This window comes from Pezoporus wallicus, unplaced genomic scaffold (genome assembly GCF_028554395.1).
Source record: "Pezoporus wallicus isolate ANWC-B61680 ecotype Strahan unplaced genomic scaffold, APGP_CSIRO_Pwel_v1 contig_2, whole genome shotgun sequence".
Classification (NCBI taxonomy): Eukaryota; Metazoa; Chordata; class Aves; order Psittaciformes; family Psittacidae; genus Pezoporus; species Pezoporus wallicus.
Window position 1 is genome coordinate 67,652 of NW_026639478.1, and position 138,633 is coordinate 206,284.

A 138,633-nucleotide genomic window follows, 5' to 3' on the forward strand; every position below is an offset into this window, starting at 1 on the left:
GCCCATGGGATTTCCCCTAGCAATTGCTTGAAAAGGCCAAAATTTGCCCTGCTAAAGTCCAGGGTTGCAATTCTACTTGGTATTCTACTAGTCCTGCCACACAAGATCCTGAACTCCACCATCTCGTGGTCGCTGCAACCAAGGCAGCCCTCAACCCTTACTGCTTCGACCAGATCCTCCTTGTTAGTGAGGATGAGATCCAGCAGCGCTCCTCTCCTGGTCGGCTCATCCACCATTTGCAGGAGGAAGTTATCATCCATACACTGTATCACTATGATCGTGCCTGTCCCGGGCTTGTGGGTATTGTCATCCTCCTAATGACTGCCAACATGAAAAGGTGTTAGTGGTAACCTTGTGGAGTCAAACCCAGTAGAGGCTTCTGAGTCTGCTTCTTCATGGAGTTGGTAGGATGAACTTCAGAAACCATATGAAGTGGTAGGAAGGACCTCTGATCCCTACCTGTTCCTCAGTTTGGCTAAACAAAATTTCCCTAAAACTAAGAAGGTTCATTAATGTGACATCTCTGGAAAGGACTGGTTCATCAAAGAGCCCTGGAAATACTTCTAGTGTATGATAGGAGTTAGACTTGCAATACAATTTTATAACTGTTGTTCACTTAACTAAGTGAAAAGAAAAATATGATAGAAGAATTATCTTTGCCTTGCTAGAATGAATCTGTTGCTTTTCTGTTTAACCTAGTTTAATGTTAAGAGAGCTCTCGGAATCCGTAGCAGGAACGGATAGAGTAGATGCAAATAAAACCTTTTTGTGATGTGCCACCTGGGCAAGTCTATAGCAATCCCTGTGTTGTCCTGTCAGAAAGCTGCAAGGTGCAGCTTGAGAGCCAGCTGTCCCAGCAAACGGAGGTGTGGGATCTCAAAGAGTTAATATTGCCAGAGATATCTCTGCTCTGGTTTACTCAAAACTAGTCAGTATTTATCCTCTGGGATGGAGCAGAATGATTTTTTCCCTCCTCCAAATGATGTCGTTTGCAGTTGCTAGACAGCCCTGTCTGCACTCACCTGTGGGCCCTACTCATCATGCAGGTTAAGAGGCTCATAAGTGGTATTTACAACCAGACATTTACAACCTTGCTGGCCAACAGAAGTGTTTTCAGGACTTGGAAAGTAGCTCCAGACTATTTGCCCACACAAACGCCGAATCTGGTGGCTGATATGCCTAGATGCATGGAAAGTTTATAAATTTTCACCATCCAAAAAAACACCACTTCTAGTAAAAATTGATTGAAATTAAGTTATTTAGAATGTTTAGCATGAATTCCGGTTTGTATTCAATTTTAACAAAGTTTATACTTTTCCTTCTCTGTAACAGTCTAAAATGCATTATCACACTTCTCACAATTTCATTGAGTTAAAAGAACTTGACAATTGTGTGGAGGAATTCTCCCTCCTCCTATCTTGTTCTGTCATTGTTGTGACAGACTGTAATGGCTTGTAGAATGGTGGAAGGCAACCCAGAGGAGCAGTGAACTCAGGAATATTGTGCTTATCCCGTGTGAGCTTTCAGACAATGTCCCAGCAGACTGATGGAAGACTGCTTCTTTAGACCAAAGGTTTTCAGAGCTCAGGGGATGCGTAAGTCTCTATAGTGATTTTGTGCAAAAGCAGGTTTTGGATGGGGAGTAGGGAGAGCTACAGGCTGTTTTACACATTGCCATTTGAGAGGAATCCACTGGTCAAGAGATGGGAGCTGTGCCAGAGAATAGCTGGTGCAGTCTTGGCCTTTGTGGGATAGCTCTGGTGGATTATCAACGGAGGTCTAACGGGATGGCTGGTCCGCACCTATGTCATTTTCCAGGGGTTACTGCCTCTGCTGCAAAGGTAACAAAGCAGGATTCACATCAGTTCCTTGACTGCCCCAGGGCACTGTCCAGTATTCCAGGTTAACACCCACCTTTGAAGCCATTTATACAACTGTGTTAGGTAGTGGACTGACAGGGAGACCCTCGTCCTCTACCACTGCCTGCACTATCAAGGTAGTAGGCTCTCAAAGGGAAGCACAGAAAAGAGGTGTGCAACAAGCAACAGTGATGGGTTCAACTCTGCTAAATGAATATTCTGGAGTTTGTCTGCCACTCATCTTGCAGGAGGTAGAATCAAGTGAGAGCCTGGTAGTGAGGGCTGGCCATTTAGACTATGATTTTCCTAAAATAGATACAGGGTGTTCTTAAGTGTATCCCTGTTCCACTGCTCTGCATAATCTGAGAAATTTGTGCCTGAATTTGACTGACATTATGAAGTAATTTTTTAGCTTTTGCTGTGCATTCTGTTGTGCCATAAATACTTTTTTTCCCATGTACATCCATGTTTGTATGTGAGACTGTCACGTCTCTTCAGGTCAAGGGCACTAGCTGGCTCCTAAGTTCCAATGATTAGGGATTTAAATAGAAAACGTTTGATTCAAGGATTGTCTGAATCTTAGAACAAGCAATTCTGGCTGTTGTGTCTGAACAGAAAGTATGGGTTAAAGAAAATTATGAGAAAGAGAAAAGAAAGTCATATATAAATGGGAATCACAGAAAGTCCTCAAGAAGAGGCAAGACTGAAAACAGATAAGCTGCTGTAATGGGGAGATTGGGTTAGAAATAGTATGGTGCTTTGGGAGTACCCCATGTTTCAGGAGAGGTGTGTGATCTTATCAGAAATCACCTGTGTAGGTCCAAAAGATCTGAACTACGCTCAAAGGAAGGCTCTGATAGTATGACGAAAAGGAGTGTCGTGGTTTAAAGGCCTTATTTTTTTATAGATTAATGTATTTATCATGGCATGAAGAAAGGAGTGGTGGAATCTTAATGAACATTGTCCACAAGTCTGACTTTTGTTTTTAGTTTATGTAGCTCTACCAAGTACTTACAAAGAGATAAATGATACACCGTAGAACTTGCACTTCAGTGATAAGTTCTGAGAGACAATGTATTTCAACCCTAAGGGACCAGGCTTAAATCCTGTGGGGACAACAACTGTTTCCATCTTTTGGATGCCAAAGAGAGGATCTAGAAGCTGAAAACTAGAGGTATCACGTGAGTGAGTGCACTGATCCTTCCCAGACCCTGGAGTTTTCCGGCGGGAGGGAGATCTCTGGTTCGAGGCTGGATCTTTGTCACTTTCTTATTTGGCTGTGCACATCTCTGTAGCAATAAAGTCTTGCTCTGTTTAGTGTCTTCCTTTGCAAATGTCAGGTAGGCCCATTTCCACCAGCTTGTAATTATTGTATGTCACTTAGCACTGTTTTTTTTAGCATGCTACAGCATCTGTTAAAATATCTGTTTGATGTTAGACACTGCATGTTTATTCCTTATGGCTTTCTTTTCCACCTCTTAATTATCGTGACAAGGGCCCAGGGCTGTTCCCAGCATGTCTGTCTCATCAGTATCTCAGTAAGTCTGCATTAACAACAGACCTGTGGTCCAGAAGAAAAGTCATAGCAAGAGAAATGAGATATGGGGGGAAAGGGGGGCTTGAAAAGCTACTGATAAAATGTCAAAGCATGGCCAGATATTGCATGAACATGTTCCTTACAAGGCATAACTCCATGGTCCTTCTGTGCAAATTGAAAGTAGAAATGGCATCACACTGTCTATTTATTTATTCGAATACCCCCTGGCTTGGAGGATAAACTGGGAACATCAGTGCTACATCCGGTAAGATCTGCTCTGTGAGCACATGCATGTGTGTGTAAAGTACTGGGAAAACCTGGGACAGAAGGAGTCCTCTGCTAGCCATACAGAGAAGGTAAGGATGGCTTGAACCATGGTTTCACTGTTGCAGAGCATCTGAAAGAACCTGAGGCAGCAAGTGCTTCTCCTGTAAATGATCATCCCTCTCTGACAACACTCGGTGACTTTAAGGACTGCTCCTGTTGGTGTCTGTAGATACGTCCACTTATCCCTAATATATGAACCATAGTTTCCCAGGAGTTTTCTAGCCTTTGGGTAGCTTTTTGGGACTCCAGTATGGCTGCATTTCCCAGAAACATTAGAGATTCTTCTCTGAGTGAATTGATTTGTATGGTCAACATGCTCAGGGAAGCATAAAACTGCAACGAAATAGCAGGTTTGATACAAAAGGAGCTGTCTGAAGAGCAAAGAGTAGCTTGCTTGGGGCTGCAGGCCTGCCTTCAGTGGTGTAAGGAATAACCTTAATTGTTGCTTGGCTGCAGTTAAATGGATGACCACTTGGGCAATAACATGTTTAATCACAAAGCCACTAGAAAAAACCTGAGGTGTTTCGTCAGAATTTGTTCTAAAGGGGTAAGGGAAGCAGTGAAGATCGACAGGCTGCTAGTACAGAATAAACCTTCCCACCTCTCTCCTTCCTAAACAGGTTTGTTCTGAACCAGAGGAACAGAAATGCTGCCTTCTGAAAAGTCCAACCTGCCTTGTCAGCCCCACAGTAGAGCCACAATGGAGGCCATCACAAGTACTTTGTTGCAGAACCCCACTTCATGTCTGAGGTCCTGGTGAGTTTTTCAAATACATCTGAGTTCCTGCGTGGTGGCTGGAGTACCAAGTTAGCTGAAAAAGCCAGTGATTATCTCTGCTAAAGAACAGAAATGGATTGTTCTTTCTGTGGGGTTTTGAAAGTATCCTCACTTTCAGTATTGCTTACATTGACTGTATCACATTTCAGCCAACTGAGTTGCCAATTTAAGTCTAAGAGAAATGGAATTGCCTTGGGGCAGGTGGAATAGCTGTTCTGTTTGTCTTTTAGCAGCCTATATACTCTTCAGGAAATGGACAGGTTAGCTGTACAAATCTGATAGAAGTGCTATCATTTTACCTGAGCAGGCTGCTGGGAAGGGAAGGGAAGGGAAGGGAAGGGAAGGGAAGGGAAGGGAAGGGAAGGGAAGGGAAGGGAAGGGAAGGGAAGGGAAGAGAAAGGAAGGGAAGGGAAGGGAAGGGAAGGGGGAAGGGAAGGGAAGGGAAGGGAAGGGAAGGGAAGGGAAAAGGAAAGGGAAGGGAAAGGGAAGGTGAGGGAAGGAAAGGAAAGGAAAGGAAAGGAAAGGAAAGGAAAGGAAAGGAAAGGAAAGGAAAGGAAAGGAAAGGAAAGGAAAGGAAAGGAAAGGAAAGGAAAGGAAAGGAAAGGAAAGGAAAGGAAAGGAAAGGAAAGGAAAGGAAAGGGGGGGAAGGTGAGGGAAGGGAAGGTGAGGAAAGGAAAGGAAAGGAAAGGAAGAGGTAAAGGAAAGGAGAAGGGAAAGGAAAGGAGAGGAGAGGAAAGGAAAGGAATGGAAAGGAAAAAGGAAAAGAAAGGAAAAAAGGAAAGAAAGTCTTCATAAATCTCTGAAAGAAAACTATCCTTTTCCTTCTATTATTTTCCTCTTAGAAGAACTGCACTTGAGTGACTAAGTTAAATAACACAAGCAAAAGATGATGATTCATGCTGCTTTTCCTGATAGTTTCTAATGTTCAAAAGCCAGTATCACAGCTGCAGCTTTGAATAAATGCGTGGGGACAGGAATAAAATTATAGTAGGTATGTTAGCGTAATGTTCCCAATGTGCAGCCTGTGTATGTGATTACCTAATATTCCTTACCAGCTGTTTCTTAACATTAGTCATAGTGATCTAAAACAACCACCCTCTCTTCATTTATCTCAGTAAATATTGTTCTTTTTTGAAGAGGTAAGCTGTTTAGGAACTAAAGTTGTTCCCTCCTCCCTTTCAGCTCTTTCGTATGCATGTCGTAATCATCTTGAATTGGAAACAGCTTTAGCAGACTGTGTAAGTAATAAACAGTGAGGAAATATTTAAATATGGTAATAGCTATATTTGAGTATCATTATGAATGTGTTTTCTAGTAGCGTCTGGAAAATGCAAGGCTCTGTTCTCCCGCCAGTAAAAAACAAGGATAAAAGGAGGAAATGTTTGAAGTTTCTCGCTTAACGCTACACTTCTGTCTTTTCAAATAGAATAAAGATAACCTCTGCAATTCAGTGTTTTGTCTTTTCATTTCTTGGCAGTCCTGAGGTAATGGTTGGACTTGATGATCATAAAGATCTTTTCCAATCTACTTGATTCTATGATTCTATAATTCAAAACTGCTTATACTGTGCAACTACTTTGGTTTTATTTCAAATATGTATTTTCATCATTCATTACCTGTTCATGCTAGCATCTTCATAAGTGCCTGTCCCACTTACTGATGGTGAGCTGTGCTCTATTCCTGCCTAGCTTCCATGAAACTCAGTGGGATGTGTGTTCTAAAATTCACTGGGACACATTCAGTGGAGCAAAATGCTGCTCAGGGTGAATAGAATCTGCTCAAGATATGCCTGAAGAGGAAATAGCATGAGTGCTTGTGAGATGGAGGAGAGACAACAAGTGGATCTCCTTGCCCTGTGGCTTCAAATACCTTCTCTAGGCAGGGTGGTGATCTTCCTTGGCAGCACAAGCTACAACTGAAACCTTCCTGTAGCTGAAACCGCAAGACTCATTCCTTTCCTTAGAAAAAAGCCAGAGTCAAGACATGAAATGATATTTTAGGTCATAAGCTGATCATAAGCAACCTGGTCTGGAACATGTGATCTCTAAGAGGGCTTCTTTGTTTTTGTATTACGTCTGTGTAACCAAGAGTGTAATTTTGCCCAGCATTTAAAAGTGATCATTTCTCACTGCCTTGTCCAAGGAAAGATGAGGTTAGTCCGTGTCTGATACTGAAGTGGAAGCTGAAATTTCCTACCTGGTCTTAAGCACAGAACAGATTGATAGGAATGCTTTCTTGTCAGCTGTCAGCAACAAGAAAGATTTATGCTCCTCTGCAAAAATAAAGCATTCATGTAACACAAATCAGTTGATAAGTATTTGGATAAGTTTATGAATAAGTATTTAGAAAATGCTATTTAAAACCCTGAACAACAAGAAACTCAAAGAACTAGCCAATGTGGAGAAATAATCAAACTGGGCATAAATGGAGTGAAAAATACTTGACTTGCAAGTTTGAAGCCTAGTAAATGGTAGTAAAACACAGATCTCTAGCAAAAATGTAGAGAAAAGCTCAGCTGGGCTTTGATTAAGGATCAGTGGGGAGGTCTCATAAATATGTAAAGTGCAGTGTATGTACCTTTTTGTCAACATATAGCTGGTGCAAAATCAAGGTTGATTTCTGCATACCCCCTGTTTCCTTTTGTCTTTCTACTAGTCTACTCAAACTGTGTCATCTTTTTCTGTTGGCATCATGTTCCTCATCAAACTGATGGGCAGCATAAAACAGAGGACTTCTGATATCACTGTGGCTGTTTGCTTTTTTTTTTTCCTGAGAAATTCAAGTGATCTCCTCAGTACCTGCATCTATGTAGATGAATAGAATCAGAATCACAGAACAGTTAGGGTTGGAAAGGACTATAAGGTCATCTAGTTCCAACCCCCCTGCCATAGGCAGGCACATCTCACACTAGACCATGTCACCGAAGGCTCTTTTCAGCCAAAGCTTTTGATAGAAAACAATCTTGAAATTGCAGTCCCAGAAAGTGAAGAGTGCCATTTATAGACAGTAAATAAGTCTTCAAAATTGGAGCACATTGGCCAGTACCAGCATGAAGTGTGTACAGTCAGTGTTTCTTCTTAGCACTTCCATTTAGATGTTTGCTGCAGCACAAGAGATGTGTCAACTAAAGCATATGTTAGGATACCTGACACACTAAAAATCAAGGCACGGTATCCAAATACTGAATTCAAGTCTATTGTATAGGTAACCAGCTGTTATTTAACAAAAAGATACTGCATACTTATTCATAGTGGAAATATTTATAGTGAGTAATGAAAGCTTACTTTTTATTTCATAAGCAATGAAAGCATGCATTTCAAAATAGGTTAAAAACAACTGTGTAAAAGCAATTTATTTCTGAGAAATTTTAATCCAGGGCACTGCTAGCTCACACTCCTGCTGTTGCCTATACATTATGTTCATGAAAAGCAACAGCTTTAACAGCTGTTACCATCACAGCATATTTCCAGCACAGCATTAGCACACATTTATACCATGTATGGAGGCTTTCTCTTCTCCTCACCTCTTCTTCTGAGATAACTACCTCTCCTTCCCTATGACCATGCTGTACTTACATAAACTGAGCCTTCAGAAGGTGAAGGGCACTCACAGCATATCCAGATGTATTGCCAAATCCTTCTTAACTGGGAACATACAGAAGACTTTGGTTGGGAAATCCTCAGTAGGTAGAGCACCCAGGGCTCTTGAAAACAAGTGCTTTCTTCTCTATAGTTTATCTGATTCAACAAGGATGTTCCCTGTAGACAAAATGTTAATATTTCTGGGATTTCAGCAAAGACTAACCTGTCTTCTGGATTTCTACAAAATATTTTTCCTTCTTAGACCAGGTGAATCAAGCAAGGGATTTAAAAGCTTGAATCTCACTCAATTCTTCATTTTTACTTGTTTGTTCTTGTACTCATTGGGAAGGAACTGTAATCAGCCAGGTTAATAGGTAGACTGATAGACTCAAATTTCATGGTTCTCTACACAAACTACTGTGGAATTTACTTCTTATTTTAGTAGGCCTTGTCTAGTAGAAAGATGATGAAATAGCACTGTGTATCATCAAGCTATTGCAGATAAGCAGAACTGACTCTGATGACATATCTTTGGTCTCTTTTTTCACATTTTGTCATTTAGCTCGTGGGTGTTTGGTTACCACTTAAAGCCTGACTGAGTCTGATTCACCAAGCATTTGAGGTCTAGCTTACTAGTGCTATGTAACTTCAACCTCTATGTAACACATAGGGTTACACCTGCATATCTAGCTAGCTGGGTCCCGTGTTATTCTATGCATCCTCCTTCCCTGGTCAAACATAGTATTCATGATCAACACTATCATGACACAGAGGTTCAAGACCATTCCAAAACAAAAGCCCCAACATTCAGTGATCTGTGACTAATTGCTGATGCCTCAGCTGACTGCTTCCCTCCAAACAGTGTATTTACATAAATTCTGGTTACCTCCTACAGTCTAGCACTTGACGGTCATTGACAACCTTGACAGTCACTGATAGTCATCTAAGATTGCTGTCTGTATTGACCCTATCTGGATGAAGCAGACAACTGAGAAACCCGTGTGTTTCTCCCTTATATGATCTGAAAAGGGTATAATGAGTATATCTGTACTGTATACAAACATTACTGTGTGTCTGAAATGACTTTCATGTTCAACACAGCTTTTGGTTCACCACTGCTATCTGTGATCTGTCTTGTTGCAATTAGACAAGATCTCATTTTCATGAAATGATGGTAATACTCAGAAAATGAGTATTCATGAAAAATAAGTATTCATCTCATGAAAATAAGTATTGGTTTTACACTAATCTACACTATTATTATTTGCAAATTCCCTTGGACTCTGATGGCAATTTTCTGAATGAGGGAACAACAGCTATTGATCATATACTTCAAACCATATATCATTGCAAGCTGCTTACTCCTTTGTTATTACTCAGTGGTTTACTATTAAACAATGTTGTGTCAGGTATGGTGCATCTGGAGAAAGATGTAAGACGAAATCCTTCTAGTAATCATATTCCAGGGAAATCATAGAATAGGAGCATGGAGTTCACAGCCACTCTCTTATTCACTCTGGAAATACGCTGTTCTCACCATCCTGTGCTTTACCTTTTCAGTATGGTCTCATCTGCGGCAGCAGATCCTGAAAGTCACAATTAGATTTTATCTAATCCTTGTATCTGGTAAATAAAGGCATGAAGCTTTGTATACTTATCTATCAAGGTGAAAGTTTTTGCTTGTATACATTGCAATGTAGATTTCCTGAATGTATGCTGCTGTAAAAGCAAAAGTCCTTCCCTGAAGAATTCAGTAAATGCTGAAGTTTTCCTAGTTTTCAGGACGCATGAGGACTAAGGGGAGAGAAGCCAGTCATGGCTTCAAACAACATTTCAGCCTGGCAAATGACCAGCAAACACTAGGACCAGTTGCTCTGAGTGATTTTAGCAACGGACAGAATTGTATAGTCCTGGACACAGAAATTCCATGTAACAGAAGTAATATACCTGTCAGGAAAGGCAATACAGCTGAATCAGGACCTTTGATAAGATGCTCTCCCACTCAGATAAGTAAGATGCAAGAGACTTCCTGGAAACTATGAATTAGGTGGGGAAACACTTATGCTTCCTGTGCCACAGCTGGAGTGAAACCAGCATACTACTGAGCAAAGACAGTCAAAATGAAACAGGGTAAAGCTGTTCACTGCCTGGGAGGTGTGATATGTAGGGTCAGGCCAGAGCATATGTGCAATTTCTTCTCTGTCATGCCTCTCAGTGCGCATGTGGACATCTCAGCTAAGCTTCTGCAATGCATGGCGAACAAGTTCTAACTCAACTTGTGCCCATCTGTCTGCATTTAAGTTACAATTTAATAGCATGAACTATCATTTCATATTCTAAAGGTTTTTTTAATGCTTTATTGAATGACTGCCATATGAAATACAGACAGTAGAATATTGACAGTGTTCATACAGTAGCTGGGAGCAATTCTCCTTTAACTCAAAAAGTTGCAAGGTGAAATTTTACGTCCTGTCCAGTGTTAGAAAAAGAGATCAGAGCTTATGGGCCCTTTTGGCCTGAAAAACCTATGAATTACTTTAATAAAGGTAACACCTTGCACACAATAAACACAAATCTCAATATCAGACATTGAAAGTTTTTATATTTGTTTAACAGCATACAGGAATAAAGAAATGAGAACAGGGATGACAAAAGGAATGACACTTTGAAAGTAGAACGTATAAGTAAAAGAGACAATAAAAAGTTATAAGAACATATTAATCACACACAGTCTCACCATCTGTTGACTCCATATATATACCCATCCTACTGCTCCATATGGTACTTGAAGATAAATACATATAATGATGGATAACAAGTGAAAAATAGCACACAAAAGGTCTAACGTACATGTAGTAAATAAGCATATGGCATAATGACCCCATTTTGGTGTATCTGGTATGACCTCCCAGAATACACAAGCAAGGAATGGAACTGATCAGCAATTGAGCAAATGTGACATTAAAGAGGACTAGTGACTTCAGTCACTGAAAACTGAAAACCCTCAGCTGGGGAAGGAGCCTTAGCTGAACAAACAGCCTAGCAACATTAAACACTGAAAATAATGGGACATCATACAGCCACAGAGCTATTCCCAATTGCTGTCACTCCTCTTACATCACTCTTTCTCTTCCATGCACATCCAACTACCAGTGACTTTATTCTGTCACAAATTGAATTCTTCTTTGTCTGTGGGTGTCTTCAGTGATGGAGTTTCACATTCAAGGAACTAGGAATCATTGAAGATACTTTTATGTGGATTGTGGAGTAGAAGACAGACATGGAGAGTCTGTGCTTTCTCTGCAAATTGTTCCCTGTGCAAGGTAAAGCGCTGCTTAGCTAAGAAGCAGGTCTTCTTGCATTGGAGAACATGGCTGGCCTGTAGGGCAAGTGGAAATAATATTGCTCAGAACGTGGATGGTGCTCCAGAGGAGCTTGTAACCCTCCTAATTTTTTACTCCCGTCCTTTTGCTTCTCCAGCCTGCCAAGTTCTGGGTATTAAAGAAGTTGAACTCTGTGCAATATGAAGGTTAGCCATGCATCTGAGTGCTGCATTTCCTTTGCAGTCCCTGCTAGAAGAGTCGGTTTTTTTCCAACTGTGAACTCTGGGCACCAAACAGAGGCACCTTCAGCTCCTCATTGCGGTTAGAGAAGCTGCTTTGGTAAACATCCTATGGTCATTTTCAGATGTTCTTTTTGTGTCCTTTAGTCCCATCACGGCTCCTTTGGCCAGATGTATAGTTTTATGGTCTTTCACAATTTATTGTATGGTGTAATTAACAGATGGGTAGGCTGTTTAGCATCGTCTACATTTCCCTTTTGAGAATGTAGAACTAAGGATGGAATGTGTCTTCTTATCAGTAGTTGGAGTTCCTTTATGAAATTTCAGATGAGAATCACCTGGGACATCAAGGAACCTGTGCAAAACAGGAACACCCTACCTCTGACAGCAGCTATCAGCTCTCAGTTCAAATCTTTCTGATTTGTAAGTGAAGCAGGCAGCCTGGTGCTCAAATCCCACTGGTTTAGAGGGACATCCTTCCATTTGCACCCTTTTTTCTTACCCTGTGAGGGTGGACTTCCACATCATGCAGAAGAGATGAGCCTCTGGCCATTGGTTTCTGTGGTTTCCATGGCAGCTACAAAGATTATTTTGGAAAACAGTTGACTCCTGCTGAAATCTGTGATCTTTATTGCTTTATGAGTTGTTCTCCATGTGCAAGTGTTTCTATTACAACTCAAAGTAGGTTGTTTTTTTTGTTTTGGGAATGTTCCAGGGGCTCTGAACATGTAGGTCATACCGGGTCTTTTTTGAGCACAATAGACTACATTTTTACTGGTTTGATTTTAATTCTAACCCAAATGTGTGTCTGGAAAATGAGGTTGTTCTTGGATGAGTGCTTGGCTGACCCTGGCAGCCTGCCATTCCCAGACAACAAAATTCCCTGCCTTTGCCTCAGGCTGGTTCTGGCTAGATAGGTACATTTCTGTTTGGTATGCTAGGTATACAGTCTGAGGGGCTCTGACACTGGCAGGGCCAAGCAGAAGGAGATCAACTGGGACAAAGGAAGGGCACCCTCAAGAAACCATTTGCCATTGTGTGCTATAGCTATTCCAAGAGGTGCCTATCTAGAATAATACTCACACACCCGTAAGAAAATAAGATACACTTTTCCCCGTGATATTTTTATTTTACTTTGCAATGTTTTTTCTCTTCATGATTAAAGCTGCTTGACAACTTACATGCCTTTGAGACTTTGGGATATTAGGAGAGACCAGCTAGAGATGACATACTTTTCATCTTTAAGATCAGTAATACAGAAAGAGTGTATACCTGCGTGTCTACCCTGCCCATACTGTGCCATCAGAGGGCATAGGCTATGAACCATTCTCTTAAACAGGTGTTCTCAGGCCTAGGCTGTGCAAAACTAGTTAATATAAACGCATATTCTTGTCACCTCTCCTTAAACTCTACAGCCCATTGTTTCCACAAACAATAACCTGCCTGAATGTCTGGTTATATCTAAATTTTATAGAAAAGAATAGATTTACGACAGTGTGACGCGTGGTGGGTAGCACGATGGCCTGTTCAACTTTTAGTTGAACCTGTTCAATCTTTAGTTTTCAAATTAGTAATATTAATAAAAGCAATAAGCAAACATCCCATGACTACAAGTGAAAAGTTTTCAAGCGGATGTGAAGTGACACTTATTAGCCAAAACCTTTGAATGACAGAAGAAGCTGGCATCACTTCCCAATTCCTTTTCAGTTAGGAAATGTCTGTGGTCAGAGCATTTTCATCTATCATGAACCCACGACTCTAGATTAAGAGAAGTGGCTAAAATGAATTTTTATAACTTTGGTACAAATGCCACTGTTTTGAGGAAGTGAATTTCTGCTACAATATGCACTCTTCTGAACTTGCTGCTTGCTATCCAGGTTTCATGATCTAAATGATTTATTGTTTATTTGTTGCATACTGAGAGGTTTTCATTCTTATGATGAAAAGTCCTGGGGAGATGCACTTGTTTGTAGAGTGCTTCAGTTCAGATGAACTATATGAATGTGTGCATAATCATACCAATGGCAGAGTTCCTAGGCTGTTTTTTTTCCAATGTATATTTGTTTGTTATTTATTTAAGTTTTTATTTTTGGGGCATGGTGTCTGGGGATTGTAATCTTGATTGGGACTTCCAGTTCATAAAGAGAGCCGTAATTCTTTCCTTTGTTTGACTGGGGTTTATCAGAATAGTGCTTATTTAACCTTGTGGGCGTTGCTGTGTGATACCACTTTTGGGCCTGACAGGCTTGGGAGATTTCCTCCTCTACCACCTATGACGTAGCTGTGCAAATGAAAAAGGGAACTTACTTCAGGGAACAACTTGCTTCTACTCTGATAAGATTTGGTGTCTTTCACCTCTAATTTTACCCAGAAAACCCAGAGATTAAACAGTGAGGATAAACTGAGTTAAGAGTAGCTGAGCCAAATGACAGTTTGAATCCTGCTGGTTTAAAAGTAATACTGAACACTTTAGGGTTTGTTTGCTTGTTTTGCCATCAGTAATCGGGGAAAATTTTGATACAAAGTGGAAATGTTTCAGGCCTGGAAGCAGTGCATGGATGAGCGATTGTAGGTGTCCTTTGAACAGTTTAAATGAGGGAGCGTGGTAAGCTTTCATGAGGCCAACAGCAACCTTGTGCTGGCATGGGATGTTCTCAGATTAGTGTGCTGCTGTAGGAGGAAGCAGAACAGCTGCTGAGATGGCATTGGTAAGTTGGCCTGAGATAAACTTCCTTACTCAGACCAGCCTCAGCCTGTAACAGAATATAACAGGCCTTGAAGGATCAGTTTTCACCTCTGAGTAATCAAACAGTTCCCTTTCCCATGGCTTTTCACTGTATATAGTAAATGTCTAGGTCACCCAAAGGTTTGCTGTGAATCTCGGGAGGCTGGGAAGATTAACCATCATCCCATAGCCAGAGGTTCATAGGTGGGAGCCATGCCCTGCCTAGGTGTTAGTTGCACAACACTGCAACTTGTGGTGATGCTGCTTATATAAAGCTCTGTGTGTGCTCTGTGCTCAGTGTAGGCATATTCACACTCTCTGTATGAATCTCTGCAGGGCTTCTGCTTTACCAGTGCTTTAGTTTGGTTTCATATGAAAATTCAGGTTATGCTGTTGTACAGTGTGCTTGTCCTCTTTATCCGTCGCTTTTCGTCCTTTGGTAGCTTCTTAGACAACCAAAAAGTTGAGGTCTTAAAGAGATGTGATTCCTGCAGAAGCCATGAAGCTACATGAAACAGAACAAGCTTACCTGTGCCCATACTGAGGGACTGTGTGCTGGTCTCTCGGACACCAGAAGGACAAAAAGAGGAACCTTATAAAAGGTTTTCTCAGCCATGAGAAAAGCTTCATCCGAATCTCATGCCTAATTGAATGTCAAAACCAGGCAAGCATAAGTCTGCAGAAAATGTGAGTCCTTAGTTGTGGGTTGCTGAAATGGCATCACAGTCTAATGCTTTCTCAAGGCCCAGTCTCAGCTGGAGACCTTCTGTCTGCTATCTTCGGGCCTGCCTTCTCTCAGTCCAAATGCACAGTGAGGAATTCTGTTCCCAGCCTTCCAGATCAAACAGTAGAAACAGATAAAGAACAAGTCCACAAGAGAACTGAAGAGAAGCCTGCTTCCTCATCTTCACCTTGGCTCCTGTCTAGTACTGTGTTCTGGATGAATAACTTAGGTTTCTGTAGGAAGCCTTGTGCTAGCATCGGTGCTGCTGCTGTTCTGTGTATTTCAGCTGTGGAGCATTTACTTCTGTGAGAGGTGGAAGACCTCTGGGATAGGGATGCCTTGGACTGCACAGTATCTCTGTGTCACCTATTGTTCTGTGAAAGATCTGGCATGGTTTTTGGAGTTATGTGAAAATGCACTTAGAGGTATTTAATAAACATTATGCAACTCTGTGTGGAGAAGAGCATTAAGTCTCAGCTAAGAGACAGTGATGAAATTAATTTTGAGACTATATGTTACAGTCAGAAAGTTCCCTCTCCAGGCAAATCAGGAACACATTAACTATGCTCCATCCCTGGTGGTGTTCAAGGTGGGGTTGGACAGAGCCTCGGGTGACATGGTTTAGTATGAAGTGTCCCTGCCCATGGCAGGGGGGTTGGAACTTGATGATCTTAAGGTCCTTTCCAACCCTAACTATTCTATGATTCTATGATAATATGCTAGACCTATATACAGGTATATATAGAAAGACATCGTTGTCATTACTTCAAAAGAGCTGTAAATTAAGCCCAGATTTCTGTTAACAGAATTGTTACATAGTGTAATTTGTAACCTTGGAGAGTTCTCTGAAATGTCTGCTATGAACCCAGGCTATCCCTTATTTCAGCAAAGTTTCAGTGTGGGAACCTGACAAGAGTCCCAGTCTGGTTGTTACTGGCACTCTGCTGAAAAAACAAGTCACCAAAAAATTAATGGTTCACTTCTTCAGTTCTTGGTCTTTGGGATCATGTCTATCATTTGCAGTTTGTGTTAGTGGGTTTCCAGAAAGGGGTATTATACACAAAATGATGTCTGCATGTTCGTAAGCAATTTAAAAACCTAGAGCTTTCTGAGTGTTTCACACTTACACACAAAAATGGCAAAACTTGCTGACAGTCAGTTTAGATTGGAAACGATGGCACATAACACTCTCTTCTGTGCTAGGACAGAATTTCAGTTTTCTCTGGCTTGTGATATAAACAAATAGCAAGTGGCATTGGACTGTGCATCTTGCAGAGATCAACCTGGGAGTAGAAATGGTTGCTCTTTCAGTCACATTTTCTCAGCTTTTGCAAGTTTCCTACAGGCAAGGAGGCAGGGCTTCTGCTGAGGCAAGCACTGCTAACTCTGCTAATGAATGGAAAGTGATGTCTGACCATGTGACACGAGAACAGCACTTTCCATGTTTGCCTGATTATCGAAGAACTGGAATCAGCATTGACGAAGATAATGTGATGTCACTCTTTAATCTGGCAAGCCTGCAAAACCACTTCCTCCTTGTGTAGGCCGGAGGTCTCATGATTGCCATTTCACTCTAAAGCATTCATTGAAAATGATGTAAGACAGTAGAGCTTTGACTCTGTCCCTTTCCTAAATGAATGAATGCTATTGTGAAACTCCTTGCAGCTATATTAGGAAATACACTGGTTATTCAACAGAATATACTGATTATCAAACAAAAAGGAAAAAATGAAAAGCTTAACTTCATCACAAAATATAAGGTTTTTTTGCACTTTAGCTTTGATTTAATTTAGCATAGATTAATGTTAATAATTAACATAGATTAATAGGCTAGCTATCAAGTTAAAATTCATGATCTGAATCACCTAGAGCTTGAGCATGCCCAGGATTGAAAGAAGCTAGTCATCTTAAAGACATGGGGGAGGGTACTTTATACTGTGAGGATCCTGTCTGTAACTTTATTGTAATTTGGCTTTAAGAGGTTCTCTGGAATACATTCATTAAGATTCGTAAATGACTAGCAAAATCTTGCAAGAGGCTACTCCTGTCAGGGTTTGTACTGCTGTGACTTGGGTAGTGGGGTACATCCCCACTACAGAAGCAGTCTGTAAACTGTTGATAGTCAGGGGTCAGGTAGGGATGAGTGAGGTCTTGAAGTCCTTTTGCATCGCACAGTGCAACAGCTGTTGTTGAAGTAATGCATGCTGCTACGGCAAGCAGGGGGTTGTCCAGTAAAAATACATTATAAATGTTTTCATCTGCATTTCAACCTTAGTGGAATATGCTCATAATAGGAGCTAGCAGAACGTCTTCGAACTACCCTCTCATGCTGTTTTCATTCTCCAGTTCCACTGTCTCCTACATGTGAGAGCTGTGGACTTTAGCTAGGAATGGCAGGCTCTTCAGGAGCTTTACTATAACATGCAGTGATTTTTTTTTGGCATTTGAAACCACTGTTTTCTTCTTAAAACAGCTCAGTTTGCTGATTAAGGCTGAATATGTAGAGAAAAACAAGGTAAATCCTGACGTTTTGTTTTTAAAATAGGAATAAGAGGATGGAAAAAAGTCCAAGCTATTTTTTCTCAGTGTGTGTTTGAACTAGATTATTAGAAGCTGGTAAAAGAGCAGAGCAAACATTGTAAGTTCTTAGAACCAAAAGATGAGGTGAAAGGTGCCATAGTACTAGATCACCTAATTAATTAATTTTTCTCTTCATGGATTTTGAGGAATGCTGCTTTGACATTGTGATTTGTACTCCTCGGGATCTTACGGCACACCATGTAGAAAAACATGGAATGTAGTGGTTTTTTAAAGGATGGCTGAGAAATATCAACTCTGTAGAGGTCTATTCTTTTAGGGCAAGTGTGATACCTACTTTTTATTGTTGAAGGAAGCAGGGGAATTAAAGAAGAAAAAATTTATATCCTGGCTCATAGGAGTACAAATTCTTCTTTCTTTTTGTCTGCTTTTCCTTAGATTGCTGAACTAAAAATAAAATCAATTATTGGCATAGTCCTGTTCAATACAGACTTCTGTGAAAGTAAGCAGCAAGAGCTTCTATTACCTGCATGTATATGACAACTGTCACAGAATAGGACAAGCCTTCTTAAAAATATTCTTTATTATATGTGACATGAAACATAAGCATGCCTGTACACAGACTAGGACAAAATGTGACACTGAGTCTGATGGCAAGGTATGCTGCATACAAACACCAGACCTGGAGGGCACAGCTGAGCCTTGTGCTGCTCTTATTCTGCTGGGCCTTGACACTGGCTGAAGCGTGACTTGAAAGGACAGGCTGGTTAGAAGGATGGGGATGAGGTATTCTCCTCATAGCTCAAAGAGAAAAAGAAAGCATGGACGCACCTAAAAAGTAAGGATTTGTAGCAGCTGTTGATTCAGAGCTTCACCCTATGTCCTGTGTTCAGAGATACTGCCTATCAAAGTCTCCAAAGTCACTGTCACTGTTTGGCTTCTGTAACATCAACGTGAACCTGAGGCTTGATTTTTTAGGGAAAACTGAGAACTCCCAGAAATTTGTAAATTCTGTTACTCAAATTCCTGGCCAACACCTACCAGGTACCTAAATCTGAATGATTTCCTGTCTTTAGTGTCACCAGGGGCATAGCTGAAAATGCCAACAAAACCAACTTTTGAACCTCAGCCCAAGCCATTACTTTGCAATTCATCTTGATGAGTTAAGCAGGATTTGCAATGCTGAACACCTGCAGCACATTCTGGGGATACTTCTAATGATGCTACTGAGAAATGCTTATTCTTTTACTAAGTTGGTGCTAAACCCATAGCAGTAGAATGTATATTCAGGACATTTCTGGATGGAGATATCAGGATCCAGGAGGAGCAGTGTGCTGCAGCATGCCTGGGTGGTGCAAAGATATGGTAGTGGGCTGAACAGCATTTTAATAAATATAGCATGTAGAGGCATTCTTGGCTTCATATATAGTATTGGGATTGTAAGAAAGAAGAATTTCAGAGGTAGGACAGCTATAATATGATGCCTTTAAAGATGTAAAAGCTTTAGAGTATTAACTGAATGTAATTTAGTAAATAAGCACCTTTTTTCAAGTTTCTCTGATGACACAGCTTTCTTCTGCCATACACACCTTGTGCAGTCTGTAGCAAAGTATCTTTTTTAAAGGTATCCATGTACCATGCAGACTCCTAAAATTAGGGGTTAATGTACAAGTATACTTATTTTTCTTCCTAAATAGTTGAACAATCTCTTCTTTTTATGTCCTTCATGGATTCTTACTGAGTGGTTGCTTAGTTCAGGAAACTTCTAGCTCTGAACACACAAAGCAGGCAAACCTTTCATTCCACAAAATGTGAGGTGCCCGTATATGACTGAGTGAATGTGTTTGGAAAGATCAGAGAAACCAGTCTTCATGAGCACAAAGGGAAGTCTGTCTTCCTGACTTCTTGAAAGAGCTGAAGAATCAATGCAGATCATGCAGAAACACGTGAGGGAGGTGCAGGTGCAATTGCCTGGCCCTTATTTTCTTTTCTCTCCCCTCTCCCCACTGACTGTGCCACTGAAAGCAAACCTGCAAGATGCACTGCTTGAGGTGGTCTGCCAGCTGGCTGTAGCTGCAAATTGGGCAGTTTCTGCAGGAGAATCTTTCCCCACCCTGCCTGTGGAAGTCTTGAAATTGCTCATCTTGCTCTATTGTAACTCTGCAGGGCAGTTTTCCTCAACATGCTGAAAACAGAAAGAGCTTTGCAATTACCTAGTGATCAGAGTTGTTTTATAAATCTGTTTCTGCCTCTTCTTATCCCTATTGAACCTTGCATGTACTGTCCTCTACTACCACGAGATGCATCACAGTATGTTCTGGGTATATTTAAAATTACCATTTTGTATCTCTTTTTGTATATTAAAACCAGTATTTAAAAGTTTTCTATCACTCTGGAGCTTTAGAGGAAGGAGGCTAAGAATGGGGATGATTTGAGATCTGGTCTTCTAGCACATGTCTGGGTGACTCATTAAGGCTAATTTTAAATGCTGGTGGCATGCCCTGTCAGGTTGGCTTAGTTTGCCATTATTCTTTATCCCTCCACCCAAGGCCAGTTGCAAGGTCTATGCCCCACTCTGGTCTCACTGTAGGTGTTAAAAGCTCACATCACTGTGCTCTGCAGCAGTTGGTTAGCTGCAAAACACTCTAAGAATGGTCTTCAGAATCCAAGCTAACACCAAAGCTCAGAGCAGAGGTCAGATAACCAGCTTGTTTATGCCAATATTGTAGTTGACAGATCTATATTGATTTTTACAAGGGAACAGAATATCCAGTAGTGCTGGAAGAGCAGATGTTTAAATTCTTGACCTTTCCATTGAGTCCATTTATTGTTCTCATTTCAGAGAAACCAGAAAGGTACCTCCTGCCCAACAGATCCCAGTTTTGACTTGTTAAGAAAACCATTACAAAAATGCTGCTTCCTTCTGTATTTATTTTATCTCTTGTCTTGGTTTCTTTTACGGCTGTTATATGGTGGTTGTCTTACAAATTTTAATGGAATAACCTTGACAATTTCCTGTGAGAAGGCTTCAACAGATATTTAGATATCTGCCACAGAAATCTGATTATTTAATTATTTGAAGTTATTCTGAATTCTTTCATTGACTGGGAGAGCAGAAGTTTTTAAAATGTTTAGTATATAGCCCAAAGCAGAGATTTCTGCATTGCAACAGAAACCAGAATGGAGATGGACACAGTCACTTGCTCATTGTGACACAGGAAGCCAGCAGAAACACATCATTTGAAGCCAGATCTATGTTCTGCCCTAAGACCTTTTTCCTGGCTTTTTAATACCCTGTGTCTGAAGGCCAGATGTCAGGATTTTAGAAAATGGAAAGCTGTCAAAGTTTGTTTCTATGGAATATATTTGATGAGCTGCCTAACCAGTGTTTCCTTCAGTCCAGAAATGGTCATCAACTTCCACTGTCATCTGTCAGATGTCATTTGTAGTAGGTTAACTTGCAAGACAGAAGAAGTGAGTTACAAGGCTTTCCTAAGGAGAAATGAGCTAAGAAGCTGCATAGCATTACTCTTCCAGACACTGCCTGTTTTTAAATGGCAATGGGGAGTGAAGTCTGTCCTGTCTAGCATCTGTCACTGACTGGGGTGTGGGTCTGTGTTCTGAAGCAGGGATGTTGAGTGTAAGAGCTGTGTCTCCCTAGGAAGTATTGGGGGACACTGCCATCTACTGTCTCCCTTACCTGAAATAATAGTATGGTTATCGACTTCGTAGAAGAGATGATTTTTTTCTCCTGCTCCTACCACTTTTCTTTTACTAACTATTTTCAGTTTCCTGAGTTTCCTACTTATGCATCTCTCTTAAATGTAGAGTGTTCCTGGCTGAGATGCAGTAAAGAGAACATGATGCTGGCATTCAGACAGAGTAGTTTCTGTTTCTACCTCCATCGCCTGGCTTATTGAAGAACCTTGGGCAATTTCCTCTGCCCCTCTTTGCGCCCTGCTAAATGCATTAGTGTTTTAGCAATGCCACGGTTTCAGCTGGGGTAGAGTTAATTTTGATTCTAGTAGCTGATACAGTGCTACGCTTTGGCTTTAGTCTGAGAATAATGTTGATAACACACCAGTATTTTACTTGTTGCTGAGCAGGGCTTATCCTAAATCAAGTATATTTCAGTCTCTCATGACCTGCCAGTGAGGAGGGGCACAAGAAGCTGGAAGGAAGCAGAGACAGGACAGCTGACCTAAACTAGCCAAAGGGATATTCCATACCACAGCACGTCATGCCCAGTATATAAACTGGCGGGGTGTCACCTGGAAGGTCCCTCTGGTCGGGCTGGGTATCGGTAGGTGGGTGGTGAACAATTGCATTGTGTGTCACTTATCTTTCTTGGGTTTTATTCCTCTTTTTGTTGCCTCATTTTATGCTATTATTATTATTAATAAAATTCTTAAACTGTTCTCATCTCAACACATGAGTTTTTACCTTCTTTTTTGATTCTTCTTCCCGTCCTACTGAGTGGGCGGAGGATTGAGCAAGCAGCTGTGTGATACTTAGTTGCTGGCCGGGGTTAAACCAGGAAAAGCAAGTCACTGTCATTATTATACTGCTGAATAGCTACAGATTTGGAATAGTCAGAAGCAGAAGCAACTCCAGTCTGGGAAATCCATGCACAGGTGAGGGAAATTTTTGCCACAATATTTTCCTTTTTGAGAAAATTAGCCAGTGTTGTGTTCTCTCTTTCTTTCGTTGGTGATGAGGGCCATGTGATGGCATGATATCATAGAATCAAAGAATCAGTTTGGGTTGGAAAGAACCTGAAGATCATCTAGCTCCACATCCCCTGCCATGGACAAGATGTCTCACTCTAGACCATGTTGCCCAAGGCTCTGTCCAACCTGGCCTTGAACACTGCCAGGGATGGACACTTCGTAGAACTTCATAAGGTTGGCATCAGCCCACCTCACAAGCGTGTCAAGGTCCCTCTGGATGGCATTCCTTCCCTCCAGCATATCAACCGAACCACACAGCTTGGTGTCATCGGCAAACTTGCTGAGGGCTCACTCAATCCCACTGTCCATGTCACCACCAACAATGTTAAACAAGACCGGTCTCAGCACCAACCCCTGAGGGACACCACTCGTTACTGGTCTCCAGCCGGACATTGAGCCATGGACCACAACTCTTTGCGTGCAGCCATCCAGCCAGTTCTTTATCCACTGAGTGGTCCATCCATCAAATTGATGTCTCTCCAATTTAGAGACAAGGATGTCGTGTAGGACAGTGTCGAACGCTTTGCACAAGTCCAGGTAAATGACGTCAACTGCTCTACCCTTGTCCATCAGTTCTGTAGCCCCATCATAGAAGGCCACCAAATTGGTCAGGCAGGATTTCCCCTTAGTGAAGCCATGCTGGCTGTCACCAAGCACCTTGATTTTCATGTGCCTTAGCATGCCATCCAGGAGAATCTGCTCCAAGATTTTGCCAGGCACAGAGGTGAGACTGCCTGGTCTGTAATTCTTCGCATCATCCATTTTTCCCTTCTTGAAAATGGGGGTTATATTTCCCTTTTTCCAGCTGTCAGGAACTTCACCTGACTGCCATGATTTTTCAAATATGTTGGCCAGTGGCTTAGCAACTTCATTTGCCAGCTCCTTCAGGACCCGTGGATGGATTTCTTCAGGTCCCATGGACTTGTGCACATTCACTTCTTTCTTCTTTCCTCATCCCTGTACTGGCTTGTATACTGAGGAGGGCTCTTGCCCTTGGACAGGGCATAGACAGAATCACCATCATGTCTAGTGGTAGCAGTTTGTGTATAGCAGCTGAGGGGAGCATGTGGTTCCACATTTGTGATGTCAAAATGTGTTTGTAAGACAGCACAGGCATCCCAATGGCCTTAGATTAGTCATACTGATCATTACTAATCCAATACAAAGAATGCTGGGTTGAGTTCTAATTATCCATTCATAATTAATTCATCCTTAAGAATAACAAACAACACTGCTGTCCTACTCATTTAATGTGTTCAATATTGAAGGTTCTTAATCAAATTTTTTGTGTGTTTCTCTCAAAATACACTTGTGTGAGACAGCTATAACTCCGCAACATACTCATCTTGTGGAATTGATTGTTTTGGGTAGTGAAGCTAGACATTCATGACAGGGAATAGATAAAATTATAACTTGTAAAAATTTATTAATTTTTGTGGGTCTAACTTCTGGGCAATAGTTATCACTGGGCAGTAAGTCATTTAGATCAAGCCCCAAGCACCACTGAGAACAAGCATTGCAAGATGGCATTGCAAGATGTACCCTTCTATTCCTCTCTCAACAGGCACATCCAGCTGGTGAGAGCTGGATGTGTTGCTCCTCCCAGCTGATCATGCTAGGTTTGCATACCTTCATGCTTCTAGGCAGTCAGTGCTGCAAGTATGCTTTGGACGAATGCTGTTGTCCTACAAAGTGTTCACATGGCTGGGATTTAAGTTTTATATCTCATCTGTAGCAAATAGTATGTACAGCAAGTCTCTATCTTTTTCTGTGCTGTGAAACCCAGAACAATAGATGTGGCTTCACCAGTGCTGAGCAGAAAGGCAGGATTACCTTCCCCCACATGCTGTTCCTAATGTTGTTCCTAATGCAGAGGATTCTGCCATAGAGTCCTGAGAGAGATCCCTCCAACTGACAGTGACAAATAACTGTGCTTGAGTGCCATGATGCTGGAAGAACATGTTTGAACTTTTCGCATTTGAAAAAGGCAACGATGCAATTTCTTACTTTGGCCATTCTGGTGCAACTCTTCTCTCTGGCAATCAATGTTGTATGGAACTCACAATTCATAGAACAATATTTCTTAGATGTTCAAGATAAATGTCTCTTTTTTTTTCTTATTTCTCACTTTTTTCCATCTCTCTAACCCATTTGGGTGCCTGAAGGTTACATTTGTGTCTTCAGTGTGTTGTGGAGGAAGCAGACAAGCAATGAAAATTGCAAAAGGTTCTAAATCAATTATTTTTCAGTGTAGCAAGCATAAAAGATTAATAGAAGTGGAAAAAATAATACTGCATATATTTCTCTGCTTCCTCATCAGTTTATAACATTTTGATGAGCCCTTCAGAGCAACCAGAATCCTCTTTTTGCACCTTAGGGCTTCTTCTCAAACTACAGCATCTCTCTCTCTCTCCCCCTCGCTTCTTTGCTTCCCTCTTCTTCCTCTCCGTTGTCTTCTGTAGGCGGTTTCTTCTTTAGATCACGTCTAGCCTGCAGATCGGTCCCATATGCTCCTTATATTTCTCTTGCTTGCTCTTTCCTTAATTTCTAATGCCATAATTCTTTCTGTGGTATTTCTCTGGTTCTAAGAATTAAAAAGCCCAAGGGAGTAAAGAAAGTAATTCCGTGAGAGTTAAGACACCCTGTCTTTATGGCTATGCTAGTGAATAGCTGTCTCCTCAAAAGGAAGACTTGTTGGTCTCCTGTCCTCTCTCCTTCATGCAGATCATGAGAATCAAGGTAAAAGCCCATCATCAGACTTGAAAGGACAGAGAGTCTACAGAAACCAAATATAATTCTGCAATTTGTACAGCAGCACTTTCTGCAACACCAAGATTTACTGTCTGTCTTCACAAAACTATTAGCATGACCTTTGGTTTGTCTCTAGAGTGATATGATGCATCAGAAAAGAGTATTCATAGAATCATAGAATAGTTAGGGTTGGAAAGGACCTTAAGATCATCTAGTTCCAACCCCCTGCCATGGGCAGGGACACCTCACACTAAACCATCTCACCCAAGGCTCTGTCCAACCTGGCCTTGAACACTGGCAGGGGTGGAGCATTCACAACCTCCCTGGGCAGCCCATTCCAGTGCCTCACCACCCTAACAGGAAAGAACTTCTTCCTTAGATCCAATCTAAACTTCTCCTGTTTAAGTTTTAACCTGTTACCCCTTGTCCTATCACTACAGTCCCTAATGAACAGTCCATCCCCAGCATCCCTATAGGTCCCCTTCAGATACTGGAAGGCTGCTATGAGGTCTCCACGCATCCTTCTTTTCTCTTCTCTTCTCTTCTCCAGGCTGAACAGCCCCAACTTTCTCAGCCTATCTTCATACGGGAGGTGCTCCAGTCCCCTGATCATCCTCGTGACCCTCCTCTGGACTTGTTCCAACAGTTCCATGTCCTTTTTATGTTGAGGACACCAGAACTGCACACAATACTCCAAGTGAGGTCTCACGAGAGCAGAGTAAAGGGGAAGGATCACTTCCTTTGACCTGCTGGTCACGCTCCTTTTGATGCAGCCCAGGATACGGTTGGCTTTCTGGGCTGCGAGCTCACACTGCAGCTGGCTCGTGTTCATTTTCTCATCAACCAGCACCCCAAGTCCTTCTCTGTAGGGCTGCTCTGAATCTCTTCTCTGCCTAGCCTGTAGCTGTGCCTGCGATTGCTCTGACCCAGGTGTAGAACCTTGCACTTGGCATGGTTATTCAGAAGCTAATAAGTGATGATCAGATACTGAAGCACATTGTAGTCTTTGAAGTCAGTGAAACTATTATGGTTGGCCTTCATCTGTTCAGAGTGGAACTAGGGAAAAAAGTGACATATATTTATCTGTGGTTGTTCAACACGGGGCCATGGATATCAGCAAAGTAACTTTCAACTTCTGTCAGTGAATACTGCTTTTCTGTTCACTGTGTCTTAAAGAGAGTGGCAAATGAAGCTAAAGCACAGAACAGAAGTACTTATCTGAGACAAAACCTTTTATTTTCTGTTAAGCCTGCAGAATTTATAATAAATGAAATGGGAAGGTGCATTATTGCTGGGTAGTACAACATCTGGGATGAGAAGTGGATGAGTGATGTGGTTCAGAATTTAGTTACTGAACTGGACAGCTGTAATAGCTGCTTGAAGGTCTTCCTGTGTTTTGTGAAGTTATCTTCAGCCAGAGAAGAAGTGCTCTGCATCTCTTAAACCAGATCTGACTCCCTGGAAGCTTCCCTATTTTGCTGATATAGAGGTAGAGCTCCAAGCATTGACCAGATACTGATAGCTACTGTGAGTATCTTATACGATCCAGACCATTTTAAGTTGGCTGTTTTTCAGTCAGATTGTCTGTTACTCCTCTTTACAAAAGAACTACTAAGTATTACAAAACTCAACTGTGCTTATCAACTGTGTAGCCAACTGAAAAACACTTGATACCATTCATATCAAATCCTGTGATATTTCCATCCCTGTGTAAAATTATTCAAATAAATACTCCTCTGTAGTTTGAGCCATGTACTGATGTGAGGTAGGAAGTCATTTAACCAAAGAGCTGATTATATCCTCAGGCATTTAAGTCTGAATGAACAGAGGGCAAAATAATCTGTGTTGAGTTGAGACAATCCACCCAAGCTAAAGGCCTAGGCTATGGAGCATGACATATTCTGATCTTGAGGTCTTGGGGATGGCAAAGTCAAGGGATGATATATTTTGATTCAGAGAGTATAGTACCACTCAGAACCAAGTAAGAGTGAAGTATCATTCACTAAGTACCAAGAAAAGATAGTGCATAATGCAACTTCGACAGCTATCTGCAAGGTAGGAGAAGAAGAGACCATAAAGAATAAGCCAGTCAGCCTGCAAAAAAATTGTAAGTAAAGCCTGAGGCATGATGGAGATGCAATGTAGAGGACAATACATCTTCTCACAGCAGCTATCACAGATAAGCTTAGCAAGTCAGTATCTATGAAGAAAGGCCTAATTGTCTTCATTAAAAAAAATAATCTTCATTTTAAATAATCAAAGAAGTACTTGAAGCAGCCTCAGCATTGCTCAACAGCCTGTGTAACTCTTACGTGAAACACATGGCCAAAATATCACCAGTTTCTCCATAGACTTGCTCACGGCTGCTCATGCAAACGTTCTCAAATTTTCTTTTAATGAAGAGTGTTCCATTGTTCAGTGCAGCATTGCTCAGCTCAATATAGATAAATTTCCTCCCTTTCCATCTTACTAGAAATTTGATTTGAAAAGTACAGCTACTGAAGACAGAAGTTTGTTTTCACTGTAGAGTTTGCAAGATGCATGGATCATGCTTGCTATTAAGAGTTGCTGCTATTTGTCACTGTCGTGGTTTAAACCCAGGTAACTCGTTCACTCACTCCCCCCCCTTCCTTCCCTCCCCCTACTCCTGGAGGAACGGAGAGGAGAATCGAAAAGAACGTAACTCCCACGGGTTGAGATAAGAACAGTCCAGTAACTAAGGTATAACACAAATCACTACTGCTGCCACCAATAATAACAATGATAAAGGAAATAACAAGGGAAGAGAATACAACACCTCACCACCAGCCAACCGATAACTCGCCGCCCCCTAACCCAACCAAGCACCGACCCATACCTCCTCCAACCCTGCAGACTCCCAGCCCTTTCGGCTAACTCCCAGTCACATCCTGGGCATGACGTGCTGTGGTATGGAATACCTCTTTGGTCAGTTTGGGTCAGGTGTCCTGTCTCTGCTTCCTCCCAGCTTCCCCTCCTCCCTGGCAGAGCATGAGGCTCACAAAGTCCTTGGCCAAACCAAAACATCATTGTTATCAGCTCTGTTCCCAAGCTGAAAATCAAAACACAGCACTGCACCAGCTACCAAGAAGGAGAAAAATGACTGCTACTGCTGAACCCAGGACAGTCCCCCTTGTGTGAATCCTTTTTCCAAATTGACTGTCACTGATGATTCAAAGAATCATATAATCACATGGTTTGGGTTGGAAAGGATCTTAAAGAACATATAGTTCCAAGCCCCCTGCCATTGGCAGGGACATATTCCACTAGACCAAGTTGCTCAAAGCATCCAACCTGGCTTTGAGCACTGCCAGGGATGGGGCATCCACAGCTTCTCTGCGCAACCTGTGCCAGCGCCTCACCACCCTCACAGTGAAGAACTTCTTCCTAATGTCTAAGCTACCCTCTTCCAGCTTAAAACCATTTCCCTTTGTCCTGTCAAGGACATGTCCTTGTAAAAAGCTCCTCTCCAGATTTCTTGTAGGCCCTCTTTAGGTACTGGAAGCCTGCCATAAGGTCACCCCAGAGCTCAACTCTCTCACAGCCTGTCTCCATAGGAGAGGTGCTCCAGCCCTCTGACCATCTTCATGTTCCTCCTCTGGACTTGCTCAAGTAGGTCCATGTCCCTCTTATGCTGAGGGTGCCAGAGCTGAATGCACTCCAAGTAAGGTCTCACAAGAGCAGAGAATAGGAGACAAATCATCTCCCACAACCTGCTGGATAGGCTCCTGTTAATGCAGCCCAGCACATGGTTGGCTTTCTGGGCTGCAAGTGCATGACAAGGAAGATGAACTATTAAAGCTTTTCTAGCATATATAAAACCTGAGTAGCTGCAATGTAATTACAATCACCTGGGTGTCAACAGAGCTACTTGTTTTCATTCTTTGTTAGAACGGTTAACTTATAACTGGATTGAGTAACCCTTTATGAGTGTGATTTACTCAGCAAATGAATATCCAGTAGGCTGATATTTTTATTAGGTAAGAAGTAGTCATCCAGAAATACTGACTGCTTACTACTTAGCCAGAGGCTCCGTAACGGCTTTTGCTAGGGATTATGTCATCGTTTTAATACAAGGCAACAGAGGACTCTCAGGGTTAGTCTTGGGATAACCATAACAACAACTGTGTATTTTAAGCACAGTCTCTGAGTTGTTTGTTGCCTGCTTTCCCATAAAACACAAAGTACCATAGCTAAGAAAGCAATGTGTCCTAGAATTTAAAAAGCATTCTGTAGACACCGGCTTTGCTGTTTCCTACCATAACTGGTCTCTTCTGGTTGAAAGTAAAGCTTAGTGTCTGTGCCTTCAGCTCAGCTGTGAATAGCAGTAAACTATCATTGCATTTTCCTTTTGCTTTGCCTTCAGATACAAGCAGCACACTCCCCACGTTGACACAGATCATAGAGTCTCTGTCAGAACTGATAAACTCAGCATCCAAACTCCTCCTGAGCCATAGAGAATGACATACAGCCTGTTGGTCCTGTTGGCTGATCTCTAAGAATAGCTGCACCAGCGTCCCTCTTCTGTAGCCAGGCTCTTACTACAGACATGCTCAATCAGAGGAAAGGCTATTCTTTCTGGAGGATGGTTGATAGTGTTTCCCTTGACAGGTCTTATTCCTAAGCATATTTTTGATGTTACGGCTGTTCTCTACAAAAATCTGAAACATGGTATTCTGAGTTTATCTGGTACTCTAAGCTGGCCTTCAGAGAGGGGTGAATAGGGATGTGCCTGTATTCTGCTTTGCCCTGGGGGGAAAAGAAGGAAAAGAGTGTGTAGGCTACTTTGTCCTCCTTGCAGCTTTTCTTCATTTAGTTACAATCCTCCTGACAAGACCTGACTGGACACAATATGGACTGGGTTTATATTTGGGGGAATACCAAGGAAATACCAGCTTGAGCCTCTGTCCCCATCCCACCAACCAAAACAATCCCTGAGAAAATTACACTTTCTTTTGTTCAGTGAGCTACTTTTCCCTTGATATGCATGATTCAATGGATGTAGCAAACAATTTACTAAAGAATAAAGGAAATAATAATCAGGAAGGTAGATTGACAGAGTAATGTGCAGTGTCAAGCTACTTTATTCCTGAAGTCCAGTTGTTCACAATGTCCCACTGCTTTTTTACTGGGACTGCTGATAGGTCACCTTGTGGCTTCCCACTCCTTCTGCTAGGACTTAATTTTCACTTTGGGATGGAGAGGTGCCTGAACATGGCATGTTGCAGACAATGCAGCAGCTACAGAGCCACCTCCAGAAAAAAGTGCCTATGTGTTTGCATTTCTTAATCTTCGTACATAGACTGTGTGTGTGGGTATCTGTCACATCTCTCTACATTAACTGAATATCAGAATTCTTTCTGTGTTCAGGCTTATAAAATTCCCTGTAAAGCAGCCTGTAAATTAGTCCCTTCCAAGAAACTAGTCTGAAAATATCTCTGCAGCCTTATGATAACAGGCACACAAGAGCACACACAGAGGCCAGATTTGCAAAGTAATTCTTCAAAACTCCTGCAGAGTGTTGAAAGACTGAAGTAATTTGCTTAGATCTGCAGTAGGAGAGGTAAACTAGCACAGCTCAAACAGAAAGCCCACCTGAACACTGTTTATGATTCAGCCCTTTTTAAAGTGTGCTGGTTTTGTCTGGGATAGAGTTAATCTTCCTCCTCGTAGCTGGTGCAGTGCTGTGGTTTGGATTTATGATGAGAATAATGCTGGTAACAAACTGATGTTTTTAGTTGTTGCTAAGTAGTGTTTACACTAAGTCAAGGGCTTTTCATCTTGTCATGCCCTGCCAGCAAGATGGCTGAAGTGTCACAAGAAGTTGAGAGGGAACACAGACAGGACAGCTGACCCAAACTGGACAAAGGAATATTTCATACCACAGCACATTATGCCCAGTCTATGAACCCAGGGGTGGGAAAAGGCTGGGAGGTGCTGATTGCTGCTTAGGGATGGGATGGGCATTTGGCAGTGGCTGGTGAGTGATTGTGTTGTGCAGCATTATTTTCCTTTAGTTTTAGTGCTCTTTTCATCATCATTGTAATCATAATTGTATTATTATTATAGCTTGTATTATAATTATGATGGCTGTTATCATTATACTTTATTTAAATTATGAAGCTGTTTTCATCGCAACCCACAGATTTTTACCTCCCCCCCCCCCCCGATTGTCCTCCCCATCCCACTGTATGGAGGGGAGGACTGAGCAAGCAGCTGTATGGTACTTAGCTGCTGGCTTGGGGTTAAACCACACCATAAAGACTTAAAAATGTTGTATTTCTTTACTGACCATTGGGAATAGCTAGGTAACTAAGAGTTCACTGTTACTCAAGCATTGGAATTGAGCATACCTTGTTAACACTGCAACATTGTCTCCTGCTGCCCACTAGCAGAAACATAGTCAATTTATGGGCATGTCAGTTACCACCAGATCCCACCACATTAGCCTCCGTTTCAAGAACATGCTTGTAGGTATTACCTGGAATTCACAATGAAAATGAAATATTCCCCAAGCAATACCTTCTCTACCTTCATATCTACATGGTGCTTTAATGATGTAGCAGCGAAAAGGAGGTAAATGTTTTTGTTGTTGCAGTTTTGGGGGATTGGCTGTTCATCTAAACTATATCTCCCTTTGCTTTGATCTTGAAATAAAGGACAGAAAAGAAGTAAGATTTATTTTTGGTCCACTTCTTCAAATATAATAATTGATGGCTGGGGCAAACTCCCAGGGGACCCTTGAGTTTCTGCATCTGCTCCCCACTATCTTCTCTCAGAGTCAGCCAGAGAGCCTCCTTGGTTACTGCTGCCCACCAGAAGACACTTATGCATCTACAGACTTGTGTGGTCTGGAACTAAGATCTCTGCTTTATTCTTTCAAAGGAAAGCTATCAATTTCAAAACAGCCCAAACTATTTTGCTTTAATACTCTGTTAAAACTGCAGGAGAGTTGGAATATCTGTGTACTACAACTTGTATTCTGTACACTTAAGTGATAAATGTGTTGTCTTTACCTACGTAACTTGAAATTACTCTTACATCATCATATTAAGGTAAATACAAATCAAAATTTTTATTTTAAACTTCTAGAATAGATCCTGTAATTACAAATATTAGTGGCTCTTGCTTGAGGCCTCAGAAGTCATAAAATAACAACCTTGGGATGATAAAAGGCATAGGGAATTTCATCCGTATTGTTTTTTTCTGGGCATACTTGAACAGTGATTAGAATAAAATCTGCAATACTTCCATGGATTTCTTCATATCTTAGGCAAAACCGAAATCTTAAAATAAGAGACTATGGCTTTCTCAAGTGGTTTGGGGTTTGGGTTTTCTTTTTTGTCATTGCATTTGTTCTCTGTTTCTTTAATTTATCGGGACTGGGATTGTTCAGAGCTGGGAGATCCATGCCTGGGTCTCAGAGTGATGGGTCATATCTCATCTTTGAATGGATGATGAAATTGCCTAATTGCTTTAGAGAGAACATAAATGTAGAGGTAGAATAAAAAGACCCAGGGGGCCAAATTCTGCACAAACTAACACCTGTTTGCCTTAGGGATTTAAATTAAGACACAATTTCTTTTTTAAGCTAAATTCATCTCTCTTATGTGCAAGAAACTTTCACTAAGGCAATTTTGAGTTATGCAGATCTAGCAAAACAAAATATGGCTTTTTGAGAAGAAGTGCCAAGTTTATTTAATTTGAAACCCCACTGACTTCATTTGTGCTACACATAAGTAAAGGAAGGCATTTTTAAACCCAGCAACTTATTGGTGCATGCATTATGATTTGGAATACGTACACACTGTCACTAGTTCTTCCAAAGGAAGATTTTCTCAACCACTTCACCAGAAAGTAATTCAATGGGTTATGGCTATAAATGGCTCAGCTTTAAAATATTTCCTACTGTTACAAAGAATAAAAGAAAATGAGGAAACTGTATCTAAACCATAAGGGATGGTGGACTGACTTTTACTTGGAAGAAATGGAAAGGATGAACTTACTTTCCTAGATCAGAGAGCTCTCTGAGCTAAAATATTTGAATGGCACCTTGTGTGTCACCTCTTAGGCTTTCAAACCAAACTGGATTAAGAGAGTAATTGCAAGCAAAGATTGCAAGAAAATGCCAAAATTCCCAGATTTTTATAAAACTCATTGGCATTCAGTATCTGTGAAGTCTAGTCTCTAATCATTAAACATTAGCCCTACACACTCCGGGCTTTTGCAGGACAATTGGATTTCTCCATTAGTTCAGTAAAAGCTCCTGTCAACTTAAAAGCTATCAAAAAAGTTGTACTCAGGTACTGAAAGTAACTAGTGTTTGCTTCTTTCTAAAAGCTGACTGAACTGCCAGGTACTTTAAGTGCTGGTAACAAACATGCACATCTGCTGCTAGATGTACTCTTGTGGAATTTAATGGGCTCAATTAAAGAGTTTTTAACCATATTTGGACAGCTATTGAAAGTCCAGAAAGGGAAAATGACTTTATAAATAGTTTAAACGAAGCAAGGTGTAAGGCTGTGAAGATGTGCCCATTGCCTGGAAACAGACAATAAGGTAAAATGGGTTTGAGAGAAACAGACCTTTTTTTGTCTATTAAATCTTACTCCCTAACCTCCTTCTGTTATAGAAGCTATGAGCAGATGTTGAATTCAGTACATATTTTTGGCAGCCCGTGAATGGTGTCCTGTAGTGCTTTGGATAAACACAGTAGCTCCAGTAAGCCCTGCCTAGCTGCTTGTGCCTGGGGCTCTTTCTGAAGCAGAAGTACCATGAAGCAGCATCCTAAGGCAGAAATATGGTCAGTCCAGTCTCTCAGTGGAACAACCTTTCTGATCCTGGGCTCTGAACTGCTGCATGTATCACATCAGACTGTAGTTCTTCCATGAACATGACTGACTGTCTTCTTGCCCAAATCAGCACTAACAAATAACGAGGGAGTGGATGTGACCTTTACAGTTCTCACTGCAACATGCTTTCTAAAGAGGAAACGTATATACAACGTTAAACTATCCTTCCACTTTTCCAAATCCTAAAGTTTGCCAAAAGACTTAGTTATTGCTTGAGAGGCAGCCAGGATGATAGGCAGCATGTGAATCTCAGGTAAACTGGCAAACTTTCCAACTAAAAAAGCAACATTCACAATGCTCATGGTAACATGACCATATTGAATCATCCGGTTCATTGCTTGAGATACTTAAATTAGTTTGTAGAATTTGTACTGAGAAAGAATTAAGCCCTGAGAGCTCAATGGAAGAGAAGTTGCTTTGCAACAGTTTTCCTTTTGCAGATCAGTTCTAAGAAAAAAAAAACCAAGACTCCTAGTGGAACAACATTGCTAAAATTATTTTCTATTTTGAGCATGAGTTTAAGCTAATCCTTTTGTTCCATTCAGAGCTCATCCGGTGATGCAGTGCTCCCTTTTTTTAGTTCTCAGAACTGTTGCCCACAGCTAATCTACGCTCATAGTTAAGCCTCTAGAGCTTATACCCCTTTAATGTGGACACCTCTGATTTCAAGTGACTGAACTGGACTCTGTGAAAATCTAAGTGAATGGAAAGAACAACGTACTAATGGCAAGGCGTCTTGTAGGATATGCAGCTAGCAGGAAAGCATGAAGCATTTACAAAGAGTACACAAAGTCATCTCTGTTCTAATTTTTGCTATGGTCCCCCAGTGGTTTGGGCTACTGCATGAGGACAAACTCTCTCAGATCCTTTTAAGTCTTCCTTATACCCCTTAAAACAACATACTTCTCGCTTCACAGTGGGTAACTAGCATCATCTACAAATTGCTCTAATCTGATCTTGATTGTTATGCCTAAAACATGAGAAGTCCTTTAAAACAAAAAATGTACATATTTTTTGACTGGGGGCTAGATTCTTTTCTTATATGACTACACCACCCACTCTCTTTCCATCTATTGCATAAGATCATTGCTTTAAATTACCTCTCCAAGGGATACTTTAATTTCTCAATTCCTCCGTATGACCCCACTGTTTCAGTGTGTGGCCATAGCTCCTGGCTACATCCTGCAGCGTTTCACCATTTATGACACTTACTACACTGTCATTTAAAAATAAAAGCTGGAACAACCCCTGGCTTATGATTCCTTTACTGTTCTCTCCAGGTGTTGACTTGCTTCCTGTTCAGCCCATGTGGCAGCTCACAGCAGCACAATCTCAGCTTTTAGGAATAGCATGATAACACTATATTTCCAAGAAGCAATATGTCTGTGTTTTGGGATCACTCATTGGGAAAAGTGATGGGAACACTGTTAGCAATCCCATTTTGTCAGCTAAGGGCATACTGACATTCTATTAAGTGAGGTCTTCTCATATTCCCTAAAATTCTCTAAAGCAGTTGAAGTCCTTCCCGATGGGCTTCCAAAGAGGTTTTATGGGAAAGTGGAAAGCTTACCTCATTATTATATCTCTTACCAGTTGAGACCCAGCACAGTAATATCTCTCACTGGTTCCACCGAATGTCTACATACAGATATCAGATGCACCTACAGCAGGAAAAGAAGAGCCAGCAATATGCACAAAGGATTACCTTCTTGTCATCTATGGATGTCTAATATAGACACTGCCATCAAGACTGTGCTTGTTTAAGATCAGATCAGGGATGAAGACCATCTGATTGTATCCTAGCCTAAGGAAGACCAGAATGATGTTTAAAATACAGCCTTCAGAACATCATTTGTGTCATCTGTGTTAGGAAAAATGACTGATGTGGACAGTAACAATAGTCTTAGAAAATTCAAACTAGCTTGGGGTGATGATGATGATGGCTTGGCTTCGCAAATGAAGATTTGGGAAAGGCTTTACCTAACGCTTACTACAGGCATGATGACTAAGGGCAATGTGGAATAGGCAAATCCGGTTGGAAAAAAGGCTGCTTGGTCATTCAGGATGTTTCCAAACAAGACTGTCATCTCCTGAGTCAATCTCGAGCGATCAATGTCCTGAACCACCTGCCTGCAAGGTTGGATCTGCAGCTTCCAGTGCACCTTATCACCTGCTGTTTCGTCCCTCTCCTGTCACTACAGGGCTTTGCAAGTGTAAGCCCTTTGGAAATGAACCTGTTTCTTATGGTGAGCATGAAAGTAAAAAGAAGGCAACAACCCAGACTTCCCTGTGTAAAGGTTTTGGTATTAATACTACCAAGGTAATATCCTACTCATTTTGAGAATAGCTATAGCTTATGCTAGATACAGCACTTCACGTGCTCGTTATAATACATCCTTTTCTGTTACTAAAAATTGTTAAAAATAAGCAAACAAACAAATTAACACTACACATCTGTAATGTCATGAAAAAAACAGGAAATGCAGTACTGAAGATTCAGCTGAAGCTGAATAATTGATATCTATTTAGAATAATGCAGAAAAGATCTTTTCTTTAATGCAGAGTGACTAACTATATTCAGATAATAAGTGCATGATTAAAAGGCTCAAAACTGGATATATTCAAAATCCCATGCTTCATGAATATATAAACTCGGGAACTTTTAAAAACTCCCTAAGAAGTTTTAGTAGTAATAATGTTCAGTAGGAGCACTTGGAGAAATAAAAATTACAGTTAAGTGCCTGAAAAGGGTCTTCACATCATATCCTGAAATAAGTCCAATACCTTAAAACTGGTATCTATTTGTCTGCACATAATTAGATGTCTATGCATGGAATTGAGTACATATGGATATGTATTATTATAAGAAGTGACTTATTACTTTCCTTCATATAGGTTTTAGGCTGCAGTTGCATTTAATTTATTGTAAATTACTTCAAGTTATTATTTAACATTCATCCATTATATCTGCTTTGGCTAGCACTATCAGATGCCACTGCTTTTACGGCTGCTATAGATACTATAAAGATCCTTCACTCTTCAGAAAATAGCTCTGTTTTGGATCTCTAAGAGGTAGAAAAAGGCTTTTAAAAGTTACTGACATCTGTTTCAGCATGTACATATCTAGCTCCACAGACTTTCCTCCTTTAGTAGTGAAGACACTATTTAAAAATATAGATACATTTGATGAGAACACAGCAACTTAAATTTTCCTGCCACAGAGTAGAAGTTCTGTTTTGCATGTTTTCCTCTTTTTATAAGGCTATGAAAAGTAAAGATGAGAATAATTAATATTATTTCCTTCCAGTTTTGAACAAAGGCAAATCAGAGTATTTTAAAAATCATAATGTTCAGTGCACATATTGACAAAACCAGAGATTCATGTAATGCAAAAGCAGTGCTTGGAGAACTCAGAGAGATTCTAACACAGGACCATAAAATATTAGAATTTGAAAAGACATGAAATAATCTCTCCCCATGTGTATTTTGTTGTTGTTGTTTTGTTTTGTTTTTTCCTTCTGTAAAAGGCAACATCTCCACTTGCATACCCTTTTTTTTGCCTGACAGAATCTGGAACAGAAAAAACACGCTCCTCATCAGGATGTTTATTTGCACGTCTTCTTCTGTCTTCCTCCTCAACATGATGCAGGAGTTTTTGATAATTTACCATTGTACTGCCTATTACTGACAATTTTATCATAATAATGAGTGGGTGTGATTTGCTCCTCTCAGGTGTGTCTGTTTCAGTCACCTGCCCTTAGAATACCTCTTCACTGGCCATTTATTTTGAGATACATTAATATCTTTTGTAGGGTCAAACATATAATCTTTTTTTTCCATTCTGGAAGAAGTTGTCCATGAACAATGGATTTTTTCCCTCTAAATATTTCTGCCAGAATCTAACATAGGTCCTGAAGCAATTGTTCTGAGCATTTAATGAAGCAAGTAAGTACCTGAATGCTACAGAATGCCTGGCAAGAGAAGAGGGACAAAATTTGAAATTCAGAAAATAGAAAAAGAAATAATAATCACTGCCTGGTTTTGGTGAGACTGTAGGTACCAACTGCCCTCCACTCCCCTCAAATCCAAACCCCAGAGGCCAGCTCTCTTGTTATGCAATCAATGAGAAGACTCCAATTGACTTCCGTGCAATGAAACACCACTCCTGCAAATTTCTTAGATTTAAATAATCTATATATCTCTCTTCCTTCAGCTGCATCACTGCTGAGCCCATCCCTGGATGCACCACACTGCCTTACATGCCCAGGGGTAGCTGGTTTCTACCTGTACTCAGGTTTTACATGAGGCACTTCAGAAGTATGTTACTGGAGGACACATGGAAAAATCTTCCAACAGCTGAACACTGGGGGCAAGAGAAAATTGTGGTTTCACAGAAACCTAGTGTCGAGGAAACAGCTGTGTGTGATTCCTCTTGTCAAGGTATGATGCTCTGTCCCTGACACCAAAGCATCTTCTGTCATTTACTTCAGGGGGTGCAGGACGAAACAGGTGAGTTATGAGTTGGAGTTCAGCCCTTGGCAGGATCCACTGGTTTGTAAGAGTTATATGATGACTGATAGAGAGTTTCTCTGGTGGAAGGGCAGTGCAGCATTGCTCATTTGCGATCTCACAGCTCTATCTCTCATGAGCTGTGGCACTGTCTCCCTGTAGTGGGTGACCACACTCTCTTCCAAGGCCAACCTTGTGCTCTGCATTTGGTGAACCTGTCCACACCTCTACAGGTGTAGTGAGAACATGCAGAGCTCAGTGGGAAAATGCAACACCAGGCAGGCCAGGAAGGCTGAACTCCATCCGCCAGTGATGGTGCTGTGGATTGGGTGATGCATGACATAGCAGAGCATGCTGCACTAATGGCCTCTCCAGGGTCTTCTGTTTTGTGGTTGTGTGCCACAGCTTCACTATTTCTTGTGTGCATGTATTTTCTCTTCTTTTTCATTTGTGACTCTTCTGAGCAAAAAGGCTATAGAAAGGCCTACTGATGATATCTTTTAACGGAATAGATCAGCACATCTCCCAGATGTGAAAGTGGGCATATTTCATCAATGCATTTTAATTTCAGGTTCATCCGTTAGATAAGAAAAAGAAGTTATTTATAACCTTTGCATAAAATCCATATTTGTTTTTATCTCTGTCCAAAAAAAGTATTTTGTTCTTATTGGGAATTACTGAAGGTTTTGATAATATCCAGCACAATTTGAGCTCTTATTTATAAGAATAAGGCAATATAAACATACAGACAAAAAGGGAAATAGATGTGGTTTACCCTGTCCTGCAGAAAACATTACAGGTAAATGATCATGGTGGCAAAAGGGGAATGACTGGATCCAGTGAGTTCAGTGAGCTCTGCTTAGAAAGAAATTTCAAATACTTTTTCCTCTTAGTTTGTTTCTTTCTTTTTTCTTCTCAGATGACGAAAATCTCAACCACACGCTCAGCTTTCTCTTGGTGCTGGCGATTTCACTGCTTATTTCAGGCTCTAGCATGATAACGTCACTTCTGCATGGTTCCAGGAGAGCTGAAGTAAACACTCCCATGCAGTGCTCTGAGAGCCCACATACAGTGGCTCATGCTTGTTCTGCCAACAGAGCTGTTTCATCCCAGACACTATATTGTCTGCATAAATAAACTGTAACAGGAATTCATACACCAGCCATTCGTCAGAGATTTTATTTCTATTTTTGCAGCGTGCAGTAATTATTTCCTCATAGGGAAGCTGATTCCGCTTATATGGACTTTTCTCGAAATGGAGCATCTTTTCTGTACTTTTCTTATACTTGTTATAAAGCAAGATTATTCATCTCTAAATTTATAGCATCTAGACGTGTTCCCACTTGCAGCACCCAGACAGTTATCCTTCACTTTGCTCTTCACAAATCCCATTTAAAAAACCCCCAAACTTATATTTCCTTTTTGAAAATGACCAGAGTCTTTCTTTTTCATCATACATAACAGCCTTTTCATCTCATGACATTACAAATTGATGTTTTCCTTGCCAAAATCCAGGTGCCTGTTTGTTCCTTTTTGTTTATGCTCCTATGTCTACGTTTGTGGCCAAAGTCTGATAAACTCCTATGAAATAAAACATGCATTTAATTAGTCAAATAACATGAACGTATATAAATGCTTGCATCTTTAATTAATAGAACCTTGTAAAACTCACATGATAAACCTTGTTTCTGGGCTTTGTTTTCAAACTTCATAAGGTTAATCAGTGCTGATAATTTCTTGAAGCTATGTTGTCCCACACTGACAAGCTGATGCTGCAGAGCTTTCAGGCTTTTTCCATGTGGGGTAGAGGAAATCTTTGAGTTGAAGAGAGAATATGCTGAGATCTCATTTTCTGTGCACTATGTCCTTATAGCTCACTGTTCTGGTGGAAGGCATAGAAGATTGCTGGTAGATTTAGGTTAGATATTAGGAAAAAAATCTTCACTATGAGGGTGCTGAGGCACTGGCACAGGTTGCCCAGAGAAGCTGTGGCTGCCCCATCCCTGGCAGTGTTCAAGGCCAGGTTGGATGGGGCTTTGAGCAACCTGGCCTAGTGGAAATTGTCCCTGCCCATGGCAGTGGGGTTGGAACTGGATGAGCTTTAAGGTTGCTTTCAACTGCAACTATTCTATGATTCTATAAATATGGGGGTGAAAAGACTCACAACAGGAGGAGGAAGTAAGTGAAGAAAGGTTCTCATTCCATCAGGTCTGACCAGGACTAAATCTATCCTCTGATTTTTCTGCATGTTCAACATGTAGTACTCACACTCATGTTTGTGCCTATCATCAGAGAAGGAGTGATGGTCCTCAGCTTTGCTCATGGCTCCCATACAGCCTCCTTTAGACACATGGCCAGCCCAGGATTTATTTCAAATTGATCCATGTTATGGCACGAGCCTTTCTGTCACTCAACTGACCTGGAATTGTGCAGTTTAAAGATAGGAACAATAACGTCACTGAGAAGGGACATTCTAAAGCAGGGCAGCTTGGTTCTATCAATAGTCAAGTAATCACTGGACAAAAGTAGGGCACCGGGTCAGGTCTATGCCAGTCCAGGACCAGTCAACAGGTCAGGGTCAGGGAGGGCAGATAAGCAGACCCACCCAGAGACATAGCTCGAGGCTGCAGCAAAGGGCTTCATGTACCTGGAGCTCCCCAACCATAATGGGAGGACCAATGGAGACCAGTGAAGGCCAGTAAGTCCTGCTAGTGTGCCCAGGGCCCCAGCATCTGTGTGCAGTGCTCAGCTGAGGCCATGAGTTTCAGCCCTTGACTGCAGATGAGTAGCCTATGAGACTGAACAGTTTGTGATCTCAGAAACTGTTGACCAAGTTCAGTTATTAAATCATTTGACCTTGAGTCCTTGATATTAAGCCAGTGGGTGATTGAGGGGGAAACAAAGCTTTGTGAAATCAAATACAATCAGCCTCCGCCTTCTTTCTGGTCAGCAAAATCTTTTCTGCAAAGAGACAGAGGAAACCTTCAAAGGCTGGTGAAGGTTTTCACATGGCTTTGTCATACTCCTGGCTACCAGAACCATCTTGTTATCTAAGTCTTGACTTTCATATTGTCCCTGCAATTGCCAATCTATTGAAATGCTTTTGGAAATTTAGGTGAAGGGATAGAAAAATTAAAAAAAAAAAAGAAAAAGATAGTACCAGAAAGATAAAAATGGGGAGGGAAGAAAATGATCAGGGAAACTAGGATCTCATTTGCCTTCTGCTAGACACCAACAAAAAGCTTCTGAATTGTTAGACCACATATTTTCAGACGTGCCTGGGATCACTGTCTTCTGATTCTGCTGATCACCTGCTTTTTAGCTGTGACATTGACTCTTAGACTGAATGCCTGCTCTAGCAAATCTGGTCGTCAAGGCAAAATACTTCACCTGCTGTAGTTAAATCTCATGATTTCTTAAGCCTGTCTCCTGATTTTTGGAGCCTGACTCATGGTTTCTGTGGAAAGCTTTGGCTTGGCAAATGCTGAAAGCAGTGGGAGTATTTGCAGCTTGAAGACACTGTTCAGCAAGAGGAAGGGTGGAGGAATCTGCCCCTCAGCAATTAGTAGACTCGCTTTCTACGAAAGGACGTGTCATTTGGTGGGTTATTTTAGCATGCTGTACAGATGCAGATTATTTTTTAGAATTTTTAATTGGTGATACCATAGCAACTTTATACAATGAAAAATAGTCCAGGCCAGATTGTGCCTGACAACCACCCGCCTGTTTGGGGGTGGCATAAAGCTGTACCGACCGAGGAGGACTTTGAGAGGCTCTTGACGCTCCGAGTCTTGGTGTGGAAGGCTGTTAGATAGATGAAATGTGGTCTTAACGCCACAGCTAGAGGGTCCAGGTCCATTGTCCTGTCTCCCTACAGGCTTTCCTTTGTCTTTTGGGATTAGTTGAGATGTTGCAGCTAAAACCCCAAGATGCCAGAAAATAATTTAGTTTTCAGGGTGCTGATAGTTTTCTACCCTGAGATTCTGAAACGGGCAAGTGCAGGGCAGAAATAAGAGATTGCTTTGTTTCTAGGCCTACTAATGCTACTGCAGTCTATAGTCAATTTTCACTGATCAGTGATCAGGATTTGTGCATTCATCTTAAATATCCTTATCCCTTAAATATCCTTTAAGGGATAAATATCCCTTTAAGGGATAAAAATCTGGATGAAATGATAAAAATCAGTGCTGGCCCCACTTACCCTGGTATCAGAATAACAGTGAGGGGGCAGAGAAGCATGTCACATTACTATTGTGACGTAGGTTCTTTGGTGTTCTCTCCATAGCCAGAGACTTCATACCTGGAGCCAGAGTTGTTCATACCTGAACATCACATCAGGTGAAAAGAGATTAAGTAGAACTCAAGTGAGATAAAGAGGCCACTGCACTCCATGTAGTATTGTGCTCTCATGCATGAAGTCTTCACCTCTCTATCATGTGTAAGACATATATATGTGTGTGTATGACTGTGAGATGTTTTGAAGTCATCGATAGAGATGAAAATGAACTGTGCTTGACTAGGTGAGTAGGCTAAGGAGCAGCATGAAGAGGCTAAATGTATGACATGGGAGGAATAGATGGAAGTTTAAGGCAGTATATGAAAGTGGAGCACCTTGGCTGAAAGATGGAGAATAGATGAATTATGAAAGCATTGTGGTTTCCAGCCCACCTAGGAAAGACGGAGAGCAGATAATGGCTTTCACCAGGAAACAGTAATAGGGAAAAAGAGACTTGGGGAGGCAGGGGACTTTCTGAGGAAAGAGATGTGACCTTTACACTGTGATAGGTAGTTAGGATAAGAGAGGATCAAAGCAGTGCTGCGTATGTATGTATTGTGGGCACATATTAGTGCAAAGGCTGTCTCTGAGTGAATTTAAAGTCTTTAACTAGAGACGAAATTCAACACGTGAATGAGCTGCACCAAATGTGTGCAAAATAGTGACTCTGGAGGTGGAATATAGTAACAAGAGAGAGATGGATTTTACAAGCTGTGCAGAAGCTTTAATGGAGAGAACTGAGACTGATCCAGGTAATGGAGACATGAGGAAAGTATCTGACACACACACATTTTCCCCTTTCTGTATGAAGAAAAAGGAGAGGCATGGAAAGAAGGTCACTTACTTGACTTGATAATATCAAACCTCCTGCAAGGCCTCCAGCAGCCCTCTTGTACACAAACAGGTGTATGGGAATGAGGTTTGAAGAAAGAGCAAGTCCAACATTTGGGAGCTGTCTGCCTCATCCCATGTAGATTCACAGAAAACCTCACACAGAACATCACTGTGCTAAATACTTATGCTCAAGTGTTTTCCCACCCTTGTGGGTAGCCCTATGTGCCTGGTCATTCCCTAGAGATAAGCACAAATTGACTTCAAAAACACAGCAGAAGAGGAATGTTGTTACTATCCCTTTATTCAAACCACTTCCCATGGGATTTTCAATGGAAGAAAGCAGCTGACTGTGGGAAATTAAACATTGTGAAGCTATGAGCAGAATTTATTATGAGCTAATGCTATCACAGTAGAACAACACCTGAAAATGTCCCCAGGAGTCTTTTAATAATAATTTTTAAATGGATTTTTCTTTTGAAGGTGGACTAATGTACAGTGTCTGTGTATATGTATGTTATTATTAATCTATAGGAATTTAGCAGTAATTATCAACTTAAAAAAAAATCTATCAAAGACTAATTGGGTGTATTTTTGTTGGTTTCTACTGCCTATGAAAATGAAGTTCTGCATTTAAAATAGTGGTCTATGAATCATGGAAGCGTTTCTTTTTTAATTAAGGAGATATTAAATACTGATCCCCATTTTGCCAATGTGGTCAATTACTATATCACTGCTGGAATATTGTGGTGGTGCTCACCTATTTTTCAGAACACATTCATAATAATGAGCTGAATTTTTCTCTCAACATTAAATTGCTTTTAATGTGAAGCTAAATAGGAAATAAATACCATGAAGCCAAAGCTTATGTATTTACTTCTGCATAATGCTGTGCTCTCCAAACCTCTTCTCTTATTAAACCATAGATGATCTTAGTTTGGCTGAAATCTTTATATCAGTTTATGATATGAGATTACCAGAATGTTACCATTTTTTGAAGATATGGTATCTCCTCATTTTTCATAAATACTAATTAAACAACTCAGGCTTACGTCAGTGCCAAGATTCATGTCAGCAGTTAGTGCAACTTGTTATTGTAAGATTAGTTCTGACACATTCCTTCCAGCACAGCAAGCAGTGGGATCCTGTGCAACACTGGGAAAAATTCATCTCTCAAGAGACTGCCAGTAGTTATCCAATAGGAAGGAAGACTGCTTTCTTTAACAAGATTAAAAACTCTCTGCTGACATCCTCCCTAACTGAATCATCTCAAACTGTCTCACCACGCAGAAGGAATGAACGTATCACTCATCACCTAGTCTTCTCCCTTTACGACACTCTTAGGGCATTTGTATTATAACATCTATACACTGTGCCTGATACATGGTTGTGGGGCTGGTTTAAGGAGCATTCTCTGGTCTGGTCAGGGATCATTCATAACTGTAATAATTGGCAATGATTTCCTGACTACAAGAACACTGAAAGAAGCTTGCTCCTTTGAGCAATTTACTTGTTGTGAAAGAGATGCGAGGGAGAGAAATGACCTTATTCTGTTCAGCTGGCATGTACGCTGCTGATTCAAAGGCATTCACTGGGCTCTGCTTAAAGGGGTGCTGGTAGTGGTGTCTAAATGCTACTGTTTGAGTTAGATGAGATATCATTATTTCAGTGCCCAATAGAAAACTAAGTAGAGAAGATGAATGGAAAAGCTTAAAATACACTTTAAACTAAGCACACAGTTTCAGAAAATACAAGGAATTTGCGAAGTAATGCCATCTCATGCAGCTTGCAGAATTCATAGCATAAACGTCCACACAGAAATGTTATGGCAGCATGCAAACACTGGTATTTTAAGAGCTGCATAAAATGTTGTGTCTCCTTAGTAGAACTTATCCTCAAAAGAATTGCTTGAATTGTTCAGATTCACAGGGGTTCTGTTACAATGCCTTTTGGGTACCATTTCATTTTAGTCTGAATGCTTGTGAAGTTGTGGAGTATGGTGACAGGGAGATACGGATAGACAATGCTTCAACGCAATACAGAGACCGCTTGCCCAGCAGTGCACTGTGAACCAGTATTCTGTCTTGTTTCACAACATGTTAAGAACCAGATTTTTCAGGACAGTGAAAGCATTTGTACTTCCAGTTGGCATATGCAGCTGCTATGAGTGTGTGCACAACTGTAATAAAATGTAAACTTAAGGGATGGAATACATGTGTAATTTGGGCCTGTGTGCCTAGAGTGAATAGTGTACTCACTCAAAATTGGACTTTAATATTGCAGTTCTGAAAACCAGTCTAGCCTGAAAACTTGGATCCTCACAAGAACTGAGGCATACATTAGCATTACTGCCTATGCTATTCACTTTTCTCTCAAATTTTTTTCCTTAATGAGGTACCATTTATTTTGAAAAGGCACTGAGCATCCACAATCAGAAAGTTATTAAACAGGTAAGCTTTCTTTATCCTCCTGTTTGCTGCACTGACGTGAAGTGAGTATGTGAAGCTTTGCTCTCAGTTTGGGTAGCTAATGATGAGTTTGGAACTCAGTATTATTCTGAAGAAGAAAATTATTATGATAGAAAGTGGTCTGACTGATCCAGGAGTCGCATCAGATTATACTACGTTAGAAAGTGCGTTTAAACCCTGTAATCTGTAATCAAGTGCTACTTGGAATCAAGTGTATCATTCAGATACTGTCTTGGGCCATGGGTCTAAATGCATATTGGAAAATAAGCAGTTAAGATCAAATGCGAGATATGTGTCTTCCAGGTGGTGTGTGTGTGATGCTGTTCTGAACATGCTAGTGCAATGAAAAGAGGTATCATAAGAGATGATAGAACAAATTTTAATTTCTGTCTTCATGATATACTGCACATCAAGTGGGAGAACAAGGCGTCTGTATAGAAAGCAAAGTTGTGAAGTGTGATAGCACTTTTGCTTTGTCACGCATGGTGCATAAATGATGGATTACTCCAAGCAGTGTCTTCTCTGAAGAACCTAAGCCTGCACAACTGCTAGTAGGCTGGGCAGGTATTGGGCTCAGATAGATGCATGAAAGCCTTGAGTTTTCTAAACATCCTGTACTGGAGGGTACTTCTTAGCAACAGCTCACGAAGGGAGCAGAGATACAGTGGTTCTGGCTGGGTGCATCAATCATCATCTTTGTTATTATCCATCCAAAATGGAGGGGTGTTGTGATAATCTCTGCTGGTTTTAAATCTGCAAGCGTGGAAGAAAGCTATATCACAGACAAGTCCTGTTTGTTTTGGGGATTTTTTTTTCTGAAAAATGCTGAAATCCTACACTAACTACAACTATTTTTAGGAAAGGTTTCAAATGTTATCATAAAGGGCACCTGCACCGTTTTGGGTTTTGTTTTCTTTTAAGGTAGAGAAAAATGATTTCAGTCTATTCTCAGCTAATACTAACACTCAAATCAAGAAATACTGCATTAGCAGATGTGGCGCTGCAACTGGAGACAAACTAACTGGGGACACATTTTTAAACTCTAAGAATTATCCAGAGATTTTAATTTGTTTGTTTCTTTGATTTATTTACTCTGAGATCTGCATATTGTAGCTTAGACAGCACATCTTTATGTGCAGAATAATATCCCAAGGGTATGGGAAGGAGAGTGCTCAGAAAGACTCTTATATCAAAGGAAAAGGGCATAAAAAGAGAAATTAGTCTCATTAATGTATAGCAAAGAGGTGGTAAAATTAATGATGACTCAGAAATTGCTGAGGTGAAGTCTGAAGTTTCTCTCTTCAAGCATTTTAGAGTTGTGAATGTACAAACATTTTGTGTAGGACATATGGAAGAAATGAAGCTTTTATTTCTACTTGCATAACTCAAAAACTGATATGTTTATAGCAAAATAAAAAAGAAAGGAAAAAGGAAATAGGAAAAAGGAAAGGAACAAAGCAAGTATGGCTGGGACCAAGCATGAAATGTTTACATTTACAAGAAATAATTTGTTTTATTTTGTTCGAAAGTTTTAGAAGGAGTTGCAAGTAACTGGGAAGGGGAATCTGAATGAGAAGCAGATTGTCACCTTCACAGATAACTAACTACACATGGGCACAGATATAAGGTATTTGGTGCACGCAAGTTCCTCAATTTAAGCTTAAGAAGTATGACTTATTCTGTCCTTATGCTTAAATTAACTGCAGTTTCAAATACATAATGTACGTATGCTGTACGTATGCTGTAATACTAGGATGGTTCTTTTTAAAGTGTATACTACTGTTTATTCTGTTCACTGTTGACAGGTATGCAGACTGCTGACTGTTACTGAAAGCTGACAAAATAACTGGACTTCTACCGGAAAGAAATAATTAATTCTTTCCCCAAAGCAGAGATTGTTGTTAACTATTCCAGAACGGTAACTGTTAAAGCATCCACTCTCAGAGATACTCTAATGAAGACAGAAGGTTTATATAGGCTTGGCTAGTCCCCATGGTAACAGCCTTTCTACTGGGTTACCATAGGAATCGTCAAAGCCTTTGTAAGCCTCCCTTAATAGAGCATATACGCTTTCCAGGCAGACTGGAATATCTGTTAGAGGATACACCTCCTGTTGTTAAATATAAATATAAACAGATTTTGTTTTGGAGTGGTACTCATCTCTGTTTAACTAGCTACGCTACTCTTTACGTTAGAGTTATATTAAACATTGGAGTCACCTGTGATACAGGAAAACATGCGAGAACTGAATGGTTTTATGAACAAGACAACCCATATACGTTTGTACCTAGACTGCAGGGAACTGCAGGCAAAAATACTGTTCTATACAGTAGCCCAAACCTCATAGTACATTGCCCTTTCACCTTCCTGTGGACATTGCAGAGCTTTAGTCAGTCTGAAGCCTTGCTGGACTGAAGTTATACAACAGGAAACAAACAAGCAAGAAATGGAGCCAAAGGAAACAAACAGAAACCTCAGCTGAATGAAACAAGCAGAAAGCAAGCCAGTGAGTAACTTCAGCACTGTAAGTCTTTTAAGACAGCTATTGTTTTGAACTTCTAAATAATGTTTCTTGAAACTGTTACCTGGGCACAGTAGTAGTAGTTTCTTTTTCAACTAGTCAGGAATTGCAGTTTCACATCCTTGATCCTGGGCTTTGTAAGAACAGGGAAGTACAGTGGAGAATTGCAGGTTGTGAGGCAACCATGCACCTACTTGCTGGGCTTGTCACCACGGGCTTCATTTTATTCAGAAGACCTTTACAAATGAAAAATTTTCATGTAATTTTTGGTTCTGTTTAAGCTCCTAGGATTAGCACTGTGTTCTCCACACAGAGGAATGTCATTAATAAGATGACTTATTAAGGAAATCTAGCCAACATCTTTAGGGCTTGTTATTTTTCCAAACAAATGCTAGCTACAAGGCTTTCTACTGTAAAGCTGACAGCATGATAATGCTTTTATATTCTGCTTTCCAGTTGGCTAAATTTCATTATACAGTTTGGTCTTATAAATCAGTGAAGCTGAATTGAAGGACATGGTCTTACAGGATGACACTAGCAGACAATTTGGCCCTTGAGTTCCAGTTACCAAGATACCAGCTCCTACATATGTAAAGATCTCTACAAAAAGCCATGGGGACTACTTATATGCTTTGGTTTGGCATGTGCTTCCTTGTCCTTCCAGAGCAAGAATTCTGACTGGAGAAAACAAAGGTTTGGGAATTACCTGAAAATGTGTTTATTTTAAAATGGATAATTGGAATTGCAGACTTGAAAATTGCCATATATTGTGGTAAGCTTACACAGATGGTACGACAAGGCATACATCATGCATTATTCTTTTCCAGAGCTGGTAGAAAGGCAATTTATTTTTCCAAGGAAGATATTTGAATGAAGCCAGAAATGTCACTGATTTCACAAGTAACAGAGGTGCCATTATTAAGGTTGTTTTGGACACCCTAGGCCAAAGATGATCTCTCTAGTTACCCAAAAGCAGGCAGTAAAATATTGAGGATAGCAGTCATCCAGAAGCAATTTGTGAGATAGAGGTCTATTTACAGAGGATGAGAAAAAAGAGATTTGTAGAAGAGTTAATAAGGGTTTCTTCTGTGCATTGATAATTCAACAGCTGTTTTAACTGTCCTCTGCCAGTTATGAGTTGCTGTTGCATTAAAGTTGATCCCATATTTTTGGTTCCATTTTATGAGCTGACAGAAGTCACAAAGATGGTGTTTGGAGCAGCAAGAGAGGCAGGATCATGTAGGGTAGGGTGTAATAGTATGAGTGCTCTCCAATGTGCTCTCCCACTCAAAATGTGGAATGCTTACTATTTTTGGAGGTCTGACTTCCCTAGCTGTGCATTGTCTTGCCAGAGCGAATAGTTGCAGGACTACCTGAAATAAAGGTCTAAAAATAAAGGTATGACTAATTAATTGTATGATTCAATTAGTTATGTGTCCACCAAATGGAACAATGCAGCTTTAATTTCAGGCTTTTTATTCTTTGACCACAAGAACAAAAAATAAGATGTGGCACAGATAACATTCCTTAACTTACTATAGTTAATACAGCCTCTAAAAGGCCCTGTAAAAAAGGCTTTCCGTGCGAGCGCACTCAGGAGGTAAACTGCTCCTATTTGCCCCACTCTTTGCCACTGGGAAGTCCCTACAGGCTTAATGCTGCAACAACTATCACTGCAGCTTTTTGGAGGTGGGAAATCCACCAGTTTTGTGACTCACGTTTTGGGATTGCGTGTCTGCAGTTTTTCACACGTGCGTCAGGTTGTGAAGAAGCCATGGCACTCACTGTGGCCTACCAGTGAAGTGGCCAATATGTTTTGTACGTTTTTGTGTTTGTGTAAGAAATCACTCACAATCAAATTGTATTCTTGCACAAATCATGGCACTTGAACAATTTGCCTGGCCTGTGGGGCATACACCACACCTGATCCATTACGGAGGTACTGAAATGGGTAGAGTTGGGGTGAACATATTTGGCAATTTTACGGCAAGGGGACCTCATTCTAAACTTCATGTGTAGACTATCTGCTGACAGATGCACTGCCTTTCTCAGGGCAAGAAACTGGGCATAGCATTTCTGTTCTGGAGGAACAGCTCTTTTCCAAAGGGTAATGTGGCATACCTGGGTTGGAAAGAGGCAATGAGCAGGTGCCAGCACAGGGACAGTACTGTTCTGCTGCCCGTGTTGTGTGCTGTTGTCAGTAGATGATTCCTTCCATTTTCGCCACGTGGTTCCTCACATGCCATGTGAGCTGTATGGACTGGTAGGATTTCATGTTTCTTCCCTGCTCCCCACCACCTCTCTTTTGCTTTGACGCTACTGTGAACTTACGGCCCTGTGCCGGCACCTCCTGTCCTCACTGACCTGACAGCATTGTGCAGCTGGCCCCAGCATCTACTGGACTGCAGAGGCACTGCGAAGCCACGTGTTACAGCACTAGAGGAACTTACTCCCTTTGCTTCTGTGCCTGCACACATCTCTTCAGACTGGTATGGCAGTGCCTTTTGCCATCTTAAAGCCTTTGTATTCTGCTGATGTTGGCTGGATAAGTCAGGCCTGAGCTGGTTTAATGTTCATGGGTACTTTTTAACTTGAGGGAGAATATGACTTAAACAAAAAAAAACCAAAAACCAAAAACCAGCTGAACATGATTATCTCCCTGTTTGGAAAAGCCTGGGTAACCATCCCTAGGGTAACAAGGAAAAGAGGTCACTGAAGAAATACTGCAACCTACAGCATGAATAGGAGGAGGACTGAGGTATCTGAAGCGTACGTAGGAGCTGTTGATGAGGAAAACTGAAGGCTTTTTCAAGGAAAGAGAAATTGTGTCAATGAATTCTGCCTGCTGCATCATACCTTTCTGAAAAAGCTAAAGCACTGCTGCAGGAAAAGGAGGAGGATACCAGCAGTTGCAACTTGCATGTGTAGGGGAAGTGATTAGCATTAGATGCAATTAAAGAAACTACATAGTGTTTTTCTTCTTGGAAGTGAAACATTAATGACAGGAATGAAGTGGAAAAGCAGGGAAGTAGCTTGTTTATAGGTTATAAAGCCTCAACAGATTTAACATGGGGAGAGCAAAGACTAACTGTCAAGAAAGAAGCACAGAACTGAGGGTTGAAGTGAAGGGAGGTCTAAGGTCTTTTTAGTTCATTCAGCTTTGTTTGTCTAAGATATTTCAGCAGCTGAACAGCCTTGAGTGCAAATGTGCATAAGTTTCTGATTTTTGTGGAAGTATCCATGTGAATACCCTCACTCATACACTTGATTGGGATGCATGCTTGAAATCAGTTAATACCTATTAACTCAGTTCCTTCACTCCGTTAATGCCTATTTATTAAAGTATTAAGAAATTACATGTATAAAATATGACGAAAATAAAATGGATGTATGTGGTACGAGAGAAAGGGCAGCTAAGCTGTAGGCCAAGCTCTAGTGTAAAGAGGCAGAGTACTGCAGTGCCAAAGGAGCTGTTGAATGGAACTGTGCCAGGAAAGACAGTGGAGAATTCACCCTGTACTTACAAAGATGATCTTTCTTTCTGCCCACAGTTAGTCTGTTAACAGCTTTCAATATCACAGTAGGCATGAGGAAGAAATAATTTCAAACGACCCCAGAAATGCTGAGTTGAAAGCAAGGAAGTGAATGTTTATGAGAAACATTTATGAAAATGCTAACTTCTGGCAATGTAGGCATCGCTTTGAAGCTGAATGGGAGGGGTAGGGTTTAAAATCATAAGAAACCCCTTAAAAATTCATGCCAAGATACAGCTTAATGGGAGCAACACAGCACTGAAAAATATTCCTGAGAGTATTGGTTGCATCCTTGTTTCACATGTATAGGGTAAAATTAAAAAGCTGCTTAGTAGGAATGATAAAGAAGATATCATCTGAAAAATCTGCCTGCTCAAATCTGTCAGCACTTATTTATTTTATTATTAGTTGGTCAAATAATGAAGCCCTAGTGAAATATTTATTTTATTTTTTTCTTTTTTTCCCCCCCTATGCTGGACTCATTGACTGAGCAAGGGAAAATAAAATCAGAAATAACACCTTAAGGAAAAGAGTCTGCAGTCCAGGGACTAAATATGTGCGGACTGTATATATTTGTTGTCTATGGTGTGTATGATTTCTTTTCCAGAGGAGGAAAATTTTACTAAGAGCTAGAGAAGTTTCTGACATTGTCATTTCAACCTCTTTATTTTAACTCCCCCTCCCAAGTTTATAAACGTTGTTTTTTCTTCATTTTTCTATCCTAATACTGACACGTAGTGTTGGCATTGCAGAATGGGGGTTTAGGAGACAATGTTAGACAAAACAAGAACACTTTAGGTTATCCATTGTGAAGGCAATACAAAGAAGTTAAGACTGTTTAGCTCTCATATTTGGAAAAAGAGAAAAAAAAAGGCCTTACTCTTTTGAAAGACTTTGTAACTTTTCATGTACATAAGCACATAATTTTCCAGATGCATGCTTTTTTTGCCCTCAGCAGAACTGCTACATATCTGACTCTATGAGTCTGAGGATAGGCAGCAAAACCCCACCAAAGGTTACGTCTTGTAGCAATCGCTTTATGTTATAACTTGTTACATGTTGTAAAAGATTTTCTGTGAATACTTATTTTTCTAACAGATTTAAGTTAAGCTTTTAACTTAAACTTTTTAGAGTTCTTGTGCATTCCAATATATCTTATTTTCTTGATACTTCATAACCTGTAACATCATTTGTGTACATGCCCCCCATACTCCTACTGCAAAGAGTTCTATTGAGATTCCCACCAGCAAGGAAGCTTTTAAAACTGATTTTTAGTTTTAATAGCTGGCTGTCGTGGTTTAAACCCAGCCAGGTAACTCATTCACTCACTCCCCCCCTTCTTTCCCTCCCCCTACTCCCGGAGGGACGGAGAGGAGAATCGAAAAGAGTGCAACTCCCACAGGTTGAGATAAGAACAGTTTAGTAACTAAGGTATAACACAGATCACTACTGCTACCACCAACAATAATAACAATGATAAAGGAAATAACAAGGGAAGAGAATACAACACCTCACCACCAGCTGACCGATAACTTGCCCCCCCAGCCCCGACCAAGCACCGACCCATACCTCCTCCAACCCTGCAGTCTCACAGCCCTTCCGGCTAACTCCCAGTTACGTCCTGGGTATGACGTGCTGTGGTATGGAATACCTCTTTGGTCAGTTTGGGTCAGGTGTCCTGTCTCTGTTTCCTCCCGTCTTCCCCTCCTCCCTGGCAGAGCATGAGGCTCACAAAGTCCTTGGCCAAACCAAAACATCATTGTTATCAGCTCTGTTCCCAGGCCGAAAGTCAAAACACTGCACTGCACCAGCTACCAAGAAGGAGAAACATGACTGCTACTGCTGAACCCAGGACACTGGTGTTACTATATGTTGCAGTCCTGCACATTCTGAATGACTAACCCAAAAACTGAGTTAGAAGAATGGGAAATCAGAGATCATTTTAGTGCCTAAAATCAATTTTTTCCAACTTTTGTGAGTGTAAATTATGCATGTGGGCCTTGAGATTGAAGTTATTGTCTTCCTCCTCCTGGACAAAGATCAATAAAATCTATTTTAATTGGGGATTTTGCTAGAAGAATGTGAGCAAATGGAGGAAAAAGGATCTAGAACTGAATTTCCTAAACTAAACTGATATAACTGTTGCTAAATATAAAAATTCACCTCTTCAGTTTTCAGTTTGCCAACATTAGAGCAGCACATTAGAAAGTCATGTACACTTCAGCATCTGGTAGCCTGTGTTTTTATGTTTCAGAACAATATCCTGACATACAATCATAATAACGCTGTATCTCATATAAATGGTAGACATTTTTGGTCTCGCATATGCAATATTTCACCCAGTCTTATTATTTAGCACTAAAATATTATGGGCTGAGTCTCCTTTATATTTTTGTTCCTTTCTGAAATTCTGTTTTTGTAAAAGAGCCTTGAAAGTGGCTGCAGATTTGGCTGGGGCTTTCATAGATGTGGCAGTCTTGATGACTTCATAATGACTTTTAATGCCCAATATGTGAATGATGCGAAACAGAAGACTGGTTCATTGACTGTTATTTCCTATGTCTGCCTCTGCTCATGCAATATGGCTGTGAAACATTTTCATATTGACAGTATTGTGTTTTGCTTGCATTTTGCAATCATCTTCCACACGTGTAAATAGAGCAACAGGTGCAAGATTCCTGTGTTTTCAAACTTCAGTCCTTCCTAGAGATGAAATTGCAAAATACAATAGGATCATAAAGAAAATAGGAAAACGTGAAGGTAAGGGAATGCATATAGAAAAAAAAAAGTGAGGGCTTATGTTTTTGATGATATCACACATTACACACACACACATGCTTTGTCATCAAACTCAGCCCTTTTGAGGTGAAGAGGACTTGAGTTATAGATACTTGTAGAAGTACAAATGACTAGAACATGCGTTGAAATGCAGGGTTGGCAGAGCACCACATAATAAATTCATGAATGCTGTTCATAATACGTGTTGCAATTAGAGATTGAATTTAACTGTGATGAGTGACATGACCAGATGACATCAGGGGAAAATAAAAACTGTTCTGTCAATAATCTTGTTTTCTGTCCTTCTACTTGCTATTATAAAGTCAATATTAAGTCAGAAGTTTCCATCTAATAGGAGACAAGATTGCATGCCTATTACCTATGCACTCTCTGAAACCTGTATCTCAGATAAAACTGTGTGTTTGCTGTTTTCAGAATATTTATGCATAGTGGTCACCACTGTATATTCAGTTCTTCCTGTTGTATCTGTTGAGCTATTTTATCTGTAGAGGCTCTTCTGAAAGCCTGAATAAAATGGTGTACATGATGCAAAATTGTATGTAACTGAGCGGAAACAACACATGCTTTGCTTTCGTTTCATGTTTGGGTTCAGTTGTGACTAAAGTCTTCTACTTATGCCACTTACAGTTTGCTATGTGCAAGCAATATATATCGTATAATGTGTCTCCAGTCTTACAGCTCCTATGGGACTCCCCTTTCTGATACGGTCATACAATAATCTAAAATGTACTGTAAGAAAGCATTTAAGACCTAGACAAGTGTGAAGTGGATCCGCTAAAGAGATTTCCTGTAAACATTCACCATTCAGTTTTCAATAGTGTGCTGAAGGAACCCTTGTGTCTAGAGGAAGGGGAGAGATCTTTACAGCGAGTCATCCTACAAAAGGAGGTGGGAGAAAAAAAAGGCCTTATAAATTATCTGATGACCTGGGTGGATAGGAATGTGTTGCAATATTTCCTTGTCTATTTTTTAAACATTATTAAACTAAAATGATTAAAATACAAACACTGTAATAAGTTTCAAAAGTAGATCACCTTTCAAATACTGATGTAAATATAAAAATTAATAGCAGCAACTTGTGTAAATCATGGTAAAGCATACGTGATGCTTTAACATGGTTAACTGATGCCTAGTGTGCATTAGCAACCTTTCACATTTATATCACTCTGGTAGCATGCTTTGAGACTGTTTTTGAACATTTATAAAGATAACGGTTTAAAAGCACCCCATGAGGTACATTATGCTTTTTCTCCCCAGGTTAGTTTTATTAGGTGATGAATATCCAAATCTTCCATTGTCGTGGTTTAAACCCAGTCAGGTAACTCGTTCACTCACTCCCCCCCTTCTTTCCCTCCCCCTACTCCCAGAGGGACGGAGAGGAGAATCAAAAAGAATGCAACACCCACGGGTTGAGATAAGAACAGTTTAGTAACTAAGGTATAACACAAATCACTACTGCTACCACCAATAGTAACAGTAATAAAGGAAATAACAAGGGAAGAGAATACATCACCTCACCACCAACCAACCGATAACTCCTCCCCCCCAGCCCGACCAAGCTCTGACCGATACCTCCTCCAGCCCTGCAGACTCCCAGCCCTTCCGGCTAACTCCCAGTTACATCCTGGGCATGACGTGCTGTGGTATGGAATACCTCTTTGGCTAGCTTGGGTCAGGTGTCCTGTCTCTGCTTCCTTCCAGCTTCCCCTCCTCCCTGTCAGAGCATGAGGCTCACAAAGTCCTTGGCCAAACCAAAACATCATTGTTATCAGCTCTGATCCCAGGCCGAAAGTCGAAACACTGCACTGCACCAGCTACCAAGAAGGAGAAAAATGACTGCTACTGCTGAACCCAGGACATTATCCACCCCTTATTCCATACCATTCACGTCATGCTTAGATCTCACATTTTCAATATACCATCACTCTTATCTTAGTGCATGGACCAGTCCCTATAAAGCTGCTAAATCCATCTGGTCCATGATGTCAGGCTCCATCTCTTGTAACAGTCTTCCAGAGCAGGAGAGACTGTGTGCAGTATTCACACTCGTGAATAACCTGGGCAATAGTGTCCATTGCTAAGTCCACCCCTCGATCTTGAGTCCATCTCTATGTTGCATCTCTGCTCTGATGGCCTGAAGTGCCATGGGCCCATCAGGCTCAACATAATTCACTGTCCCCTTTAGCAGTTTCTGCAGTTTGCTGCTGGGGACTCCATACAGCTGCCTTCCATCTCCGATGCTTCCAAAGCACTGGAGGGGCCCAGTGGACTAGATACTTGTCCATACTGTCACACACACCCTGCCACTCATGACTGTCCAGACTTGGGGAAAATCTGGTCCTCCTATATCGTCGTCTAACCCCAGACAAGACCCAAACCTGACTCTGCTTAACTTTTGAGATCAGACAAAATGGTTGTGGGTAAAACACAGCCTGTATGTGTGCCAACATGCTGATCCCCATCACAATCAGCAGGCAGGTCCCAAGGATACCCAATGGCCATTCAGAGCCTTCAGAACTCTCAGTTGATGCTGCTGTACTTGTCTCTGGGGCTGGTGTAGCTGCTGTGCTTGCCGGCTCTCCCACCGCCAGCTTCTCTTTTCCTGAGTCCAGCTCTTCCTCCTCTACCTTGCTGGGAAATGCTGCGTGGTCTCCTACGTCCTCCTGGGGCTCTGCGGGCGGCTTCCGGGGGATGCTCTCGGCCGTCGCGGGGCTGGGCTCGGCCGCGGGGCTCGGCTCCTCCGCGGGGCTCGGCTCCTCCGCCGCCTTCTCCCGCTGCTCGGCAGCCGCCTCCTTCCGCTCCTCGACCGCCCCGACCTCCTCCACCGGCAGCCGTCCCCTCGCTGTCTCCGGCCCCGCTCCCGCCGCCGCTTGGTCCCCGGGGCCGCTCTCCCGGGCCGCTTCAGCAGCCGCCGGCTCCCGGGGCCGCTCCCCCTCGGCTCCCCGCAGCCTCACGAGGATGGAGAGTAGGGTGAGGGCCAGGACGGTGAAGAGCAGCCGGACGGCCAGGTACAAGTCCACGGCCACGTCCGTCCCGCCCTGCTGCTGGAGCCCGCCCGTATTACAAGCCATTGCCATAAAGCACAGTGAGACAAGAACCTTAGCCCAGGCCCCACACTTGATAAACACTAACACAGCAAATACCGGCTCTAAGTAATGTACTGCATTCTGAAACTGTGAGGTCAAGAGGAACAACTCTGAGAGCCAATAAATCACTATTGTGATGAGTGACTATTAATCCAGTCAGATCTGTTTGTTATCTCAACCCCTCGAGCCCCACGTTTGACGCCAAAAAGAACTGTTGTGGTTTAAACCCAGTCAGGTAACTCATTCACTCACTCCCCCCGCTTCTTTCCCTCCCCCTACTCCCGAAGGGACAGAGAGGAGAATCGAAAAGAATGCAACTCCCACGGGTTGAGATAAGAACAGTTTAGTAACTAAGGTATAACACAAATCACTACTGCTACCACCAATGATAATAATGATAAAGGAAATAACAAGGGAAGAGAATACAACACCTCACCACCAGCCGACCGATAACTCGCCCCCCCCAGCCCGACCAAGCACCGACCGATACCTCCTCCAACCCCGCAGTCCCCCAGCCCTTCCGGCTCACTCCCAGTTACATCCTGGGCATGACGTGCTGTGGTATGGAATACCTCTTTGGTCAGTTTGGGTCAGGTGTCCTGTCTCTGCTTCCTCCTGGCTTCCCCTCCTCCCTGGCAGAGCATGAGGCTCACAAAGTCCTTGGCCAAACCAAAACATCATTGTTATCAGCTCTGTTCCCAAGCCGAAAATCAAAACACTGCACTGCACCAGCTACCAAGAAGGAGAAACATGACTGCTACTGCTGAACCCAGGACATCCATGTAACTATGCAATAATATTCAATGACCTATAATGGGACTCGATGCTACTTCTAGGTATGGTCTGGAGGAAAAAGAATGGATAAAAATGTTGTCTCAGGGGAAGCACAGTTAGAAACTATTCATCTGAGACATCCCCCTGTTCGCCCCCAGTTTCTCTGCTTTTCCTTCTATTCTACATTTGTGATAGGGGTATAGTGATATGATTCCACTTTAAAAAGGTCAGCATTTTTGATAGATATCATGTCAGCTCAACCGGATGCATGTATGTATGGTGGGTTGCCTGGGACAGAGCAATGATTCTATGCACTTGTCAGTGGAGGGGCTCAGAAATTTTGAGCAGAAGGTTTCTCAGAAAATGCCAATTAATTCAGTTGTAAATGTTCTGTGGGAATGTGTCAGGATTGACTACACTTTGTTTGTTTTGCTTTCAATCAAAACAGATTTTTGATAACCTTTTTATAATCTTGTCATGACAGAATATATGAATATTTCATTTTGGAACAACATTTCATTTGGAATTGTGTTTAATATTATAAATTAGGCAAAAAAGAAGTCAGAATCAAAACTTTTCATGTAAGTTCATATTAGGTGAATTAAAAAAATTATAAGGTCCTAGGGGAAGCATTCAGTTTGCTTCAATTTAGAAGGGAGGAACTCTTACGATGTCAGAATTCTCCAGGAAACAAAAATTTTACTTTCATGAAAAGTATCTGACAGAAGTCCATCAATTGTTGTTTAAAAATGAAAGCTTTACAGTTTTCAAAAGAAATTAAACATATATCTAAATGAGTGAAAATTGTTTAAAAAAAAAAATTGCAGTCATCTTAATTTTGACAGATTAGAAAGGTTGGATAATTTATTAAGTTACTTCAAACGATTTTCAAAATATCCAAATCAATATTTGAATGTTGGAGTCTTGTCACTGAGAACTACTGAGAACAGTTGGGTACTTCTTCTTTCCCTTCCATCAAGTATCTACACGCATTGATGACATTCCCCCCTAAACCTTCTCTGCTCCAGGCGGAAGAGTCACAGCTCTCCTCATATGAGATGCTCCAGTCCCTTTATCATCTCCACAACACTTCACTGGACTTGTTCCACAAAGTTAATCTCTCTCTTGTAGTGGGGAGGCCAGAACTGGACGCAGTATTTCAGATGTGGCCTCATCAGTGTGGAGTAGAAAGAAGGGGTTACTTCCTTCGACCTGCTGACAATGCTCTCTTGATTCAGCCCTAAATGCTGTTGACTGCCTTTGCTGCTATAGTGTATTGGTGGCTTGCGTTCAACTTGCCATCCCCCAGGACCCCAAGGTCTTTCTCTCCAGAGCTGTTTTCCAGAAAGTCAGCCCCCAGTGTGACCGGTGCATGGGTTTATTCCTCTCCATGGACAGGACTTTACATTACCCTTTGTTGAACTTCATCAAGTTCCATTCTGCCCAGTTGTCCCAATTTTGTATCATCTCTGAATTTGCTGAGGGTTTATTCTACTCTAATGTCTAGGTCCTTAATGAAGAGATTAAGCAATATAGGCCCCAGTATTGACCTCTGGGGTACACCACTAGTGATTTGCCTCCAACTGGACTTTGTGCCATTGACCAGAACCCTCTGGGTTTGGCTGTTCAGCTGCTTTCAATCAACCTCACTGTCCACTTACTTAACCCATGCTATATCAACTTGTCTGTAAGGTTGTTATAGAATACTATGTCACAGGCCTTAATAAAGTTGAGATAAACAACATTCGTTACTCTTCCCATTATATGGCAAGGTAGTAATTTCTTTATAGGAGGCTATCTGGTTGGTTAAGTGTGACTTTCACTAGGCAAATCCATGCTAACTACTTCCAATCACCTTCTTGTCCTTCATGTGTTTGGAAATTGTTTCCAGATTTAGTTGCTCCATCACCTTCACAGGGACTGATGTGAGGCTGAACAGCCTGCAGTTGCCCAGATCTTCCTTCTTGTCTTTGAAATGACACTGGGTTTCTTCAGAGGAAGGAGTGATTGTTGCTTTCTTTCATATCTCCTTTGCTTTCATATATTCCCTTTTGAGATGAACGGACACTTTCTATTCCCATATTTATTAATTCCATTACCTGATGCACAAGCAATGCTCTGGAGTTCCTTGGCATGAACACAGCTATTGCTGTGGGCTCCTGCTCAAAGCAGTAGAAAGATTAAGAATACTCACAAAGGACCCTGGAATTGTCTTTATTCATCCTACTTTTTGAGGTACATCTAGAGCTTATTTCTATTACAAACAAGAGAAAGAGAGCCAGAGATGCAGGGCTTCTTTCTTTCCTCTTTAAAATGCAAAGAGTTCCCTTGCTCTGGTGGCAGAGGTAAATTACAATTCTGGAAGCATTTTCTTGCCACTTCTGATCATGGCTGTTTCTCTGGCTGGGACTGTTAGGAGACTGAACATCTTAGAAACAGTCTGATGAGTTGTGAGTGAGTTTGGATATGTGAGCTACTGAAATAAACTGCCTCAAACTTCCTGCTGTTACCCAGATCAGGAAGTGTGTTGGACCTGTAGGTCTTCATGACCCAGCCTGCATTTGACCTGGTTTGCCTCCTTGGTTGGGCATTAAGAACTACAATAGTAAAACTGACTTTAGCAAGATCCTATTGTGTAACTGTTCTGTCAGGAGTTAAGTGACTTGTGTAGCCCCAGAACAACAAGGGCATTTTATTTCTGATAGAGACAAGTAATGAAGAGTTTGTTGCTTCCTTTAGTACTTTCACCTGCATGTTTGCTCTGAACAGATGTCAGCAATCTGGCTGAGGCTCATGTCTTTGTCAGTGATAGGAAACACTGTGAACTGCCTTGAAGTTGTAGAAAATTCATCCTCATGTGAAAACTTGTAAACATGCAGGACCTGAAGAGCAAAGAAATATCTGGATAAAACTGTAGAGATAAAAGGTTATCAAAAGCCATAAATGTGTCCAGTAACAGTGAGACATAATTTGATGGTAATTTTTATTTAAGTACTTGTGGGAAGATTAAGGAAGAAGAAAATAAGCTGAAAATAGAATTATCTTCTCTAGAGACCACCAAGCAAGATCAGAATAATGAAATATCCTGGACAACTCAGCTGGTACTCAAACCCATGGAGTTCTTTTACCCATGGGGGACTTTTAAATATGGGGACATATGCTGGGTAGCAAACATTCAAACTTTATTCGTTAAAGTGCAGTACTAATCTTTAATGCGGGTATGTGAGAAGGACATCCAGGACCTCCATTTTGTGGTCTCTCAAGGATCCCTCCTTGACAAAAAGATTGTTTTGTCTTATCAGTTAAAAGATGCTTCTTTACATCAGTGCACAAACTTAACCTTATTCTCTCGAGGCAGTCTGAGTTTTCAGCTTATTAAGCATTATCATGATACTTTTCTCCCCATGATACCTTTGCAGCCTGAACTGTAGACAATTCTAAGTGGTAGAAAACATATCTGTTGGTGAGGCAGGAGGAGAAATGGAAACAATTTCTCACTGGATCTTGCTTTTTTTCATCGTCTGGGCCTCATTTTTCTATACCCTTAGCAACTCTGATCAACCTGAGCAATGGAGGGGACATAACTGAAGCATCCTCTTCAAATGTTGCCTTGGAGAGAAGCTGATTTCTTGTCTCCTCCTTCTAAAAAATCACAGCTTGAGCCTAATAGTATGAAAAGCTGCCATGAGCAATGGTTTTGTGGAGACTGGTTATACAGTTTGAGGAAGCGAGATGGTGAATAATGAAGAACTCTGAATTCTAAGATACAGACCTCAATTGTATCTTAAGAAGGTGCTCAGGAGTGTACCATGAAGGAACCACAATGTTGTCCTATGATGAGGGAAATGAATTAAAATCAAGGAGCTTACTCCTGATTCTACTGTGTGTTCTGCTTTTTAATACAGTCAGCTAGTTGGGCTTTCTGTCTGTCAAAGATAGTATAAGGCTGAGAAATGCAGGTGGGAAATCATAAGAGGAGATTCGGCATGGAGAAGCTCACAACAAAATTGGGGCATATCTGTTAACTTGGAGGGAACAGGGAGGAAGGGAGAAAGAACACATCTAAAATAGAGTACCCTGGTTTAGTGTTGAGTAAAGTCACTTTCTAGAAGTACATATCACTCTAGGAAGCATGCAGCTGCTACTAGTGTAAGTAAAATAAAGAAGTTAAAATGTGCTTGAATCTATCCTCGAACTTGGATTTGCAAGAATTAGCTGTAGTGTCTGGGTAATTAATTGTCCTCTATATTTGCTAGACTGGCATACTCAGCCCCAACAGCATGCCTGTATCTGACTTCTTGCCCTCTTAAAAGTGTGGTTTCTGCAGCCATGTTCCCACAGGGAACAGTATTCTTTGCTGGAGTTAGCGTTATGGGTGGCTTCAGAAAGCCTTTGTTCTCAGAGCCCTGTTACATAGCTACCGTGGATGCATAGTTCTCTATACGTTATGAATACATACCCTGCATTTATCATCTTTAGAAAAAAGTCAGTAAATCTGATTATAAAGATTTTATAAATGTGTGTATTTTTGGCCCACAATATGTGCGCCAAATTATTGCTCCCACCAGCCAAAATATGTATATGACATACATTAAAAAAGAAAAAAGTTTGTGAAATCCTCTCTTGCCATCCCAGATCACATTTTTTGATATATGAAGTTGTATGATTTTTGTACAACCCAAGAATGGCTCCTAAATGTTTTATAATATCATATATGTATATATACCATAGACTACATTGGAGTATCAAAGAGAAACCTTTCTAATAAGATATATTCTAGCAGTCTCTTTCCTTCCAGAAGGCAACAGCAACTCCTATGGTCTACTCAAAAGGTTAGAAAGACATACATTTTCTCTTTAGGAATTTAGAAGTAAATAGAAGGAAGTAAACTAGTCCTTAGCCTGCAGCAAATATCAAAGATGCTCCGCATCATTTATTTTACAGGTTATTTATGACAAGTCCATATCTTATGTCTGCTGATACATTTCTGAAATGTGTTTGATGCATTAATACGATTAACACGTTGTTGTTGTTAAAATATAAACAACTTGAGCTTGTCCAACAAAGGTAAATAAACGTATTGTTCCAAGTCTCAAAGCTCTACAATCACAGAATTCTAAGCCCAATCACCTCAATTTTATGGTGTGCCCATTCTTTGCTGCTCTCTCCCTTTTTATGCATGATGGACTGTGCTTTCATAGTGGAGAAGGCTTGCACAGCTAAGGAGTCTGCTCTCTGTAGGCTTCCTTCATTAGCTGCAGAAATTGGAAGATGCACAAGGCAACTGTGGGAGGGTGGAAAACAAAGGTTCCTCTAAGAAAGTTGGATGCTGTTCAGATAATTGAATTCTATTTGTTGTAGACATGCATGAATTCCCTAAACCAAGTGTTTTATGCATGAACACTTCAAAGTTCTTCTGCTACTGCTTTATACTCTTGTCTGGGGATGAGATGCAATCGATAGAATCCTAATGTTGGATACATAAAATGCCACATATATATTACTAAGTGCTCTTCAAGATCCAAGTATGAGGCATCTCAAAATAGACATCCATATTTCCTGAATGTTTTTGTCTTTAATTGCCCTTTGATTCTGCTGTCCCACTGTAAACTGGGGATAGTCAACTCTCTGTCCTCACAGAAATGCTACAAATTTAAATTAGTTGACATTTTCAAGCATTAACTTTCACTCAGAAGCTGCAGTGATGAATACCATTACTGAGATTATGGGAAATTCCTTTCAAAATGTTGTAGATTTCCTCACTGGCTGACTGAATGCCTGCTGGTTGACTTTTGAACTGCGGTAGAAATCCTGGAGAAAAATTGGTACAGGATTAATTAGTTTGCTTCTTCAGTGTTATATGAAAGCACAATGGAACTTGGTTAAAGTTACATGGCAATTTTAATTCTGACATCTAAAAAATTTACTTTGCAAATATGTTATCCTCTTAATGAAGATCTTTGGTGTTTTATAGCACAACACAAACAATTTCATAAAAATTTATGTGCAGGAATTTAAACTGTATTATGTGTAGTGACTATCTCTTTTTCCTTACCTTGATTACACTCATTAACAACGACAGCTAGTACTGTCATGCTTTTTAGGTTGCATCCTGAAATGACATGTGGTCATTTCCCTCTTAGAAAACCATCAGTTTGTGCAATATGCATGTAAGGTACTGTTGGCAAAAAGTTGTGCTATGTGTATGCAAAATGTTGTTTCCATAAACTTTAACATGAATAGAAGTTTGTAAGCAATTTTTCTTTTAAGTAAAAATAGAAAACAATTTACAATTTGAAGATCTAATGTGTTAAATCAAGCAAACAGGAAAGCGAGCGGAAGTAATTTATTGACACAAACTCCAGAAACTTTACCTTCACTTTTCTTTTGCTCACCTGACACACAGAATCATATATTCCACAGAGAATGAGAATTCCACCTGCATCTTGTAACATTTTTGTTCATGAGGTACAGCCTCTTTATGACTCCAGTTCAACAGGGTATTCGGGACACAGTGACATTTAAGTAAACCGGTCAACTTTAATAACGTCAGTCATGGATATGAAAATAAAGTATGTGCTTAAACACTGTACTCTGGCCCATTTCGCTAACACATGCACTCAGTGCTTCATTAATATGCAAAATTTCAGTTACATATAAAATGGAGCAGCCATTGCACATGTGCATTCTGATAAGAAGAGGTAAAATTGCTAAATCTCAAGTGTAAAGTACATAATATAGGAAGATACCAAAATGAATATTCTATTGTAACAAATCCCGTCCCTCAGGGTGACTTAGTATTGGACCTTTGCATCTGAAAAGAAGTAAAAGTGATACACTGAGCTAAGGCTGAATCTGCTTTGTAAGAACAGTGTTGATTCCACTCCCTCCTGTTCTCAAGAGTTTGATTTCAGTCTCCAGGAATATGCCACATTTCAAATCCAATAAGGTAGCTTTTTCAACAGTGCATTGCTTGTATCATTATCTCATACACTGCAGATCAGATGCAGAAGTTAGCAAGGAAGGCTCATTTACTTTTTGTGTGGAAAGACGCTGTCATGACACAGGAAGTCACACAGGTTTCATTTGCATGCCAGGTGAAAGTTCTAGTATGCAGAAAATGGAATTGAAATTTTCCATACTGCCATTACATTGCCAGGGGCACAAAGATAGCTCTGTTACACCTGCGTGTGCTGTGTTGCTTCTGGCATCTCCCTCACTATAAAGGCCATAAACTCCCCTTCAGTGCTTAGCTCTGGTTTTGTGTCCCACCAAACGGTTGCCCTTTCAGCATTTTCTTCGACATTTGACCATTTATTTTTTTTTTGTATGGATAACATTAAAGGCAACAAATATCTGAACTCTGTGAAATCTTAGCCCTTACTAGAAATACATCCCATACAATATCAGCATTTTTCTAAAGCATTTTACTTTAAAGAATGTGTACCTGTAGTTGATTTCCACATTTTTCCCAATGTCTCCACACTGCAGCTTCTGATCTACCACAAGCATGATGGTCCTTTGTCACAAATTTCTTGAGATGTACTGGTTTTAGATAGAATCTATTTCAGTGACTTTTTTGCCGCTTTGAGATGTGATGTGTTACACTTCCTTTCTTGAGAAAGTATTTTAAAATATCTTTTAATGGTGTGTGTTTGTTTAGCTGCTCTTGAAACTGTTTACTTATTGCTTTCTTTATTTCTTGTCTATTTGAGAAATCCTTTTTGCTTATCCTAGGGCGGCCTTAAACATGCCTGCTGAGCTCCTGTTAAACTGATAAAGCTTCACTATTACTCTAGCAGCAACTACTTCAATATGCTTTAAAGTACTGTATAAATTCTTCATTTTGTCTCTTGTGCTATTTTTCACTGCTTTCTGTCCTTTGTTACATATAGAATTTATATCTGTTCTTGTCCTTCCTGGAGGTATTCTGGAGAAAGTGATTTTCTTTGTTTTACTCTCTATTTCACTTCCTTCTGCTTATTCTTACTTTTCCAGATTTCTGTGTGGCTTGTAATAAAACCAGATATTATTGTGGCAGGTTTTGTGGTTCTGCCACATGAAGAGAGGTTCATGATACAGAAACAATGTCTTCTGGTAGACCTAAATGTTAGCACTTAAGCACTGTTCTTGAGGCCGGTTTGAATTTGCTGCTCATATGTCTTGCCTCTTAGCCTTCTACTGGCCTTCAAGGATTTTTTCTTGAGTTAGATATCTGTTATTGTCAAAGTCTGCAGGTCTGAACAACGGGCAAGTGAGTGGACATGCAAGCAACAATGAACTCAGAATCTGCAATAACACATGGTGTACATGACTTAATGTCCAAATTGTGGTGGATGCTGATCATCCAGCAACATAATCTTGGCACGTAACTGTATCATTACAGATACAGTTTTGCATCTGAATTAAAAAACGTATTAAAAAGTATTAAGTGTATTTTAATTTTTAATACTTTCTGAGGGCTGTGATTTAACGGTATTGCTGCTTCACTATTTAATCTTAGCAGTTGTTTTCTTGGTGAATTGATAGTTTCTTGTCATGCATTTAATTGCTGGCTAATTCTTGAGTTTTTTTCCAACCCCTTTATGATGTCCCCTTTCTTTTGTTAATTGCTTTGCAATGAGAAGCCTGTAGAAGAAAATATGAAAGTCATCATGTAGTTCTTGATACAACTCGGCCTTTTTTATGACCACTAGACTATGGGCATTTACTTCAAGGATGGTGTGGACAGTGTGTTGAGTATAATGTTCCTCTCTCATCATTGCAGTGTGAGTACACCTTCAAGTCAAAAGACTAATATCTGATGTGTGTGTTTTCTTATTATCTCAAATATCTGCAACCTAACCCTCTCTAGGCTCTAAATGCGTGCATTTTACTTCACTGTATGTTCTACACGTGCTGGTTGTTGTGAGCTAAGAGCTAGTTTTTAGTGTTTGCCTGACTCTCAGTAAATTCCCATTTATTTAAGCTCATGAATTGATAGTTTTGTTGGTGCTGAGCACCAAGGCCACCCAAGGACTGCTGAGGCTGTGAACCTCCCACAGACCCCCCCCACCAGATTCCTCAGGGCCACCGGATTTTTGGGAGTAGTCTGGAACAAACTGTGAGAAGTTTTAATTGTGCATAAAATTCTAAGTGTGTGACCATAGACTGTCTAAGAACATTTCTCTATCTGAGTAATTTATGATTTTTTTTTTTTAATTGGTGGAAATATAGAAGATGTTGCATAGTTTCTACAGCCAAAGTAAACTAAGCAGGACATCACTCATTTCCTACTTACTACACCTCATTTGCCCCTTAAAACTTCAGCTTTCATTCAGATGTATCCAATTTCTCTTTTTTTATTAACAGTTACATGTTTGTCAGGCTTTCTGAGCTATTCTTACTAGCTTCCATAAATATTAATTTCTAATAATACAGCTTATTTTAAAAGGTGGTTTGCAGTGCATCTAGCAAAGCATTATTCTTGGTTTTGGAATAATGACTGGCTTAAGAGTAATTTAGAGTACAGAAATAAAAATGGTAAATGAATATGGTTCTGCTTTTCAAAGGAGTCAAGTGTCCTGTTTATTTTCTGCTACAGGAAGTTATCATTTTTAGATATCTTAAGTTTGGTTTGAAATTCATTTTACTATCAAAAAATAAATCAGCAAATTATATTAAGAATGGTTTTATGCACATTGTAACCTAGGAAAATTTAGTTTTTAGTCCTTTTTTTGTGAATATTGGATAGAATCTTCTGTGCTGGTTTTGGAGAAGCCAAATCTTTTATCTGGAGTTTAATGATTCAAGCAAATAAAAAAGCTTTGTTTTGGGGGCGTTAGAATGTTGCTGTATGATGCACTTGTAAAATGAGCTCAAACAACCACTGCAGAAAAATACAATTATGCTCACAATCAGAGTCATCAGAGATGAATGAGCAGAGTGGACAGAATGTGTTGCTTGATAAATTTAGCTCTGCCTCTGACTGCCACTTGTTTGTGCACTGCTTTGATCTTCCTTGAATCTCTTTGTTACTCTGAGTTAGTCTCCAGCCATGGTGGCAGCTCTTGCGTGTTTCCATGGCCCCCGGAACTATGTCAAACCTGTTCTGCTGTAAGCAAAACCTGCCAAACAGGACAGGCTAGAGGCAATTGGCCTGAGACATGATCTGGTCTTCCGCTTGGCCTTTGGGCAAAGGTTGAACGCTATTCTTCTTTTGCTATAAAGTCAAATAAATATTGGAGATAAACAAGAATACAGATAAATTACCCAGCTATGGAAAACAGACTAAGAGCTGGTAACGTGGAACATCTGGACCTCACCAAAGGCAGAAATCCCAGCCAAATGTGGTGGAGCAAATACCTCAAAAGCACATCCTGATCTCAGCAGAATGGAAAAGAAATGGAACCTTTGAGTACAAAAATCTGCTGGTGCTGTTACTGTCTTTGAAACAAGCTGCAAACAAACTCGACATCAGCATGTGTGATCTCACTGAAGAAACAGTAAATGAAGTCTAGAGAAAACTTGAGGGAGCCAGCTCCCATTCTTTACATTAAAATGATCCTTACACTAAGGTATTAAGGTAGGAAAAGAAGAAGGATCTATACCTGTGACACAGCTGCTTGCAGCAGGGTCAGGTTAGTAATCTTTGAGGTTCTAAGGACCGTCTCATTGTACTCACAATGGCATTTGCAAGAATACATTAATATTCAGACATGGAGTTCTTATCTACTTGATCAACCATAAACTGACATAAGACAACAGACTAACATTCAGCCTAAGGGGAGGTACTCATGATTAGGCCACTATTGTGTAAGAGAGAAAAATGCTCCTTTAAAGAAATGAAAATAAGAGATGAGACAAAGCTAAAGCAGAGAATCCAGTGAATAGGTGAGAATCACACAGGGATGAGCTGACTTTAGAAAACTGTTAATTGAAGTGTACAGAGTGCATTGATACTGTAGCCTCTGTTATAGGGCATTCTATGATTCTGTGCAGTCATATTAAGAATAGATGGACTTTTGTTTTAATGACTACCCTGGTGCTGAAGCCTATAAAGACAAAGAGTCAGAGATATTTACTAAACCGCTTGTGAAAGCATTATGTTTTTAAAGAGCATAAGGAAGCAACCAGAGCATAAAGGAACAACAAAATTTCTGATGAGTTATTAAAACTTAGGAAGGTGTAAGTGAAGTCGAAGATCTACAGATGTATTTCTTACGTCATGAATGTTGAAATAAAAAAGAACCAGCACCAAAGTAAGTGCAAAGTGGGATTGAAATCCCTAGTTTTTCAGATGGACAAAATGCAAGACTAGTGCAGGAACGTCTCACCTCCCAAGATCCCATCTAACTTTTTAACAGTTTTCTACATGCTTATCAGTTACATAGAGAATTTACTAAGAAAACATGAAGGAATTACAGAAAGATATGTCCCTCATGGCTCAAACATTTTCAATCTGTCATTTGCTTGAGAAAAGATAAGAATATAATAAGAATATATGATTTTACAAGAAGATATGTGATGGTATAGCTGAAGACATTACTGTGGTCACACAAAATTTTTGATTCTTAAGGAAAGTATTAAAATTTGCCTCTGCAGAATGTGCTGAGAGAATGAGATTTCTGCTTAATTTGATATGAAGTGATAATACTCAGTCTCTACAACTGCCCCAAACAAGGTTGTAGTGAGGTGAGGGCTGGTCTCTTGTCCCAGGTAACAAGCAACGGGACATGAGGAAATGACCTCAAGTTGCCCCAGGGGAGGTTTAAATTGTATATTAGGAAAAAATTCTTCAGAAACAGGTTTGTCAAGTCTTGGAACAGACTCCGCAGAGACCTAATGGAGTCACCATCCCTGGAAGTATTTAAAAGACTTGTAGCTGTGGTGCTTAGAGTCATGATTTTTTGGTGAGCTTGGCAGCAATGGATGTGAGCTGCTCATTTACTGCTTCCTTTTGCTCCTGAGGAGGTGACGTATCTGGTAGACTGAGGGTCTTCGCTTCCCTCTAGTTGCTGGTCTTTATGACATGGTGACAAGTGCAGTGAAAGCCATGTGGCTACAGTGATCTTAAAGTGTTATTCATCACCAAATTCTTAGCCATCTTTGAGTCTGAATCTTGCAGCTTTGAAAAGCTCCATGTAGGTGAGTCTAGGTTGTTGCTGGCCCAGATATATCCTCAAACTTAGTAAGGCTCAGTCACTTTGAAATTATATTATCAGCCTCACAAAGAGTATGGTCAGGCTTCCTTTGATTTCAAACAGAGGTAAGTTTGCCACAAATATTGATATTGATTGTTTGAAACAAATCTCATGAGCTTTCAGAGGCTGACATTTTTCTATGCTAGTATCGTAAATTAAGAGATGTCTAGTGTTGCAAAGTGGAGTTAAGTGAAACATTTTTGATTGCTTTGTACACAGAGTAAATAAAAACATTTGTGACCACAGGTTGTTTTAACTGAAAAGTTATCAACTTAAAACTTAAGTTGTTGTAACAAAGTTGCATTTAATAGTGAAATAGGGAAAAATTAAAAACTCCGCCCCCCAATTTTAACAATTTCATTTGATCTGAAATGGAACATACTTTTCCCTTTTTATTCCACTGTAGAAAATAATAGCCGATAGCTGATGGTCAGCCAACATTATGTCAGTTGTTTGTGCCACCCTAGTTATAATTGCCTTTCAGTTCTGTGACAATTTAAAACAATTTGCATGATTGATGTTCTTTTTCTCATGTCTCGGTTTTACCTAAAAGACAAACACTGTCCGTGGCCTCAAACTGTGGTGTTTGCTTTTTTGGTTGGGTTTTTTTTTTTTTTATTTGTTTTAATAATGAAAAATATGCTGAATGACAAGAATTAAAGCTTGGAAATGTGAAGAAAAGTCTCAGTTTTACCTGTGACACAACGTTGCTGGTTTGCTGTGGAAGACTGTGTGCACCGATGAAAGTGGTTAATCTTCAGTCCTGGCTGTAAAGGAATAGCTATGTTCTTTAGCAGAAGTGACACAATTTTTATCTTACATCACGATGTGCTGTCCTGGTTTCACAGCTTTGAAAAAGAGAAAAGTATCTGTATCTACTTCCCCCAGTTAACATATCCTTCCAGAGCTTCATGTGAAAAAAGGGATTTTCAATGCCACTAGTTTGAAGAGTAGCTGCAGAGTGTGGTCTTACTGACATGGTTCTCAGGGCTAACTTAGCTTATTTTTGTAAAATAGCCAAAGTACTAGCAAAATTTAAAAATACCTGGAATGTACTTGCAATACACTTACTTACAGTATTTTTTGTCTGTATTTTTCAGTCTTCAAAAGAAATAAGAAATAGCTTGATTAATTGAAACTTACATAAAAGAAAGTTAGAACTTTCCCTCCCCCTTTTCTAAAGAGCACTTGAGGAAATGTGTTTAGAAAGTTTTCACCCTTTTAATTGCACACTGTCCACTCCTGCTCCTTGTAGCTCCTGCAGCTTCCAGTTGAGGTCTGGCTCTTTTTTCTGCAAACACTAACCATACATAATCAGGGACATTCCTGTTTCCAAAGACCTTCAAGGCTAATGAAGCAAGATAGGAAAAATAAGCACTACTGTTCCCTCTTTTGCCAGCTGGGTACTAAGGGACTGAGTGATTAGGATACTTGCCCAGTGTCAGAAAAGTTTGTTGCACTAACAGGAACTGAACATATGTCTTCATTTTCCCAGGCTCCTGCTTTAAATAGAGACCATTTTTCCTTCTGTGAAACCTTATTCTTTCTGAAATGCTGTATTCAAGATTCAGAATGGTCAAACATGAAAATTTGAATGTGTATTTTTCAAATTTGTTATTCCTTGACAAACTTAAAAAAAGTTTGCCTGCTAATACTCTGTTTTTAAAGACCATTAAATGATCTGGGCCTAAATGTTAGGGCAAAAACTTTTGCCAGCAAAAATATCTTTCTTACATAAACAAATCAATATTTATATGTCCTAGCTGGACATTTACATGAACAAATATGAGTTTTGCCTGGGCAAACACTGATACATGAAGGCTTCACTGGAGTCTCCTTCCCTGGAGACATTCAAAACCCGCCTGGACGCATTCCTGTGTAACATTATCTAGGTGTTCCTGCTCCGGCAGGGGGATTGGACTAGATGATCTTTCGAGGTCCCTTCCAATCTTTAACATACTGTGATACTGTGATACTGTGAGTGTCTGAGGGTAGAGCTCTAACTGAACATGTTTTCTAGCAATAAGTAAGTTATCCATTTTGAAAGTGTGGTCTTCTATGATTTAAGAAGAATGATGTATTTCACAGTAGTAAAATATGGAGAAATCCTGGAGAACTAATAGAACAGAGCAGAAATGTTTGATTAAATAGGGTTTTTTTTCTAACTTTTCAAATTTAATGAAGCTTCCTCTTGGACACCTATTACTTGCTCCTTTTGCCCTGTACTCTGCATTTTTGCCATAATTTCTATATGTGAGTTCTTTCACACTAATCATTAACTCAATGTCAATTTTACTACTTGGTTTTGAATTAAATGCTTTGCTTGGAAATACAGGGCAATAAATCAACAACTTTAGAGGGGGCAGGGAAGAGAGAAAAATCCCATGATTTTAATTTGGTGTAGAAGGACTGTTTGTGTCCTTTTGCTTAGGATTTGTCTTGGGTTATTCTTGTTGGCTGTAGCTGCCTACCAGAATTAAATGGAAGATCCTGACTTGAGAACTGGAGACTGTCCAAAATGTGTGGAAGTTAAATAAATCAAAATAAATATCCTCTCACCTGCACTGTAATTCTTCTATTCAGACTGGGAGGTCTTGAAGGAGTCTGTCTCCTTGATCCCTTTTGATGTCTTGGAATTCAAACCAGAAAAAGAAGTGAGTGCCTAAATATAAAAATGCAATCCAAACCCCACTGTTTACTAGCTACCAACTCATAGAAGTGTCTAAACTCCACAGTATGACCTATATTTGTCTTTAGACATTCTTTAGGTGTCTGAAACATGTGCCTCTCTGCTCCCTACGGACCATCTTATGAAATCTTTTTTCAGCTGCTTCCTTCAGAAGTGGGTTGTGAGAGGCAGAGGGTTGATCTATGCTACTAACTAGATCATTTCTATAAAGAGTAAAAAATCTGCATCAATTTCTTCCTTGACCTATCTCTTTCCTTTGCAAATTCAGTTAAACCAAACCTGCCATTGCTCCCAGTCAATAATGCAGGAGAAGCCTCACATTTTTTATTTCCTAATGTAGACAGAGCAAGAGAACTTTTCCAACTTTTAACCAACTGCAGAGGTATGACACCAAATTCACTGAAAATGTGTTCGTACTGAGGCTGCAGTCTCTGTGATGCTGCACTGTACAATCATCCCCTCGAGATCACAGTACCACTGCTGTCACATTCAGCCTGAGCTCCAGACACTGTGAATTCCTTTTGTGGTAGCTGGCAAGTGGGGATTTTCATGTGGTCCTCTATTTCTCCTATCCCATCAGAGCAAGGGCAAACCTGGTAAAATAAAGCCAGACTGGCCTAATTTTGGGTATCTTCTGGAAACCAACCACACCAGAGTTTTTTTTCCAAGAATTTTAAGTAGCATACTCTAGCCTGGCATTGAGAGTACTCTTATATGTAAGTAGTGTAGGTGGGGGTTAATATGCTACTGAAGTTACTAGGGGCAGCCAGCAAGGATTTAGTCTTTGCTGAGATAAACCTTTCTCCTTTTGTTATTAGATGATTCCATCTTCTTTCTGCTTCACATCCTTTTCACCATGCACAAAAGTAATGCTAGTTGTTACCTGCCACCACAGGTGTTCTAGGCTACATACAGTGTAGATTCATTGTCCCTGCATAAAAGGGGTAATCCCTCTGTGCCTCAAAATCAAAGATGAATAGTTAATCCCTTTTCTTCCTCCACAGTTAAAAATAAAACAAGATGTGTGTTGTTTAGTAAAAAAGCATAAAACCTGAAATTAATACATCAGTTATCTGTGCTCCTCAAACTATAAGGCAATACAAGTTCAGGATTTCTCTTTTTAGACATCTGAACTTTGAACTGATTCCAGTTACTTCATAGTTCTGTCATACTCAGGCTTCATGCCATGAGTCACTGCGTATATTGGTTGGTGCACCTTACATGCAGAACATGTCCCCTTCCGCTAGGTGTGTCTTATGGTATGGAACTCAAGATGAGTAACAAGCAACTTAGACTTTCATTCCAAAATGCCCCTTGACTGTGAACTATCATTTCTGGACTCAGAGGATACCTTAGAAAATTGTCAAGCACTTGAAACAACCCTTACTAACTGAGTTTGAGTTGTTAAGTGTAACTTGATTCTTTGGAATTAAACTTCTCAGAACAGAAGCTGTGACAAGAGCTACTTCTTCTAATAAAAAATCCAAACCAAACCAACCAAACAAAAGATGTCACAGAATCACAGAAGAGTCTGGGTTGGAAGGGACCTTAAAGATCATCTAGTTTCAACCCTCTTGCAGGGTTGGGTTGGGAAGTGGACACTTCCCACTAGACGAGGTTGCTCAAAGACTGTTCAACCTGGCCTTGAACACTGCCAGGGATGTGGCATCCACGGCTTCTCTGGGCAGTCTGTGCCAGTGGCTCACTGGAAGTGAAAGTAAAGAATTTCTTCCTTATATTTAATCTAAATCTACCCTGTTTTAAAGTCATTAGCTCTTGTCCTATCACTGCATGCCCTTAATCAGACATTAAAAAGTATTCCAAACATCCTCTTCCTCTTGCCTCCTTGACTTAGATGAAATTCAGTGGCCCGTAACTCTTTTTAATCAATCCCAGATAATCAGCAAAGAAAATGGAGGAACCGTTTCTGTACCACACTCAAAGAACATGCAAACCACACACGTAGTAATGGCTTGGACCATTTGCCTGTTAATGCAAGGCTCTAAGTTCATATGACTTTCTAAAGAACCTTCAGACTGTCTAAGCTTTAGTAGTTTTAATCAGGCATGATAGAAGGATATTCTTAAAGGCTATCCCTTAGTGAAGATAGCCTTCTTTAGCTCTTCTGTAGTCAGCAGAGAAAGGCAGGGCTGGAGTTTGGCTGTAGATTAAACCTGAATTTGATTGATCAATATGGTCAGATTCCTGCGGTAAATCATGAGAAGACTCGTCTTTCAGTGCCAACTACAGAGGTAAAAGAGAGATCAGCTCTATTGTGGATGCTTCTGCTGTTTTAATAATGATTTCTCAACAATAATTATACCTGTTAAATATTAACAATTACATGCCATCCTGAGTAATGTTTGTTCTTAGATCTACTTAAGTTAACTGCAATACATGAATAACCCCAAGAAATAGAAATGAAAGTGTAGTGAACAGATATTGACTCATTAACAGTTTGGGGAAATCCAGTTACTTGCCACATCTGCTTTCTCTTCTGTCTGTTGTAGGTTGCTGGCAAAACATAAAAGACTGGCGTAGTCAGATCTGTTTATGTATTTAGATATCTTAATTCAGATAAGAGAGAAGTGGTTTTTCACAAGTGTTTGCCTATATCACCTTCAATTTTATCTTTAAAATAAGATGGTTTAATAAAAATCTGGTTTAGGTGTTTGTCAGAATAGGTTGGAGATGGCTGTAACTTGGGAGTTACAAAATAAAAAATCAACCTCTCTGGGTTTTCTTTGTAATTCTCTATGCATTAAAATGCCTGAATGAGTAAAACTTGGGGAAAAGGCACATTAGAAATCGTCTGAAAAGTCAGAAAGCGGAAGAAAAAGTGATTCATACCTTCTCATTCATTCACCGTCAAACAGGAAATCTTTCAGAAGTTTCAATTCAAAGAAGCCTAGAAGCTACTACCTAAGTAGAAACATGCTATGATATGTTGAATGCATACTTACCCATCATTTGTGTACAGGGCATTAGGAGATGTGATAAACTTGTTAACACTGACAGGGACAGGGAATTGTGAGGTTTTATTTTTATTTACTATGTATAGAGAGATAATACTTTCATTGTTCAAAGAAAATGTAGTTACAGGAATGTTATAAGCCTATAGCTATTGATTTACCTGCATTCTGATCTGGTCAACCACTTGACACAGAGAGGAAAATCCATATAGGGATCCACAGTTTTCCTTCAAACACCATCCCTTTCACTGTTTAACCAAGTATCTTCCACTCTGTGTAGTGTTAGGAGAGCTCCCAAGGTTGGTGATTTCCAGACCACAGCTGGGAAATCAACAGTGTAAATGAGTGGCTATTTACAGTACATATGGAACCTATTTATCAGAAATGTCATTTTTACAAATTGCAGTCCTTCTGCCATGCATCAGAGGGGCTTGTGAGAGAAGTGAACCTTGAGGAAAATTATGAGGTACTCACCTGTAGTCATACCTATCATAATTCTGGGTCACATTAAATATAGCTTCCAAAGAAGAGACTATTTCAAATTGTGTTCATGCTCATCTGAAGTTGATGTTTAAAGACTTGAACTTCTACATGCAAAAGTTACCCTCTGTTTTTACCAGATTTGGCATTGTGTTGACCATATGCTTTATTGTACATGTTCTCCATACACAACTCGTGAATGATGAGCATTTCATCATGCTTCTCTGAGACTACCCATAGATGCAGTGGTTTCAGTCACTGTATCAAGTAAAACACAGCACCACAGGTTTCAGCAGGAAGGGGAGCAGAGAAAGGGGGTGTCCTCACCAAGAGTGCCATTCTGTATCACCTGGACATGGCAAGCAGAGCAGATTTTAGCCCGAAGTCCAGACTGCCAGACAAGCCCATGGGGGCATGGCAAGTCTGAGGTCAGGTAATCAGGTCAGGCCAGCAACAGATCAGCAAGTCAGTGGCAGGATCAGACACAGTCTGGTGGTCATAGTGATGAGCCTGGTCCATGGTCAAGCTGGAGAGTCAATTCCGGTGATGGCTGAGGTGCAGATTGCAAGGGTACATCAGCCAGGACTGGTCATAGCTACACTGCAGTGTCGCTGACCAAGGGTGAGACCTACAGACTGAAAGCTGCTCCAGAGAGAAAAAGAGAGAGCAGCTGCTGAGACTTCCTAGCAGCCTCAAAGAGGCTCAGCACCTGCTTCAACTGGCCTTGATACTAGATTGCCAAACCCCCAGGCAGAAGGCAGCTTACTTCAGTGAGCAGCATGCACTGAAGCCTGCGCTGTGGTGGCTGGATTGCCCCTAGTCCACACAGACCTGCACTTGTGCAGCAGTTTGCCTCTGAACTCATTGAGGCCAGCATTGCTCAACATGTGGTTTGTGGGCCAGTGCCACTCTGGGAGGCATGAAAAGGTGTCGTGGTTTAAACCCAGTCAGGCAACTCGTTCACTCACTCCCCACCTTCTTTCCCTCCCCCTAGTCTCAGAGGGACGGAGAGGAGAATCGAAAAGAATGCAACTCCCACGGGTTGAGATAAGAACGGTTTAGTAACTAAGGTATAACACAGATCACTACTGCTACCACCAATGATAATAATGATAAAGGAAATAACAAGGGAAGAGAATACAACATCTCACACCAGCTGACTGATAACTCGCCCCCCCCCCCCCCCCAGCCCGACCAAGCACCGACCGATACCTCCTCCAACCCTGCAGTCTCCCAGCCCTTCCGGGTAACTCCCAGTTACATCCTGGGCATGACGTGCTGTGGTATGGAATACCTCTTTGGCTAGCTTGGGTCAGGTGTCCTGTCTCTGCTTCCTCCTGGCTTCCCCTCCTCCCTGTCAGAGCATGAGGCTCACAAAGTCCTTGGCCAAACCAAAACATCATTGTTATCAGCTCTGATCCCAGGCCGAAAGTCAAAACACTGCACTGCACCAGCTACCAAGAAGGAGAAAAACGGCTGTTACTGCTGAACCCAGGACAAAAGGTGATCCCAAAAGTGGTTGCTGGATGCTGATTGTTCCTAGTTCATGGAGTAGGGGTCTGTTGTATTTTGTTTGCAGTATTAACTATAGATTGCATGTTTGCAATTATAGCATGGTACAGATTTAGTAAACAGGAGCATTAGGTAGAATTAATCTGTCCTAATTTAGGGATTCAAAAATTACATGGCTAAAGCAGACATTTCGAAAGGCTGAAGTGTACCTTTTAAGTAAGTCAGAAGGAGAAATTTTGGCATTTTGGTGATATATTTTGTCAGGTAAAGCTTGCAGTGCTCTTGGTTCATCTGAATTCATTCTCATTAGGACCCATTATCAAAGCTGTCTGAGAGTGCATGGAGCAAAAAAAAACCACGTTTATTATGTACAAAGTTGGCACTGTTTGTATAAAAGTTCACTCATAGCTCCTGCTAAAAAAAAAAAAAAGCTGGAATTTGATGTTATTTCTCACTAAAACACTTAAATTCACAAAAGAACCTGCTGTTTAAACAGAAAGAAACCGACTTTTAAAAAACAATTTCTTCCTGCACTTGTTTCCTTAAATGGGAAAACAGCTTATGACTCTGTACTGTCACATTAGAACTTGAATTTGTATGCTAGATACTAATAAATGCCATTTCACCTGCATTTTTATGGTTAATGGCTCTGCTTCAGACATCAATTCTTCATACATTTTCTGCATCAATTCTTCATACATTTTATGGTCCTGCACAACCCCTGAAGTAGATTACCACAGATAAAGGCCAAACAAAATAAATGGCATCAGATCTTCTGAAAGCTCTATGTTTATATCTCTCACCAAAACTGGCAAACTTCTGACACATAGTCTTCCCACACCTCTTGTTAATGTAACATCTTCTGTTATTGTTTTCATGTCTGGCCCTTCATAACATTTTGTGCCTCATTCACACAAAATAAGGTTAATTGAGCAGGATTTGCTTTGTCTGATAAAAACAGAAGTTTGGGGATCAGAAAGATGGGGATATCTTGCTCAAGTGAGTGATAAAAGCACAACAGATGTCTTATCGATGGTGAATACACAGGCTATTTTAATCCGTTAAAGAAAATGCTTGCTGATCAGTAGTTGTACATAGCCACAGTGTGCAGCACAGAAATACAAGTTGTGGTTTCAAGCTTGTTTTATCTACACCTATCTACAAAGTTAATTTAATTTTTACAAGGGTGCTGTCTATACTCCAGTCTGGGCCTTCCCCTGTGTCTGCGGTGTCTATGCTAGGCCAGAATGCTCAGAAGGCTTCTAGAGAAACTTGCACACAGTAGAAAGTTGGCAGGGAAAGGTGTTAAAGGATTTCCTTGTTTCCATTAAGTTAAAGGAAAGACTACTAATAAAAGAAAGAGACTTTTGATGTTTTCAGATCTGAAATTCAGTTGCGTGTTAATGAGCAGACTACTTCATAGTGACATGACACAGAGCTAGATTGTGGATAGGTATTGGATGGGAGTGTGCAAGAGGGGCTGAGAGAGACACATCTCCTGATAAAGAGAATTTGAAGCCTAATTAAAAAATCTTTCACTGTCCCTTTCAGAGCAAGTTTAAATCAGAAAGCCAGGCTGTGCAAAGGGGAACTCTGGACTGTCTCCAGGATGGACTCAATCTGAAGTAGTAGAGTGAGGAAGAAAATGATGCAGGAAGGCATACACAGAATTTTTGGACTTTTTGTGGGGGAGGAAGGGGGAAGAGGGGAAGCATATAGATTCCATACCTCTTCTATTCTCTAAAATAGCAAGTCACAATATAAGAAATCATTTGCAGACTTTCTGTCATTTGCTTCAAGTCACGAAGTATCTCCCAGAAATTTATAGCCTAAGAAAAGACAAGATGTAAGATGGGCTTTGGGGGTTCTTGGATGCTAAAGCTTAAATTTCCTTTAGGAAAAATGGTGCCAACAATCATTTACATAATGAGTAAGATTAGAAAGGAGACAATACATTGAAAGAGACTGTGGTTCCTACCACAACCGGCTGATGAGTGTTTGATAGAAGGGAAGTTGATCAATGTTGTGACAAGAAAAGTCATTTTCTCACTGCCCCTCTCACTAAACCCTAATGTTTAGTAGCTTTGCAGAAATGAATTGCTTAAAGTAGCAATGCAGTCAGCAATTACTACTGTTGCTGGTGAGTCAGTTTTGCTACTTTTATTGTTTCTTATTATTGCTACTACTAGCATTGGTTAGGCATCTTAAGAGTACCTGCTTATCACAAGGAAAACAGAGGACGGTGTGTAAAGGGACATGAATGGATGGAAGATGGACGGGCATTTCTGTTCCAGACCTGGTGCACGCAGTATTCCTTCTGTCTGAAGCCTTGCCAGCTTCACCTGCTCTTCACTGTATTCCTATCTATACATCCTGACATGACTTTTATCACAGACAGCTTTTTAAAGAAAAATTATGTTCATCCTGTGATAAAGTTGCCTAATGCTTTTCTCCAGAACTACTAAGCCAGTGGGTCCATGTCCTATATTTCTGTAGATAATGATTTCAATTAGGTGTTCTTTAGGAATTTCAGGCTAATTTTTCAGTTATATAGCTCTCCTCTTTTGTGTCTTTAGCCAATTAAATAAGCATCCTTTCTGTTTCTTCATAAAAGCTGATAATGAAAATATCAAACAGCATTATATTAGAACAGACTTTCATATATCTCCATTCAATAGAGCCTTCAGGCTGATAGTAAACCATTATTAACTACTCTGTGCAAACATTTTGGGCCACTTTTTTTGCTTACTCTACAGTAATTGCATCTAGTCTCTGGCTGTGTCTACATTCATGATCTTCTTTGGAGGATCAGTGTATCTTTGGCCTGTTTATGTGTGGTTTGGTTTTATGGAGGTTTTGGAGTGTGTGACCTAGACACCTTGGAGATGAAACTCATACTGAATTTTGTCTCCAGGTATATACTGAAAACTCTGCAATTCCCAGCAAAGACTGGCGGGGCCCAAACTAGTGGTTGGTTTTTTAGGTGTCTTTGAACACAGGGCTCTAGTTGTGCCTGCTACTGTTGTGCCAAATTACTTGCTCTGTAGACATGTTTTCCAAGCTTGCTAATGAGACTCTCACATAAGACAACTTTGAGAGGCCTATTAAAGTAAAACTCACTTTAGCTTGATTCTGATTCCACAATTGTGCTACAGTTACAGAATGCCATTGCTTTAATGTTTTCTCTAATGTATGAAAGCTCTAATGTGATTTGTAACTGACTAAAGGGTTATATATATACAAATGCCTAAGCAGCCTCTTGATATGTCATGGGAATTACAAATTGTCACATCAGTCAGAATTTTGTGAAGCAGCATTATAGTCTTTCTCTCTGAAAACTGCCAATTTGATCATAGTACTTGTCAAAACTGATGTTTTTTCCCTTGGTTTACTTTTCTTTGTCCATTTTACAATCAGGCAAAGAATATGTCTAGTAGGACAGATCTTTTATCTGTATTGCTCCCTGAGAAAGACTGTTGCTTGTGGGATGTCCATTGCCAGCTTTTTGTAGGAAATTATGTTAGTTGCTCATAGTTGCTGCTAATGAAATGAATTGTGTTACCTTCTAACTAGCAGGAGTCTCTGTAAAAATCTTCATGAAGTTTGTTTTTCCAGGGCAAAGAGACAAAATGTGCAAGTGGGGGAGACGACTGAAGGAAAAGACAAATTTCCTCCCCCTGCCCTCAATGAAAGCTTGATGTTAGGAATTATCAGGTTTTTTTAAACAGGGAGTCTCTTGAAGCAGCAAAACTGGGATTGTGAAAGTTTGATTAGCTTGAGCTGAGCACAGACCCAGATACTGGGTCCAGTTCTCTTCTAGCATAAACAGCTAAAGCCCCCTTCCTAGAGACTGTGCCAATTTACCCTAGTTATGCTTTCTTCATGGCACTTCCAAATGTCTTGCCTGACTGCAAACTTTTGCTTTATTCTCTGACTCTTTGACATTCTAAGGGCTGTATATTTTCTTAGTGGTATTTCCTAAAAGATTAAGTGCCTGAAAATTTTTGATACATTTCTCACACTCTCTGCTTTTGGGTCTAATTCTCCTCCTAAAGCTTTTTGTCAATCTGAAATAATGCATGACGGTAATGGCAGTGCCTTTAGTGAAAGCCAGAGGAGACTCAGGCCCCACATATTTTTGTTATTTATATACCCAGAAGTTCCTGCTCCTGATAGCAATTGCAGGAGTATCAGCACCAGTAGTGGCTAGAGCAGCAGACAGAGTTATCATTCCTTGTCATCACTTGGGTAAATCAAGAAGCCCTCCTCAAACATACCAAAGGCTGTTGTTTCTTGTCAGTTGCATGGCATGCAGGTAAGTCCTTTAGCTCAGCCTCGCGCTTGATGTGATTGGGTTAAGGCAAAGTGAAGGTCCATCCAGGTGGTTTGTATTCTAAGTGCTGTGACAAGAGGGCTCTGTGCACAGATGAGGCCAGAACTTCAGATGGTAGCTACAATGGTAAAGCACATGATTGATAGAGTTATTTAGTAAGAACTGTAATCATCCTGGGGACCAAAGGAGAGCCTGCAGCTGGAGACTTCCCTACAGCAACTAATGAGCTGTCTGTGGTGTCTTTCAGAATAACTTTGATATAAGAACAGCTGAGACTATTGAAACTGGTCTTCTTAGGTTTCTTCAAGGGGGTATTACTGATTTAATCACTTGACTGGCCTCTGCATCATATCATTGATTTTTATGATGAAGGCCTTAATTAAGACTAATGCCTGTCAGTGCATGAAGCAGTCACTTTCTCCGTCTCTTTTCTGGGGATCTTTCGGCTTCAGGAAGTGAAGTGACAAGCAACAAAAAGCTCATTTTGTACAGTTTTTGGTGAGTTGTGTGGGACAGTCAAAAGGGAACAAATACTTTCGAGAAAGCTTCGAATGTGTATAAGTGGATCGCTGGTTATCATCCAATGGGTAAACAAGTCATCTCCTTTGTAACATTTGAATTTTTTCAATTGCTCATTGTTGCTTGTGGCTATGGTTCCCAGGACTTTGTGACCATAAGTCTTCTTGTGAAAACACTGACTTCTACTTTGATTTATGTAAGATGTGTTAGGATATGTTAAGATATGGCAAACAAATCTCAGACTAGACCAGTTTGCAAAAGACATCTTAATGTAATCAGGAATGAATATCTGCAGGAATAGCCACATCTAAATCCTGCTGACTCAGACTACTTTCCATGTATCAGCCTGCAAGGTTCTTTGCTGGTTTAATCTGTAGACAGCTATAGTCTCTCTGGTCCATAATGTCTTAAAAACAAATCTTTTGATCAGCACTTCAGATATCTCCAGAAATGTCAGTTTTTAACATAGGAGAATCTTCACGTAAAAGATCTTGTATTTCCTAGTTTTGTCTATAATTTCTTATGTTCACAGTGTTGCAGCATGAAGCCATTTGTCCTGATTGCCCAGTCGGTCTCCAAAATGAAATAACAGATTATGAAATGATGCAGAAAACCTGCCTGTAGCTGGTACCTTGCTATTATTTTCACTTCTTCAGCAGTAAGGACTGTGCCACACCTTTAAGTATTTCATTTCATTTATACCATGGTTGACTGGTGATCATTGGGCTCTTGCCATCATTTGAGTGGTTTAACTAAAAAATTTCATCCTAACCAAGAGATTTGTGTCCTTTTGTATGCCGACTAAACACACACTAAGACACCGTATCAAGTAATCATGAACTATCATATATCTTTATAGTCATAACCATTTAGTGTGTTATGAGAAAGATAAGAGAAGGCGCTTCATCAAAATTACCAAGACTTGTGGTTAACTGAGGAAGCTCTGATTATTATCCTCAAGATACAGGTCACTCCTGAAATACTCAGGTAAAATCTGCTGCTTGAAACCTGATGGGAATCCCAGCCTCCTCCATCTGGAATTTAAAGCATAATACAGTCCCACGATCTTCATACAGCAGTGGGCAGCAACATGGTGATAAGCTCTACATGAAACCATGGGGCCTGATGAAATCCATCCACAGGTACTGAAAGAGCTGGCAAATGAAGTTGCGAAGCCACTGGCCAACATATTTGAGAAATCATGGCAGTCAGGTGAAGTTCCCAAGGACTGGAAAAAGGGAAATATAACCCCCATTTTCAAGAAGGGGAAAATGGATGATGCAGGGAATTACAGACCAGTCAGTCTCACCTCTGTGCCTGGCAAAATCTTGGAGCAGATTCTCCTGGATGGCATGCTAAGGCACATGAAAATCAACAAGGTGCTTGGTGACAGCCAGCATGGCTTCACTAAGGGGAAACCCTGCCTGACCTATTTGGTGGCCTTCTATGATGGGGCAAAGTGTTTGACACTGTCCCACATGACATCCTTGTCTCTAAATTGGAGAGACATCAACTTGATAGGTGGGCCACTGGGTGGATAAAGAACTGGCTGGGTGGCTGCATGCAAAGAGTTGTGGTCAATGGCTCAATGTCTGGCTGGAGACCAGTAATGAGTGGTGTCCCTCAAGAATCAGTGTTGGGACTGGTTTTGTTCAACCTCTTTGTCAGTGACATGGACAGTGGGATTGAGTGCACCCTCAGAGTGACTGTAGTGACAGGACTCTTCATTAGGGACTGTAGTGACAGGACAAGAGGTAACGGGTTAAAACTTAAACAGGGGAAGTTTAGGTTGGATATAAGAAGGAAATTCTTTACTGTGAGGGTGGTGAGGCACTGGAATGGGTTGCCCAGGGAAGTTGTGAATGCTCCATCCCTGTCTGTGTTCAAGGCCAGGTTGGATGAAGCGTGGGTGACATGGTTTAGTGTGAGGTGTCCCTGCCTATGGCAGGGGGGTTGGAACTAGATGATCTTAAGGTCCTTTCCAACCCTAACCATTCTATGATTCTATGATTCTAAACTGAGTATCATCTTTTGACAGCTGAGTCACATGTACTCTGATGCTGGTTCAAGGCAACTTGGTGCTCCTGAGCCACGGTGCTTCTGATAGGTATCATAATTAGTTATGTTAAAGTACCAAAAGATATAAATACATATCTGAAAGGCTTTGCAGTGAGTACTGTATATCCTTTTATCTCTCCTTGGATGTTCAAATATGTTGGAAAATCTGGACTAGCAGGCTGAATTGCCTCCAAACATTGGTAAAACAAAATGAAACAAACAAACAAACAGGAAGAAATAAACCCTGGCACTGAGCTGAGAATGGTGGCACATTAAACATGCTCCATCTCCACCTTCAATTTAAAAATGACCTCACATGGAGCAGCATTTATGCCTTCTTGGCTTTTGTTTCTGGGAGTAGTCATTTGCAATGACTTCCAGGAAAGATAGTGAGAAACACTGCTTTACCACCAATCCTTTCAGCAAACCCTTTTGATCCTTAAATCTCCACAGCCATTCCACAGCACTTGGGTTGCTTCACCATGGACTCATCCCCATTTTGTCCAGGCACTGTAGCAGTTCTAATTTGAGCTGTCATGAGGTATGCATACGCTATGCAATGAAGTGTGCTGGTATCACTACATTGTATGACAACCTTTAAGATACACTAGCTCAGATCTTGTAGCAATGAAACTATGGGAAAGCAGAAGCCTGTTGGAGTCAATAAACTTCTGTAGCATTTGGGTCTTTGCACTGTAATCTACTGCTTATTCTACACATAAGCTTTTTGTTTCTTCTCTTTCTTCCTGACTGTCACTGTTTTTCCCAAGGAGTGGTTTGTCTCCTTAAGAGGTCTTGAGTAGCAGAAATTCTTTATAATTGAAGAAAGGATTACTAATCTACTTCTTACAATTTCCCAGGATTTAATTTTCATTCAAAACAATACTCCCCTTCCTCCAAACAGAAAAAAAATACACAAATGTGACTAGTTTCATCTGTGGAATGATTCTTTGGTGCAAGAAATTATGTCCAGTGCAGTAAATTTCTTATCACTAATTCTCTCATCTCCACAACACTCAGAAATTTATCTCAGCTTCAGTATGTAATTCTTGCTGTCCTTGGGAAAGTAACATCACAGGTAATCAGGAATGTCTCTTCCGTTACTAAAATCTGTTCTCACAACAATGACAACAAGAAAAAAGAAAAAGAGAGAGTACAGAGGAGAAGAGTATAACCTAGATACTGTCTGAGACTAAGTACTTCATGTAAAATGAGTAACATGATCTATCTGCAGATGGGTTGGACTACATGCCCTTTAAAGACTCCTTCCAACCCAAGCTATTCAATGATTCTGTGAAAACACTATGCTGTGTCAGGTCTGGAATGGTCACCACAAATCTTGGGCAAGTGAGACAGTGGGTGAAGTCAGCCTGCCCTGCCTTATGTTCATCAAAATCAGATGTTCATGCTTGTGTTGGGTATCTAGTTGCTGTACTGTTGATGAAGAGAAAAAGCACTCCTGGAATGTGAGTCATCTAATCCTAAAATATGTTGTGTATAAGGTAGGTCATGTGAACCATCATTTGCAGAGGTCTGTTTCACTTCAGGGACTGCAAGACAGCTGAAGGTGACTGATGTTACAGACACTACACATAATATTAAATTGTATGAAGTCTGGTAACGTGAAGTTTAATATCCTAAGTTGTAGCTGAAATAATTGGGTTAGTATGTGGAAAGCTACTAGCTCTTTTGAGTCTCATCAGTAACAAAGCAAACAGAAGTGAGTTGACTTCTTACCTGGTGTAAAGAAGCAAGATCCCATTAGCAAGGTCCCATTAGCAGTGACCCAAGGTTTCACTTCTCAAGGGGAAGGTGAAGATCTGTTACATTTTACATTTCATTATCTGGAATCAGGTTCCTCTCACCTTGCTATAGCTGCCTTTGTCATCCACACTGCCTTCAATGAGAACTGTTAGCATGGGATTCACTTGACCTATCTTAAAAATCTGCTTAAGGCAGAGATAAGTAGCTCCATAGTTTGTGCTAATTAAACTGACTAGATGCCCATTGATTCTAAGAACAATTTATGGTGATTAATTCCTGTCTAAATGTCCGCATTGTACATTTCAACCATCAGGCAAATGGTGTTCCTAGTCCATGGGGTAGCTGACTGCACTTAATTTATCAAGGTCATAGAGAAAATTTATAGATTGCAAAGATTTATGTAAAAGAGCTGTTATTTTCTTTGGCGCTTCTGCTTCTAACCTGTTTTGCCTCTCACACCGCTGCCATTACTATTCTTCATTGGAGTAACATGGGAGATACATTAAGGCACCTGGGCACACAGAATGGAACAGGCCACATTACTTCTCCCATTAAAATAGACCTTAGTTCTGGTTGCCCAACGTTGTGCTTTTCTTAGGCACCAGTGGTGCACCATCTGCAGAAAGCACTAAGCATGCGTGAAAATTAAACTGTTTCAACTTAGGTGTCTTCCATGCATTTTGAATGCTCTTATCTCAGGCCTTAGCCAGAAGGAAGGGTGCTTGCGATACTGGGCTTTGTGTTGGAATGTAAAGTGAAGAAAACACTCCATTTTTACTAACCCAGTAAAAAAGAAAAAGGATTCTCTCCCTTCTAACTGCTACTCAAATTTTAGAAAAAGAAAAGGCTAGCACATTTTTTGGCACAGAAACACTTCCAGATTGTGTCTTATTTCTTTGAACTATGCAGGCTAAGATAATGATATAAGGATAATTATATTTCATGTTTGAAACTGAAGTTGATAGGAGAGAAATATCCTTCTGTGTGGAGCTTTTACATCATGTTTAATACATCTGTTATTAGCTGAAGCCAGAAAGACCTATGCATGTATTTAAAGAATACATTTAAGGAATGGAGAATGCAACTAGAATGAAAAAAAAAAACCCACCCTTTTTCTCTTTCTATTAGGTAATCTGATATTTCAGTTCCTTGTGGTCAATGGCTCAATGTCCGGCTGGAGACCAGTAACGAGTGGTGTCCCTCAGGGATCGGTGTTGGGACCGGTCTTGTTTAACATCTTCGTCGCTGACATGGACAGTGGGATTGAGTGCGCCCTCAGCAAGTTTGCCGATGACACCAAGCTGTGTGGTTCGGTTGATATGCTGGAGGGAAGGAATGCCATCCAGAGGGACCTTGACACGCTTGTGAGGTGGGCTGATGCCAGCCTTATGAAGTTTAACCATGACAAGTGCAAAGTCCTACATCTGGGTCAGGGCAATCCCAGGCACAGCTACAGATTGGGCAGAGAAGAGATTCAGAGCAGCCCTGCGGAGAAGGACTTGGGGGTGCTGGTCGATGAGAAAATGAACATGAGCCGGCTGCAGTGTGCACTTGCAGCCCAGAAAGCCAACTGTATCCTGGGCTGCGTCAAAAGGAGCGTGACCAGCAGGTCGAAGGAGGTGATCCTGCCCCTCTACTCTGCTCTTGTGAGACCTCACCTGGAGTACTGTGTGCAGTTCTGGTGTCCTCAACATAAAAAGGACATGGAGCTGTTGGAACAAGTCCAGAGAAGGGCCACGAGGATGATCGGGACTGGAGCACCTCCCGTATGAAGACAGGCTGAGAAAGTTGGGGCTGTTCAGCCTGGAGAAGAGAAGGCTGCGTGGAGACCTCATAGCAGCCTTCCAGTATCTGAAGGGGGTCTACAAGGATGCTGGGGATGTACTGTTCATTAGAGACTGTAGTGAAAGGACAAGGGGTAATGTTTTGAAACTTAAACAGGGGAAGTTTAGATTGGATATAAGGAGGAAATTCTTTCCTGTTAGGGTGGTGAGGCACTGGAATGGGTTGCCCAGGGAGGTTGTGAATGCTCCATCCCTGGCAGTGTTCAAGACCAGGTTGGACGAGGCCTTGGGTGATATGATTTAGCATGAGGTGTCCCTGCCTATGGCAGGGGGGTTGGAACTAGATGATCTTAAGGTCCTTTCCAACCCTAACTGTTCTATGATTCTATGATTCTATGACATATCCCATGCTGACCATCAGTGTACCAGAAAGCAAATTCACCAGCAGCTTCAAAACATGCAGATTCCAGAAAAAGGTAATGGCAAGATTATCTTTAGCCCAAAGAACCCATCAGTAGTCTGCAAAAGTCTTACCAAGGGGGAAAAAAAAAAAAAAAGCTTCAAGAAAAATAGAGAAGCCTTCTTTAGAAACAGCCTCACCAAAATGGAAAGAAAATGCAATGGTTTAGGCTGCTGCTCTAATCATGCAGTTCTGTGTGAGGAAAAGAGCTTAGGATTTAGAATCGAGAGGCTATTTCTTGAGGGGTTCTAAGCTTTGTCACTGAGGGGGACAATGGAAGGGCTGTCTATAGGTAGGCTATGTTTCTCTACAACCCCTGCCACTATTCAGGAAGCTAAAATGATGTAGTGAGGGCAACTTCAAAATTAGTTTTTAGACAGATGGTTGCAAAGGACCTGGGTTGCCCCTCTTTTAGGTTTTGTACAGTTTAAAACCATACAGAGTGAACTTAGAACGTGTAATTGAAAAAATATGAATAAGGAAACTTTTTGGAACTTTGGAAGAACACTTCTACTGAGGGCTTTTGTTGCTGGGAATGGAGCTGGAGAAACAGCACTCCAATAATGCAATAGTGAGCAGTAAGACTTGGTTGGCATTTGGCCTTCTGCTGGGACATGAAGCAGCAGGACTTCTGCACGACAGCTGGCAGGATAAGACTAGCACAATGCCTACTGAAATAAATGAAAACCATCTCATGAAAGTGAAGATAGGTGGTGGATGGAGATCTATTGTGCTGCACCTGAAATATCTGAGAGATGAATCCTTCCTCTTTTGTCTTGTTTCACCTGTAATGCTCTTGGTGCAGATGCTTTCATAACGGGTGACTAAAATGACATTGAAAGTCTTATGTTACCAAATTAATTCCTTTGGAAGGGGAAGGAATTCCTTTGTGGCCTTCCTCCACTCTCCAGAACAGATTTTGTAAAATTCTGGATATTTTGTTATTCATATTATCAATTAAACTTACAGAATCAGTGGATAACTTACTCTCTTTTTTTTTCCTGTCACTGGATAATTTTCATACTTTACATTTAAATCACAGTGAGGTCTTGAAGCTGTGGTAAATAAATGAATAGCTAGCTATAATTTTGGGGTTAGTTCCAAATTTTTGATAGGTAAAGAGGGATGGAATATCAGTATCACCAGACACTGGTAAGAGCAACTCTTTCACACTATTAGGGTAAGAAAGCAATGAGGAACATAAAATTATGCTGTTTGGAAAGGAGCTGGGGCAGCATCTGACGAGGTATCTGACAAAGCAGCCTGCTTGTATGTCTCTTGCTGTACACAACACGAAGCTGAGCACTGGCAGAAACTCTTTCAGTGAAAGGATGTTATAAGGTCCCCCTTTCCTCTGTGACTGACAACGTGACTGTAGCTGACTGATTAGTGAAATTGCTGTTCATCATTTTCAGTTGTGTTTTGCTTTGTTGTTAGAGAACGGCATAATAATTCATGATGAAACCATATAGGCTACAATAAAAAAGCCCCACAAAACAAAAACCTTTGCTAAGCAGTTGGTATTCAGTTCTCTGACAGGCAGAATTTAGAATAAAAGGTTACTAACATTTTGGCAGTGTTTTCCTCAGGCTTTCTCTTGTATTTCTGCCAAATATCTCACAAGGCTCAGATTTGATTAAAATGGCAATGCTCTCTCTCCTACTTGAATGTAATTAGAGCCATTCATTACAGCTTTAGTTGACAATTTGGCAACCTGTACATTTTTCTGAATATGGACAGCATTCCATGGAAACAGTTCAAGGGAGGAGTTGAAGAAGAGGGTCCCCTCTTGAACTGCAGCAAATGGAAAGCTGTCTATGTTTAGAGAAGTTTACGGGTTTCCAAACTGTCAATTGAAGCTGCAAAGAAAAGGTTCAATTAGATTAATGTAGCAGAGCACCGCATTTTTTGTCAGGCAGCTCATGAAAGCTCCTGCTACGTAGTTATCACGTACCCTGTAGGATCATTAAGTATTTCTATTGCAAGTCACTCTCTTTTGCTGCTATTCACCACAGTCTTAGAGCACTGTTGAATGGAAAGTAAATCAAGAAAATGTGTTTGCCTATGTAAACCTATTCTCAGGCCAGTTTTTTGCAGACTTTAGCAGAAGATTTTTAATCTGCTTGAATTTCCCACCCTTTATAGTTTATGTAAAATAAAACACGGCTCCAATAAAGTCAGAGCAATCCTGGGCTTCTTTCAGGTTCCTAATGAATTATATCTTTCAACTTAAAATGTTAAGTCAATTATTGTTACTTTCATTTTCCATTCTTCTGTGCTGTGCCCAGGAACTGCTAAAATATTGCAAGAAGTGCCATTTTTAAGCATCGCCCAAATCATCTGAAAATATACATCCCATTGATTACAATCATTTTTTTCTTGTGATTAAAAGAGGAAAGGCTTAGTCCAAAATCTGATGAGAGCAGCTCTTTGTTTTCCCTGTGGCTCATCACTGTTGAAAGGGAAAAGGAAGAGTGCAGTTTAATGGATGGGGCAATCTGTAGTTCAGTTTTGCGTTGCTTGTTGCTGGGCTACTTCACTATGTGAAACAGGGGATGATAGCCTCATTGCCCTTTTGGTTTCATAGCAGACTGAATACCCAGGCTTTTCAGGAGAATAGGTGCATCTGGATGAAAAATGGGTTTGAAGCTGGGATAGTCTTGAGATCATTTGTGTGTTTGCAGAATTGTACACAAAGCCCAGTTCCTCTTAACAGCAATAGGAACATGCAGATCACAAGCTTTTGCTAAAGTCTTCCACCAGACAGTTCAGCCATGTGCCAGAGAAACATCTATCTCTTTCTGCCTCAATTCCTTCATCCTTTGACATTTAACTGCTTTCCTCATTCCCAACCTTGTTAGATATTCCTGAATCCAGAATCTCAGAAAACCTCTTAACTCTGTGTGGAGCCATGGCTTTGGGCTGGACAGTTAGAAATGATTCTGCTTTGCAGTAGTATGAGTTGTAGTGTTTCAGGACACAGAAGGCACCAGGAAGATGTCATATTCCTGATCCTGAATGACTACTGAGCCACCTCCCTTTCCTACCAGGTCAGCTGAAGGTTCCATGAGCTTGATGACATTACTTTTGCAATATCAGTGATGACCATTGAGGTAGTTACTTGCTGCGTCTGTTCTATTTGTTTTCTCTTAAGCCTAGTGCATCTTTATACTACGTTATGTTGAATTCATTAGATAAGGAATCAAAGGAAGCAAAGGCAAACAACATCCTTGCTGCCAGTGCAAGCATTCTTGTAGTATGTAATTATACTGCTAACAGCTGATGCCACACAGAACTGATGTAGCTGTAGTAGTACTGATTTTACTGTGTTTGAGTAAATTCGTACCTTTAAGTAAAACAACTACATTGGTAGAAGACCAGCAGACATTTATTGCCTCTTCTAATGGTGTCCGTCAGACATACTTCTTAAATCCAGCCTAACACTATGAAGCCTGAGGCCATGACATGATTCCCAAGACATCCAGTGCCAAACATACATGAAGTCAGGGGAGCAAATTAACACAGTAAGAACAAATGTTTACTTATTTATGTAGTATTCTACCTATCACAGCTTTTCAGCTCATCATTGCAAATCCATTTTATTCCCTTCCCATTCTTCTTGGAACTTCCCATTCTGTATGTGATGATCTTTCTTTTCCAACAGAATGGAAAGAATGTCTTTCAGATGCTGTTGTTTGGCTTGGAACAGGGCCTCACAGGTGATACCCGCTCAAGTGATTCTAACTCAACAACTGGGATTTTACTGGCAGACCAACTGTATTTGGTGCCCACCTCTGTACCAATGTGTCACAGCTGGGTTGCATTCTCCATGAGTTAGTCTGTTTTAAAAGTCTCACTTCCCACCTGAGTGCAGTAAATATGTTGCAGTTTGAAAGCCTTCCTATGCCTCAGAAATATTTTTATGTAGTTCTGTTTCAAATTTTCCCTAAAATATGTATGCAGTCAGATGTAAGAAGCTACTTAAGTCACCTTAAGAAGCATCCTTAGCTCCATGTGTTCTTTTACCAAGCCACAAACATCAATATCTGTGTGGAATATGAAGGGGAATTTGAAAAACAGGTAGGTTATGATACCCAGTTTGACCCTGAGACTACATAAAATCTATTAAGAATAAAATAAAATATTCTGCGGAAAGCTGTGTGGTTAGCTTTGTTTCTAGCAGTTTGCCAGTCTGCACTGAACATGTGACTTAGAGATGGTCACAAATGGCCTTGAAAGGAATTCCCTACCTTGCTCGATTGCTCAGCACCATTTCTTTCTCCTGATTCATGGGAGCTTTTGTGGCCAAAAGGAACTCATATGACTCCTGGGTTCACATGTCAGCCCCTTTTTCTCTTTTCTTCAAAGGCTATACACTATACTATAGTGTATAACTGATATTACAGTCATCTCACAAGGTCAGTCCTTACCATTAAAACAGACACTTACTGCACTCCATTCCTTCTATAGGGGGTACACATTTCAAGGGGATTTCTATAGACTAGCCACACAAAGAGTACTTCTTAGTGTTTACATCCTTTAAACATCTCAAGTGGTAATTGACAACTTCCCACTTGTCCAGATCCTATTCAAATTCTAGAAGTCCAGATTTCAAGATAATTTTTTTATATGTGGACACATTTTAATACATTGCCTTTCTTTGAAATTAATTACAGATGCCCTTATTGTTTTAAGTAAGTCTGCTTTATCAAAGAATTATCGATAAAATCAGTATCCTTACATATTAAAAAGTACAATTCTGAAAAGATATTGATATGAAACTGAAATAACTGTCCTGAATGAAATACATCTGAATTTCACCAGCATGTACTTCATAGTTCTCGCATCAATTCTTACGTCTCAGACACAATGAAAACATTTTTGCCTTGACAGAGTTAAATGCATGATGTTTAATGAAACATCATGAAACAAATGCATTATGACAGAAATTCCTTGTCTCCTGCTTTTGCACATTTTCATTATTTGACCGAACAGGTACTCATCTTTATGATTTATTGACAGTCATTCCAGTCTCATGAATCAATGTTAATATCATTTTGCTGCATTTGACCTTGGCTGGCTGCTAGATGTCCATCTCTCTTACTCCACCTCCTCATCAAGGCAGGAGGAAGAATATAAGACGAAAAAGCTCATGAATTAAGACAGAGACAGAGAGATAAATTACCAGTTACCATTGTGGACATAATAGAGGTGACTTGGGGAAATTGGCCAGCAAAATTTGGGTTAGATAGTGAGAAACAATAACAAAAATTAAAGCACCTATCCCCTCACCATCCCTTTTTTCCAGACTCAACATCACTTCTTCATTCGTAACTGTTCTACCTCCTTTTGCCCTGAGTGGCCTAGGGAGATGAGGAAAGGGAGATGTTATGGTCAGTCCATAACAGCTCCTCTCTGCTGCTCCTTTCTCTTCATACTATACCCCTGCTCCAGTTGGGCTCCTCCACAGGATGCAGTTCTTTCAGCATAAATCTCCTCCTTCATGGACCCTATGGGATGCAGTTCCTTCAGGAAACATGCACTTGCTCCAGCCCTGTGTTTTTCCTGGGCTGCAGTGTGGATCTCTGCTCCATCATGGTGTCTCCAGAGCCTGCAGGGGGATCTCTGCTTTGGGCGCCTGGTCTACCTCCTCTACCTCCTTTGCTCGCTCTTGCTGCTTACAGGGCTCTTGCTCACACGTTTTTTTCCTCACTACTCACTTCCTGCACAATGGTTGCTGTTTTCAAAATAATTTTTTCCCAAGGTGCTATCACCTTGGCTGCAGGGCTCAGCTGTGCCCTGTGGTGGGTCTTTTCTACCATCTGGAATGTGTCTGTGTCTGGCATGGGGCAGCCCTGGCCTCTCCTCACAGAGGCCACCCTGTAGCCCTCCACTGCCAGTGTCCACGCACCTGCATCCGATACACATTTCTAGAGCACTAAAAAGAGCCATAAGCCAGAATGGAATTACATTTTCCATAAAACATATAAGGCAGATGTGTTGGTACTACCTTCCATTGTGGTTGTCCTCCTTTCTCCTCATTGCTAGTTGTTTTAATCCCTCCTGCAATCAGATTCTGCCACAGGAGCTCTCTTGCCATCTGTGCATTTGGTCTCCTTTCACTGCTCTTGATATGTGAATTGAAATTCAGCTCAGTATCTCAAGCTGGAGTACCTTTAATTTATCTGGGGTGGCCTCAGGAGTATGTGGTATGCCAGGTACAACATCTTTCTGAGTTCAGTCTCCCCTTCTGCCTTTGAACTGAAACTCAGTGACTGGAAATCTGCTTATACGTCAACAGCTTCCACTGCGGACAATCCATCTTTTTCCAGGCTAGGTTCTGCAGATTGAGACACCAACAAATTGGTGTGCTTATTTTGACTGTTCAGGCTTCCCTCTATCACCATCTCTCATGTGGTATTTGAGGGTGCACAGGGTACTTTTTCATTCAAGCTCCTCAGGAATCACAAAGGTGGGAAATTTGTAACTACTCTTTGATTGGCTTGCAACTTGCTTTTAGTAGTCTGCACAGGTGGTGAAAGGACGTTCTGATTACATGAACGCTCTGCTGGGGCTCCCTAGCATCCTGCTGCATGTCAGAGTGTTTTCCTGGTTATCGCCAGCCAGTAGAAGACACTTCCATCTGTTTCCTACGTCACCTACCTGAACTAGCTTATGACATGATCCATTCTGCTGCCCTTTGGATACCCTGGAAGGTGTGTTGAGCATTGAGTGTGCATGATAAGGTGCTTTGGAGCCCTGCTTTGGGATCTGCCACATTTGTTGGTCAGGAATGTGAAATCATAATGCATTAATATCAAATCAGGTTAGGATTACATGAGGCATACATTTATATACGCAATGTACATAATTCACTTATAATAGTTTTTAAAAGACATAGGGAAGAAAATTTGGGCTTAATCCATTTAAAATTACATCAGAATGGTTGCTCTTTTCTTTTTTCCCCTTAGAATCAACAAGATTGAAAAAGACCATTAAGTACATCTAGTCCAAAAAGTCCACCAAGTCCTTGCCCATATAACTTCCTGTTCCCACTGAATGGTTACCCCATTCAGTCCTTCATATAGTGTCTACCTTAGGGGAGCATGACAGCTTTTAGAGCAAGTTTCTTGAAGAAGTTCTTGATAAATTATTTCTTTCACCCCCAGACCCATTCTAGATTTTGTCCTGGCCACTCTTCTTAATTAAATTATTTATTTTCTCTCTTCCTTGGGATCTGCAAATCACTCTCTGTTAAGCTAAGTATGATTTTCTTCACAACTCTGCTGAATAAGAGATAAAATTCATTCCTATCCTCTGACTGGTGATTTTTAGGCATTTTTCCATGTGAAGCATCGCTATATGGAATTCACATCTTATAGAAATCGGTTTGTTAACAAAATACTATATATAAATGTGTAAAGGACATAAGTGCAGGTAGATAATTTCTGGCTCTTGGTTGAAACCAGACACTGTGGTGCTTGACTCCTGCAGCACTTTGACCCTCATCCTTAGCCTTTCTCACTTGAGCTCCCTGTAACACAGCTGTCAGTCTCAGCTCTCAGCCCTGTGACCAAGGCTGTGTTTTCACTGCTGATGCCAGGGCCAGCTCTGGACCCACTGCATGGTATTAACGTGCTGCCAGTTTCTCAGAAAGGACTTGATCCCATTATACAGCAGACTGATGCAATTGCTCTGATAGCTCTTGCCCTCTAAGTGCCCACTTTCCTCCTTTGAATTTGAAGGGTGTAAAGTTGATAGATATATGAGGGGTTTATGCATAGGTGTCTACACTACAGATATTGTTTCAGCGGCGTGTGTGTAAAACATGAGAACTGTAGTGGTTAGCAGCCTAACAGGGAAAATGTGAAGATAAATACCATGTTAGTATAATTAGACTATTGACTAGATAGTATATTTGAGATTTTTGACATTCTGTTCTGTAAATTCTCTCTCCAGTTCGTATTAGCTCAACTAGTTTCAAGCTTTCTAGATCCCAGCTCCTTAAAGACCTTCCTTCCCCTGTCCAACAAGGTTGCTCAGAAAGGAGTACAGCTAATTTTTTTGTATGCATTGATTCCTATCATTACCCAGATGCATTTGAAGCAGATGGAGTTCATAACTGAACTACATTTAAACAAAGTATGACAGCTATGGCATCAAAGCCACTGTTTGGACTGTATGTCAATGCAGCTACCCAGTACACTAGGTAGGTTGCCAACTGTGCTGAAGTTCCCAGCACTGGGCAGGATGCTTCTGTGGGTACTAATACCTTTAGCTTGTAGTTGAAGCTGAACAGTGCCTTACTGAGCACGCCAGGATGAATTCTGGCACAGAAACAGAGATCTGAAGCCATACCCCTGCACGTGGTCTGGGTGAATGAGTGTTTGTTGCAGAACCTCAGCGATGCTGAATATTAGGTAATTATGGATATCTGCCTCTGTTTTGGCAATCCTAAGGGCTCATCACTTACGTGGCTTTGGCAGTGCTGGGATTTGTTTTATCTTGTGCTGCTGTGTACTTCTGGAGGCTGGAATCCACACAGCTCTCCAAAAACAGAAGGAGGTTTTCTGTGGATCATTTCTGACATCCTGGCTTTGTTATAGGGGTTTTACCTGACCGTCTGGGTGAACAGCAGCACGTGGTGTGGCAGGGGCAGAGCCATGTGAGGTACTGGTTGCCCTGGCAATACACACATGCCAACTGGCCACCTGGCTGCCATCTCTGGCCATGCATAGTGGCTGGTACCCTTTGGCAGCACAAGCTTGTCTCTTTTTCCTCTACACAAAACTTGTAGAAATGCTTTGTCTTTGGCATCTTCATCCATATGCCAAGTGTGAATAAAATTATTCCATTGTTTCTAAAGAAAGGAAGAATGAGAAGAGATGTATGAGTGGACAGACTGTGGTCATGTAACTTCATTTCCTTAGAAACCCAAAGTAATCATGGCTCTCCAGAGTCCTGGACAGCAAGAAAAACTCTCTGGAATGTTGCAAGTGGATATATAATATAAAAGGTAAAATATGTCCGAAGTTTATTATTTTGATTCAGAGCAGTAGGGCTATGAACCTGAAGCTGGAATACACAGGGGGAGGGGATTTGATTTTGGTGACCGGAAGCCAAAATGGCAATCTCAAAACAATTTCCTTTCTCCTGTAGAGTTTTCTGGGGTAGGATTTAATGTTTTCCCCAGAGAGAAAAATTAAATATTTCCTTGAAGAGTATTTATAAAACTAACAAAGTCTACATATTTGTGACATCAAATCACAAATGTAGTGCTATGTTGCCCTGTGGGCATGGAAATTTCAAGCTCTTTAGTACACTATTATAATAATTTTAAAATGCATTTCTTGCAAACACTGTACTTTTTGGAGACACTTTAGTTGTACATTGGCTTACAGATTGTTATCACAGTTGCAGAAAGAAAGAAGAAAATATTTCTATTCCCAAACACCCAAATCAGACTGGCAGGTCTCTGCGCTCTCTCTGAGGGATCAGCAGTGACTTCTGTTTTCCTTTGACTGTACAACTGCTTTCCAACCCTTATGCAAAAGCATTAATCTGTGCTAGAAACAAAGCACATCTATTCATAAAAAGCCCTTCGAGGATATATGTCAGTATGTTTTCAAGAAACACTTCTAGAATGTTTTCACTAAAGCGGGATAAATTAAAAAGAAAGATTTGACCTGGAAAAATACCAGTCAAATGTCCCAGTCTATCTGCCTGGCCTTGCTGTCACATTCAGGTTACAAGGCTGTTGCCAGCTTATTTGTTGGTCTGTTCCATGTATTTTCAAGAAAACTGTGTTGTAACAAATGGGGACAGCTTGTGACAGCATTTATCTAACCAAAGCCATTTCTGATCGTTTGGGTTAGAAGGCATTGAGCGTATTCACCCCCACGTGTCTTTGCATCTTGAAAGCTCTGATTTTACTATGCTGAAGTGACTCCCCACGGACAGGTGTCTTGAATATCCTCTGTGAAGTTAATATCACAGCTTTTCCTGGCGCTTTGTTTCTGCATGTGCAGCTGCTTTTATTCTGCCTTCACATAGTTATGAAAATCTCCCTAATTTTTAATCAGCATTTTTCGTGTTAATATTTATTTTATTACTTTCTTGTCTTCCCAATTGGTTAATGAGACTGATTTATCTCTAATGTCTATTCATACGTCTGTGAATAATCCTGCTTCCCCTTGGTCTTTTTGTTCCATGAAAGCATCTCTGTAGTTGAAGATCTTCTCTCTTAAGCTCTCAAATTCTATATAATTAAAAAAATTATCCCTATATTTAACAAAATAAAATGTAAGATTAGAGCTATCTGTAGTGACATAGTTGTGGTTTTAACATGCCGGTTTTATTAATGCTACCCAACATAGTGTTTGACATTTCTCTGACAGTCACAGTAAGTTGAATACAGTGCATTAACAGCTTCAAGTCTTCCTCTGATATGACTGGCTGGTGTCTTTATAATTGTGGTTTTGATTAATTCTGGATCAAGTTGAATAAATTCTTCCCACCTGATTCAAGTCATATTTATCTCTTTTAAACCCTGGACTGCTACACAAAAAAAAACAACAGTAAGGAGTTTTACCTGTCTCTTTTGCTCCATAAACAGACTTCAAATGCAAAGTTTTTGATGCTTCACTCAAGAAATATAATATATTTTGAATGCCTCAGTGGTTGAAAAGTGTTAGAAAGTGCAAGCTATGAATGCCTGGCTCTGCTGACCTAAGGGGAGCTTGCTACACCACTATGATGTGGTGGAAACATGAGCAAAGATAGGAGAAACTGCTGGGGCAGTAGGAAGAAGCTGGTATCTGTTTATGAAGAAGAAAAAGAGGCAAGACAGAAAAACAGTTCTAAGCTGGAACTGGCAGCTAGAGAAGTCATTTTGTTGGATCCGTGACTGAAGACTGAAACATTATAGAGGCATAAGAACCTTTGACAGCATCATGTGATTTCATAGTAACCTGCAGAACATAACTGGATAACAGTCCAGACTGGATAATAACAATTTCTAGCCTGTGTAACTTACCCACACTAATGAAGATGGAAATGGGCTTTCACATCTGACTCTTAAAGGATTTCTCTGTATCTTGCCTAAAATGGATTTTCATTTTATCATCGATGACAGGAACTTACCCAGCTTGTAAGCAGGATAGAATAAAACTGCCTAAACCAGGTATGAAATGTTACTCTTTGAAAATAATGGTTCCTTCTTGCCCCAAGTTTTTTTCCAATCTGATTTGTAAGTACAAATTGCCTGCATGATGTTAATTAGCATGAAATGGATTGTTCAGTAGATCTTGGGCTTCTCTTTGGGCTTCTGCGAGACTAAAACCATCCACTTCAAGGATTGTCTGTGTCATGCCAGTGAAAAAGATCTCATTACTCAATTAAAATTCTGAAATGGGACTGGTATTTTAGTCAATCCCAAAATTAATTCTGGTTCCTAAGAGCCAGATTCTTCAATGCTTGTGTTCAGTTCCTTATCCTGGTAGGGTACTTCAGTGGGACTGGGCTGGATTATAATTACGCATCAAAAAGACTGTTACAGAATTTCCTTGAGATTCAGTTTCTTGTAAACCCTTCCATTACAGGTAGTGCTATTTTTTCGTTCTTGTCCCATTTCTGCTATAACTGAACCAGCAGCTGATATTCTGTGGCTTACTGGTCCTCTGACAAACATGGGAACACTGTACCTTTGCTTCAGCTTCACACATGCCTACCCTTTACTTACTGCTTGCTAAAACAAGTAATTTATTTCATGTTGTTATGAAAATGCTCCCACTCAAACTGTGTATTCACATTGATGATCTTCTGTGATAAGATACTGTACAACTTTACAGTGTCATACACTAACCACAGCAGCATGCAGGAGCTCACATGATGGTCATTTAATATCCATGACTCACAGTCCACAGGACTAGGATTCCAGCCAGCTGGGATTTGTTCTAAGTGGCATGAAATGACAAACAGTGCATGAGATACAGCTCAGATACCAAACATGGTGGCCAAGCATTTAAAAAAGCATGGCTCCTTGCCCTGTCCAGTAAAAAAATAACAAATCACGGAATATATTCACCCAATTACCACGGTACCTTGGCCTTTCTAGGTGTTTTCTGCACCTTCTTGTTCTCTGGTTGTTTCCCCTTTTCACCTTTTCTTTGTTTAATTTTTCAGTTTGAGTTTTCTGGTGGAAACTGATAACTGCTCTAACTGTGCTTGTAATCTTTCTGCTTGATTTTTGTATTTTAAACTGCAACTTATTTTCTGTGGCTTGATATTCAGCTGGGATATTATACAGTTGTGGAGAGCAAGAGGGATTAGATGTTACTCTCTGATTCACCCAGTCCCCGAGGAGAGCTATATAAAGATCATCCTCTTCTCCTTGGCCCCAGGGAAGCTAGTGGGCAGATTATGAGCTAGCGGAAAAGACGAAGGCATAAAGAAAAAAAACTTACCATCTGAAAACAGGTTCCAGGAGCACACATCCCTCTGCTCTTGCATTGTACAGAACTGGGAAAAAGTGTGCTCCACTGCTCAGCTGCTGTTAGTATAGCCATAGAGGGGGAGTTTAAGGGGAAAAAACCAAAAACAATGCTGAAAGTTCTCTTTGCTGTGTTTTGGCTGCTCCTTTCACAGGAATTACTCAGTTTTCTTTTCCAAGGAGAAGGTGGTGTGGAAAGGCAGAACATAGAGACTGCTGTTTATGGATGACTTTTCCCTATAGCCTGGGAATCCTGAAATGCGATTGCCTTGTAAGGGCAGGTTATTTTCAAGCAGTCCCTTCATTTGTGCTCCTATTAAACCCATGGCTTAAGTGGGGCTTCTGCGCTGGAGAGATTTTGCACTGGCTGTCTGCCCAGGGATGGATTGCAGCAAGAGCAGTCTCTGACAGAAATAGGTGGTTATGTGTGTAGATCTCTAAGTCTTGAAATGAGAACATCACTGCTAGAGGTCAAGGTTCACGCTTGCCAGTGTTTCTCTAATTTACTGAGGTCAGTTGACTGTCCTTTGCCAGTGCTGGCTATTTGTGCAATGGTGGGGATTTTCTCATTTCAGTCCTTACAGAAATGACACAACATGGGATACTTTTGCCTCTGAGAATTCACTATGAAGTTCAAACTCTGTGTTTTCATGCTAAAATTTCTTCTAGATTACCCGTTTACAAGTGGGAGGTGTTTTAAATCCATTTCTATAAAATATTTAGTTGTATTTTTATGTGTTCTATCTGAGGCTTTCATATTTTAAGACTGTTATTGTCTTCTCCAGAAACTCTTGTCTCTCCTCATCTCTCAGAAGCAAAGCTCTGAACTCTAGGAAAGGGAATCAAGACAACTTTATGTTTTTTTTTTTAAACCTACATGCAGCAGTTTTAGACTGGTTCTCAAAAGACTTGGAATTATGGATTTAAACCCAAAATCTCATAATTGGTCCTTATTTGGGATTCCATGTTTTTTTAATGAAGAATCAAAATGTGATTTGGAAAATCTGAAGAAATAAGGAACATGTACATTGACAGCTATGACAACACCTGCCCCAGCTTTCTGTGTTCCGCACTCCACATTTAGTTATATTTATCCTACAACTTTTCCATCACCATTTTGTCCCACTTGTTATCACATGGAGCAGGGTTTTGCTGCTTTAAAGTCTTTGTCAGATGTAAAGTCTCTGCTAGATAAATTTTATTTAAGATGAAAAGCCTTTCCAAAATAAAAGGTTGACCTTTATACACTGGGTTTTGAATTAAGAGGTTTGCTGTAGTACTGTCTGGTATTACCATTGTCTTTACTAAGGCTTCATAGATTCATACAATCATAGAACGGTTAGGGTTGGAAAGGACCTTAAGATCATCTAGTTCCAAACCCCCTGCCATGGGCAGGGACACCTCACACTAAACCATGTCACCCATGGCTCTGTCCAACCTGGCCTTGAACACTGCCAGGGATGGAGCATACACAGCTTCCCTGGGCAACCCATTCCAGTGCCTCACCACCCTTACAGGAAAGAATTTCCTCCTTATATCCAATCTAAACTTCCCGTTTAAATTTGAACCCATAACCACTTATCCTGTTGCCACAGGCCTTGTTGGAGAGTCCCTCTCCAACTTCCTTGTAGGCCCCACTACCTTAACTCTTGTTTTTAATGTTTACGATGTTCAAATATATTCTGTGTTTTAAATATATTTTGCTGTTCATGTTACTGAAAGTAAACTCAAAGTGCCTTGTACAAGAAGGTAGTGAAATTTGTGATGATTCTCAGTTTCTTGGAGAATTATTTTAGCCTTAGATAGCACTTTGAGAACGCTATCCTTGCACAAGTAAGCTTTCCTTAGTTATAAGTCGACACTAAGTATAGAGCAAGATTAAAATCAATGATAAAGGCTGTAATGACTAAACTAGGTCAAGGACTTGTAGGTCCAGGTGATATATATTTCAATGTGCTTAACTTAATAGTTTAGATGTGCTGACTCTTTCTAGGCTGGTTCTCTGAGAGGAAGTCATGATTAGAAGATCATGTGTACAGGGACATATGCTTTTGTAGTATTGGTGACAACAGGATCAAAAGATGCTCTGAGTAGGTATTTTGGAGAGTACATATAAAATAGCAGTGAAGTTTGAGGAGCTGTTTCACACAGCAAAACGTCAAAAGAGCCTAAAAGGCCTTTAAATGGCAAGTACTGTATAGGAAATAACCTTTTCATTTGCTGATGAATTCCCCAGTGCAACTTGCTGTCTTTTGTGGCTTCTGTTTATCAGATGGAGAGAAAAAAAAAGAGACAAAAAAGACAGAGATACTGTCTGCAAGAATCAAACTGTGGAATTCAGTGTCTCACTCCACTTGGCCTTGAAGCTCTTCAAGAATCATTTGAGGGGAATGTCTGAGAGCCCAGAAGCCATGAAACATTCCAGTTTTGCAAATCAAATTCAATAAAGGATCAGACTGATTTTCATAACTGAATTTGCCACGGGGAGAAAAAAACAAAGAAGCACTCAGCTCCAAAGACCTGGGCTGAGGCTGGGCGTGAGCTCATTTCACAGGAAGCTCTAACAGCAGGGAAAACTGCGTGCCCATGGGTAAGGGGAATGCTAGTGACAGCGCTGCCAGTGATGGCACTACCTTCACTGACCATCTGGGAGGTGGGGGACAGCACAGGAGGGATGCAAACAGCTTCAGCACAACACTTCCAGGAGAAAAGAAAGAAAAAACTCCTCTGCTTTCCCTCTGTCACCTGTGATGATTTATGAACCTCTCTGTGGCTCTGTCCTGGTCTTTTCAGTGAAAGAATCCAGCCAGCTTTCTCTTAATGGCAGAAGTAATTAAAAAGGGGATCAACTTCAGAGGAGCATAAAACACAGACCAACTGTCTATAATGATATCTCCTATGTTCTTTACTGGCAGGGATTCTGCTAATCTAATACCTGTTAATTTCCTTTCTAATTAGGGCTACAGCTCACCGGAGGCTGTTTTATATTTAATATAAATATGGTTAAGAGGTCTAATCCTCAGTCAGGGAAAAAATCTGGAGCTATACAAAGAGATTTTAGAAGGCAGTGGGAGACACGCTACACAAGACATTGGAAGATCAATAGCTTGTTTTATCTTGGCTCAAAACCACTATAGACAATGTATGGAGCTTATACTACTTTGAACAGAAGGAGATCATGTAGGGAGAAAGCTCGATATAGCCATAAATGTATTAACATTCATTACATCATATTTTATGCAATGTTTGAAAAAGTCAAAAATTAGGGCTACTATGCATTAGCAGAATGGAATTATGAATATCTGGCATTCTCCTCCCACCCCAGCATCCCTCCAGCACTGAAGTGAGGCAAAGAGAACATCTGGCTGCTGGATAAAGACCACCTCTGAAAAGGAACTGTATATGTACTCTTTTGTTCCACTTTAAAAGTCAGACAGAAATTTCTCAATGAAATAGGTTTTGATCAATTAAGCTTTTGTTGAGGCTGAGGAGTTTACAAGTATTTTTCATTACTTTATAACACACGAGTCCTGTAAAATTCCTGTCTGAGCTGCTGGATTGCTGGCAAAGCAGGTATTTCCTAACTGTGTTTCAGGACAGATCCAAAAGGCAGATTGACAAACTGGGTTCCCAAGTATGTGCAGAGTCTGAGGTTTCCCAGCACTATAGGTCTCAAAGCTCTGGGGCAGAGGAGGCTCTGAAAGCTGCCAGTTTACCCATTACAGAACTAAGATCTAGATTTTAGAAGTGCTGGAGTAGGCTTCCAGGATCTGTAAGCTGGAGCACATTCTGTATGATGACCCTGTCACAGAACTGTGAATCACAGAAACTGTCCAGTGCCGATAGAAAGTGGCCTGCAAACATAGATTTTGTGTTGAAACAAGATTAGTACATATTCCGTGATGACTATACTAACCAGGTCGTCCCAGAATACACTGATATGGATTAATGTGCCTTAAAAAATGTTCTTGCTAATAGAAAATCCTGTATTTTTAGCTCCACTTTGTGTAGCTGGTCAGAATCCTTGTCTGCGATTTTTCACAAAGAGTAACTTTCAGTGAGGTTGCAGAGTAACGTCAACTGGAGTTTCGGGAATCATGTCTGTACTGTGTAACACATTTCATCTAGAACATCCCCAGCTTGTACTGAAGTAGAATAGATGACTGCCTTGTCAAGAAGTAATAATTTCCCCCAGTTTTTCAGGCTCTCACTGAAACGACATTTGGGAAAATGCTATCAAGGTATTCAGTCTTAATCCTCTTATTTGCAGAGATAGCTCTTTACTATACAGTATCTATTACTTGATCAAGCTGAAATGACTATACGGGACTTTCATAATTGTTCTGCTCCTTTAAAGGTTACACTGGGCTGGTTTGCAGAGCCCAGTGAGCTTTGCAAACCAGGTTTGAGAAACAGACTTCACGGATCCACCTGAGGACCTTGCACTTGAAAAAAATTTGCAAGTATTATCACACTGGGATTGTCTTCTGCAAGGAACTGGATACGAGGTTATGAGAGATACCTGCTAAGTCTAATTCTAATGGAGTTTATGGCCATCTATAATGCTTGCAGGAATGTAGGACACCAGTCAGGAGGAAATGAGGTTATATGTTTGCTTTGTGAACTTGCAGTTATTCCTAATAAAACCCCCTTCTGTCAATGTAATTCTGTTCACTTCTGACAGTTTGTGTCTCACAAACTCTCATAACCCCTCAATTCTAAATTGGGTGCCTTTGTTTTTATTCTTGTTTTTTCCGAAAATGCATGTCCTTACACGCTGACAGAGCTTGCACAAGACTAAATCAAACCAAAAGAAAATATCTGGAGATGTCAAAATGTGGATGAACGGAAGTCTCAGCCAGATTATTCCATACATTTTGGGCACCATACTTCCGAAAAATATCTTGGCCAAATGGATGTACTAACTGAGACCAACTGGAAACTGTGAGCAGCAAGGAAAACTCTACAACAGTAGAATTTATTTAGCCTGAAAAAGTGAACTCCAAAGGAAGACAGGAGAAATATTCTTCAGGTAAGCAAGTGGTTGCTGGAAAGGAATAGTTCGTACTCAGAGCAGACACAATGCATGACAACAGGTAATGGGTCTAAACTGCAGTAAAGGAGATTCATGGCCAAATCAAGGGAAAAAATATTAAAAGGTACTCTAGAACTGAGTTATATTGCCATGGCTTCAGGCAAGTATTTCTCAGGCATGGCTGGATGTGGGTTGAAAGGAGGAACTAGGCTGATTTTTGAGAATGCTTCCAGCCATATTTTCTATAATGTGTTTCAGAACAAGTAGTGATGGAAAGGACTGTTACAGTTTGGAGATGAAACATGAAGAAATATCCCAAGATTTTGATCTTTCACATGATTTTTTATTAGCAAATACCACATAAAAAAAGTAGAGGAATCACTTGTATCTTCCCTAATACATTAAAATTTAATAAAATAGCTGGTCATTCTCCTGTTTTGTCAAATGTGATAAAGCGATACCCCTGTTATTATCTCTCTCCTTGCACTGTTATTGAAAGAGCAATAGAATAAAGATATATTTTTACTCTGTTGTAGTTTTAGGCATTAAAGCTCACGTACTGTTGTCAGCCCCACAACTCTTTCTCTCTCTGATCTCGTGCAAGACTCAAAACCTTTGGAATACGCCATATAATGAGTGTCGTTACTCTTTTGCCTCACAGACAAGGCTTAAGTTATTCAATGTCTGCAGACAGTTTGATCTATGTATTTGAAGGAAATACAAGATATTAGTATCATATTTACTATTATTTTTACATACACCCTACCCCCCCCCCCAAACTTTTCTGGTTTTAGAGAGCTTTAACGACCTGTTGGTAAAAATTAAATTAGAGTGGTTATCATGTTACTGCTATTTTTTCCTGTTAGCTTGCTTTCCAAAGGAATCTCACTCATGTAATCCTGTTTATTTTCTTTCTTTACCTTTCTTTGTGTGTGCACGTGTCTTTGAAATCCACTGCCCATTTCAGTGATATCTGATAATGGGCCAGAGATCTTGAACATACTCTGTTCCCGGAGACTTCATGAAATTAAGCACAGAGTAGAAAAGGGTGATGCTCTTAATCCTCATGGCAGGGAAAATAGCTACCTATGTTATCTGTCAAAGATGCTCTTGGAAAAGCGTTGTTATGACTGACCAGCCACAGGAAATGTTTTTGTGTAGCATCTATGGATGCAGACAATGGGATCTACTGTGTAGACTCCTTCCCTGGTCATCAACAATGGGCTTAAGAAGTTTAAAAGTCAGTTATCAAAACCACAAAAGTAGTTCAAAATTAGGCTGCGTTAGTTTATGTGCTCACCCAGCTACTTGTTTTCTTGTAGAGAAATTAAATAAAAAAAAGTCACAACAGGAATCCTAAGGGTGAATTTGAAAGCAACAAAACCTGAGAAATCCAAAGCTAAGGCTGTGTGCTCTTGCATATAACCCATGCATTATGAAAACATGCTATTAGTATAGTACGTTGTGCTAAATTTTACAATGGTTGTTTTAAAATCCATTGCATCTCAAAGCCTTTAGTATTCCTCCTAGCCCATCCTTAAGAATTTGTTTGCTGCTGGCCCTTCTGCATGCGAGGAAATCAAATGTCACATTGGCTGGTGGAGTCTTCTCTTGGGCATGGTCACCACAGATTGGTTCCAGCCATTATTTGTGTGTTTTTCAAATGTTCTGGGGCAAAATGATTGGACAGGAAATGTCTGAATCTGTCTTACACTCCTGCAAGCATGAGCCCTGTTATAACAGCTGGGGTTTGTTATTTTGCTGGGTAATCCTTGGCTCAGGCCAAAGTTTCTTGGCATATTTTCACCTCTCCTGTTTTACAGCTCCTAGGAAAACTGTTTCAAGGGTCCCGAGTGCATTAACGGGCTATAGATGCCCTGACCAGCTTCACCTCAGGCTTCCACCCGTAACTTCTGCTTATGGACTTTATTGCAGCTCAGTCCTGCCTGAATTATGCAATGAATGTTTCTGTTTCTAGCTCCAGCTGTATTGCAGTCATGCCTGGCCATGGGCCCTGTTGATCTGGCTAGACAGTGGCCTGTGGACTCTGCTCTGGGCTTCATGTTGGACCTGCTTTGTCACTGTGGACTCACCCACTGGTCACAAGAATGTGCATGACTCTGGCTAGCACTGTCAGACCTGGCATAGACCCCGACCTGATGATTTGCATGTCAGGCTTGGTCTTGAACCTACCTTGTCACCACAAACTGCTCAGGACTATGGGAGGCCTCATGTCTCAGAGGTGTAAGGATGCAGTTTGTCCTAAAAGGATAGAGGTGCTTCCACTGTCTGAACTTCTCTCTTTCCCTCCTGTGAGGAAAACTATTCAGATGGATCAAAACACTGTAATTACATACACATATTGGTATTTACATGTGTGGCATGGGCTCACTGCTGGGAGGGGTACCACTAAGGCATGACTTTCACTCACTAGCCCTTTGCCCAAGGAACAGAAACAACCTCCTAATAAGGGACAGTGGGACTTAGTTTCCTTGAATTTCAATTGCAGGTGGAGGAAGGGAGAGAGGGAAGACGAGCTGGCTGATGCTGCTCAGTGCTTCTCTGTGCATAGCACATATGTCTGCATGGATTTCCAGCAGCAGTCATTGATGATCGCATCAGCAGTAACATCCCTTGATGCTTGCAGACCCTCTTAAGAAGGCCAGGGACTGGAGCATTGCATGCAGATAGGTCTGCAAGCAGGAGGGGATATCAGTGACAGGTGAATAGAGAGCAGAAAATCTGTCCTCTGGATGGAGAAGCTCTGTCTAGCCCAGCATCTTTTCTCTGGTGGGAGCCAACAGGAGATGGGTGCCTGCAGAAGAATAGAGGAACTGGCCATTGCTGGAGTGACTCCTCCTTTGTTACATCCCTTCTACATATCTCTGTCAATCTCTGGGTTAGAGACTTCTGGTCAAGAATTCAAGTCATTCTGTCTGAAGACTGCCATTGGACAAGACCTTGATGCTCATCTTCATTGTCTTTCAGAGAAGTTTGTTAGGCCTACCTAGCAGCGGGTGACATCAAGATGCATAACTTCGGTGTACATTGTGCTACTCTCCCCTCTAGTTTTTAATTTTGTGTAGGTTTTGTGTCCTTTCTAGAGATCTACCCAGGCCTGCCAGGCATGCTCAGAAAAATATGGGTATATCACATCTGCAGTAAAACTCCTCTCATCATCTGAAGCTCCTTCAGCTCAGTGAGTTTTAGCTGGTAGTGTTTGGGTTTTGTTGTGCTTTGTGTTTTTGCATGGGACAGTAAGGTAGAACCTTTTCAGCTGGTAAATGTTTCTTCATTTGAGGATGATTTGCTGTGGAAAGGAACAATCTTGTTCTTCTTTTTTTACTGGAAGCTGGCATCCAAAAAGGAACCACTCACTGTTTTGTGCCCACTTTTTTACTGGAAGTTGGCATCTTAGGGGCACAAAAAAAAGATTGGTCAGTCCCCTGGGCTGGCTCATAGTGGCTAAATAAAATGTTTTTTCATTGTTGTATATTATATTTCTGGTCACTAAAGCACCATGGACTTTGCCTATCTGTGATTTTTCTCTTGACAATTCCCAAGCTAACTAGTTAACTGGTGCATAATTTGATTGCAAACCTTCCTGGAAAAAATAGAGTTATTGAAGATCTCGGGTGTGTTTCAGATGACTAAATTCTGCCTCAGATCTCAACTTCTTTTCAAAGTTTTGAAAGTAAATGTTTTTTAAATGACAGAAATACAAGGAAAACAGTTAAGAAAATCAGTTTTCTTGTTGGTAGCAACAAAGAATATTTTTGATTTATTTGTTTGCTTTTGTACAGGAGTCTGCATCAGCCTTGGAAAGTGGTTGAACTGGGGGTATTTCTTGCCAATTAAAAGATGTTTTTGAGTTGAAATAAACTGGAACGTAGAATGCCACCTTAAATTCTCCAAAGATGGCACTTGCTTAAGGTTCTGAAGATGGGAATATGATCTGCTAAAAATCAGACAAGTGAGCAGAAACAAACTATGACTTCTGCCCCAGGGGTAATGGAGATGGAGATGAATCCTGACAAGCACACACATGACAAGACCTAGGCAGAGCAAGAACGGGTGACTCACAAATTGTAGTGGCACATTCTCTCCAAGGGCCTCAGTGTGCAGTAATGCCTGAAAGATCTCAACCAGGATCACATGATGCATACAGTGGTTGGCTGACTGTTGAGCCATATAATAAACCCCCAACAAATTAAGTATAAAACAGCCTCTGGTGAGCTATAGCCCTAATTAGAAAGAAAATTAACAGGTATTAGATTAGCAGAGTCCCTGCCAGTAAAGAACATAGGAGATATCATTATAGACAGACTTTTGGTCTGTGTTTTATGCTCCTCTGAAGTTGATCCCCTTTTTAATTACTTCTACCATTATGAGAAAGCTGGCTGGATTCTTTCACTGAAAAGACCAGGACAGAGCCACAGAGAGGTTCATAAATCATCACGGGTGACAGAGGGAGAGCGGGGGAGTTTTTTCTTTCTTTTCTCCTGGAAGTGTTGTGCTGAAGCTGTTTGCATCCCTCCTGTGCTGTCCCCCACCTCCCAAATGGTCAGTGAAGGTAGTGCCATCACTGGCAGCGCTGTCACTAGCATTCCCCTTACCCATGGGCACGCAGTTTTCCCTGCTGTTAGAGCTTCCTGTGAAATGAGCTCACACCCAGCCTCAGCCCAGGTCTTTGGAGCTGAGTGCTTCTTTGTTTTTTTCTCCCCGTGGCAAATTCAGTTATGAAAATCAGTCTGATCCTTTATTGAATTCGATTTGCAAAACTGCAATGTTTCATGGCTTCTGGGCTCCCAAAGTGATTTTGCCTGCCTTTCCTTCTTTTTCAGTTGTTTCTGTGTGTCCACTCTGGTACTTCTTTTTTCTGCCCAGTCTCTTGTTATTCTTTTTCTCTCTGCTTCCTCTGCATTTCCCCTCCTCCCCCCCCATCTTCTCATATCCTTTTCAGTTTATCTTACTTAAGCCATTGAGCCCAGAATGCAGGTCTCCATTGCTTCTTCCTCATCTTACCAAGAAAGAGCACCGTCCCTTTATGCTGTGTGAATGAGGGTATTCCTGAACACAAAGATACTGCATGCAAATCTCCAAGCAAACTCAGATATGGCAAATACTTAGAGCAGAACAAACGGCAGTGGCAGTGGGGCAATCAGGGATTGTGCAGTTTTCATCAGTGACCTCCTTCTAGCCTGTCATCCTGAGATTCTGACTCTGTGAAAGAGACACAAGAACTGTCCCCTAATTCCACCAAAGTGGGCTCTGTGGCAAGCCATCTCTCATGCTGTCTGCTGGACCTTTAAGCATACTGTTGGTCTGTGTTCCTTCCAGCTCTATAAGGTAAAATAGATTTCACCAAATTCCATATCTAAGACTAGAAAGTTTCTTGTGTTTCACATGCTTACTGCAAGGCTGGTGTGCCTGTACAATACAGACCACCTGTCCCAGATGTAGTGGACTTGCTGCACTTGTAGTGTAGAGCTTTTCTGAACACATGTAGTGGTTACCTAATCATGATTATGATAAAAGTCAGGTCTTTGACTTCCAAAGTCTTCTGTTCTTGCTTACATCCCTGCTGAGAACAGAAAACTTTCTGATCAAAGATGGACCATATTTGATTAAAAAGTCTGAGAGGAGAGGCCTTCTGCCAAAGAAGTCCTGTTGGGGGAACAGATTGTCTGGACAGTGGTGTTCAGAGAGGAGGCAGTTTTTAGAATGTGTTTATAAATGTCCTTTGAGAAAATTAGGTGTGGGTTTCAGTTAACTGTCTGAACACGCAGAAAGAGCAGTTGTCTTGCAGGTTCTCAGAGGAGTGCAAGTCATAGAAAGTGTTTTAAAGAGTGTTCTTTCAGGATGTAATTATGCGTCTCAGCCTGAGGAGTCCCATTCTGCCAACACAAAGTGCTCGTATTCGGGGTCTAAAAGCATTCTTCGCTTTCTCCGAGGAGTGCTCTGATGGCTGTTGTCTATTTTGTTCCTGTTAGGTGTGACTACATTTCATAAGTGATGGAGAGGATTCCAGATGAAAAGATGAATAGATTTTGGCAACTCTGTTGTCCTTTTAAAGCCATGACCCTACAAGGCACACATGGTATGAGTTGGCTGACACTATTCTGGCAGACTCTGGCAGACAGCTGGCAAGTATTTAGCTTGCTGGATTGTAACCACACGTTTTTTATAGCTACTGTGGTTTACTTTGACATGGAGGGAGTGACGTAGCACATGCTAAAAAGCTGAGGTTGTTACCACTTTAATAGCAAGAGTATAGACATCAAAAGGTGGCAAATGTGTTATCACAGTTTAATGAGTTACAGTTTGTCATCGCAAATCACCTGAGGAGCATTAGTTAGTTAAACTCTGGTAGCCTGATTGCTTGTAATCTTCTCTTTAGATTACAAAATTATGCTGTCATTGATCAGTTTTGAGCATGTCTTTACGTGCATCAGCCATCCTGAAGTACCATATGCCTCTAAAATACCTGTCTTCCTCCCTAGCACAATCTTATTTTCTTTTTCAAACCTGTGCAATGATGACTGCACTTGTGTGCTTATTCATTCTATTCATTAACTATATCTCAGCCAGGAAATGCATCAGAGGATTCCTTGTTCTGCACATGCTCACGTATATGCTTATATGAGGGCTCCAAGAAATAGTCTTTAATCAGAAAGCAAAGCTGCATTTCTAGTCACTGAATTAAATGCTAGATTGGGTAATAAATGTGAAAATTAATTTGCTGTCATCAGATATGGTAGTTTCTGTTTATGTCTTTTGTTCCACACGTGCGCACGCGCGCACACACACACACACACAGTTTGCCAGAATTCTGTACAGCTGGTAATTTTCAGTTCACCAGAAGCTCAGAGTAGCAGAGAAATTGTTCGGTCAGGCTTGATGCGGAGAGCAAGTGTTTGCACACATTCCTCACTCTCTTTCTATCAAAAGGGAGGAAACTATCAAAAGAGGCTGGAAAAAGGAATGTCAAAGAGAAAAGTCAACACATTTGTCTGTTCTTTTTAATATACTTATTGCTGATATACAGGTGAAGGTCTGCCCTAGTTCAGCTGCAAAGTGAAATAGGAGTTTAGATGTAGTATTGCTTTAACTAGAAAGGTGGACAGGAGCAGAGTAGGTAGCATTTCAATATTGGAGATCTTCTGCTGAGTCTGTCATATCAGCAGAAAAGTCTTGAGAGGTCTTTCTTGAGAAATAACTGAATCTGTTTCCTCTTTCTTACCCTGTAAGCCTGGAAAACTTAACATCTCCCATTGTCCTCTGAAAAGGCAGAGACATGTGACCAGAAAAGAGTTTGTTAGCTCAGGAAATAGAACAAAGCAAGATAAATACAAACTGATGATAAAGTAGCTCCCTTCCACTCTTCCACCACCAGACTATGTTCCACAGGACAGTGTCTTTTGATTCCATCACTTCAGTCACCCATGAAGCACCTGACTAAAGTCTCTGGGGCTCTGTATTCAGTGCAAGAAAAGCTAGCTTCTACCAAGAGTTACCAGTAGATTCAGCTGTACTAAGAAAATAAGTTGGAGTTATGCAGATGCTCAAAAGCAAGTGCTCCTATTTCCCTTCTTTCTTTCTCTCAAGGCCAAAATATTTTCTCATATACATATTCATCTCAATTGAAGATAATGGGAACTAAGCAGTTTCAAGGCAACTGCACAGAAACCAACTGCTGTTTTCTGCAGTAAAATACATTTCTTTTTACAGACCAAAATATATCTTTTAAAAAATGCAAACTGCAGATATAAAATCCACTTAACATTATACGAGCGTTTCTAAAGAATCCCCCTCTCTTTGCTATATTAAGTGAGGAAGGAGACTGACCAACTTATTAAGTGGTCTTTTATGACTTAGGAGAAGTATTTATCCATTTTGGCTATACCATTAACATCTAGATTTAAAATTGAAATGTATCTTATTGTCATAAATCTGAAATTTCATTTTCAGTTACTTTTATTACATTTACATCCAGGAGCACCAGACTTTACTGAAGTCCATTCTTCTGACATTGGCAATATCACAGAAAGGAGACCTAAATGTAACGTGAAATATAAAAGTATTTAACACATTACAAATATAGATAAGTATATTTTTAATGTAGATACACTGAAGAGGCATGGCAACCAGGAAATGCCAAACCAATTTTTTAACTGCTGCGTGGAGCTGTAGGCAAGTATACTAGTGATTTGCTCCAATATATGAGCTTTTGTTTGTATTACAGAGTGAAGACAGACCAAATCTGCAACCTTCTCAAGTTTGTTTACAATGTGATCCAATCAATTCACATCTCATATCCAATAACCATTTCTACTGCATTCAGCTGCTAACAATTTTTGACACTAGACATTTTCCCTGGTGGTGCCTCTGTTCATGGTCAGGGATGGTGGGGGTCTAAAGCATTGATAGCACTAGAAAGGAGTGATGACATGCGGAGATGCAGCCACACCTGTGTGACTCCCCCATATTCAACCTGTACTCTCTAGTGGATTTGTTGTGCTACAGTCCTCAGTTACCAGGGGATATAATTTTATGCTTCCTGCTCTTAAACTTCACCATAATAGACAGAGGAAAGTAAAGAACTCGGTAATACCTTTCATACCCTCACAGGCAGATATACTGTCAAAACAGAGTTTTAAGCTGTAACTCCCTTTATGCTTTGGGAAATTAAAAAAAAACAACAACAAAGTAACATAAAAACTATGTTAGAAGTATTTTAACTGCAAGAATGACTTCATGGTCACTTTGCTTTCACTGTAACTTGTGTGCATTCTCAGACCTTCTAAAACTTTTCTAGAGATTCCACCAGGAGGTAACTGGCATTGCTTCTCTGTGATATCCACACTGGCCAATTCACGCAGAAGACGATTTTGGCTTAGCAGACTATGTAGCATGATGTGTATTCCATTAAGCACTGTCATTCCAGCTGAATGTGATTGGTTTCAACAAACTTTGTACTGAAGATAGCAAGGGTGGCTCAATCATTCACTTGATAAAACTCACTCCTGTTCTATTATTTGAGAATTAATCACAAACGGTCATCTAAAACATATAATTTTTTATTGTTCACGATATGTTAAACTGTTTGATGCAGGTTGCTGTCTGATGGTGAGATGAGTTGACCTTGACTGGATGTCAGGTGCCTGCCAAAGCCACTCTGTCACTCAACTAGACAGGGGAGAGAAAATATAACAAAATGCTCATGGGTTGAGGTAGGGACAGGGAGAGACCACTCACCAGTCACCTCCATGGGCAACACAGACTTGACCTGGGGAAATGAGTTTAGTTTGTTACCAATCAAATCAGATTATAGTAATGAGAAATAAACCCAAATCTTAAAAACACCTTCCTCCCAACTCCTCCCTTCTTCCTGGGCTCCACTTCACTCCTGAATTCACTACCTCCTCCCCTAATATGGCACAGGGAGACAGCTAATGGAGGTTGCAGTCAATTTGTCATACATTGTCTCTGCTGCACCTTCCTCCTCAACGGAGAACTCCTCACACTCTTCCCCTGCTCCAGCGTGGGTCCCTTCCATGGGTGCACTCCTTTAGGAACAGACTGCTCCAGTGTGGGGTCCCCCATGGACTTCAGGTGGGTGTCTGGCTAAGAGCGTTGGAGCATGTTCTGTAAAAGCAGGGCTGCCAAGTAGGAATAGAAGGTGGTATTGCCTTAAGGAATCTGCCACTAAAATCCTACCCAGTCTAAGCACCAAACAGTCTGTCCTTAACAAAGAGTTCAGAAAAGAGTTACAACTCTGTAAAACCTTTCTAAGTGTGACTGATGCAATATGCTATTTAGTTTCTATATTTAAAAAAATCCAAACCGAAACGAAACTTAAAAGAAGACTCATTTATGGCACACAAGAGCTGTTGAACACTACAGAAAATGACAGAAATAACATTTCTGGAAAGTAAATGTAGATAAATAAAGCTAGTAATGGTTTGCCTACTTCTTGGTGTGGTTTGACCTCTAGCAAATACTTACCTAGACATGAACTTTGCTTCTGTTGCTTGAGATTTATAAGCAAGTACTGGATATTTTACAAAAGTTGTATTCAATCTCAGTCAGGAATGATGCATTTGCAAGTGTTTTAAGCTGTTGGACCAAATAGGTTAGCAACCAAATAAGCTCCAGTTATGGAAGAGGAAAGTATTTCAAATAACTTACTTGAAAATGACATAAGCAAAATATTAGTTATAGACCAGAGCAAAGAGGTTTATATAATGCCATACATAAACCCAGAATAATTTTATGAACTTAACAGAAAAGAAGTCATCAATACTGAATTTCTAAGCATTTTACCACAATAAGAAACAACAACTGGCAGCTTGCCTGTAACGCAGGCATCTTATCTAAGTTTCTGTGAGGAAGCAAGGGGTCTCATAGCACTTGTAAATAAGTTGCAATGCATCTCCGGCATAAGCATAATTTGATAACCATTATGCTTTCTAATCACTTGCTAATTAAGCGGCATTATTACAAATCCAATGCACAGCTGTACTTTATTTGTCATATTCTTCCTCAGATTTATTGGCTCCAACCTGTAGCCTAATTTTCATACTAGATTTTCAGCTGCCTGAAAAAGTTCATCTTGTCAGTTGTGGCTGCTGAATTGAAAACTTCATTCTGTCTGCAATCTATTACCTATTCTCATCTCCTTTGATATTTCCTTCCTTCCTTCCTTCCTTCCTTCCTTCCTTCCTTCCTTCCTTCCTTCCTTCCTTCCTTCCTTCCTTCCTTCCTTCCTTCCTTCCTTCCTTCCTTCCTTCCTTCCTTCCTTCCTTCCTTCCTTCCTTCCTTCCTTCCTTCCTTCCTTCCCTCCCTCCCTCCCTCCCTCCCTCCCTCCCTCCCTCCCTCCCTCCCTTCCTTCCTTCCTTCCTCCCTTCCTTTTTTCCCTTCTTTGCTTTCCTTTTCCTTCCCTTCCTCCTGCCCCTTCTGGTGTTTTCCCTTACTCCCTTTCCTTCTTCCTCTCTTCTCTCCCATCTTCTTTTCTTCCTTCCCCCCCTGCACTTTCCTCCTCTTTCCTCACTTCTCCCTTTCTTCCATTTTCTCTGTCCCTTCTCTTCTGTCTTCCTTCCGTCCTTTCTTCCCTTCTTCTCCCCCCTTCTTCCTTCCCTTCCTTTCTGCTTTCCCTCTTCCCTCCACAGCCCCTGAGGAATTTTGCCATTATCAGAAATTTAAGTGAGAGTGTAGTTACCTCTGCTTTTCACTATTCCTAAGAAAAAACGCATAACAAAAATCAAAAGACAGAGTTACTTAGTTTAAGATTGCAAGAAAGACAGAAGAAAGAAGATACATAGTCATATTCTCTGTGTTTGAAAGTAGAAATGAACGATATTCAAATTCCAGGGAGGCAGGTATAAGTTTGAGGTCTAGAAAGGTAGAAAACCTAAATTATGGCATGACTGTTTCCATCACTGATGTCACCACAGGGTGACTCCTCTTTCCACTTCCAGTAACTGGGTCGGTTGGTAGCAACCTTTGGCACAAGGTCTTGAATTCACATCTCTATATCCCTGTGTTGATTAGCTGCTTAAACCATATGTATGGAATTCACTGGTATGTGAAGGGTGGTCTGGAGCAGAACTGGTGTAGTCTGGTGTAGTCCTTTTTCAGCAGACTACATACCACTGTAAATCTTCAGCTTCACTTTCAGCAGACGCTTGGTATATCTACTGCCCTCCTTCTTACCAGCATGATGTTACAGCCTCCCACTTTCCTCCCTGCAAAGGCAGAACCTATTTTAGTTACCAGTACCAGGACCAAGACTAGTTTTCATAGCCTCTGCCACAAAGAGAAGAAGGGGGACAAGAGCCATAGAGTTCAGAGAGATAATTTTAGTGTACCAGGAAAAGTACATGCTTCCTCAGGCACTCAGATGTATTAATGTATTTTTATGGCATGTAAGCTATAATGATGGTGAATGAACTTTTGGCAATAGGAGCTTCTATAGCTTCCACCTGGACTTCTGACTCCATTGCTGTTGAAATAAAGAGATGCATGCATCGTAACCCAGTATAAAAATGCTGTTTCATGGATCTCATAACTAAAGAATAAAAGGTAAAAGGGTCTTTTGACAAAACCAAATATTGTCAGCTTCTGGATAGAACACTGTATTTGACCATCTTGCATCTGTTAGAATGCCAATCATATTTGACAATGCTTTTTCAGCTTCTCACCTAAAAATACAATGCGTTCACATCATTGCTTTTAATTGCATTTGTAAAACTGACATATTTAATGTTTTATACTGCTTGCTTGTTTTATTTAATGCTAAAAGAAACGCACTAAAATGGTCCTCAGCATTATTAAGGCATAGCGTTTAACAACAAAGGTGCTGTATATCATAAAAACCCTCCAAAAGCCCAAATAGGTGTTAAATCTGCAAGTGAGATGGGGGAAGCAGTATGGTGCTGTAAATGAAGTTAATAATATTCTACTGACTTCACTATCAATGTTACAAGATTTCCTCCCAAGATTTTGGAGACTTAGTAAAATTTTCAGGTTTCAATAAAATGTTCAGGTTTCTAAAGAGCAATTGTGTGTATGGTCAGTTTCTGCACAATCCATTAACCAAAAATAAGGGAAAAAAAGAGAAAGCATAGTTAGTTTTATTCATTACTACTCTTGGCTACTACTGTAGTATTTCTGTTTTCAAGTAACTAATGTTACATAATGTGTGACAATTACTGTAATATTTCCATTGTATGTTTCTAAAGAAATTGAAGCATTTGAAATGTCTAGTAACTACTAATGTAATGTTTTATCACCCCCTTATATGGCTATGAGCAAATAAAGAAAAGATGAATCTCCATATTTTCATGCTGTACAAGCAACATTAATTAATTCAACATGACAAGCATTGTGAAGTATCTGGGTAAGTCAATCTAGTATCATTTTGTTCATGAAGCCCAAAATATAGACTGACAAAGCACAAGTATGAAATGCATTTCAATCAGTTTAATCAAATAGAGTCAATGTAAAGAAAAGGGGCATTGTCAAGACGTGTCAGTGAACATTTGACCTGCCTTGCAGTTAATATTGTTTTGTGCAGATTTCTCTTGGGGGGATACCCTCTCTGCTATGCAGTTCAGTTCTAAAAACTGAAAGTTTTATTCTTGATCTGGTGAGTGGCAGTCTAGAGTAGGAATGATACAAGAAAGATATCACTTTGAATTCATTATCCACACAGAATCTGAACATGTGAGATCACACCCTTTAAGGAAATTAGGCCATTTGGTGTGACTTTTGCCTGTGTTGCAGGAAATTCTGATTTTTCTGAATCAGTTTTTGACTGGTCCTTGCATAGAGGCCAAGGATGAGATTACAGAATGCCAAATCCAAAATATGCTGGAGAGTTGAGTTTGTACTCTTTTCTAAGGCGCAAGGAAACTTCGGCAGGGAAAAGATGTGGGCGCACAACGAGCCTATAGCAAAGCCAAGTGGCCACAGAGCTTGACAAACTTTGCCATTTTAAGGGCAGTGGAAAAGGTTTGCCATAGATGGCTTCAATGGAGCTTCAAGAGGGATTCCCTTGAAAGATAATTCAGAATTTTTCCAAGGAGTTCCTAAAGCTGCATCATTTCTCTGTATTCAAAGTCTCCCTTTCCATGATCCTAGTGATAAGCGAAGCAGAATGCAGGTCTGTATTTATTTGTGAAAGTTTCTTCCCAGATCTCTTTTCACAGTGCTGTAGCTTCTGTTCATGCTCAATAGGCAGGATAACATTAATGGTCAAGTCATTGCACAAAATGATTCTGTTTTGCCTTTAAATCTACTCTCTTGCCAGGGAATAGTGTGATCATTTTAAGGGCTTTAAAAACTGCCTACTACTTTCTCTGAAAACTATAAATTTAGCAGAATCTAAACTCAATGACTGTGAATATACACACTCACATGCACACAAGAAACTAGAAAAATAGCTGTTACCTTTTTTTCTCAAGTGAAGACAAAGCTGTGACCAAAATTTGGAGAACAGTTTCAAAAGCCCATTTGTCACAACAGCATTTGTTTGAAGGTCTTGTTTGATTTCCTAGACTCTCAGCTTTTGCTATGTAAAAAAATCAACACTGTCTAGCTGCTTTTGTGACCTCAGACACGTGAAGAAAATTTGCCAAGATACAGAGACACCTGCAAGAAGAAGCCTTAATAAATGCCTGAGCAAGCAGCTCTATCCACTTCTGTGAAGTGTGCAATGTTTCACCCAGGAAATGAAGAATGAATTGTCAGTGTTAAGTTTCATGCCTCTCCTGCAAGATGACAAGAGGAAATCCCAAAATTGTCAGGATTTCAGCCCTACAGATGGTTGTGATTTGTCCATGTTTCCCTGACTCCTGGTCCCTTCTCCTCCAGAAACTAGGATAAAGTCATGCCTGGAACTCAGCAGAGCCCATGGGCATCATTAAATCATGCCCAAAAGATAGGCAGGCTCTAGAGTCACAGCAGACCAAGTCATGCTTTCAATGTGCACGCACTCTGATCTGAGCAGGATCCATTTCAGCAGCTCATCTGCAGGCCATGTTTTTCAGGCAATGCTCCAAAGATCATGACTGCACATTTTTCCCAACCTGCTGATGGATGAACCACAAGAAGTTCACAAATCCAGAAAACTCTCCATGCAGTTCAATGTTTCTCCCGGCTCTCTTGGGACCTCATACTATGTTGAAGTATTGCAGGTTCTCGTACGTGATTTTTGAATGCTTCTTTCTTCAGACTTTGCTGGAATGAGTTTAGAGCTCCATGGAAAGAACGACTAATTACAGTTTAATGAATCATAAGAAAGTTGGTGCCTAGTTCCAGCTCTGAAGATGCACTTGTATAGTCTTATTTGATCTGGTTTACCCTCTAGTTTTACTGTCAACAAACTAGAGTAACCAGAATGATCTAAAGTGTCTTATTTTGATATTTGGAACATTTTCACCCTGGTATTTTATTTAAACCATTCTGTTCTTCATGAATATGTGCTGCTTGGTCCTTGAGTAAAACATTTAACAGTGCGAAAGTGGAGTATTTTGTTGCTACAGACTTAGACCTTCTGAAGAGCCTAATCAAAACCAGATTTTTTTTCCTTTAATTGGAAAAGAAATGAGTGTTTTGCACTATACACTAGCTAGTTAGCTCTATCATAAGCAACCCCCTATTAATCACGTCCCATTTTTTGCAGCTGTGTACAGTAACTGACCTGCCTAGATACACTCTAACTGAAGCAATTAAGGATCTTTTGTATTTTTTATGTAATTACCACTTCTGAGCCAGGTTGCTAAATACTTGGGACATTTGGGGGTATAATTTCAAGGTCATTATATTTTTGTTCATCTCATTTCCTAGGAAACCTATTTGCAGACTTGCCTAAAGCATCCCAGATACAGTACATTAAAGTATGGCAAATTAATTTAATCCTACCTCCTTCCACTCAGTAGGTGCATGTCCATTTTTCCAGTGTATAATACACAGTATATTTTTAAATTTTAAACTATTCCTGGTTTTAATGATGCAAACAATGGGGAGACCAAATAAGCTAAAGGAGCTAAGACATTTATCTCTACATTCTGCCATCTGTTTGAAACTGCTGATGTAATTCCAGTTTTAAATTACATTAGATCCTGCCTTCTGGACCCCTTTCCCTATTTACTTTTTTTTATTTAAGGCTTTAGAGAAAGCAGTGCCTTCAGGTTGTTAACTACTTAATAAGAAACTGTGTCTTTGACTGTTTTCAATCTGCACTTAACTGTAGGCTTCCTGGACAAAGAGGTATAATGGAAGTAATAGCTTTATTTCCAAAAGATGAAACTCATTCTCTGTGTACAATTTTATGAGATCTGTTTTCAGCAATAATGCTAACAACCAGCAAATTTGTTTATACTGAAGAAACAGCAGAGATTAAGGGTTGTGTTCTTGCATACTCTATTGTCTAATGTTGGAATTTCCAGTTTTATCTCTGCGTTTATGCTTCTGAATTAGTTTAATTTATTCTATGTAACCTCTCCCCCTTATTTTACTGGCCTAATTAACTACCTTATATTTATTTTTCTTAGCACTTAGCCTTTTGAGTCTGCAGTGGCAATTCTCCATTCTCTTTTCTTCTGGTATCTTGTGGCTGGATTCACTTATTTGTCTGGATCTATTACTAATGCTGATCTTTCAAGAATTTGCTTAGAGGAGTATTGGTCAGGCTCTGTCTTCAGCAAATTTATCAGATACATAGCTTGATTTTTGCACAGTCATAATAAAGTGTTGAAATCAAGATTCAGATTTAAAACATTTGCATCAGAGAAATTAAATCAATATATTCTGGTTTCCTTTTTTTTTTTTTTTTTTACTTTGGTTACATTCTTTATGTGCCCACAGTGTAGTTGGAAATATAAGGACTTTGGAAGAAAGAAAGAGTCTTGTATTGAAAAGTTTGCAGACTTCTCATTTGTATTGATTTTAAAAAGAGAACACATAATTAAATTAAAGGAAATGCATTTCCAGCTCATTTTACTCATCACGGTACTGAAATTTTTCACAAGCATATTATCAAAAGTCACGATAACATTTTAAAATTGTACAGATTTTAAGATGATTGGAACAACTTACCCATTTAGAAATCCTGAACCTTACCAGGCAAAAGTCTGAAGAAAATGTGGAAACAGATTGGTTTGATTCCGATCCTTTTAAAGAAAACTTATAGTTGTCTAAACTTCATTTGGAAAATTATTTAAAAGTGAAACGAAATCCCACAAAATTAAACCTTTTTTGTTTGCCTCAGAAAGAAAATAGACATTGAGTTTATATGGAATTTAAACAGACAATTTTATCTTTGACTGTCCGACTTAAATATAGAAAAATTGTTATTAATAGAAATTGTAATTCACATACAACTCTTGCCATCTTACTGAATGGCAACTAGGAGCTATGTCTATTGTTAAATACGTTTGTTAATATTGTTAAATATGGATGTTAAGTTTTCTAGTTGAACAAGCTTCCTGAGTGATAGCGATTTTGGTAATCAGTCACTGAACCTTAAAAGTTTCTGGGAAAGAACCTTGATCCAAGTTTCAAAGTTTCACCTTCCTAAGTCAATCCTAGATGTAAAATATATATAATCAGTCACTGTGGCTTTAACTATCGTCACTCTTAATCACAAGAGAAGTCTGGCAAGTAAAATGTGACAGACTTAAGTTCAGGCTTTCTACATTTCCCCTCCAGCCATTAAAATCAATGGCTACACTAAAGCAGTGGCCAGCTTTTGGAAATATGGATGACTCTTTGTTGTTTGTTTATGCCTAGCCTGGTCACCACCAGCGGTGAAAATCTGAGGCAGAGAGGCATAATATTACCTCTGCACTCCAGCATTGCCAACCCTGGCTGGATGGATATGGAAAAAGTCAGCAGCTTCCCATGAAATGTTGAAGACTAAGCCAAGCAGTGCAACGTTCAACCCTGACCTGTGTTTTCAGAGGCTGGTAAAGAACCATGTAAACTTTTTATGCCATATTTTTATATGTGACTGTATTTTACAGTGATTCATCTTGCTATGAAAAGACACCTGCAGAAAACTTAAACCAGAGATGCCCAGACAAAACAAAGCACATACATATTTTAAGTAGGTCTGAAGCTGTTGAACGTGCCAAAATATTGTCAGTTAAAACTTGTTATGGGAGCTTATATTAGCTTTTCATGGATACAGACAGTGATGCAAAGCAGAGCAAGGAGTGTTGATTTCCTGCTTACAAAAATACCATTAACTTATAGAGTCTGAGCAGTGTCTCCCAAACAAAGAATTTATGACCCCATCTCAGCCTACAAGTTAAAAATAATTAAAGTCACATTATTTGTTCAAATACTCAAATTCCAAATGTTTGGTAACCAGCTGCCTGTTGTGGAAATACTTCTGCACAGAATTTGTATTCTAGGCCTACCATGAAATCAGTATGCAAAATAAACTGAGGAATGATTTGTTAGAAGAACTTTTTGTTGCGAAAATGTAATGAATATTTCATGATTCAAATTCAAAGCAACAATAAATTTAAAATACCAAGTTTTGCTGTGATGCACAAAAGCTATTCATCATAACTGCTAAATACAAACCATATTCACTCCTGGTAGGAACCATAAATATGACAAGAAGTCCCAGAAAGTTGTAGTTATGGTTAAGGAGTCTACATAATGAATACAGTAAAATTCTTCCCAAATGTTTGACATAATGCTGTCTTTCCTGAGGATAGATTGCATTTCATCGGCATCAAGATTTACAAATCAGGGTCACCAAAACCGAAACATTGTCGCTGCATCCCTAGGATGTGACAATGTAATATAAAGTATATTTAAATTTGATTAAAAAAAAATAAAAATCAAAGAATATGTCTTACCAAGTCCTGGGCCAGTTTATTTGCAAGAATCTCCAGACATTTTCCCCAGTGCCCACACCAGGCCTTTCAACACAGCTCCTGGTCTGAAAGAGACCCTTTCAAAATTATAGACCTCTTGGTAGCTAAAAGATCCTTTAGTAAATTGAAACACAGTGCTAACACCATGGACTGTATTTCCCCTGGAATGAAATATATGTTGTGATTCTTGGGGTCTATGCTGCTGAAACTTCATACGCACAATAGTGTATGTGTTCCTATGATAGCAAGACTGATTTTTAAGCTGATTGGATAAATTTGGTTTGATTGGTTAATTTATTTAGTGATGCTGAGTTCTTACATTTTTCTACATTTATTGAAAGGAAGCTTTTGCAGCCGCTCTTGGTGCTTGTTTGAGGTCTTCTGAGACCCCACGCGTATTTCAAGAGAAATTCAGCCCAGATGAACTGTGCTGTAACCAACCCCTGATATCAAGAATGTTGTGCATAAATTAAAATATGTTACATAAATAAAAGAAGTCGCTGTCCCTGATCCACTGTGATGCTGGGGCCCAACCCATCTGAAAGAAGCTTTGCAAGACAGATTGCAAGCAGCATGCGATAGATATACTCTGCAGAACAGTGCCACACTCTGGGTTGTTCTACAGAAAAAGCTCTGACTGTGGTATCCTTCTGTTGTAAGGACTGGGGCTGCCTGATCTGACCACACAGACAGTGCAAAGTTTTGGACAAAGAGCAGAAATACCGTGGTTCCGAGACATAATAGAAGCAAGGTTTGTAGGGAGGACTGATCTTCCACATAGCAGGACCCCAGCTTAAAACTCCAATTAGAAACCTTCAAAAAAATCAGCAGAGACTATGAAGCATGAGTGTTAAATACTGCTTATATTGCTGAATATGAATAGACTAATTTTCACAATACTTATGCCAAAATGTATTTACTTTATATGCTTTTAAAGACATTTTGCCTATAGGGCTTGGATCCACTCTTAGTAAAATTGAGTGAGCTAGCTAATGAGATTCTGGTTTTGAGCAACTTGTCTCCATTTTCAAAAGATTAGACCCTCTGAGAGTCCTGTCACTCTTATTTTCATAAAGCATTTGAGTCGAGCTACTGTAAGGTTGCAAAATATTGCAGAACAGTCAGATTCAGAGATTATTTAATCAGTAATAAAATGTCATTGTAGGCAGCATAGCGGTACTTCCTAAATCCCTATTTGCATGGTCGGCTTATTTCATTAAAATCTGTACTGGCCATTCTCCAAAGATGCAGAACTAATGCTATCTGCAATTATTGGATTTTGCTAGGCGCAGAGTTCGACAGGTATAGCGTTAATGACTGAAGAACAGCTAAGCAAGCCTCTGATCTATTGCTCATTGTTTAAAAAAGAAAGGAACCCAGCCTAATCATATTTAGTTATAATATGACTCAGACCAGCGGAATAAATAGCTCTGCACCTTTTCTCCCTGAGCAGTAAATGTAATGCATTGCTCTGTATTTTGCAAATTATGGGCTTCTTACTGAAAAATGCTTTGCTGAGAAATAAGTAAGATGTAAACTGATTTCCAACAAGTAGGGATGTGACAGCTACCTATCATGGTCGTATTCTTGCCTGTTGGAAAAGTAATGTATTGATAGGAAAAAGAGAACATAAACTAGTCTAACTGTCACTAGAAATATCAGTGCCTTTTAATTAGCCCTCAGCAAGCCTAAGTTATCATGGTGTGTATTTCCCTGTGTTGATAAAGCTGTGAGGGAGAAAGACTGCAGCTAATAACTAGCTCTGAGTTCAGAACTGCAGCACGTTTGGTGAAGCTTCTGGATGTTGACACTTCCTAAGAACAATGGAGATGTGGGTCCCCAGCAGAAAGAAAGAGGTGAGTTTGGATACAGCTGCATATAGGCAAAGTATCTAAACTTTGCATTTGTAATTGTATTATTTACTGTAAAGATATACATTATATCTTATAAAATTGCAGCTAAAAGTATTGATGATTCAAGTACTTTCCTAAGGAAAAGGAGCTGAAAACTTTGTCTTCTAGAGAATATAGACCTACTAGGTGAATTTAAAAATTTTTTTTGAAAAAAAGAAATCTCCAGATACTATTCTTTCTTACAAGTCATCTCTTAACTGGACATTCAATACTATTATTAATCAATCAAGTTTTAAAACTTTTTATGTTTCAAATTGCATCATTATCATTAATTCTAATATTGACAGCTAAGTTTCGCTTTCTAGTAAAGCAGCCTGATAATAAAACATGGTGGCAAAACAATGCATCTGTCCTGAAAATGTCATTTTCCTGTATCTGAAGTCCATCAGCCCAAACTACCCTGCTCTTTTTCTACTGTCTGATTAACAGGAGCTGCAGAGAATGGCATCAAAACTTAACTGTCTAGTTTGTTTTCCCCTTCAGTGTCATGGTCTCCATCCTGTTGTTATGTACTAACAGAGAACATTTTAGTGGAAAATGGAATGATCAGAGGAACAATGATCAGAGGATGATACAATGATCAGAGGAACCTATGAGGCAGGACACAAGTATGGTCATAAAGGGCTGTTACTGGTGCCCATGCCTGCGAAGAAAAAGAAGTCCTATCTTCACACATTTCCATCTGCAGCAGGCTTTGGTCAGCTGAAGTTGTTCTTCACAGCCACCAGAATGTCTGTCCTGGAGGCACATGTTGCCAGGGCCACCCATGCGCTGAGGGGAGACCAGCACACCACTGTCTCAGGGTCAGTCTATGGGTCAGGGTCTGGATCAATGAAGTTCATCATCAGATACAGGCATGGCTGTGTCAGACTGGGAGATGAGCACACCATCCTCTGGCACTGGTTACTCTTAAGCCACCCATGGGCTGCAGAAGGCTGTCATTGGGGAGCCAAGTTAAGTTTGAATGAGCGCCTGTAGGATCAGGCGCTGGCCCACACAGGCAATGGATGACATTTTTGTTGACATGCATAATACAAAAAGGCTGGGGACTGACAAGCTGTGTGTCTGAAAACAGCCTGGGGGTCCTGGTGGTCAGCAAGCTGAACACAAGCTAGCAGTGTGCTAGCAGCAAAGAAAGCTAAAAGCATCCTGTGCTGCATTAGTAGCAGTATAGCTGTTAAACTATACTGTGCATCCAATTTTGGGAACCCTGGCGCAAGAAGACATGGATTGACTGGAGCAAGTTCAGCAGAGGACCACCAAGGTGACTGGGGCTGGAGTGCTGGGTTAAGTGAACCAGGGGTTGTTAGGAGGAAGAAAAGGCTTCAGGAGCACCTTACAGAAGGATATTACTGAAGAAGTGTATCTAGGCTCTTCAGAGTGGTGCATGGCAAAAGGGCAAGAAGCAGTGGGTATAAACTGGAATAAAAAGTTCTCAGACTGAATACAGGGACAAACGTTTTCACCATGAAGATAGCCAAGCATTGCAACAGGGGTGGAGAGAAGTAGTTCTGTAAGTTGGAGGTTTCTGACACCTGACTGGATAAAGCACTGAGACTCCCAGTCTGACTTTTCCCCTTCAAATCTGAATTACTCTCTGATTCAGGGAATCACTTACTCGTCTCTGCACAGTGGGTGCACTGTGACAGGGAGAACTAAAGAGTCTTCTGTGGCTGGTGATTCTAGCATAAGGGTTGCAGAGCTGAACCTCTTGGAAGGCTATTTCTGTTTCATGAGTTTGGTCAGATGGTCTGTTCTGGAGAAGGGGGGTAAGGAAAATGATGTATTTGATGGAATTAGGCCATCATTTTAGGTCATTGCTGAAAATAGTAGAAGATACAAAACAGTTTAACACAAAGCCTCCACTACTGTAAGAATAACTTGTCAGTCTCTTGCTTGAAAAGTTAGATATTAAAACATATATATCATTGCCTACTTATTGGTCATAGTCAGTTACCAGTACTTGGAACACTTCATCTTATACTTAAGGAGCAAGATATATCATCTGGATTTTGTGGGTATTTAGTGATAAGTTTTTCTAAGTTTTGGATGGTGATCAGACCTTTGTTACTCCAGTCACAACCAAATTCACACTGGACTGACATCTAAGGTTTAGTTTGAGATACTCGTTCAGGAGACATCTTTAGCCTATTGATGTAGAAGTCCTTTTTTTCAGAGCAAGGTAAATTTTCCCTGTGCCTTGAAAGAAGAATCAGCCAAATATTGTTGAGAAACTTTGGGAAGCCCTGGATGGATGGACAGCCCCAGATGGGATGGGTAGGATGGAATGAGTAGGAGCACTGTACAGGGAATTTAAAATTAAGGTGTTTTTGTAGAATTTCACAGATATTGATATTGTGTCACAGAGACATCTCTGTGACCATGGCCCAGCCCTGGGGTTCAAATACACTTCTGCTGTCTGGTCTTTCTTCATTTCATCCAGGTTGCCTTCATTCAAGCTGTAACTTTGGATAGTTGTCACCAAAGACAATGAACATAAAAAGAACTTCAGACCACCCCTGACCAAGCATAACATGCACATTTTTATAGGATGACTGTCACACTCTATAAATATAATGCCAAATGAGAACACTTGATGCTGTTTTGTGACATTAGGGGTATGCGAGGAAATACCTAGTTCAAAAATGATTGTCTTTCCTCCATTAACTAGCTCATAAAACAACAGATAGTTGATGATGTCTGCCTTGCAGTAATGTTTTAGTTAGAACAATGATTCAGGTACAGCTAGAAATATACTTCTAGCTGTTTAAAAGGCACATGCATAAAGGAGGCCTCTTTAATTTCCTCAAGACTCTAAGACCTGGAAAAAAAACAATTTTTTTTTTAAAGAGAAAACACCTGGTGAATTGTTAATATCCATTTTTGACACTGATGTGACTTTTTGTTCTTGGTGCTCTGTGCATTTGTGGAGTTGGACATCTAGGTCACTGATACTGTGATAGCTTGCTGTTTTTTGCTCATGTGGGACTGTGTAGAGAGGTCACTGAGAATTCAAGATTCACCTGTGGTGTCTTACACAGCCTCAACTATCAAAATTTGCTTTAAGCAAAGGGCTTACTCTGACTTTTCAATATATAGATATATTTAGTTTAATACTTCACCACTATATATTTTTAACATAAAAATCACAAAATAAACCAGCAGCTTAAGCTGGAAAAGTCCTATTGAATTTTCTAGCCATGAATTCTGAAGCAATTTTTCTTTGTGAACTACTGTACAGCAACATACTCTGACAAAGAGTCAGTAACACACTTAAAGTTGTCAGATGCATTGGGGTTCTGTAGCAAAGTGGAACCATGATAGTACATGCCAGCCATCTGCTGGGACCCTACATGCTAGCATCTTATCAGTCAATGCCTGGTCTGTCTGAAATTGTGACTTATTATACCAAAGATAACTTTTTTGCAAGTTGTGTCAATAAATGCCAGCCAGCAAAGCTGGTTTGAGCAGGTCACTTGCAAATCCCCTTGAACAACTGGTGTTTCAAAGACTGAGGCATGGAAACTGCTGCATTTCTCTGCAGGCTCAAGACATCTTTTGTTACACAGCTTTTCACATTTTTTACCAGATTAGTATTAAAAATGCCATGTTCTTCCTTTCTAAAATGTTAAGACAAGTTTTCCTAATACCACACAAATATCACAGTCATGTTTTTTCAGCCTGCAGATAATATATTATTGAAATTATTGAATAATCAAAATATTTTGGTGGAAATGTTATTCAGATTGGTGTTTGTGTTTTGTTTTCACCAGGCAATTCGTTGGATGAAGTATTTATAAATGTTAAAGAAATATTAAGAAATATTTATGGAAATACTTTATGGGAATTGAATGGTTATTTTACCCTGAAAACATTGTTTGACAATATGTATGTTAAATAAGGCATCACCAAGAACCATATACTATTTCATCCATGCATCCAGAATAGCTTCAATTTTTACTACCAAAATCCATGTGCACACACAGTATTTATACCAACAGTTATTTCCAGAAATGATCTGTAGAAGGCCGTGCCTTTGGAAACAAATCTTAGCCTTCCTATCTAAGGTATTGATTGCAGTGTTTAGTTATGGTGCTTAACTACTTACGGACACTGTTCTAAACTGTACATGCAATGAATGATCTGCCTATATTCTCTTCCAAGTTACTGATGCTTAAAAAAGAGACCTATGAAAAAATCTTTTCCTAGATGAATCCAAAGCTTATAAATGCGTTTTCTTGGATTTTCTGAAGGAGTTTTCATTCTGCATGATGGTGCCGCTATTGCAATTTTTGGTAGAAAGTCCTCATGAAACGACATCGATTGTTTTGCTGGCATTAGTCAATTTTTACCATATTCATGCTCCCTGCAAGTTTTCTGTTTCTTGCAACAAGATCAGCCAATTTTGCTTTCAGTAGGTTTATTCTTTATAAATCTCGTAATATGTATCACTAATGATTCCACTGCTGATTTGAGGACTTAAGGAGGCTGCTGAAGCCTGTGTCCAGCTGCCTACATCTTCCTGGGACCCTATATTCGTAGATGGAGTTAGCTGAAGTTCAGAAGCCCACGAGGAAGGTCTCTTCATGAAACATGGCTCCAAAAGCAATTCTTCCCAACATAGGAAACGCTTTTCTTTAAAAGTTGTTTTAGTCTTTTATTTCTGGCAGTGGATATTTTGGCTTGTACCAAAAGCATTCATCTTCTTTCACAGCATAGATCATCAACTGTGAGAGGAATTTACAATAACCTGTTGAGAAAGTTTTCTGTCAGTGTTGCCTTACTCAAAAGGCAAAGCACCTGGACAGGCAGACTCTGTTAAGACCACTTGTTAAGTTCTAACTTAGCACTGTCTCCATGACAGCTTTATTTGGAGCAAATGTTTAGGTCATATTACACAAACAAAAGAGAGCAAAGGCAGAATGTAGCAGTGCACCAACATTACACTTCCTGCAAAATCTTGTAGATACCGTATTATAAATTTGGTACTTGATAAAGGTGGGGCAGCTTGCATTTGAAGTAAGTGCTGCTCCATCCAAATAACTGGATCAAATAGGAAGAAGTAGATCATAAAATATGCAAGATTTTGCCAGAATGAAACCTAGACTTACATTTTAGAGCCTGAAGAATCTAAGTACTGTATTTATCTCAGCTTCACAAAAGAAGTAATCAAACTGCTGACTTCTATGCATTTTTATGCAACCAAAGGCACTGGATTTCCACATTAGTAGGAAACTGGACTTTCACAGGAGTATGTAAAGGTAAATTTACTCTGAATACACAGGTTGCTGAGTGAATGGTGCTGAACATGAAGTTTAACTTCATTTATGATGTTGAGACATATATATGAAATTTTGTATTGGATGTATGATCAACGAGAAATAATGATTAAGAATCCATGTTAAAATCAACTGGACACTAATAGACCTTAATGTGCAGCCATCTTCTTAGGAAGTCCCACTTAATTTACCCCAGTTTAGAAAAACATTTAGGGAGAGCTCTGGCAAAGGGAAGATCAGAATGAACATCCATTACATGACAGATAAATCATCTCAGAGTAGACATTTTCCTTACTATCACCAATACAGAATTATATTGATCCCATTTAAGTATTTCAGATATTGTCTGCTACTTCATACAAAGTGCCAGTGTTTAATTTAAAGCAGCAGCTATATCCACTGGGTTTTCAGGCAAGCTTATTTTCCAGCTGCTTGTGGAAAATATTTCTGCTGCTTGTGATGTCCCTGCCCTGGTGTTTTTCCAGTCATATTATTGCTAAAGCTAAACCAAATACGTACTATCTACTACTTGAACTTCTGTTTAGCTGAGCTACTAAACACACTACCACACTTGCACAGAGTACATAGCCTTTTGTAGACTGAAAGATTTAAGACTAAACAATCGGTCTAGAAGCCTGAGAAAATTCCTGTAGACACATTGAAAACACTTCTTTTCAATAGTCAGCTAAGTATCAAGGCTACTTAATGATCAAATCAAGATCTGCAGACACCACAGCCTGCACACTCTTTCTTAGAAGATTTTAATCTTTGTCCTTGTCCTTCAGTGGAGTTTCTTTCCAGAGCATCTTGGCTTAATAAATGCCTTTCAAGAAGGCTTCAGCACAAGTGAGAGAGTACTTGTGTAGCAATCTTGAGTTCTTATCAGCTGTATAGTGATCAGGTGAAGGAATAATTGATTTCAATCAGCAACACCTGCTTTTATAATTGCTCAAGTGATTATAATTCAATAATAAAAAGCCAATTCAACTATCTTTACTCAGATATTAACCTCTGATATACAGCATGAGAGTGAAATTGCAATTGGTTACATTCCCTTAAGAAAACAACCAGTATCATATATTTATCCTGTTTTGGTCTGTTTTCTGTCTTATTTTCCCTTGTTAATTTACATTTTCTTCAGAATAAAATATGTTTACATGTTCTCAGTTGAGACACTCCCATTGCTATCCATTTGCTACCATTGTTAGAAATACCCCATCTCTCAAAAGGTTCAATTATTTTCATTTTTCCTTAGTTATCTTTTCATGATTTGCCCTCTTCATGACAGCTTTACATTGCTGCCACATCATCAAACTTGGGTTTTCCTGTAATACCTATATCCATTTCTGAAAAACTGCTGCTAAGCTAGTTATTCTCCCGCAATTTTTGTGCAATGCCTCTGTCCTACCCAAGTACAAATATCTGCAGTTGTTCTGATTGAATTGCACCCAGTCTTTTTTGTAGGCATGCCTCCATTTTGTCAAGATCATTTGTATTCTAAGCCTGTATTTCTCCATTCTTGCAGTCATTCCCAGCTTTGTGTTGTGTGCTTGTTAAGTTTGCAGGCTCTCCAGTCCATCTTCCAGGTGTCTAATGAAAGTATTGAATACTAAGAGTTCCAAGAGATGTTACTGCAGATTTCTTCTCAGCACATCTCATTCTGCCTACTAAATTAATATTAACTACCAACATATTACATTTTCTTCTTATTTTCTTCTTTTCTTTTTCTAATGAGACATTTTTTCCCCTGAAAGCAGAAGTAAAGATAAGTAAGTCTGTGATTCCCTCCCCCCCAGCTTTTTCTTCCTTCACAAATTAAACCAGGAGTTTGTCTTTTTAAAATCTTGTGGTGTTTTCCTCTTTTCTGTAGGTTCTCAACAGCAAATCTCTTTTTGACAAGTGTCTGACCCAGAGAATTCCATGATGAACATTTTTTTTTGGCATAGCTGATCTGAAAACAACCATGTGTATTCTGTTAGCTGCTCTAGTAACCTGTTTTAGACTTTGTCTCTGATGTGTTAGTCATTGGCTTGCAGTTGTGAAGAGTGAAATAAAAAAAGAAAGCAAACATGATGATGATCTCAGTCCCATTTGTCCGTACCATTAATTGTTCTTCAACAACCAGACTAAAACTCTACTGATCATCTGCTTAGCACTGATATAGCTACAGAAATTATAACAAGATATTACTCATATCCCTCATTAGGTATCTCATATAGGCATTTCTAATTTCACCTGTTATGTACTTAGACTATGTTCTATGGTTGTTCTTACCAACCTGACCTGGTTTCTACCTTCTGTATACACTTTTCCTACCTAGAACATGAATCTTTACAATGTTTATTCTTAGCAAGATGGAGCTTAACGTCACTCATCTTGGCCACTGGAAGGTAGTGACAGCATTTTTTTTTGAGAGACGTAGTTATATTTTATCCAATCAGCAGCCAGGATTAGTGTTTTATGACCCTACTGGAAAAACAGCATATATAACATATAACATATAATTGGTGCCAGTCATGAGCAGGAGGAGCCCAGCCATCTGGGGACGTCACTGTTAATTGCATGGTCATGGTGCCACCTTTCCACAGGCTGCACATAGCCACATTGTGCTTCCAATGGCATGGCACAACTGCCAGCTCTTAAAGGCAAGATGCCACTGCAAGGGAAAAGGAGTTCATACAGCAGATTGGCCCTGTGAGAACACATCTGCATGACACTGGAGAGATGTGGGCATGAGCATCAAAAAGGAAACTTTAGGAGCATGATCTAGCATGTATCTTGTTTTATGCATTGTATGCAGAACAAACTCAGGTTCCTTTAGTCTACTGGGTGCCAAGACTCAAACATTGTGCTGGTTTTCGGGTTTATGTCATGTTGAATGATCAGAAATGAAGTAACTACTGGAAGAGTAAATATTTTAAAATATTTTAAAATTTATTCTACATGAAAAAATAAGACCAAAATGTTAGTTTTGTTTTTAACTTATTTAATCTTGTGCAACTCTGTTCATATTGTTTGAAGGTTAATTTATAGCATAGTGACAGAAGGACTAACAGACATATTGTCAGTAGAATTGGTGAAGTTGATACTGAAGGCTTTCCCAGTGACTTGACGCAGCTCATGAGTGGCTTATACAGAGATGAAAGTAGGCACAAGTAACTCTGTTATCAGCAAGAAATGTATGTCTTGCACTCTTGACTTAATATCTTGGTGTTGTGGTTCAAACCCAGCCAGACAACTTGTTCACTCACTTCCCCCACCTTCTTGCCCTCCCTCTACTCCCGGAGGGACAGAGGGGAGAACTAAAAAGAATGCAACTCCCACGGGCTGAGGTAAGAACAGTTTGGTAACTAAGGTATAACACAAATCACTACTGCTACCACCAGTGATAATAATGATAAAGGAAATAACAAGGGAAGAGAATACAACACCTCACCACCAGCTGACTGATAACTTGCCCCCCCAGCCCGACCAAGCACCGACCCATACCTCCTCCAACCCTGCAGTCCTAGCCCTTCCGGGCAACTCCCGTTGCATCCTGGGCATGACGTGCTGTGGTATGGAACACCTCTTTGGTCAGTTTGGGTCAGGTGTCCTGTCTCTGCTTCCTCCCAGCTTCCCCTCCTCCCTGGCAGAGCATGAGGCTCACAAAGTCCTTGGCCAAACCAAAACATCGCTGTTATCAGCTCTGTTCCCGAGCTGAAAGTCAAAACACTGCACTGCACCAGCTACCAAGAAGAAGAAAAATGACTGCTACTGCTGAACCCAGGACACTTGGTCCATATTTTCTTTCTAATTCCCTTTGTTTCTTATTTAACCTCATATATAAGACAATGGGAGAATGTAAACCTGACCCAAATGATGGTACATGCTGACTCAAGTACTTCTTTCAGTACTTGAGTCCTATGAAGGGAAGTACCGTGAATGCCATGGTACAAGTAATTATAAACTAGGAGAATCTATTGATTTTTCTTACACACTGAAGTGCTCCGGTATGTACCTGGTTAAAGAGGACTTAGGAACAGGCCCCTGCCAAATAATGGGTTATCTTGCTTATTGCTGACTCAAATCTTAAAAGCAGTATCGCTGAAGATGCATAAGGAAAACATAACCCATCTCAGTCTGTCTTAAGCTTCAATACTCGTCAAAGTATTTGAGTTACCAGAGTAATTTTAGTAGAATTATTAGAGTAATAGACCTCTAGTACTTCTAAACATTCTGCTGAGAAGTTTAAAAATAAATTTAAGCAGAAAAATCCACAGATATGTCTATAAGATGGTGTAGGGAGAAGAGTCTGATGGAGGAATTATGTTTTTGAAAGCTTCCCCTTCATAGTACAGCTTTCTTAGGTCTTCTGAAACCATGTGAAAACTCCATGCAAAACTGAATGAATTAAAGACAATTCCTGTCATTGTAAGTTTTAAAAAATATTTCTTCTCTGACGTTTCTGCTGTAAGGGTTACAGATGGTTTGCTATGAGAAATTGACACCTGATACTCAAAATGAGAATTGTTTCGTTCTGACGTTTCAAATAATTGTGTATTGTTGCCCATTCCATGGGCATAATGCTTACAAGGCAGAAGGCTTGAAGAAACCAGGGGCTTGGACTCTGTGCCCAAGAAAATAGTGCTGCAGGGAGAGCAGCCTAACAGTAAGCAGCCTTGGCAAATTCTAGAAAATTAAAACTATTCAAAAGGCTTTACTTTTTGTTTGTTTGCCTAGTTTTAAAATGATATTCTCAGTGGAGATGTCTGGAACACTGCCTATTTGCATCAACATGAGGCAAAAATTGTCATTTTATTTAGAAAGAGTTGAATTTGGTTGAACAGCAAAGGTACTTCTTGGTATATGACTTGATGAAATACATTTCTGGTTTGCAGCTATGAATACTCTGTCTTCACCTCTTTAGAGAGCCTGTTTGTCCAAAGGGGTAGCTGCCAGTCTGGGAATATTGCAAGGCATTTTCACGGAGCATTATAAACAAGATGTTTTCTCTCACATGGATCTCATTTTTATTTTCTCTAGGTCAGTTGCTACCCTTGCTCAATGATAGATTACTGAAAATACGTGATCATGGTGCATGGCAAAGCACGACAGCACAGGGCTACTTACACAAGGTTTCTTCCCTGTCTTACAGACAATCTGTAAAGAAAGTGGGTCATTACAAAGCTACCTAGAGGTGATTTTTCAGATCCCAAAAATGTACTTTCTGCAATGTGAGGTTTTTTTTGTCTTTATGGGAGGGCCAAGGTCTTTGGCCAAAATACATTTGTAGGCTTCTCTTACAGAGCAAATAAAAAATCAATCCAGAAATGTGAATGTATCTGTTCAGAAACTTGCTGCATTTTCCAGTTCACAGAAGACCGTTTCCTGTCAGTACAAGAAGAGAGCTAAACCACTGATTTGTTTATGGATGAATAAAAATCCTATGGCTTTAGAGTGCTTTGTGTGTGGGGAGGGGGAGAACAAGGGAAGGGAGGGAGTTGTTGGGCTTTTTTCCCTGTGAAATAAAACCATGTTATTTATGTGCTTGATTCACCAGCAAGTGACTGCATTTAGCACGTGTTCAGGTTTTGGAATAAAATCTTTCTTTAACAACACTTACCTGACCAGAATAACAAAGCCTGGCTCAAATATAAGGGTGAATCAATTCCAGAAATAAACATCTATCTGTTCTATAACCAGTTCTAATCTTCATTTGCTGAAGCCTGAGCTGGCTCTTCTAGCTCCTTAAGTAGGGAAAACATCATATCTTGAGCTTCAGTTTCCTGCACATGCAGATTATGGGACAGCTGTCACCTTTGGGGTTTGTGGAGGGCTGCTAGGAAAGACATGACCCCAACTCTCTGCTTCCTGGTTTTAAGAATCTTCCTGGTTTTCTGTCTCTTGGAGGAGGAAGAGTAGAAATCAGCTGGGTGTACACCTGGAACTACTCCTTCTCCCATTAACACATATAGCATCCTGGTTTAATTGTGTGTTAGCATTATGTT

The 138,633-nt window shown here is 40.3% G+C and overlaps 1 long non-coding RNA gene across 1 annotated transcript; it reads left to right on the forward strand.

Moving 5' to 3' along the window:
• The first annotated feature begins 47,887 nt into the window (after positions 1 to 47,887).
• Positions 47,888 to 84,236, forward strand: LOC130602171 (uncharacterized). The gene is made up of 3 exons (XR_008972840.1): positions 47,888 to 48,593; positions 82,771 to 82,928; positions 83,998 to 84,236. It is a non-coding gene; the product is annotated as an uncharacterized LOC130602171 (long non-coding RNA).
• Positions 84,237 to 138,633: the final 54,397 nt, after the last annotated feature.